The sequence below is a fragment of the Pavona decussata genome, unplaced genomic scaffold (assembly GCF_977016875.1).
Source record: "Pavona decussata unplaced genomic scaffold, jaPavDecu1.1 SCAFFOLD_140, whole genome shotgun sequence".
In the NCBI taxonomy this organism is placed as follows: domain Eukaryota; kingdom Metazoa; phylum Cnidaria; class Anthozoa; order Scleractinia; family Agariciidae; genus Pavona; species Pavona decussata.
Window position 1 is genome coordinate 1,472,865 of NW_028145553.1, and position 119,588 is coordinate 1,592,452.

Sequence of the window (119,588 nt, forward strand, 5' to 3'; positions counted from 1 at the left end):
GGAAAAATAAAAGAAGTTACTGTTTTACTTGTTCCATGTTTCCGCGTTGTGTGGAAACTTAAGAGAAATTTGTGTTTTCTCTGCTCCACATTTGTCCGCTGCGAGAAAATCAGTGGCGAATCTTCAAATCCCTTGCTCTAAATTTGCGCGTTGTGCGAAAATCAAAACGAAGTCTGCGTGTTCTTTGTTCTATAATCTCGCCTAGGGTGAAAACTGAAAAAATCTATATATTCCTTGTTCTATATGTATGCGTTGTGCGGAAATCAAAGAAAAATCATTGTATTTTTTATATATATTTGTGTGTAATAATGCGCGCAAAGCAAAGAGAAATCTGTGTTTCGTTGTTTTACAAAACTGGTCTTGTGAGAAAAGAAACAAGAAACTTGCTGCATTCACTGTGCGTCGCTCAAAAATTAAACAGAAATTTGTGTATTCGTTGTTTTGTAAACCTTGTAAAGCGTGTTAGGCGAAACGCAAAGGAAATCTGTTTATCCCTAATTCTACAAGACACGTTTGTTGACTGAAAGCAAACGAAATCTGATCGATGTAATTCTTGTTTACAGAGCGCGTTTCGAGTTAATACTGAATCGAGTTCGCTGTGTAGAGAGATTATGATATTTTGAAGGAAAATGATCAGACAACTGGAGCCACTGTCATTGTTTATTTCTATTTTTCCGGTCCAGTTGTTCTATGAGCGAATAACTTTATTATCTAGTGGATCAATGATTATTCGGCCGAGATCAAATTTGTTTAGTAAGGGTACATCTTTATCAATTAGATAGCGACTGGATGTCCAATAATAAAGTCATCTACTCTTTGAACAACCGCCGCCGATAGCCTTTAATTGAAGTTGTATTAAACTGTTAGCTAACCCAACTTCTTTGTGAATACTTTATTGGATATTAGAATATTTGACTACAAAGTTTTAGGCGGTGGAATTTTTGTTTTTGGATTCCAGTTTACGATGAAAGGAGTCTCTCTTTTCTTTCGAAAAAAATACAGTGGGGCGCGAAGCACCCATGTTTGATAATTTAATTAACTCGCGCCCTCGTGAGTCAAGGAGTTAGTTATTAAGTCTAACTTAATGGACCATGGTTTAAGGCGATCATTTTAGAAACTTGTAAGTGGTCCATTTTAAATAGATGATTGTGCGTTAAATCACGGCTGAATGCTGTTTTGACACTGTATACAGTAAAAACGCTCAATTACTCCGGCCAGCCAAGTTGGCATCCCTTCCGGTGCTTCATCGAGCCGCGTGTTTTTACAACCAAGCAAGCGATGCGGTTGTGTAAGTTAAGTTTCGTGGTATCGACTTGGCAGGCACCTTTTTTCAGCGAGTAAAACTTTCATAAAGAAAGGGGATTTTGCTTTTCATAAACGTGGATGAATTATTCGCTGCTGGATTGAGTGAAGTTTTCTGAGTTCGAAGTTCAAGGCGAAATAGTCAAAACATAGAAACGAAGTCCTCCGCGGAAAAGTGCCACGTTGTATATTTGAATATTGGGGTAAAGCGCTTAATGGATTTTGTTTGATTTGAAGAAAATTTCCAATGTTTGAGTATCAGCAGCGTTGCTGCAGTTTTACGAGTATCATCTAGAGCAAAAAGGCTCGCAAAGGTTCTTAAATTAAACGGTTCAGAACACACCTAAAAACCCCAGCCTCGACAAACTGTCTCGAAAATTTGGCAACAAGAACTGGCCTTGTATAAACCTTCAATGAACTTTACTGTAAATGAGTTGACTCTTGCATGTGCGATGAACAACAGGGCACACTATTTTGACCGGTTCCGTTCTGTATAAAACAGGAACGCGAAGATGGCAACATTTCGGTGGGTATTTTATCATGAATCCTGATGTTTCTATTTTGAACTGCAGGAAGACTAACTTTACATATTCAGAATTAATATACGTTCTGATACAACGCAAACAATTGAAGCAATGCGTACGAAAAACTCGGAGCAAGACCGTCCTAATTTATAAATTCTTGTTTTAAAAGATCTTTTCCTTCGTGAATCCGTGCTGGCTGATTTAGAACGGGAAAAAGGAATAACTGTTTACGGTTGACTAGAAACTCACGCATTAATTTTATTAATGAGGAAAAACGTGATGAACATTCGTGCTAATGATGACTCACAAATTTCGTCGGAGTTTGCATGAAGAAATTGAGCTACGTGGCTGAGAATTTGAAAAGAAAAATGAGGCAAAGTTTGAAGAAAACCAAAAATATGGGTCTCTGCAAGACGGCTGAGAGTAACTGGTGAATCGTTAAAAACGAGGGAAACGGCCTCCGAAACAATACAAAGGACGGGAATAATTGTTATAGAATTAACTATGATGGCCGCGGTTTAATTTTGATTCGCGATCATCAGAAATGAGGTAAACGGAATCTGAAACGGGAATCAAATTGTTAATCTTCGGAAGTATGTGACCTTTGGAAAAAACAGGAAATAATTGACCAGGTTACACTTTGGAAGGAGAAATTAAAGTGGAGCTATCAGGCAGAACTTATGTCTTTAATTGACTAGACACGGAATAACAAATGAAATTGAACAAAAAGGCGGGGGCAAGACGAAGAAAAAGAAGGGATTATCAACTGAAGGAGACAGAAAACGAAGACGAGACCGCTCACAAGAAACCACGAAACACCGAGAAGCGACCAAATAAGGAATGATTAAGGTAAGATATTATATATAATACAGCTATTTCACCTTAAACCTGAAAGTTAAAACACGCTTATAAATTTGCCACACTGTTGCATACAAACTGATACTGATTGAAATCACTAAATTTGTGAATTTTCTAGATCATGTTGAAATATTATTCCATCATGTTTTTAGCAAATCTTCGCTAAATTTCAAACAATTTGAAGGTGTCAAAAATCTGGCGCTTTAATGATAATTTCGAAGTTATCTGAGAAAAAAAATGGTACTAAGAAATAAACTGCTCAAATACCAAATCAGAAAAAATAAAATTAATGGTCACTCGCTTGGAATTATTCAGTAATCGATTGTCAATATATCCTGTTCTCTTGGATAAACGTTTCTCTTGAAATTAACTAAATTTCTTCAAAGAATATTAATTTCATCATCAAATCGTTTTGGAAACCACTCGATTTTTATCTTATTTTAAACACTATTGTAGATTCTAAGACTTTTGGCGTATTATAACGGTTAAAACGTTTAAGATTTGGTGTTTTGAGTAATCAGCGCATGAAACCATTTTCTCCGAGAAAAAGGTTTAGTCTAACAATGATTTCAAGTCTCAAAATTTTGGCGTTTTAAAACTGATATAGCCTCGAAAATTTGATGGTTTGGACTGAATAAAAGGTGTCCAAATTTCCGCGGTTTTAAATATATATTTGGAAATTTCAGCGTGTCCTCTTAGTTATTAGTTGGCTTGACTTCTATTGTAGCGCTTCTTCGATAAACAGCTAGACTTGCAGGTTTCCCTCCGAGATATTGAATGAAATCGGTCATGGTGAAAAATACGTCATGCATTGTCACAAACTTGCCCAATGGAAGTATCAGACCGAGCACTGTCGCTTTGAGAGCTTTGTTAAGTTATACTTTTTACAATTTATGATTTTGTGAACGTATTATCAAATTAATGAATCCTTCTAATTAAATCACTTCAATCAATCAATCAATCAATCAATCAAACAATCAATCAATAAATCCCTTTATTTAAACCGATATGCTCGTGATATTCAAGTTTGAGTCTCCCATCGAGTCAAGCCTTGGCGATAAAACAAAACAAAGCCTTCGTCGAGAGTGGTTGAAATAGGCTGATTGCCCGACGTATGCTTCCAGAGACAAGCTGATAATACAATCTCTAAACCCAGCACTGACGTCGAGAAATTCTATGTTGAGTGTTTTTTACATGGTAAAAACAGTTCATCACAATTTCTGTGATTTTTTGAATACACTGAAAAATTTTTGAAAGCTCAGTTTTTAGTTGACATACGTCTGTCAGGCAGGCCTATCACAGGCCTGTACATTTCTAATTCAGTGTTCCCACGGTGTTGATCAAGTAACCAAGTTTGTTTCAATAAATTCTTAAACAAAAGAGGGCAAAATAATATTTGTATGAAGTATCGACTCGGCTGATTTCTGGCGTGCTGCTTTCAACTGTCAAAATTCAATTTTAAAATGGCACAATTAGTTCTGTTCTAAATAAATATTTTCTAAAACACGAGACAAAAATCACATAATTAGTCAAATTTGAAAGTTCTTTTATAACGCTTTGTCAGGAATGAATAGCTATACACATATTGAATAGTTAACCAGTTTTTTCCTTCCCATGCAGAAAAAGTAACGTTGATTTTCTCTCGAGTTGAATCTGACGGAGTCAGATATAATGATGTCAGATCGGATGTAGGGAATTCTCCCTTTTTATCTCCAGATTACTGCCACCCATTAAATTTGACAAGCTGAGTTTGCTATCTTTTATGCTTCACGCTCCAGAGTTAATCTAAGTATTTCAGTGTTGCAGAAGTTATTTTGAAGTCGTCCAATTATCATCGGAAGTCCCCCAAACTTCGCGGGTAGGCGGAAAATAGGCCTCGATCCAGGCTCCGACGATATGACATTCCAATATCGAGACTTCGACATGCGAAAGATAGAGAGAAAATAATTTCGCACAAGAAACAATGGGCATATTTTCACGCATTGTACCAGTGTGTTTGTTGGTTTCTTTTCCTTCTCTTACTGCCTCGGTAAAAATTCTGGTCTCGTAACGGGCCTGGCTGTTCAAGAGAAAAAAATCTGCGCATTCCCTGTCTTACATTAGTTTGTTGTGCGAAAATCAAAAATAAATCCGCGTATTCTTCGTCCCACATTAGCGCGTTGAATGAAAATCAAAACTATCTGCGCATTCCCTGTCCTACATTAGAGCCCTGCGCAAAAAACAAAATTAAATCGGCGTATTCCATGTTCTATATTAGCGCGTTGTGCGAAAATCAAAATTATGTCTGCGTATTCCCTGTCCTACGTTAGCGCGTTGAATGAAAATCAAAAATAAATCTGCCTATTTCCTGTTCCACATTAGCGCGTTGTATGAAAATCAAAGATAAATCTGCGTATTCCCTGTCCTACATTAGCGCGTTGTTTGAAAATCAAAGATAAATCTGCGTATTCCCTGTTCTACATTAGCGCGTTGTGTGAAAATCAAAGATAAATCTGCGTATTCCCTGTCCTACATTAGCGCGTTGTGTGAAAATCAAAGATAAATCTGCGTATTCCCTGTTCTACATTAGCGCGTTGTGTGAATATCAAAAATAAATCTGCGTATTCCCTGTTCTACATCAGCCGTTGTGCGAGAATCTTGGAAAGAAATCTTGGTATTCCCTGTTTTACGGAATTGTTTAATCGTTTCATTCCTTGTTCTATAGCTGCGTATTATGTGACAACCTAGAGAAATGTGTATTTTTCTTGCTGTTGTGGTACCTTGCGCGTTGTGGTGAAAATCAAAGAGAAATCAATCTTTGCCTTGATTTTGAAACGGTGAAGCAGTCAGGCTCCTCTTTACCCTTTTCAGTTTCTATATGAGTACTGATTAAGTTACCATAATCGTCTCATCGAACATCTTTAGCCTTAATGTTCGCATTTTTCAGGAGAATCTTGCGACGTATTAAATCTACATTCCTACAGTCGTTAGCTTATCAGCACTGAATTATGTAAAATCAAATGTTCAAACATTGAAGTTTCACTATTGTGATTCACAATTCGCGTTCAGGGTAGATCAAAATTATTTTTCGCGCAGCTGTTTTGCAACTCGGACTGCTCGGAAGAAGTGTTCCATGGTCAAGACTGATGACTAACGCTCGTATAAAACCATTTTACTACATATACTCATTAAACTATCGCAAGGTCAGTTTTCGCTATATATACATCTGTCTTGATTTATTGATCTGTACCTAATGTTTTTTTTCTCGAAATTTCGATGCGCCTTTTAGATACACGAATCTTTGTGCGGTGTTACATTAGGCGGTGCTTAAAAAGCCGTTGCACTGAGTCCGATTTTGTTGCTTCGTTGTTGCGAAACGGACAAAATTAAACGTCCTGCTTTCCGTTTAGACTTTGTATTAAAGAAAAGAAAACTGCTTCTAGAATGACCAGACCCGGCGCTACCGATACTTGCGTGTAAAAACACGGCAAGGTAAACAGTTTGCCTCAGAAACACCAGAGTTAAAATCCCAAAGTGGCTAACACAGCAATTTTAAAGGATCATTTTGAGACCTTTCCGCCAACAAAGCGAGTCCAAGAGGGAAAATTCTACTGTTTAAAACTTTCAAGTTAAACAATTGAATAGTTAGCCAGTTCATGTATTCGCAAAGATCAAATTTAATAGTATTTAGGTACAGACATAGGTTGAAACGGCTTATATTGTCTATGGAAATAATGAAACAAGCGCGACTGTAGCTCCAATGCTTTTATTAATTTTCTGGTAAAAAGTTTTCTTACATTTACTGAGACAGCTAAGTCAGTTGCTATTCCTAACTGTTCTTAACTACCTTGCTCTTCAATAATAAAACTTGTCAACAGCATTCAACTGTTGTACATGATGACGATCTGTTACCAGTGTGTCTCTTGGCATAGAAACCTCACAGATTTCTGAAAATAAATCTCTTGGCTTTTCAAATCTGCACGCTTTGTAGAAGGCCAAATAAGGAACGCAACGTTTTCATTTGCTTTTTTTTTTTTTTTTTTTTTTTACTTTTCTGTGCATTGCGAAAATGTACAGCGAGATGTAGATTCATCTTAATTTATACACAGTTTATTTAGTTTTTCTGCCTTTAGAACAACACACTGACATACAGAAAAAGGAATATTTAACTTCTGCTTTGATTTACACACAGCGCGTAAACATATAACAAGGAATGCACTATTTCTCTTTACTTTTGTCCAACGCGCAAACATAAAACAAGACAGACAGTACACCGACAGATTTTCCTTTGCTTTTCACGCAATGCAGAAACGTCGAACAGATTAAAATAAAGAATACACAAATAAATCAACTTTGTTTAACGAGGGCGACACTTAACAGTCTGACGACTGACAAACCTGTGGCCCTCGAATTCCAGATCGAATTGGTTTTTGTGGAGGGAGGAAAACTGGAGAACCCGGAAAAAAACCTCTCGGAGCAAGGACGGAACCAACAACAAACTCAACCCACATATGACGCCGAGTCCGGAAATCGAACCCGGGCCACATTGGTGGGAGGCAAGTGCTCTCACCACTGTGCCATCCCTACTCCCAGAGATTTTCACCCAGCGCGTAAATATAGAGAACAAGGAATACATACTCGTTTAATCAGTACTCGTATAGAAATTGAAAAGGGTAAAGGGGAAAACATGCTCCAGCGTTGACTAGGAAACAGAAGTACTTATTAATGAGGAGAAACGTGATAAACATTCACAATATGATGAATCAGAAATGTTAACAGCTAAATTTGAAGAAATGTAAGAGCGAGGAGAACTGAATTTTCAAAAGAAAAGCGAGGGAAATTTGGCAACGAAGTTGAAAGTAACACAAAAAAATGAGCCTCTCGTCATGTTTTCATGGTTGCGAGAAATCAATACGAATAGGTGAATATCATCGAAATACCAACGCTTGACCGGCTTTGGAGTATAAAAAATATTTTTGATTTCTCAGTCTGTTTTTGACTGAAGTCAGGACGTTTTAAAATCTTAAATATTTATATTCCCCAACAGTTTCTGGAGTTCAACACAATATTCGAACCTCAAGTCTCTTGAATCTCGTGTAAGCTTACAATGTCTAGAACTGACTTAATGCGGAAGTTTAAGTAGCAACATCGTTAAAAGCTTGATGTCACAACGAGCCATGACGATAAACACGCTCTCCTTCGAACGGTTGAAATCGGCTGATTGCATACTCGGGGGCAAGTCGACAATCTCAGTACAAGACGCGCACTTTCGCTTTTAATCTCTATATTTTGCTTCCCTCTTTAAAAGCTGCGTCTCAGAATTTCTGTGGGCTTTTCAATTTATTATATAGTTTATGCCGCTAAGCTTTTAGTTGACACACATTAGTCAAGCAGGCCCGTTACGGAAGTACATTTGGCTTCTAGTTAGTTTAAGTGATCAGTTTTTTTTGGCACTGAATCAGCTGACTGAATTGTAATCTTAAACAACAGAGAATAAAGGAGTACATTCTTTTCCAAGTATTGACTCAAGTGATTTCTAGTGTGGTGCAAGCTAGCTACTGTCCGAAATCAGTTACAAAAGTGACATAGTTTTTTCACTCATTTCTGGTTATAAACATTCAAACATTTTCTCAGACACGAAACTACAATCACAGAAATATTCAAATAGGATGTTCTCTTTTATAATCTTTTGACAGGCATGCACTGGCCCACTTCATTTTTATAGGTTTTTTTACGCCCTAGAGAGAGTATCTTTCAATTTTTTTTCGTCACGAGTTGGTTCTCATGGAACTGGATATGGTAGGCCAAGTTTTCTAAGCGATTAAACTTGCACAACAAAGGAATTAACCTGGTTTTATCAGTTGTAACAAAATATTTGCTGTGATGATGCAAGCCGATTTGCGTTAGAATGTTTGGTTTGATAACACACATGTCGTTGTTGAGGTCTTTCACGGTAACTGTTTATTCAAGAAGTAGAAACATGTCACTGATTACAAGCCTAATTTTTTGGCCGCAAATGTTATAATGATTTGCGTTTTAATTACCGCCAGAAATTCCTCACCATGCAGTTTCACTTAAATTTTAACTGTTGCCCTTTCACTTCACAGTATATTTTTGCCCTTAAAAACTAAAATGTTCAATGTCGCTATGCCTTTTCGCAAACTACAAGGCTGAAAAGGCGCTTCTTTCGGGAATGTCCTCTCCGTCTAACATACTATGTGGAGTACCCCCTCCTCCCTGCTGCTTCATATTTTATTCGTGTGAAGTCCCTATGCGCCACCTTGGCACCAGGGGACAAGTAAAGTAAAGTAAAGAAGTCCACTAATAGTCATGAACTGTAAATTGCTTAGTACGATGGGTCGTCTTGAATCACACCGAAAGAAAGTTTGACCCTTGGAGTTTGACGAGCGGGCTACAGAGGTCCATGCTTTTCTCTGTGAGTTTTCAAAATTCTTATTTTACGTAATAGGGATTGAGTTTTTCAAAAATGTGAAATACGCGTTTACATATATAGACATTGCCTCACTAGAAGGTGAGGATTTGATGAAGCAAATAAACGTAAGCCGCTTTGAAAGAACACAATGAATAACTAAATGATTTTGCCATTGTAAAACTGGTACACAGTCTTAGACTTTAAGGAAGCAGGAAAACTCTTAAAGGGAAGAACTCGTTGACTCCTCAAGTTTCTTTTAAATGCGAATGAATCTTTTGGGCGATTATTTTTGCTAAATCGTGTGACCATGACAAATATATTTCGTTTTTATTTTTTGATGACGTTTCAGTGGTTTGCTTGAGGATAAAGTTTACAAGTCACGAAACATGTTCATGTGTTTTTTTTTTTTCAGTAAACGTCATTCAACCTGTTTTCAACAAGAAAGATAATAAATTTAAAAAAATCGCTTTGTGCTTCAACTGGTACCAATTTTTATTGGGTTATTTTCTTGACAGAATTAACGTCATTAACGGGGACAGACATTTTAGACAGCTCTTTTCTTGGCCCAATTTACATTATTGACAATCCACCAAACATGTTCACTGACGAAAAACAAGTTTTAATTCAATTGTGTCCACGGCAAACAATCAACATGAAGACATTTTACTTTTCTCCTAGCGATCAGTTGGCATTTAGCCTTCATAGAGTGCAGATCAACAGTGAGAGGAATACAACGTTTGCTTTCCAGTTTTTCGAAGATGAAGTTTGATGCCGCAGTGGCCATTTTCCTGGCTTTCGCATTGCTGGTTGGTGTGGATACAGCGTCCGTCAGCCTCTCCAGCAATCAACTGGAGCTTAATGGTAACGCTCACATTCGGTTTTACGGGCCTAGAGAAGAAATTTGGAACGGTTTATCGCACGGTAAAAGATTGATGATTCACTTGTTTTCTCCCAATCTTTTGTAGCCATACAAAAACTCATTTTTATATATACAGGTTAGCTCACTAGCCAAGTCTGATCACGGGTCGCAAACTGGAGCACATTTGAGTATAGATTCATTGAGACCACTGAAAAAATAAAATTTTATTCTGAATTAACTTCTAAGAGTAATCAGGAGAGATTTTCCGATAGTTACCTAAAGGAGCATGCTTGCATCAACCAGGAGGGGATAAATTGAAATCTTGCTGACTTAAAATTTTTTGCAAGTTATAACGTAACTTGAACACTTTGGAGTGACCCTTTGGAGCGGGGGTGAGAATACTTTTTTTCAAGTTTGATACCTGGCTGTTTACACACTTTGTGCTTTTTTATATTTTTATTATCCTCAAGGGCACCGATTTCCCATCATCAACAGTGGCGATATGATCGCTTTGCGGTCGGCCTACCCTTCAGGGTCCTACTCGACGTACTGGCTGTACTGTCACACATCTTACTGTTACTTCACTACCTGCCCTAAGCCTGGCACTGTGATGACATCATCATATTGGTCCTCGTGCACTAACCACATTAAGTTTTATATCTATGCCATGGGGAAGATGAACGGACAACCAATCAACAGTGGTGATACAGTATCTATTGTCTCCAGAGGTTATGGTTCTGGTCAGTACCGGCTCAGATGCGACACCTCTACCAGCTGGAAATGTCGCTTTGTATCGTAAGTATTGGTTCAGTTCTCCCTTTTAAAACTCATAGGTCGCTTACTCTAGGGTGGCGTTTTTCCTCAGGAGAGGTCCCTTTATTGATAAACTCACTAAAAGATAACATTTTGAATACATTACATCATCACTTTTTTGCCAAAAAAGATAACTAAAAAGAAAAAAGAAAAGGAAAAACCCCTCAGTTTAATAAATTTCACCACTGTCTGCTTCGTAGTGGGTTTCAATAATTATTATACCTGTTTTTATTCTGACGCTGTTCAAGTGAGCATACTCCAAAGCTCACTCAACCGCTTCGAGTGAAAGAATAAATTTTCTTTATCGGCGGAATATGGGAGGCGCTCTTTCAGGTTAATATCTCTAGTAAGAGTAATTTTCAAATCGAAACAAACAAAATAATGGTGTTACAATAATTTCCTGTTACAGCATAAATTTCTTTACTATCTGGTTATGGTGAATACTAGCCAGTTTTAGATTGCAAAATTTCAGGTCTGTTTTGAGCTAGTCACATGTTTTTTTTTTTTTAGGACAACTTCCTCCTTGACAGGGAACAACTGGTTAAACTACTACTACGCTACCTTCCAGATCTTCTCCAGGAATGCTGTTGATGGTACAGCTGTGCAATATGGTGACATCGTGGCCTTCAAGTACCCGTACGGTGGTTACAATCGCTGGCTTTACCGCTACAGTAGCCACTTTTACTCCCGCGGTTGCAGCGCCACCAGCAAATACTCATGCGCTACAGCAAATACCGTCACTGGCTTCAAGATCTTCAAGAAGCTGTGAAACGTCTGAAAAACTGACACCGTATCTTACAGCTTAGTCAAAACGTTTTAAACTTTGCGACTTGGCTGTAAAATACGGTTTAACTTTTTCACAACAAACAGCCATACCATTTTTGCATGTTAAAAGGCACTTTACGCTTTGTCAGCAATATTGTTGATGAAGTATAGGGTACAGTTTAATATGCAAAAATGATAAGGTTGAAAGGATTTCAGCCATAACGTTTTATACGCTTGTCACATGTAGCTTTAATTGCTCAATAAAAGCGTTTTAAACATAAACAAATGCCTGGACAACTTTAATCGTGTGCTGTCTTTTTGCTCTCGAAAGCTGACTTTGAAAAGGGAAGACTCATTTATTCCAATTATCATTCTTTCTAAAACTAAAGAGAACTGAATTAACGTTTTTATGTGGTGTCAGTTTTTTTGAAGGCATGCAAGATTAAAGAGGGTGGGACGGGTTGGTTGGGTCAAACTATGCACAGCAAAAAGAGGGGGTGGGGTGAGTGGGGATCTTTCTCAATTCCCATACTTTTTGTAACTTTTCAGTTAGTGGTTTTTCTGGTTTCTTTGAGAGGGGGTTGGCCTACTTCAAATTCATGCCAACTTCTAGACTAAAGTGTTTAAAAGTCCCGCTAAAATAGGAAATGGGGAAAATGGAACTAGAAAAGAAATCCCATATCAGTAGGGGTGGGAGAACTCGGATTTCTTTTTCCCAAGCAACCATTGGGACATAAAAGCATAGAAAATGCAGCATTGCTCCTCACCAAACCCCTAAGCCAGGCACACATGATTCATAAAACTAGACTAAGAACGTCTGTTACCTCCTCCCCCCTTTTCCCCAGAGAACTTGAGATCAATCGTTGGCCCTTCTTCTCATGCTCCTCTGTTGGTTGCCATGCGAACGTTCTCTGAAAGGTCAAAACCAAAGTATACAGAATAAACTAACAAATAAACATGACTCCGTGGCAATCATTCATTCCAATTATAAGGATCTCATTTCTCCTTACATTAAATGTCAATTTATTTTAAGGGAGACTGGCGATAGCAGTTTTGGTTGTTTTCCTAAGAGAAAATCATCGTAAAGTGGAAACTACATATCATATCTCATTACAGCGTAAATGTATCCTGAAAAGGAAAATAACCAACTAGGTGATAGATGCTTGATGTAAAAGAAAGCTCAAGTGCTCAATGTCTCCCTACAGCAAGAATGTAGGCAAGTATTCCTACTGAAGACAGAGTAGATAGCAGCTCCTACTTTAAACAGTGTAGACAGCTGTTTCAACTGTAGACAGTGTAGATAGCTGTTCCCACTGTAGACATTGTAGATGGCTGTTCCTACTGCATGTAAACAGTGAAGATAGCTGTTCCCACTGTAGACAGTGTAAATGGCTGTTACCACTGTAGACAGTGTAGATAGCTGTTCATACTGTAGACAGTGTAGATAGCTGTTCATACTGTAGACAGTGTAGATAGCTGTTCCTACTGTAAACAGTGTAGATAGCTGTTCCTACTGTAGACAGTGTAGATAGCTGTTCTTATCGTAGACAGTGTAGATAGCTGTTCCTACTGTAAACAGTGTAGATAGCTGTTCCTACTGTAAACAGTGTAGATAGCTGTTCCTACTGTAGACAGTGTAGATAACTGTTCCTACTGTAGAGAGTGTAGATAGCTGTTCCTACTGTAAACAGTGTAGATAGCTGTTCCTACTGTAGACAGTGTAGATAGCTGTTCCTACTGTAGACAGTGTAGATAGCTGTTCCTACTGTAAACAGTGTAGATAGCTGTTCCTACTGTAGACAGTGTAGATAGCTGTTCCTACTGTAGACAGTGTAGATAACTGTTCCTACTGTAGAGAGTGTAGATAGCTGTTCCTACTGTAAACAGTGTAGATAGCTGTTCCTACTGTAAACAGTGTAGATAGCTGTTCCTACTGTAAACAGTGTAGATAGCTGTTCCTACTGTAGACAGTGTAGATAACTGTTCCTACTGTAGACAGTGTAGATAGCTGTTCCTACTGTAGACAGTGTAGATAGCTGTTCCTACTGTAGACAGTGTAGATAACTGTTCCTACTGTAGAGAGTGTAGATAGCTGTTCCTACTGTAAACAGTGTAGATAACTGTTCCTACTGTAAACAGTGTAGATAGCTGTTCCTACTGTAGACAGTGTAGATAGCTGTTCCTACTGTAGACAGTGTAGATAGCTGTTCCTACTGTAGACAGTGTAGATAACTGTTCCTACTGTAAACAGTGTAGATAGCTGTTCCTACTGTAAACAGTGTAGATAGCTGTTCCTACTGTAAACAGTGTAGATAACTGTTCCTACTGTAAACAGTGTAGATAGCTGTTCCTACTGTAGACAGTGTAGATAGCTGTTCCTACTGTAGACAGTGTAGATAACTGTTCCTACTGTAGAGAGTGTAGATAGCTGTTCCTACTGTAAACAGTGTAGATAGCTGTTCCTACTGTAAACAGTGTAGATAGCTGTTCCTACTGTAAACAGTGTAGATAGCTGTTCCTACTGTAAACAGTGTAGATAGCTGTTCCTACTGTAAACAGTGTAGATAGCTGTTCCTACTGTAGACAGTGTAGATAGCTGTTCCTACTGTAGACAGTGTAGATAGCTGTTCCTACTGTAGACAGTGTAGATAGCTGTTCCTACTGTAGACAGTGTAGATAGCTGTTCCTACTGTAGACAGTGTAGATAGCTGTTCCTACTGTAAACAGTGTAGATAGCTGTTCCTACTGTAAACAGTGTAGATAGCTGTTCCTACTGTAGACAGTGTAGATAGCTGTTCCTACTGTAGACAGTGTAGATAGCTGTTCCTACTGTAGACAGTGTAGATAGCTGTTCCTACTGTAGACAGTGTAGATAGCTGTTCCTACTGTAGACAGTGTAGATAGCTGTTCCTACTGTAAACAGTGTAGATAGCTGTTCCTACTGTAAACAGTGTAGATAGCTGTTCCTACTGTAGACAGTGTAGATAGCTGTTCCTACTGTAGACAGTGTAGATAGCTGTTCCTACTGTAGACAGTGTAGATAGCTGTTCCTACTGTAAACAGTGTAGATAGCTGTTCCTACTGTAGACAGTGTAGATAGCTGTTCCTACTGTAGACAGTGTAGATAGCTGTTCCTACTGTAGACAGTGTAGATAGCTGTTCCTACTGTAGACAGTGTAGATAGCTGTTCATGCTGTAAACAGTGTAGATGGCTGTTCCTACTGTAGACAGTGTAGACAGCTGTTCCTACTGTAGACAGTGTAAATAGCTGTTCCTACTGTAGACAGTGTAGATAGCTGTTCCTACTGTAAACAGTGTAGATAGCTGTTTCTAATGAAGACAGTGTAGATAACTGTTCATGCTGTAGACAGTGTAGATAGCGGTTCCTACTGTAGACAGTGTAGATGGGTGTTTCTACCGTAGACAGTGTAGACAGCTGTTCCTACTGTAGACAGTGTAGACAGCTGTTCCCAGTGTAGACAGTGTAGATGGCTGTTCCTTCTGGAGACTGTTTAGATGGCAGAGTGTTCCCACTGTGGACAGTGTAGATGGCTGTTCCTACTGTAGACAGTGTGGATAGCTGTTCCTACTGTAGACAGTGTAGATAGCTGTTCTTACTGTAGACAGTGTAGATAGCTGTTTTTACTGTAGACAGTGTAGATAGCTGTTCTTACTGTAGACAGTGTAGATAGCTGTTTTTACTGTAGACAGTGTAGATAGCTGTTCTTACTGTAGACAGTGTAGATAGCTGTTCTTACTGTAGACAGTGTGGATAGCTGTTCCTACTGTAGACAGTGTAGATAGCTGTTTTTACTGTAGACAGTGTAGATAGCTGTTCCTACCGTAGAGATTGTAGATAGCTGTTCCTACTGTAGACAGTGTAGATAGCTGTTCCTACTGTAGACAGTGTGGATAGCTGTTCCTACTGTAGACAGTGTAGATAGCTGTTCTTACTGTAGACAGTGTAGATAGCTGTTCTTACTGTAGACAGTGTAGATAGCTGTTTTTACTGTAGACAGTGTAGATAGCTGTTCCTACTGTAGACAGTGTAGATAGCTGTTTTTACTGTAGACAGTGTAGATAGCTGTTCCTACCGTAGAGATTGTAGATAGCTGTTCTTACTGTAGACAGTGTAGATAGCTGTTCCTACCGTAGAGATTGTAGATAGCTGTTCTTACTGTAGACAGTGTAGATAGCTGTTCCTACCGTAGAGATTGTAGATAGCTGTTTTTACTGTAGACAGTGTAGATAGCTGTTCCTACCGTAGAGATTGTAGATAGCTGTTCTTACTGTAGACAGTGTAGATAGCTGTTCCTACCGTAGAGATTGTAGATAGCTGTTCTTACTGTAGACAGTGTAGATAGCTGTTCCTACCGTAGAGATTGTAGATAGCTGTTTTTACTGTAGACAGTGTAGATAGCTGTTCCTACCGTAGAGATTGTAGATAGCTGTTTTTACTGTAGACAGTGTAGATAGCTGTTCCTACCGTAGAGATTGTAGATAGCTGTTCTTACTGTAGACAGTGTAGATAGCTGTTCCTACCGTAGAGATTGTAGATAGCTGTTCTTACTGTAGACAGTGTAGATAGCTGTTCCTACCGTAGAGATTGTAGATAGCTGTTCTTACTGTAGACAGTGTAGATAGCTGTTCCTACCGTAGAGATTGTAGATAGCTGTTTTTACTGTAGACAGTGTAGATAGCTGTTCCTACCGTAGAGATTGTAGATAGCTGTTCTTACTGTAGACAGTGTAGATAGCTTTTCCTACTGTAGACAGCGTAGATAGCTGTTCCTACTGTAGACAGTGTAGACAGCCGTTCCCATTATAGACAGTGTAGATAGCTGTTCCTACCGTAGAGATTGTAGATAGCTGTTCTTACTGTAGACAGTGTAGATGGCTGTTTCTACTGTAGACAGTGTAGATAGCTGTTCTTACTGTAGACAGTGTAGATGGCTGTTCCTACTGTAGACAGTGTAGATAGCTGTTCCCACTGTGGACAGTGTAGATGGCTGTTCCTACTGTAGACCGTGTAGATAGCTGTTGCCAGTGTAGACAGTGTAGTTGGCTGTTCCTACTGTAGACAGTGTAGACAGCTGTTCCCAGTTTAGACAGTGTAGATAGTTGTTTCTACTGTAGACAGTGTAGATGGCTGTTCCTAGTGGAGGCTGTTTAGATGGCTTTTTCCACTATGGACAGTGTAGATAGCTGTTTGTATCGAGACAACGCAGATAGTTGTTCCTACTGTAGACAGTGAAGAAAGCTGTTCCCAGTGTAGACAGTGTAGATGGCTATTCCTACTGGAGACTGTTTAGATAGCTGTTCCCACTGTGGACAGTGTAGACTGCCGTTCCCATTATAGACAGTGTAGATAGCTTTTCCTACTGTAGACAGCGTAGATAGCTGTTCCTACTGTAGACAGTGTAGACAGCCGTTCCCATTATAGACAGTGTAGATAGCTGTTCCTACCGTAGACAGTGTAGACAGCCGTTCCCATTATAGACAGTGTAGATAGCTGTTCCTACTGTAGACAATGTAGATAGCTGTTCCTTCTGTAGACAGTGTAGATAGCTGTTCCTCAACCGAAGACAGTGAACATAGCTATTTCTGCTGTATACGGTGTAGACAGTTGCTCAGTTCTACGGTAAGTAATGTAAAAAGTTTTCCTATTGTAGGTAGGTTTTTTTCCTACTGTAGATAGTGCCACATCGTATGTATCTGTTTGAATTTGTGTTACATAACGTAAAATATATTATGAGACACCTTAATAACCCTTAGCTTCACGTATGTACCTGTCACTTGGTAATTAACACTGACCAATAGGATAAAGGGATCTTTTCAAGATCAGACATGATATCCCTTGCCCTCTGGGGAAAGTATCCCTTCCCCTCCCTTCTTGTCTGCTTTTGGTTTTCAAACCCCCCTTCTTCCCCCCCCTATCCCCGGCCTTCCCTGAACCTTCTTATCATCCAACCCATTTTCATCCTCCAACTTTTCGCATTTACATTCAGAGTCAAATCTTGAATTGCTAACTTTTGAGTTGACCATTTAGTATGACATCTCAAATGAAAGCTCATGAACAGAAACTTGGCACACCTTCCTGCCCGACAGCATCATTCGTATCGAGGTACTGCGCTGTTTGAAAATTTACAGGAAATCGATCCGTATATTCTTTGTTTGGGCGAAAATTAAAGACGAATTAATGTTTAGTGCCTTATGCGTATTTGCTCGTTCTACAGGTACCCTTTGGGCGAAAATAAAAGAGAAATGAAATTTTTTATACTCTTTGTTCTATGCTTGCGCGTTGTGTACATACATACATACATACATACATACATACATACATACATACATACATACATACATACATACATACATACATACATACATACATACATACATACATACATACATATATTGTATTCCATTATTTTACATTTGCACTTTGGAATTAAATCGAAAGAGAACTGATCAATATATTTCTTGTTCCTTGCGGTGTGGTGTGCGAAAATCAAAGAAACTGTGTTTCAATTTTTTCCTCTACCCTTGCGCTTGGGCGAAAATCAAACAGAAATATCATATACGTAGTTGAACCTTAACACTTTGGGCGAATTCATATTCCGTAGTCTACCTTTCTGCGTTGTTCAAGTATTAAGCACAAATTTAAATCTGTGTATCCGTCGTTTAAGAATAGCATATTGCACGAAAACCAAAAGAGTAATCTGTATATTCCTTGTTCCCCATTTGTACGTTGAGCAAAAATGAATTAGAAATCTGTGTAATTCTATACAGCGCTTTCACGCTGTGCAATAATCCAAAAGTAACGTTACTTGTTCCTCATTTACCGAGTTCGCGGTTGTGCGTAAATCAAAGAGAAATGCTTCTTCCGGCCCCTTGTTCGTTATTTGTGCGTAATGTACTCCAACCTAACTCCAACCAATACATTTTATCCGTTAGATTGCGTCTTATCCGCTGGATAAAGTTTAGTATCCGCTCTTTGAACAACTGGGGCTAGTTTCGACCGCAAAACAGTCGTTTTCGGAAGGCGCGAAGCGCCGTAAGCGTGATCCTCGCGTGTGAAGCGCGCGAGCCTCACACGCCCGTAGCGTCTCTCCCCATTCTCCCTCGCCATTTTTAGACTCGCTCCAGAACTTTCGTTCGAATATTGACCGTCGCTCGCGTTCGCAAAAAATACGACTGTTTTGCAGTCTAGGGCCAGTTTTACAATTAGCTATAGAGGAACGGTTGTTTCAGGCAAAAAGCTTGCCTGCTGCAAATAAATTAATAAACATTAAACAAAACCTAATCGCGAATTTTGATTTTAACATGTTTTGGACAGCAAACATTATCGCGTCTTTGGAAAACTGCACTTTTTATTTGGGAGCCTGGTCATTAAATATAACTACAGAAACGTTGTTGGGAAGCTCAGAGCGCTCTGTTTTGTTCGAACTCTGGACGGAACCATTCTTTGGCATAACAAATATGGCCGCTTAAGATGCATCCTGCTGTTCGAGGCTTTCGATTCGGGGAAATCATGAGAGGAGATATAGTGACCTTTGCGCGAAAGAAGTTGAGCCATTCAATTTTTTGTCAAAAGAAACGTTTCGTCATATGCTTTTCGCCGAGAATTCTGAAACTGTTATCTTAAATTTTGGAGTAAAAACTGTAGAGATGTTTTTGATTTCTGGAGACGTAGTCTCAGTAAAATCATCAAAGTACAGCTTGAGAACCAGGATCATGCGCACTTTCACTGACACCAATGTAGAGGCCGTCTTACTGTTTGGGGCAGAGATGTGGAGAGCCACAGTCGCAGACAGGAACATACTGAATGCTTTCTATGGAACGTGCATGAGAAAGATACCCAGAGCTTTCTGGCAAAACCAAATCTCAAACGAGGAACGATGCGAAGATGCATGGGATGAATAGGACACGTACTGCGAAGAGATGACAATACGTAGTATCGCCAGGACTAAACTGACTTGGGCACCAGAAGGGAAAAGAAGATGGGGCAGACCACGAATGACCTGGAGGAGGTGCGCGGAGAGAGAGCGGCCTTCGCTAAAAGAGGCAAGAGACATGGCTTTATGCAAACACATCGGAGAATCCGAAACTTCCCTACGACTGTTTACGACCGCTTTGGGCTGGCTTTGACTTGGCCAGAAATCGATGAAAACACAGATTAAAGGTCACATAAATTGGCAATGATACACCATTTTTCGCTAAAATGTTATGTACAGACCAGAAAACAAGCAGTTTTTTCCTTTAATTATGCTGTAAACTGGTTTAATTGGAACACGCAAACTCCCTCACTTAAAGAAATTGTACTGTTACTGAAGATCACTCAGTGTTCGCTTTCCGATTTAGTCTCGATCGATTTCTCTCGTGTAATAAAGCTATTGTTGAGCACTCGCCTGGGAGTTGAACGGGAGGAACCAAGACTCTAAGAAGACTTTGATCACATTTTCAGGTTTCTCTTTGCTTAACAACAAACAAATCACAATCTTCAACTAACTCTGACAACTGAAAACTGACACTCTAACACACAAGCACAAGCTCGAATGTTCGCGATTTAATACTCTAATTTGCATGTAGACATGTTTGGGTCAACTGACCGTGGGAAGTTACAGAATCCTGCTTACCACTCTCCCTGCACGACCACACATTAAAGAATCCAATGAAAATCTTGGAAAGAACGACAGTTCAAAGACAACACACTAAAAGGACAAGAATCTACACGATTGTCCAGGCCAAGGTCAGCAAGAATTACCAAGCATGTCTACTCGAGAGCTATAATTGTTAACATACCAAAGTTCAGGGGCGTAGCGATCATACACGCACGTACGTACGCACGTGCCGCTTCGACTTCCTCATAACCCAACTATCTGCCCCTGCTTCTCCGAGGATGATGCGTAAGTCGAAAATCTAAAAAAGAAAATTTTATTTATTTATTTACTTATAGATTTTTGGCAAAAAGCGACTTATACACATGTAAGAGTTTTCTTTTATTATTGCTGCTATTTTACGAAAAGAAAACTGTGAATATTGCTCTATTTATTTTAATATGAGAGTTCAAAACCCAGTCATCACAACGGTGATGGTCGAGACACTTGGGTCAACCTGCGCTGCCGAACGCAGTTTTCGCGGAATGAAGAGACTGAAAAGAGAGGCTGTCCTCTTAGGCAATACTCCACATACACAATCACAAGAATGTGGATGTTGACAATCTAGTTCCCGAATTTTGCCGTGGTAAAGCCACACTTACAGTTTATTATACACAAGTCCAATATACACTTATATTAGCAGTGCCAAAGGCTGAGAAATAAACAATAAAGTTACTAAATGGTTAGCTTTTTTTCATGCTTTGATAAATGAAACTTCTCCCTAGAAAAAAAAAATGGGAAATGGCATTTCCGAGGCCCTAAAAATAAAAATTTTCTGGGGGAGCATGCCCCCACACACCCCAAGAGTCTAGCGCCTTCGGCGCTCGTTTCACTACGCCCTCCTGCGGTACCTAAACGGATTAACCACGCTACGCTCCTGCAAAGTAATCAATAAGCTAGACGAAAACACTTATAAACTACTAAACATTCGCGAAGGATAACCTAGACCTTGAATCATAAGATGAACATGACGGTCACAAGTTCTTAAGTCGTGCAACTAAAATAACTCAACTCTCTAAATTACTTAATTATGAAATTCTACTCCATAACACTATCGTCTGTAGTGTCAGCCGTCTCCTCCCCCTAACCCCCTGGGCCCAGTTGCTCGAAGCATGGTTAGCGCTGACCCGGGTTAAATACCATGACAACCTATAGGTTTTAATACCTCTTAACCAATGGTTAGCGCTAACCATGCTTCGAGCAACTCAGCCCAGTCTGCTAGTGGGAGGAGACAGCTGACATTTCAGACTACGTTGGATTCAAAAACTAATCGCGCGGCGACACGCCTTGAAAAATGTCAACCTTAAAAACACGTTCTCTTATTTGGTAAAGACATTGTACTGTCTCGACAGAGTGCAGAGGTCTAACTTCAGACACAGGCTCTTTTATCTCCCGAGTTCCCGAACATGGCGTTCATCACAGTCCCCGTTTTCCTGACGTTCTGTTTGTTGGTTGGCGTAGAATCCGCGCCCGTCAGCCTCTCGAGTAATCAACTGACGCTTAATGGCAACGCGTACATTCAGTTTTACGGGCCTAGAGAAGCAATTTGGAACGGTTTATCTGACGGTATAAAAGACTTAATATGGATTAATTTCCTTGATAAATCGAATCATTTTGTAGCCGATAGCAGTTAGAAAGTTTCAATTGCGTGTTGGTATCAAAATTTATCTTGCGGTCTTTGGCCACTTTCATAATTTGGCGAGTTTTACTGAACTAGAAAAAGAACAGTTGAAGACGATTTTTTTTTTCAGTGACTGAGTAAACAATTTTAATTTACCCACGATCACGAAAAGTAGCCGTTGAAGGAAAATTTGCCAATGCGTAGAGTTTTCAGTTTTCCCTTTTATTTATTGGTCCTCATTAGTTGTTAAAGGTTGTGTCTTAATATACAAATAACTTTTCAGAAAACCTTTAATCATATGAATGTTCTTTTGTTTTTCACTTTTCAAGGACACCGATATCCCCTTATCCTCAGTGGTGATCGTATTGCTTTACGACTGGCCTACACCTCTGGCACTCTTGGTGTGTCCTGGATAAGGTGTAATACTGATGAATGCAGCAGTTACACCTGCCCCGGCAAATTGATGACGTCATCAGGTTGGAGCTCTTGCACAACCAAAATGCAGTTCAAGATCACTGCTAGGGGTAAGATGGATGGACAACCAATCAACAGTGGGGATACAGTGTCGCTTAGCTCCATTAGTTACGGTACCACTTACCGGTTGTATTGTCGCGAATCTTCCAGCGACAAATGTAACCTGTACTCGTAAGTGCTGGATTCCTTATTTTAAGGGCGGGTAATCTTAATAAAGACAAGAAAACTAATAATAATATTTAACAATTATTCCACTCGCGCTTGTTGGGTACGAGATGATTATAGCCAACTCGGCGATACAACAAGCGTGAGTGGAAAAATTGTTTTTATTAAAAACAATCAAGTAATATTGGTAGGCCTTGCTGATTTCCTTTTCAAGTGCAACCAGAAAACAATTTATGGTCGCTACTTCTCGGACATGGTATAATGGCTCAGAATTGCATTATACAACGATCCAGTTTTTAATAAATGGCATTATCTGGGGGTCGCGCGAAACGAAATGAATTCATCTTACGGTTCCTGGGTCCATTTTCCTGTATATTTCAAGGAATACGTTACAGAAGTTTGTTAGAACTAAAGGAAAACGGGTTAATTTTGAGGGAAAGTTAGGGGTAATATTTTTGGGTGAGGGAGATCACAAAAGTTTCGTTTAATTACTTTTTTTTAAATTTATACTTCAATCCATTCTGAAATCATTCAGCTTGTCCTGATTATGGCGGAAAGTTAAACAAAACAAGTTCAAATTACGATGAGGTCCACGATTTCCGTCTCTTAGCATCCCAAACTGCTGGTTTTGATTCGGTACTCCTATCGTTGCTTTCACAGAGCAACCAGCTCGATGGTGGGAAACACCTGGTTGGTTTACAACTGGGTAAGTTTCCTGATCTACTCCAGGAATGCAGTTGATGGCACCCCAGTGCAATACGGGGATATTGTGGGCTTCAAATACCCCTACGGTAGCCGCAGTGCATGGCTGTACTACAGCAGCGGCTACTTTTACGCCAAAAGCTGCAGCAACAACGGCAAAACATCCTGTGCAAAGGCAAACCATCCCGCTGGCTTCAGGATCTTCAAGAAACTGTGAAACTTTTAAAGTTTTAAATACGTTAAGCTGTATTTTACAGTTTAGTCACTACGTTTTAACAAGTAACTATGGTTTTAACCGTTGCAACTTGGCTATAAAATGCGGTTTAATTATAACTTCATGGGAAGCTTATAATAACGTAATGGCTGATGCATACAAAATTGTAACTTACACTTTATCAACAATAGCTGTTGATAAAATGTATGGTACAGTTTCACGTTTCAGTCGTAACGTTTTTATAAGCTTGTAATGATATGCTTTATCCGCAACAGAAACCCAGATTGTTAAGCTTGAAGATTCAACAATAAAAACGTTTTCAACTTGAAAGAAATCTCTGTACTACATTAATCGTGTGCTTTCCATTAATTTTCGATAGCTGACATAGGAAATAATAACAATAAAAAAAAAGTTTAGTGGGTCAGAATTATATTCAACAAATACTACTTCTAACAGCTCCCACCCAATAAATATCGCGCATTTGCATTTTTTGTCAGGAAATCACCGTGGTAATTAATCGAAAGCAGAGAAATCTGTGAGAGAAGAAATCTCTTTACCACCTATCAAGTTTTCTGTTGCTTTTTACAATTACTGGCTCTTTTCTCTTTTTGGGGGGGAGGGTGAATGGGCCCCCTAGTCGTGGTTTTGAATGCCCCTTTCCAGAGTAAAGAATTTTAAAACCTACTTGAATAGGTATTGGAAAACTAAGTTTTTCTGAAGTCAATGAGAGATACCGCCCATCTCAGACTAAGGGGATGAAAAACACCCCCCCACCCCCCCCCCCCCCCCCACATACACAGACCCTATATCAAGCATATATAAATCATAAAGTTCAAATAACGTTTCCCACCCCTAGCCCCTGGTACTTGAAGTCTCTACTTAACATGTCTAAAGAACGACTATTGGTTGCTGTGGAAAAAGTTTACCAAAGAGTGAAATCAATCTAAATATGATTTATTGGTTAAAAGAAAAGACATAATTTTTTTTCAAAGCGATTTACACTTTATTACTTCTTATACCACGATTTCAATTGAGTAGTTAAAGACAAGACAATTTTTATCTGTATTCAACCATTTTTACCAAACTAACATCATGGTCGTAACCAACAAGAACAAAACTTATTAAACTACTAGATAGAATCATACCTTTATGTAACTTTGATACGTTCAATCATGTATCACATCTCACTTTCTTTGGAACTTTAAATCCTTGTTTCATTTCTCTTATTTCTTCAAGACAACTGTTGCCTAATGATAAGACTGAACCACGAGAAGACCATGAATACTATTTCAGGGTTCGTACTCTTTTGAGAGCTCTTTTTAAATTCCATGAATTTCCATGACCTTTTCCATGACTTCTCCAAGTTTTCCATGACCTAAGTAAGACCATTTTCTTGGAAATCATCTCTCATTTCGGTATGTTTTTTCTTCGCAAACAAACCCAATTTATTTTGCACTTTTTAATAAACATCATTTTCCATGACTTTCCATGACCCACACCTAAATTTCATGACTTTCCAGGCCTGGAAAATGAAATTCTAAAATTCCATGACTTTTCAGGTTTTTTATGACCCATACAAACCCTGTATTTAAATTTGTATGTTTTCTTCTCTCTTTACATTCACAAATTATGAAGTCAAGTGCATAATGAAAATTTCTCATGACAGCGAAACATATTTACTATCTGATGTCATTACATGTAAGTCCTACTGAGGCTATGTGGAATGACATGTTTACAATTCATCATGTACAAGGGATGTAGTCATCAAAGAACAAATATTTGATTTGCATAAGAAAAGCTCAACAATTGAAGTAAAATAAGCATGTTATTGACCTATCCCTTTATTTAATATTTTTGTTTCTATTTAATTTTGTTGTTTAGACAGTACCTACATTGACAACAGTTATCTTTAACTAAAGTAGCATCCTGTATAAAGTTGTTTTACATTATTAGTATTTATTATTATTTATATTATTATTATTATTATTATTATTATTATTATTATTATTATTATTATTATTATTATTATTGTTATTATCATTGTTCCCCTTGTGCTGAGCCCTCGGACACACAGTACTTGGGGAAATATGTCTGATATTCCCTTGGTCCCGGTCAAGGACAATTACATAATAAAAAAATAATATTGACAACTCCTTCATATCAGAAGTAGAAAATCCATAAGTCCCACATTTCTATTACGTACGTGACTACTACATTTTTATTTTTTTTTATTTTTTTTTTAATTTTTTTATTTATTTTTTTTTTTAACAGCTTTATTGATCATCACACATGTTAAATACAATAAATTAAACAACCAGAAAGAAATGAAAAATACGTGAAAAGTGATAAGGTCAAAAGGGCAGGTGCGAACGGGACGCGAGGACCCATGCGAGGCACCTCCCATAATATGTAATTGAAAAGATCTTAATTTTATTTTGTAATAAAGATAGTGAATTCCGTTGAATATTTCTTGATTCTATTACATTCATTTATTTGACTTTGCACCTGAACTTGAAGAATTGTACTGAAGCCTAGCCAGGCAAACACATTATGTTAGGTCAGGTTTATTGCAAACTATAGTGACATTTATTATTTATATAAATTTAGGTAATATGCAAAATTAGCTTCTAAAATATTAATATATTATTTTTTTATTAGTTACGTTCTACAAAATAAATAGATCATAATTTAGATCTTGAAGATCCCTTCTCTAATAAGCCTTTGCCATTCTGATCCATTAGGAAATTCATATGCATCTAAAGATTCTTTCTTCATTTCTGCACTGTATCCTGGGCACTGAGAAGTAACAACATTAACACTGAACATTAACTATTTCTACTAACAACAACAACAACAATAATGATAATAATAATAATAATAATAAATAATAATAATCCCTGTAGTTGTTGGTGCACTTGGTAAAGTAAAGAAGGGGATGGTGGAAAACATCAAGAAAGTATCAGAGAGAGCTACTGTGACAGAGATTCAAAAGATCTGCATGAATCAGGACTCAGAGAGGTGCTTAGCATTTGAATAGAATGATTGACTTGAGTGACTGATGCCCCAGGTGCATGGTTTGCGCCCGGCTGATGCACAAAATGAACTCCAGCAAAGACTGTGATAGTAGAGACAATAATAATAATAATAATAATAATAATAATAATAATAATAATAATAATAATAATAATAATAATAATAATGATGATAACAACAACAATAATCTGAAGTTGAAATGGATTTACACAAAATAAATTATATACAGAATAAAAACTGTAAAAAGATTATGACAATCACAAATGACATATGGAGACTGCTCTAACTATGAAGGATTGTTTGTGTCTGCTGGTGCCAGAGACCAATAACACTTCTTTAACACTCTGTTTAGATCCCACACGAGCACCAGAATAAAGACTAACTCATGGTGTTTTTGACCTAAGAAGGCCACCACCAACAAATATAACAAAAATGTTAAGGCCTTAAAAACTCTTTTGTCCGTGGAAATTGGGCAAGGAATGTACTGTACTAGCAAGGCTCTTGTAGAACCAACCTTGCAGCAAATGGCACCATACTGAGGATGACAATGTTTTGAGTGGAACAGTAGACCTAACATGAGCATTTAATTGTCATTCACAAATATAGGACATTATTTTTAATACATGTATGATGTCACTTTACTACAGCTACCAGAACACTCTATTGTTTTTTTTTTTCGTGCTTATTAGAGCTACTACTGGTTACTCCCCACTGGGGTTAAAAAAGTTTGAATTTGAAAAGGAAAAAAAATCAAATTCTGGTTGTTGTAGTTACAGGTAACTGATTACATGATGAAAATGACCTATTGAATTCAGGATTTTACTTTCGTTTGATATAAACAGGGTTCAGAGAAAAAAGAAAATGTGAAAAAAGGCTGTACCTTACTGACTCTTATCTTTTTCTTGGTATGATTTTAGTCCAGTTGTCGCAGACAAAGACCAATTAAGCTAATCCTGTGGTTAAAGGGACAGTATCACGCTATTTTTAGTAACACATTGAAAATCGGAAAGACGCTATTCGGTTGTTAGCAGCCAAGATATAATGACAAAATTCCATTAAAAGACTATCAGAATGCAAAGAACCTATCCACGGATATTTTCGCCGGCAGATGACCAAGATAGAGAGGGGTTCAAATTTAAAAACGTCTGGCGGACGTTTTCAAATTTCGCTGTTGTAATGCACTAAAAATCGCCAGTTGTACTATATTTTGGTTCAACCTTTCGTCTTAGAATCACCATTAATATTTCTTTAAATTAGTGGTTGAGAAATTAATTAACACAGTGTTCAAAATTTAAATTTAGTGAATTTTGGCCAAAAATCATGATATCTCCCATGATACCGCCCCTTTAACGTGAACTTTGATTTAAGTCTAATTGCCAACCAATGAAAATTTTGACAAAAGATTTTTTTGTCCCTCAGTTTTTACAAGGACTTTTCTTTACCATTAGCTTAAAAGAGGCCCTGAGCTGCAAACATAAATAATATTTTTGTCGAAGGGGAAATGGGGAAGTTCACAAGTAAATGAAGAAAGAAACTTACCATTGGCACTTTGTATGCTCCATTCTCTACTACAGAAGGATGAATAAAATGCTCATGAAGGTGATCAGAAAATTCTGTTACTCTGTGGAAAGAAAATTTTCAAAACTTTTAATCTTTTAAACTTGCTCCATGCAACACTTGTCTAGCTATTGTCAGTGACCACATGTATCTTGCCTTGAGAACAAAATTGCCCCAGATAAGGCCCGGTTCAGATGCTGGAATTCACATTCATGAGCCAAATCAAATAATTTTCAAATTTAGACCAATTCAGACGCCGAACTTAATTCCGCCAAAATTAATACACTGAACATATTATGACTGAGGAAAATTGCAGATTTGTAATAATTTATGCATTTGATTCGGCTCATGTGAAGTACAGCATCTGAATCAAAGCCGGTCCGCAGCCATTATTCCTGGCTGAGCCAGACGTTAAAAACGGCTGAGCCGATCCAAATTAGATCGGCCATTCTGTATTGATTCAGACCCCATACTTCACATGAACTTACTGGTAATTCATTGAATTCGATTCGGCTCATGTGAAGTACAGCGTCTGAACCGGGCCTAACTCTATTTTAGTGAAGACACTGGTTATTTATATAATCACTGGCTGAAAAAAAAGTCAGACACAAGCTTAGCATTGCATAAAACCCTTCATTCATTTATTCTGTCAGGTCTCAAGGACTTTCTTTTTACCTCGCTCAGTAAAACCCTCTTTAACTTTACATGTACCTTGAACATCCAATTTATTATTAGCAGAAACATGTCACTAGAGATCTTGCTTTATTTACATTAGTGTCTCAAGTGCACCTGTCAACAGTTAACAATTATTAAAAACTTAATTTGTTATTATTTCTGACCTGTTTTCTAATGATGCTGAGACACAAATGAAGTCAAAGATTGAAATATGTTGAATATATTCACACAGACCAACACCACCACCATGAGGACAAACAGGAACTGAAAAAAGAAAAAAAAAAGCACATCAGGTTCAGTAAAAAATAGAGACATAACATTAATTAAAGAGCCTGGCTAAGTTTTCTAAGATATGAGATTAACCCTGCATTCTAATTAATACTTTAAACTTAGTACACTTCTTTTTATTAGGGTGTAGAACTGCTATCACAGTACAGTGAGCTTAACCAAACTTACTATGCCTGGTAAAGGCTATAAAACACACAAGAATGATTGAATAATCACCTGAAACTTGTAAAAGTGCAGACTGAAATATTTTGACCAGTTGAAAAATCTTGACCTATATACTTAACAACACTGTATATGAAGACATTGCTCTGTACTGATGTGTACACCATAACATACAGTTATACCTCCAAACTTGGCAGCCATCAACAGAACAGCCAGGACTTCATTTAGTCCACCCATACGACAGCTGTCAATCTGACAAAACTGCAATCCTTTGGCCTGTAAAAACTGTTTGAACATAACTCGGTTCTGGCAATGTTCCCCCGTAGCAACACCAATACCATAAGGTTCCAGTGCTTTGGAAATAGCAGCATGTCCTGTTGAAAAGAGTGGTACATTTTAAACTTCGAATTGAATGAAAAAGATGTAGCTTTTCATTAGGTCACAAAGCATGGGACAAAGAAAAAATAAGTCCCAATGGGAAAAGAACCATTGACCTTCAACAATCATTATCATCGAACAAGGAGATGTTTCTTGATCTAAAGGTTGGTTTTCATATAAATGTTATGATTGAAATAGATACTGATCATTGTAAGTTTGTAGACCAGGCCAAAATTGAGGACATGCATTAATGACATCATGATCACCAAGTTCCTCCCAACTCATGAGAGAATCAAATCAACGAGTGCTGATGCTATGCCATAACTATCAAACGCCATTTTCCTGTGAGACCTTCTCATGGTCTGAACTTGAATTGGATGTTTCAAAATTAAGGAAACACAACACTGGGGAACATCGTCCTATAAGGCTGTCATTGGGTTCTGTCTTATTGATCCCTATCAACTGACACAAGGTTGTTAACAACTGTCACCCATCTCCAGTATTGTTATATTTCTTATCCTTTAATCTTATACAAATTCAATACCTAAAACATCATCAGGTGAGGTTGGTTCCTCAATCCAGATTGGTTTAAACTTAGCCAACTCCTTCATATAATTTATTGCCTCGTCAACATCCCAACGTTGGTTTGCATCCATTGCCTATAATTATTTGGGGATCACAGAGAGAATATAAGGATATATTTTTAAGAGGATATAAATGTTACGTAAAGTTAGTGTAACAAGAGTTCAGCTTCCTGTCTAAGAAATCAACACCATGTTGATGCAAAGAGGCTATCCAGACATTAAATAGCATCCCATCCAGTTGGGGAAGGGGGGAGGAGGTTCTATGTGAGAGTAGTTACTAATGCTTCTGGTCACTTCATGTTTGGTATCCAGTGATGGACTAGCATCCCATCAAAGTTGGGGGAGGGGAGGACAGGGTAGTAATGCAACCAGAAACCAAAGCTGATAAGGGACCTGGCTCAATTCAATGTTAATCATTGCACAATACCTGCTGAGCATTAATTAATATTATTTTTTTCTACCTAGACCTCTACAGGTCAATTATTCACTCACCAGAAATTTATCCCATCCAATTTCTTCCCTGAATATCGCTGCTCTCCTGATGTCATCAGCTAGATCAGAACCGACTTTCATCTTAAATCTGTAAACATCAGAGAGGCAACACAATAAATGACATACCACATGGTATACTTGAAGGCAATTTTAAAAGTACTGCATTCCCATGATTAGCTAGCTTGTAAAGTTGTAGTTGAATTTGGTACCCCTTAATGGATCTTGAATGAATCAATCTAGTTCACATCTATAGAAATGGCAAAATTAAAGAATAAAAATACCAATTAATTTTTAATAAATTAGTTGGGCATACAGCTATACGTACCTAGACTGCAAGCAGTCCCTTTCTGGATAGTTGAGAGGGTGCGCAAGACTGGAGCGAGGAGAAATAAACTAGAAGAGACTTTGCGCTCAGCTTTGTTCGCGCGACCTCGACTATCCAGAAAGGGACTGCTTGCAGTCTAGTACCAGACTATTGTTTACCTTTATTCCACACAACCCAGACTGTTAACCCTTTAACCCCTAATATTAAAGAACAAAATCTCCTATCTTGTACCCATACCTTCCTTACAACAGCACAGGGGAGAAGTTATTAAGATACTATAAAATTCACCTTGGGTGATCATATCATTAATTCTCATGACCTTGGGTTGAATAAGCATTGATATTATAAGACGAAATTTGATGTTGATCACTGTTAGGGCTTAACAGTCTATTAATAAATAGAAAGATTCTACAGAGCCTGAAGCACCTCTGGCATTAGACACTCACAATGTGGAATGTTTGGTCACTGTTCGGTAACAATTTTTCTGCTGAGTTTGCTTCGCACCCACATGGCTAATGCAAGACTCATTTCTTGACTGAAACAATGATATGAGAGGTGATCATAGCACTAACCGTGTCCATCCAGCCTTAAGATATTTCTGGCACAGTTCACGCAGTTGTGAGTCAGTGTAACCAATCCACCCAGCAGATGTCATGTATGAAGGATATCCCTTGGCTATGATCTCTTGTTCTGGAATAAATTCAAGACAGGAAAGAAAGCCTTAATAAACCTGAACCTTGGATCTGACCACTGAGGTGAAAGCTATCATTGACAAGCAGTACAGTGTATGCATCAGTGGTGCCGTGTTAGCAACATGCAGATAGAAGAGAATGGTTCCATCTTGTGACTCTGTGGATGAAATTCTCAAGTGTGACAATCTCATGAGACTGTTACTAAGCTAAGCAGTACCTTGAAATTGTAATTTGTCAGTACTTTCCTGTGGTGTTCATTGTTATTATGTTTTCAACCCTGTTTATGAAATACCAAATACTGTGGCATCTATATATGACCAGTAATACACCTTATTCCAAAATGGCTACCATTTTAACATTCTTTTGTTGGTATTCAAATTAGCCCTTCTTGCCTCGTTTTTAAGATCAAAAATCAAAAGAATATTTTATCTTGAACGAGGCAAGAAGGGCTAATTTAAATGCAAACAAAAGAATATTAAAATGGTAGCCATTTTGGAATAAGGTTTATTAAAACAATGCAAATGAAAGGTACTGAGCAGCATCTACCAGAAAATATTTATGCTGCTTGTTCAAACTTGAAAGTCTAAAATGATAAATAATAATAAATATATTATTATGATTGTAGAATTTAAAATTATGTAAGTTTATTATTAGGTACATACTTAATGAATAATTATTTTAAACAAAACTTGGGAAAGCTTAGGATGAAAACTTTGTAACGGGTGCTTCACCAATTTCAAATAACATAAATTAATTTAAAAAAAGAACAAATCGGTCAAACAAGTGAAAACAAATTAGCCAGAAAAAAATAACAAAGCTTCAAGCTAATTAAACTTTCAATAAAATACCTCTTTCTTTCTTGCCACCTGCATTCCTCTGAAGAATATCTGAAGAAATACAATCATGTAGCATAATTATCACAGCAATGTGATGATTAATTTATTTAACAAAAAATAACTGAATATTTGACCCATGATCAAAGTGGAACAATTTGTAAATGAGTGCATTTGAATTTGAATTTGAACGTGAATTTGTTTGGTAGGTAATAAGATATAGTTTGCTAACATTGGTCAACACTGACAGATTTATTCAAATAATAAAATGATAACCAACAATGCTCACAACAACATTATTTAAAACAACAAACCTATAGCTTCTTCTTTAGTGAGTGCATCAGACCTGAAGAGGAAAAGCAGTGGGGGCAAATTGAGGTTACTTTATCTTGAAGGCTTTTCTACAGAGTGGACCACAACATCCAATGCAAAGGAGCTTTGTAAAACAATCAGTAGTACTTTATTTGAATGCCAACCAGCCAGTCAGTCAGTCAGTCAGTCCTGGAGCAAGACCGTCAATCAGAAAAACAGTAAATCATTCAATAAGTCAGGCAGACAGTCAGTCAGCTGCAAGTTAATTAGTCAGTCAGTCAGTTATTCACTTGGTGGTCAGACCGTCAGTCAAATTGATAAGAGGGTAAGTTTCTAAACTGTGGTTAGTCAGTCGGTTGATGACAGTCAATCGGTCAGCCACCCAGTCAGTCAGCCAGTCAGTCACGTATCCACATAATTGTATAATTATGAATGTATCTAATGAAGGAATATTTCCATACATAATAACCATTAATAGTTAGTTAGTTTGTTATTACTTTTACACAATAATATTTTAGTTTGATACTTACAGATAGGTGAAGTCTATTGTTGAAACCAGCTGTTCTGGAGACTAAAGGGAATACGACTTTATGTCAGAGAAAATAGCGACCACAGTCTGAAAGCAGGTGTTATCCATTTCTAGGGCCTATACTCTGAAGAAATTATGTGCCAGGGTCAATGCTAATTAACTCAATAATGTCATGTTAACAGGCAGGTAAAAAATTGAATTGTAAGCCATATAACAGACTAGTACATGTAAAAAGTATAAAATAAATTAAACTACAGTCATTTCATAAATTATAATGAAAGAAGCCAATCACTTACCATGTCTGCAAGAAGTTTCCAAAGGGGCTATGAAAAAAGAGCAACAATGAGAAACATTTAATTATTGTTCCTGTTATTAGCCCCAGTGGGAGGTTCAATAAGTACGTACTGTATGTGTGTACTTACAAGTATACATGTAAGTATACATGTAACATTTAATTTCCTGGAATCATTGACCAGAAAATGTGCAGTTTCAGAAAATATCCATACTCCGCCCACAGAAGGTTTTTGTTTTGCACCCCCCTCCCCCCAGGAAATCCAGTTTAGCTTCATACTTTGAAGACCCCCCCCCCCCTAGGAATTTCCAATGACCTTCTGAGGGGTGGTATGGGTATGGATATTTCTAGAACTGCACATTAATACAATCACATGAGTGTACGAAGGCAAGTCCAGAAATGCTATTTGAAGATGCCAAAAATTATTTTTAAAAGATCTAAATCCTACAAATAAAAATAAAAAGCATAAGAAAAGGTGAACTAGGCAAAGTGGATACACAGATACTGTACCTTGCCTTCCATCTTTGCCCAAAGATCCCACAAAGCATTGATCACAGCTGCTAACGCTAGATGAATGACACCTTTCTCTGGACCAAGCTAAAAGGTCAAACAGGGAAGAAATAGCTTCAGACTAGGTGTATGCACACCGAGAGATGGAAAACTCAGACTTAAACAATAATATTTATCTTTTGTGGTAATTAATTAATTAGCAGTTGGATTCAAAATGGAATTTTATTATTACCACCAAAAGGAATTGAAGAAAGTTTTCACATTTACTCCGTTTTCAGTTTGACATTATAATAATTACGCTGACCTAGTAAAGAAATACTCTTGACTAAATAATACAATGACATTTACACACCTACAGTACAGTCATTCGAGGGTATTAGTTTATCCCTATAAAATAATATAGTTACTTTTTCATCCATGGTTTACCTGTTTGGAACAATCTCCAGTCAGAGGCTGGTTAATCTGAAATCATTCTCTCACTTTTACACTGTCATGCTGTTACCAAATGCATGAATTTGGTACATAACTGCAACATTAACTACCGATTTCCTGAATTTAGCTAGCTAGTTGGCAATTATCAATTATCTTGATTAATTATCAATAAATATTATCTTGATTAAAAAGATTTTTAAAAGTTACATACCCATCGAAACTGGCTTTCATGAGCTAATTCCCACCAAACTGCAGCAAAGTTATTGAAAATCTCCTCAGTTGTTCTACCGATCAGCCTTCGGCCATATGTTTTCACAGCTTCCATTACTAGACAAGAAACATGCAAGTAATGTGTATTAATAATGTACAGTAAAAACTGTTCCAGAAAAAAACCCATACCCACCCCATAGAAGGTCATAGCAAATTGCTAGGGGGAGGGGGGTCTTAAGAGCCAAAATTTTTGAAGCAAAGTATGATTGAAGGTAAACTGGAATTTCCTGCCAGGGGGATGGGGGTGCAAAACAAAACACCATCCATGGGGGGAGTATGGATATTTTCTGGAACTGCACAATACAAAGAAGTATGATAATAATTAAAATACTATGATAATTTCAAGAAGGAGAATTAGATGCATATCAGGGCTGTCATTAAGTTTTCAGCCACTTGTTGCATTAAGCTTCTCACCCGTAACAGTTGTTAATTTCTGAGTAAAATAACCCTTCAACCATCAAGATCAGCCGTAACATCAAGGTTCTTTCAAGGGTATTCAGCCGAAACAGGTGTTACGGGTTACGGCCCTTAATGACAGCTCTGCATATATCACAGGGTTAATTGCATTCGTCATAGAACGAATGCACTCCTAATACAGATTGGAGTAGGTCGAGATTTGTATGGAACAATCAGTCAATGAATGAATGGATCTTGGGATGCCTATCTGGCATCCCTCACAGATTTTGCAGGGGCGGATGATATCATCACCAACTTGGCAAAAGAGAGAGCCTGGGATCAAAATCATTATACGCACTCCCTAATCTTTGATTATTACTAGTTTTTAATTAATTAGGTGGTGAAAACAACAAACATAGCTGGAGATTTTTTCCTCTAATGTTGTTGACTGAATGCTTTGTTTTTCAATGAAGGTAGCCAAAGTTCATGGGTGCACTTGTAAATTATATATCCTGGGGAAATCCCCAGTCCCTGGTCCTACATGTAATTGTCAGCCCTGATGTCAAGTTGTTATTAAAACTAACTGTAACATTCAAGACATCAAAATCTTCTACCTGACCTCACACTTACAGTAAGTATGTGTTCATAATTTTCCCAGATTTTAAAACAGGTAAAAGGGAAGTAATGGAGTTAGATTTTGTATTTTGTCCCATACACTGTTATTTTGTGCCATGCCTTGCCACATTTCCAAAATGGCAGATTTTACAAAACAGTCTTTCTGGCTTGTTTCAACCACAGGCTGACAAACATGTTTACTTACTAACACAAGATGTACGTACCTAATTCATTTCCTCGTCCAAGGGTAAATGTAAGACCATGACCTTCCACACTGGCTTCTCCATCTGTTTTGAAGATGATATACACTGCAGAGTAATCAGGTGACTTATGCTGTAGAAAGGCAAACCAGCATCTAAAATTAATACCCAATCACCTACAACATGAAGTATTAAAATGAAATAATGCTTAAACACAGCAGTTGTAGGGTTCCGTGCGTAACCAACCAAAAGTTCATTTCAGATTGCTTTTTGCTGTTTCAGCTCAGATTCACCAGTAAGTTTTTGCATGTGGCCTTGAATTCTTTCAAGAAACGTTGCTCCAACATTTAATCTGCTCCTTTGTGCTTCGTTTGCAGTAAAAATCTTTCAATTGATTATAAAAACAATAATTATAAATAAATAAATGAATAGCCTTTATTTAGCCTCTGCATTGTTTATAGCACATGTGCTAGTGGGGCCCAGCATTAAACTTCACAAAGAAATAATTTAAAATAATTTATGGAAGATAACATGGTTAAAAATCCCAACTGCGTGCAATAAGCCATCCAAGGAATTGAACTCGGGGCTACCGAGAAACAACTCCAGCTCGCAGTCAGGGTAGGACTTGAACCCGGGACTTCCGGATTTCAAGTTCAGCGCCCGGTGATTATAGGTAAGATTCCTTTTTATCACAAAACAAAGCGAAAGCAGTGGATAAACATTAGAGCAATGTTTCCTGAAGGAATTCAAGGCCATATGGAAAAACTCTGGTGAATTTGATCTAATACAGCATGCAAAACTACCATACTGTAGGTCGGTTATGTACCAAGCTCTTGAATTAGATAAACCCATTTCATTAGCATTCAAACTAAAAATGTCACTGTTTACCAGCTGACAGATATGGCATCCACATGGTTAGCTTACATTTGATACCTAGGGTGCCTGGCCATAGAGTGGAAGTTGTGAGTTAGAATAGATCCTGGGCAGTCAATAGCGAGTACCATTAATATTGTTAGCCATCACTCTGTTTGTCTCACTCAGGTCACGCTTAATTACTATTTGATGTTACACAAAAAGTAATTAAAAGTGTGAAGTTTCCAGTTTAATGGTACCGATAAGCCTCGACCAGGGCACAAGATTAATTTTTAAGCTTACCAGCCCATTGGCTACAAACATGTCTGATTTCACTAGCCAAAACAAAATGCTGAATGTTGTTAACGTTGTCAGTCTCCTGTGGTAAAATCAAATGAACTGACCCTGGTTCTGACCAACAGACATCCCCTCATAGGGCCCGTGGTTCTTACTGGAAAATTCTCACCTCTTCTCCGCTTTCCCTCACCCCATTCCCCCAATGCCCGGCAGGATTTTCCATTATCTTGCCACGCTTTTATAGCTTTTGGGAATATATATACTACTAAGCACTACAAGAAGGGACCATGTTTTTGTCTTGGTCACAGAAGAATCTGTATTAATTTAAGATACGGAAAATATTAACTCACTAGAATCAGATCTTCAAGAACCATTTCAAGTTTGCGGATAGCTTATCTACATCTACAACAGTTAAATTTTTCATTTACACGTTTCTTACCATAGCGTCTGATCCATGCAGTTCCAGAGAAGTTGGAAATCGTATATCCCGAACCGACAGTTCAGTAAGCTTCACCATTTTTTGCAAAATTGGCGTAAACTTGGCTTTTCTGAAAATCTCACGAAAGGATTTTCTAACTTTATGTTAGTGACCGAGGAGGACTAAAACGAGTGACGAAAAAGACACCGCTGGCTTTTCGCGGGAAATTTCCAACATGGCGGACATGTCATCGCAGGGAAAGAAACCTCAAATTCTTTGAAACAAGGTAAAATCTTGAAATACAATACTATGCTTCTCTTTTGTTAGTTACTCGTGATTTCGTATTTTCATTTGTCGGGATTCTCGTTGCTTGTGAGTCGTAGATTTGTGCCCTTTTTTGTGTAAAGCGAGGTCAAGCTCTTCGTTTTGCTTGCGTGTTTTGAACTAAACCATTGTTTGTGAATACTTGTAGTTGCGATGGACCTCGACCAAACACAAGCGATATACGATTACGAGGAAGAGGAGGAAGAAAAGGTTGAGCAGAATAAAATTCATCCAGAGAAAAAGGAGGTAATTTGGCAGAAAGACAAATAATCAACAGCGGAACATGTGGTGATTTTTAATAAGATTCATGTTGAAATCAGTGTGAAATGTGATCTGTACACGATTCAACAGATCTTCGTTGTTTTCGATACTGGAACATTTTACAGCAGTTTATTCTGTTTATGCGAAGATCAATTCGAAATTTCATCCCCCAAACCTGAAACGGGCATTTGAACTTTTGAAAATTAGAGCGTTCAAATTCCTGCACTGATCCCAAGGCCACAAACATCACAAACCCATGCAACTGTTCAACCCTTTAAGTACTCCAAGGCTTCTCCTCGGTGACCAATCTTCAGCGTCAATCAATCCCTTTTCATACTTTGCAAACAGTAATTTATTAAGGACATTTTCAAAAATTATTTTGAAGCTGTTTTGAGGGAGCCGTTTGCTCACAAAGGCAAAATCCTGTCCTTGAAAAACTTCTCAACTCCCAAAAACCAGGGAAAAACCCTGCACGAATTCTGTTAGACAAAAAAGAAAAATCTGGTTCAAATTTCCCCACCCCCATCAAATTCCCTACTCTGGATCGCTGGACATGGTCAAATCCAAACCCACCCCTGCCCCCTGGGGGTACTCAAGAAAGTCTTATAGGGGAACCCCTTGCCCTGAAGTGAACTGAACTGAGCACTTTATTTAAACACGGAGTATTCAGCAGAGCTGGTGGGGTTGTGTATTTACAGATAAAATAAAAGTAAATAGAAATCAAATTTTTGAAACCATTGACAGAAAAAAATTTTTGAAAAATTTTTGAAACCATTGACAGAAAAAGTTACCCTTCCAGAGAAAATGGCACCCCTTTCACATACCTACAGTAGAAACACTGCGTCTTTTTTTGAGTTGAACAAACAATCTAAAAAAGAGCAAGGCTGATTTCACCGTCAGGGAAGTATAATTTTCCAATATTTTGAAAGGCACGACCTTTCTTCTTCAGGGTATTTTTGTCAAATGCCCCATATCTGGAGCTCTTTCCACTCTGACAATAAACAGTGAACTTTTGGTGAAGCTACTGTTGCATAAATTTACAATAAGTATAAATGAATAACATTGTTCAACTCATTTAAATGAGGCTGGACCAGGGTGAACGCATGAGACTGTTCTGAATATTGAAGTCATTTGCAGTCATAATCATCATCAAGCTTTTTGTCGTTTTTCTTTCAGGCTGCTCATTTGAAGGTATTTTCTCAACAAGGATTCAAAGAAGCAGTCTTTCCCGTATTCCAAGGTCTGTGTTTTTTGTATGTTTTTTGGGTTCTTCTGTTCTTTATTGTTGCCAGGCTTTGCTGTTTAGTCTTCCAATAATTATTGTACTACCAACCTGCTCAGCATTACTTTTTTGTCTTTGTTTGCTCTTTCATATATTGTTATTGTTGGGATGTTAAACTTCATACCTTTTGAGTTATTTGAAACTAGCATTCCTGAGGGGGTGTTTACATGTGAAAACCCGCACTGCGAGTTTGATACCAGTATGACATTGTGATTTCATACCATGTTTACATGAAAACACCCCCTTAGGATGAACCATGTATAAGGTCCAGAGCATGTCACAGTTCCTATGGTACATGTATATCAACTTAAAATGGTTCAATAGAAGGAAGAAATCAGTTGATTTAATCTGTTTACTTGATCTTTACTTCCAAGGTGATAATTTCATTGGAAGGGACGGGAAATGTAACATCACAATCCCTATCAAGGTAGGATACTTGGATATTTTTGGGGTTAAAAGGGTTTATTATTGGAAAATGGGCAGAATGAAATAAATGTTTGTCTTAAAAACTGTCTTTAAGTTAAATGTACACAATAATGCTGATAAGGCTCACTTTTATTTTCCTTCATTTCCAAGGCATTATCAAAGAAGCATGCTTGCATTGAAGTCCAAAGAGAACTTCATCTCATTTATGATTGTGAAAGCAAGAATAAAACCAAGAAAGGAAAGGTACCGGTATCTCTTTAATATACATGAAGTATAAAATGGTTATCCACAGTGACATTCATGATTGTCTTGGAACACTGTATTTTGGTATCTTGGTTTATGGCTTTAATAATATTATTTCTTTGGTTTGTGACTGCATGGTAGGAAAAGGCTTTAAGCAACTTTTTAAAATTTTGGAGAAATTAACTTATTTTTCTGAGTATCATTATTTTTTTGCAGCTGTTATTATTGTTGAGGAAACTTTGACATCTACTAAACTATGCTCTGTTGCAATCTCAGACCCAAATCACAATATTTTACAAAATTGCACCAGTAGAGAGAAACTTAGATTCTTGTAAATACTGGCTGGAATGTCCACAATGTCAGGGTTTTCTTTGTTTAATGTCTCCAGTGACTTCTGGCTAACAGCATTGAATTACCTAAATTATTCAGCCTCTAACTGGGTTAGTTTATTTAATTACCTTGAGTAAGTATTGGAAATAGTGTGTTTAGATCATTACTTAATAGGTGAAATAATTATATTTTATAGTCTTTCTTGAAGCCCACTATACGATATGAGCTTAAGCATGGTGATATGTTGACGCTGGGCGATGTGAAATGTCAGTACCTGGTGGAGCTTGACGCAGAAGAGGTGGGTGGGCTGTAGTTGCCTGTAATAGTAGTTTAAGGATCTTCAATTAATGCATAATTATAATTATAACTCTTTCACATAGTATCAGCCTTGCAGTTTGTGTTACAGTTTATTTTTGGCTGATTAGGTCTCTTGTAGATCCTACGTCAACTGACAGCATTATCGTTCGCGGTCCTTTGCAGTTTTCACGTCTACTTTATTTTTTGGGGCCGTAGGTCTTTACAGATCCGATATGCTGTGCCTTTTAAAGATGGTTTTGGCCATCTACATTCAGTTGACTTTGCGAGACAGGAATTCGATGCTTTGTCTGCTTTCTCCCTGAGGCACGTGGTGTGGCAACGCGTGATTCGGGGAGCGGGCAGGTTCAAAGTACGAGGCTTGATAGGACATGGGTTTTGTTGCATTTTATTTGAGCTGGCTCTGTCGCTGTCCAATAAGAACGAAACAGCTGTCCGCGGTTGCAGCCCTGTTTTGTCGGTTTCTGTCGGGTTGTTGTCTCGCAAAGTCAACTCTTTCACGTAGTATCAGCCTTGCAGTTTGTGTTATAATTATAATGACTACAGCTGTAAGAAACCAGTGATATGGAAAAAAAAGGAGGGAAAATGAAAAGGCAGGGATGGGAATTGGGAGAGAAGGGATGGGAACTGAGAGAGAAGGAGGTGGGAACTGGAAGAGAAGGCGGTGGGAACTGGGATAGAAAGGGATGGGAACTGGGAGAGAAGGGATGGGAACTGGGAGAGAAGGGGATGGGAATTGGGAGAGAAGGGTTGGGAACTGGAAGAGAAGGGATGGGAACTGGGAGAGAAGGGGGTGGGAACTGGGAGAGAAGGGGGTTGGAACTGGGAGGGAAGGGATAGGAACTGGAAGAGAAGGGGTGGGAACTAGGATAGAAGGGATGGGAACTGGGAGAGAAGGGGGTGGGAACTGGGAGAGAAGGGATGGGAACTGGAAGAGAAGGGGATGAGAACTGGGAGAGAAGGGGATGGGAACTGGGAGAGAAAGGGATGGGAACTGGGAGAGAAGAGGGTGGGAACTGGAAGAGAAGGGATGGGAACTGGGAGAGAAGGGGATGGGAATTGGGAGAGAAGGGTTGGGAACTGGAAGAGAAGGGATGGGAACTGGGAGAGAAGGGGGTGGGAACTGGGAGAGAAGGGGGTTGGAACTGGGAGGGAAGGGATAGGAACTGGAAGAGAAGGGATGGGAACTGGGAGAGAAGGGTTGGGAACTAGGAGAGAAGGGGGTGGGAACTGGAAGAGAAGGGATGGGAATTGGGAGAGAAGGGGATGGGAATTGGGAGAGAAGGGTTGGGAACTGGAAGAGAAGGGATGGGAACTGGGAGAGAAGGGATGGGAACTGGGAGAGAAGGGGTGGGAACTGGGAGAGAAGGATTGGGAACTGGGAGAGAAGGGATGAGAACTGTCCAGAGAAGGGGATGGGAACTAGGAGAGAAGGGTTGGGCACTGGAAAGAAGGGGGTGGGAACTGGGAGAGAAGGGGGTGGGAACTGGGAGAGTAGGCGGTGGGAACTGGGAAGGAAGGGTGTTGGTACAGGGAGAGATGGACATCAAAACAGTGATAGAAGGGGGCAGAAACTGTCAAGTCTAAGTTTAAGTTTGACTAGTGGATGGATAACTTGGAGGAAACTAAATAGTTGTTTCTTGGTTTAAATAATAAGGATGAAGAAGATGAAACTGGATCAGAGACAGGATCAGAATCCATGCTCCCAGAAGTTACCACTGAAGAAGAACAAGACACTGACAAGGTATTGATAAGAAATTTTATTATTCAACACATTGTAACACTACGCAAATACAGTCAACTCTTGCCTTGCGGACACCTCACTATAACAGACATCCGGATAACATGGACAGCAGCTAAATTCAGGTGCCAAAAATAAATAACAGATGTTTTACTGAAATAAATTCCTGCTATTACGGACTCTCTCGCTATTAAGGACACTAACTCGTGCTCCCACGCCCCAAGGGTGTCCGCAATAAAGGGAGTTGACTGTATGGTCATGTTGCACTCAATATTCGTTGTCCGTACATGTATATAGTAGATATCCTGTGAAATCTGTTATTTCGTGTGTGACTGTCGGAGAGAAAAATGACAAAATAAAGATCATCTCTAGGTTTTCTGCAATGAAATTTGTTCTTTGTTATCAATGAGTTGAATAATAAAACAATTATCCTGCTTAATCTTGAGGAATATCCCCTGAATTTAGCCAACTAATGGCCTACGGCCTTGTGGGCTAAGTATCAGGCAATATTCCACGCAATTCCATAAGTTAATTGTTCAATAACAATTATACGAAAAAAGACTATGTAGCTTGTTGTGGATTGGAAAAGTTTTCAATCATCGAAACCAAAGCTATTTAATCAGCATGGGGACTTGCCAGTTGTAACAGATGCAATTATTGACCTATACACCAATCAGAACTTGAACTAAATACAAATGAATGAGCATCAAGACAAGGGAACTCACTGCAAGCAAGTCACTTGATCAATAATTATTGGAAGAAAACTGAAGTTTACCAAATGAATGTGTTTTTTGGTTTAACTTCTAATTGGTTGAGAAAGTGCTGCAAGTTTTTTTCTGAAATGACACTGAAATGTTGGTTTTAGATTTAGCCTCGTAAGCCGAGGGAAACAAAGATGACAGGTGTGGTCTGGATGATTCATCAGCAAGTTTCAAATTTGAGACTGTCAATGTACACTGCAAAACAACTAATCAGGGTTATGTACCAAACTAGTCTGATTATAGATAGTTCTTGATTTCTTGTAACAGCCAGGCATACGTGAGAAGGTCACAGACATGTCAGATGTGGAAAGTGGTATTCCAAAAGACCAAGTACTGGAGTCAGGGGAAGACTACCAACTAACAAAACCATCCAAGGTTGGACAATGGGATAAAGATTACAGTCATTTTATTCATACAGAACATAACTCAGATTTGTTACCAATCCCAGAGAACATTGGGAATAACCTTGAGTAAAGTACAAAATTGTGGCTTATTTGATACCCTGTAACAGTTTGTTGGTTCTTCCTAAAAAATTCTGTGAGTTCTGTGAGAGCATTTTGTACCTCTTTTCTGTTTTGAGAAAACCCTGTCCACAATGACTTCCATCATTTGTCCTTGGAAAACACAGTTTGTAAAAAGTTCAACATAAATTTAAATTCATTAGGATGAAGAAGAAGCCTATGCTGCAGACACAGATTCTGATACTGATGAGGAAAGACCTCTTGCTGTAGTGGCAATGGCAACAGTCCTGTACAGCTCTGAGGATGAACAAGAGACACCTGCCAGACAAAAGGCTACAAGTAAGTTTTTCTAGATCATAATTTATTGTAAGTTGTGAATCATGGAATATACAATCTTCCTGTTAGTAATGCAGTAGAGGCGAAGTGGTGTTAGTTTTTAGCATTTCAGACTTTCAAAGGTTCTTGGTGGAAAGATTGGAGATCAGTTGTTTGAGGCTAGGTTGGTTTCAGCATCTTTACATTGTTTCCCAAGACAAGATACGTAAGTCCACATAACTAGAGAGCTTTATATTCTAGTACAAGTATGACAACGAATACAAGATTTGACTTCAAGTGTTAAGCAAAGTACTACAGCTGTAAGAAGGGATACTTCGGGGAAGCTTCATTTTACTTTTAAAGTTTGTGAGCGATGAACTTGAAGTCTGTATGTGTTTCAAATGATGATATGCTCTATAGTTAAGCCCTTTTGTGATCATCTATGATGTTATTCTAGGACTTGTTTTTGCCACAAGATGGTAATAAGCGTCCACAGTGATTTTAAAGTTTACATAGTAGAAACAGTGTCAACATGAAAATTTGTTGCATGCGTAGGTGGTAATACGGGCAGCAAACAATCACAACTTGCAACGCAACGTTTGTTGTGCGACAGGTTGTATGAAAATGCTGGTAGTATTACATTTTGTACGTGGACCTTAGTACATAAGGGCAATATTTACAACTGTATAATAAGCGACCTTTGGCTTATGGTTTAATTGTTAGGTGTTCAAAGTATAAAGCAAAATTCAAGCATGGAGGGGCAGACTCTAGCATTTGGACTTGGAAGCCCAGACAATGTGTTTCGAAACAGGTAAAAGTGTATTATAGGGACCCTTGCCTTCTTGTCTGACTGCTGTCTTCTCTGTGTCTTGTTTTCAAATCTGCCTGGTTGTTGAATGAATGGCAAATTGATCAATCAGTCGGCCATTAGTCAGTCAGTCCGTCAGCCAGCAAGCCAGTCAGTCAGTCAATCAGTCAGTTGTTCTTTTGTTTTTTTGCACAATCAATTCTTTGTTCAGTCAGTTTGTCAGTTAGCCACCCAGAGATACATCCAGAAATGTATTCTAATAAGGTGACACATGCATGTTCCTTACAATAGCTCTAATCCTAATCTGAACTGAGTCTCAAAAAATTCTGTCAAACATGAAGTCATAAGACAAGAGTTACATGCATTTCTGGATATAAGTGGCAACTCAGTAAATCCGTTTGAGAGTCAGTCAGTTAGTAAGTCAGTTGTTCATACTGTCAGTCCATCAGACTGTCAATGAGTGAGCGAGGGAGCCAGCCAGCCAGCCAGTCAGTCAGTCAGTCAGTCAGCCAGTCAGCCAGTCAGCCAGTCAGCAAGTCAGCAAGTCAGTCAGTCAGCCAGTCGGTTGGTCGGTTGGTCGGTCAGTGGGTCGGCCGGCCGGCTGGCCGCCCAGCCAGCCAGTCAGTCAGTCAGTCTCATTGATCACTTACTCAAAGCTTTTCATATATTGCTGCTGTATGGAAGGTTTTTAATTTGCTATCAAATTTAGACTGTGCTTTATAAATACTGGTATTTGAAAATAAAATAATTATTATAATAATTTACTGTATCTTTATCCAGGGAATCATCCGGATCTGCAGGGTCTCACCCAGGACAAACAGGGAGTCTTCCGCCAACACTGGTGCTTAGCTCCGAGTCCGACATGCAGTCAGATGGGAAAGCAGATCTGTCCTCCGATAATAAACAAACCTCACCTAAGCACCCTGGAGCCAGAGGCTCTGGAACCCAACCAGCATGTGATCCTACACTTTTGTATGGCTCTGAATCTGATGATGGAAGCCCCATAAAAAGACCCAGGCACCCAGAAGCAAGGGTCTCAGATAAGCAGGGGCCCTCTTGTGAACCAACACTATTGTACCCTTCTGAGTCTGAGGATGGATCGCCTATAAAGAAACCAAGGCATCCCAGGGCCCCTAATGAGCCAATGGTTTTGGATGAATCCAATTCTGGAAAAGACTCTGACAAAGCTTGTGAAATGCCTGATGAAAAGACAGAAAGTGATCAACATCCCATCAGTGAGGAAACTGCCGGCAAGGAGACTGATGCTACACTCCTGTATGCTGCAGCTGAGTTGAGTTCCACTGATGATGAAGAGGAATCAGGTGAATGGGTTTTGAGTTCTGGTAGCCTTTTCTCAAACTCCTAAAAAGGGTCTGAAAAACTATTTTACATACACAAAATTCATTACCAAACATTCAGGTTTGGATAATTTTGGAAGCAAAAACATTTTAAGTTTTCCAAGATTGAGAAACACATTATATTAGTTTGTACAACAAACTACCATCGATCTATAGAAAAGGAGTAACAAGAATACCGTTTGGGCCCAAAAGCTCTTCGGAAGGTTTGAGAAACACATGCCTAGCTACATGTACTTACTAAATCGTCAAAAAATGTAAGGGCTTAAAAGTTGCTGTAATTGATTAATGTAGAGGTTTCACACATCACTGGGAGCCTTGTCATGCTAACCTCTATACAACTCTTGTGATCTTTATTCTCAACAACCAAGTCCTCATGCCACGTGCCATACCATGCCACATGTTTTCAATGAATTGTAGACAACAACAACTGGGGAACTTTATAGCAAACAACAACTTACTACAGCAACAATGACAACAAAACCCTAACATTTGTTGTACATGTACCTCGTTTATATGTATGAATGGCTGATTCCTCGTGTGCGAGGATTAAGGGAAGGAAAGGAACAATGATACAAATCAGAACAAGGTGGCTGGTATGTATACATGCAGGTTATTATATCAAGTGACATGTTGTGTCTGAATTGTTTGCAGGGAGAAACACAGATGATGGAGAGATAAGCATCACAAAGCCTGGTGCTTTTGACGAACCTACACTGATGTACAATGTTGAAGAACCAGGAAAAGAAGAAGCAAATGAGGATGAAGACAACATGGCCACTGACGAATATGGAGAGGACAGTGCTACACAACCCTACGCTGCTGACAGCAACTTTGAAAGTGAAACTGAACCTATTCCATTCATGGGTGGAAATGCAGTAGACAAGAGTGATGCAGACAAAATGCCTAAGCCGTCTGAGCTGGAGGCAACGCAGGCATATTGTGTAGAGAAGGAGGAGGAAGAGGAGGAGAGAGGGGAGAAGGAGGACAAGGAGGGAGATTCTGACAGTTCAGATTCTCAACCATTGCCGATTGGTCCTACAGCAGTGGCAGGTCAAGATGATGTGACAGCAACCCTTGCTTATGGTTTAGAGGCCACTCAAGCTTACAATGTTACCGAGAAAGAAGATGCTGATACTGACAGTGAAGATGACGAAGGTCGCAATGTTGACAATGCTAAGACTCTTGCTTATGACTTGCAAGCTACTCAGGCTTATGGTGTTGGTGCTAGTGATGATGATAATGATGATGAAGAGGAAGATGATAAACGAGAAAGTCGCAAAGAGACAGTTGAAGAACAGGCAACTGAGGCAGCTGCGAGTATGGCAAACAGAGGTGGTGCTAAGCAACCTAATATCGCATTCGGTTTAGAGTCAACCCAAGCATATGGAGCAGATGAAACAGATGACGAGGAGTCTGATGATCAGGACAAAGGTACTGGAGGCAGGGATCAGGGCAGAGGTGATGAAGCAACAATGGCGTATGGTTTAGCTGAAACTCTGCCTTATGGAGGGGGTGATTATGATGATGACAACGATGACAAAGAGGATGAGGTTGGCAGAATGGATAAAGCTGAAGAACCCTTGGGAAGACAGGAGAATCAGGCCACACTGGCTTATGGACTGGAAGAAACCCAAGCTTATAATGTTGATAACAATGATACAGGTATAACATTACTGTATGACTTTTTGCATGACTTAGAAATGAAAGTGGCTGACAGTCAATGAAAACCCACTGTTAGGAGGTAAAATGTACCTTTGAACCTTTACCTTTGTCATTGCACAGATTCGGCTCCTTATCATGCAATTGAATCCACCCAAGCCTATGGTATTGAAGAGCCCTCAGAAGAAGAATTACAAGCACAGGCGGTGGTATGAGTGACAAATTTACTTAAATACATGTATGTGTTCAAGACTTGTTTATAAATTAGCAGGATAAGTAAAGCAGTGAGGGGAAGTTCAGATCCATTCTTACATGTATAATTATCATGGAGCCTTCTGTGAAAGTATTAGGTATATATTTATAAAAACATGGTTAACTTTTGAACAATTGTGCTAAATCATCATTATCATTAAATTAATGTAATTGAGGTGTGTTCTTAAAAATGAATGTCTCACAAGAGTCATTAACTTTTGTCTGTGTGAGAACACTGAACTCAACATTTTATTACAGTAACTGACAGTAAGTTGCTAACTAAAGGCATGAGTTAGAGTCTCTGTGGTGATAAAAGTTAACTGTTTAATTTTTCTGTAGCAAAGGAAACAAAGGGGAAAAGCAACCAAGAAGAGAGTAGCTTTTGTTAGCTCATTTCAAGAGTCTACTGAGGTAATTACATTATTCCATTCATTATCTGAAGTGTAGGTACGTGTACTATTTGCGGTGACGAAGGAGACGCTTCCTAATCGAGTCGTCCCAATACTGTCCATCATGCCCAGCGCGCGTGTTCCTTAGCACAAAAAATTGACAAATATATGTCGGTGCAAAATCGCACTGTCACAATAGCATAATGAATATGACAGTCCATCATACCCAGCGCGTTTCGTACCCAGTGCCTACCGCTGTAAATGTTCAGCGGCAGCAGCCTACCGCTGTAAATGTTCCTAAGCGCGAGTAATCGAGAAAAGAGGTTGTATATCGGATGGGGTTGATATTAATGTTTTGAAAAAACACACATATACACACACATGCGCGCCCGTGCACCGTTTCGGGTATATAACCCTTGCTCAGTGTGGAGAAAACCGCTTTTTGTACTAAGAATCTACCTCTGTGCACATGCATGTTACTAAGTGCGAGAAATCGAGAAAAGGTTGTATATCGGATATGATTGATATAAAAATAAATATCAAAAAGTTCAAAAATGGTTTCAAAAAACACAGACGTTTTTTCAGTGTGGTCATGTCGTGCATCTCCGAGGAACTTTTCTTTCACCGTTCATTATAAAAACGTCACAAACGTCCCGCGTGCATTTCATCCCGTTCCTCGTGGTCGCTACGAAAAGTACAAAACAAAAAGTACAAGACAAGGTAAGATCCTTTTCTTTCTGAAATATTCGCTGCATCCTTGGTAGGATGCCTTATAAACACCTGGGACTGGTAGCATAAAACGTTTCTAACGGCTGTTGACAATTGTTCCGAGACAATAAGCTAATGTTTTGCAACTATACTTACAAGTTCCTGTAATCTTAACATGGTTAATGCAACCCAGTAGGGTGCCTAAGTGCCTAAGTCGAGGCACTATAATCTTCGATTACTACTAGTAATATTACTATGTATGTACCATAACTTGGGTTGTCAGTGGACGGGTCTTGACAATCTGCGAGCCAGCAAGCCATGTGAGGCAGACGTGTGAGGCACTCAGGTTAGCCTAAAAAACACCCCGGTTAGCCTAAAAAGCACTCCGGTTAGCCTAAATAGCACTCAGGTTAGCTTAAATAGCTCCCCGGTTGGCTTAACGGTTAGCATTTATGTTGGGGGTTTTTCATGCCTCGCAAGCCTTGCATGTTTTGTTTATGCCTTGCACGTTGGGCTCGCTGGCTCGCGCATTGGCCACACTCTCAGTGGACATGCATTTGCAGCATTTTGCTAAGGTTGCATTCAATTGACCTTATTCCAGAGTAAATGAAGCAGCCTCAGTCAATATTAAGTTTCTTCTTTCAGGCAAAATTTGGAAGAAGTACAGTGTATCTGTGAATGTGTCATATAACATCCAGTAATTCCAAAAACCTCGTGTTAGAGATTTTTGGAAATCATTTTGTGTCTTCTTATTCCAGAATATGGCCAAAGAAACTCACCCTAAAAGAGAATTTATGAACAACTAAGGAATTCAAAGTTACAATAACACTGACAATAAACAATACCACAGGAAAGTAATGCTCTGCCGCTTTCATTTGAGTTGTCACTTAAGTTTCACCCACAGACTGAAAGAGCTGCAACCACAATTCTACCAACAGAAAGGTTTGTTTTATTTTGTGCCATCTATTTGTTGACAGGTGACAGAGGTAGAGGAAACTGAACTTGATGAATCGTCTAGTGGGAAAGGTCTGTTCCAATTTTGTGCATCATTATAACTTGCTTTACTCTGGTATAGAGTGGTTTCCATTAGAGCGTTGTAAAGCCAAAAGCAAATTACTATTAGTAAGAATAACTCCCAACTGGCTAATCACAACAGACTCAAACTAGACAATGAGCCGACACCAAGCACAGGGATGGAAATGCATGCAAGCAAGACTTAGTCATGATTAGTTTCAGTTTTCCTTCTCACTGGTTAAAAAGGTGGTGCAATTTTGCTAACCAGTCACACATTGTAGTAAAGCAATGCAACTGTAATGAAAACAAAAAGGAAATTACTTTCCACACTCTATCAGTAGAAGCAGTTAATAGGCATTTACTATATTTGATCTGCAAACTTGTACAAATTACCAACCTTCAGTGTGTAGTCTAATATTATTTAGTGATATTGAATTTGGGTTTTGGTCATTTCAAACTTCACCATCCAGAATTTGTTATCATTCAATTGAAAGCTGAAAATTTCAGATAATAATGTTGCTGGAGAGAAACTAAATAAATTTTTTTATAATGAACTAAATTATAATGCTTGTGGTTTGAAAATAATGTCTTTGGGAGTTTTTTTTTTTTTTTTTTTTTTTTCAAAACTCTAAATTTGGCAAGACCACAGTGACAAGGTGTCGAGGGATGCCGTATCTTTCACAGACCTGAATCCAGTAAAATACTTGTGGGGAGCAGGGATTGCGCAGTGGTGAGAGCACTTGCCTCCCATCAATGTGGCCCTGGTTCAGTTCCTGGACTTGGCATCATAATGGGTTAAGTTTGTTTTTGGTTCTTGTCCTTGCTCCGAGAAGGTTTTCTCTGGGTTCTCCGGTTTTCCCCTCTCCTCGAAAACCAACATTTCTAAATTCCAATTTGATCTGGATAGTGTCCCCAATTAGTGCTCTGCGCTAATATAAAATAATACAATTGACACTTATTATAAAATAAATAAAGTGATTAATTATTTTATTGATTATTTTAATTTTGAGTCATGTAAATGGGAAGACTGAGCCAAGGTCACAACATTAAAACAAGATGAAAACAGTTCTAAATGTTGGATAATTAATTTGTAAACTGGAAACGATATGTATAAAAACTGCTCTAAGAAGTCACCATATAGTTTCCCATAGGCTCAATTTCCACTGCTGTCTAGTGTCCAGTATTTACTGGCTTGTCTCTCCAAACAGTGACAGCTATTTATTGAGCCCTACGTTTTCATATGGATACAGTCTGTAAACTTCTGTGAGAGCGGAAAACCTGACTGATGCAATTCATAAGTTATATTCTAAATGTTTAGCTCTCAGGGCCCAGTTGTTCGAAAGGCGTTTAAGCTAATCCTGGATTAATGTGAACTTTGATTCAAGTCTGATTACTAATCGGTAAAGATGCTTCCAAAAGACTTTTGCCCCCCAGTTTTGACTTAGACTTTTCTTTACCTTTAGCTTGAAATAAGGTTTTAAAACCACTTTTAAAGAGCGAGATGAAAACCTTGATTAACTTTTAATCTTAGATTAGCGTTAATCGGCTTTCGAACAACCCGGCCCAGAATACTGCAGTCTGTCAATAGCTGCTTTAATTCCTGAGCATATTTACGGTGGTTTAATTAGGATTTCCAGTTAAATTGAAACTAGTCTTATATGCTCTTCTGTAAATGGTTTGAATCCAGGAGTCATGCCATATGTAAGTAAATTTAATGATCATCCTCGGCTGGTAAGTGTAGTCCTGAGAAGGACTGTTTATGGTGACATTGACTTACATTTCAACAACCCGAGCAGAAGTTATCTTCTAACTTCTGCTCTTTGCAACATCTGTCAATATAACCTCAAACAGTCCTTCTCAGGGCTACACTTACCCGAATGAATACATATTAGTACTTATGGATCCCCTTCATTTCAAGCCATGCATTCACCTGTTTTAAAACCGAATGACTGTTTTTTGGAATGATTTATTCCTCTCCAGAAGACAAAGACAAGCTTTCCACCAGTGCAACTGCAAATGAAGAAGAAGACTTTCAGGACCGTGATTTGATTCAACCAAGGTCACGATCTAAGAGAGGAAGAAAACAGCCAGTTGTGGAAGAGTCGCAGGAAGAGAGGAGTCAAGAGGTATCAAGCTGAGCAAAACCACATCCAAGTGATGTGATTGTTTATTAGCTATAAAGCACAACCTTAATAAGACAAATCATTATGTTACCTTCTGTTGAACCCCTCCCACCCCTTCGGTGTCTGCAATCTACAAAATTAATGTTTTAAATTTCCTATGCCAAACTGTTATTTGGTCATAGATTTAACACCTGGCATCCCTCAGAAGTGGAAATTGGATTAACGCAAATAGGTTATACCCTTTACCCCATCCCCCCAAAAGGGCCATGCAGGGAAAATTTTTGGTTGGAAATTTTGGAAACTTTCCATGTCAAGTGGAGAGATGTTTGTTCAGTTGTTGCAAACTTGCAATCTCATTGGTAGATCAAAAATTTTATGCGATGGCATTCAATCACGGCACAAGAAGGCGAAAAATGGAAAATAATGTAATTTTTTTGCACTTGAGTGGAACAGAGAAAGTGGAGTTACCTCAGAAACATCGTCCATTTGTTCTGGAAAATTTTTGTTTGATACATGCGTACCATTTGCATTTCAATTACCGGTTACAGTGGAACCTCGATTTAACAAACCTCTATTTAAAGAAGTCCTCGATATAACGAACGATATTCTATGTCCCAGCCAAAGTTACAGTAAAATGTATGGAATAGAACCTCGATATAACGAATTCTTTGATATACCGAACATAATCTGGAAGCCCAAACGTAAAATCTACCTCGATATAACGAATTACATTGTCAACACGCGACAGAAGATTAACGCTGAACAGATCAACAGTCAACAAATCCTTTTTATTCTTATGGTAAAGAGACAGCAACCTTTCAGTCGACGGCTTATTATATCTCATAGACATTGGCACTATAGTATTTCGACATCAGCATTGAATTCGGTGACAGACGTCACCTGTGTTACAAATCAATCATTAACTATGACCTCGATATAACGAACATTTTGGTCGTTTACCCTCAAGTTTGTTATATTGAGGTTTTTGATATAACGAACCCTCGATTTAACGAACAAATTTGGCCGGTCCCCATGCCAGCGACTTCGTTAAATCAAGGTTCCACTGTAAACCAAAATTTTTGGCTAAATGGAAAGTACTCCAGGTGTTGCAAGGATGCAACCATTTCTGTAAGCTTGACATGGCAGCACTGAGATGATTACACTTGTGTATTTCTTTTTCAATGACCAGGCATCAGGAAGAACAAGTCCCACTAAGGGAATGACCAAAGTGACAGAAAAAGGTGGGATTCAAACAGAAGCTGCGTCGACAAGTTCCAGTACTGGTACAACAGAGCAGATAGAGGGAGTGGATGGGACTCCAGAGGATGAAATACCTGTAACTACACCTGCTTCAAGAAAAGGAAGGCGAGGAGCCATGAGGGTGACGATTGAACCCAGCGAAGCCAAAGAGGAGGAGAAAGCACAGGAGACTTCAACAAGAAGAAGAGGGCGCAAAGGAGCAAAGATGGCTGATGATCAAGAGGCAGAGAATAAGCAAGCAGCTTCCACACCTGGTAAGTGGAGGCATAGCTATTTGGCTGAGCACTGGTCACTATGGAAGTGGGATTCTGGAAAGCTGATGGTTTACGTTTGTATTGTGGAGGATGTGAGAAAAACTTCAGTTCACTCCAGTTCTTGCTCCATTAACCTTGTCCATTGCACTATCTTTACAGTAATTACTGTATTTTCTCTGTTGTCCCTAGGCTAGTTATTACGGTAACCGTTACTTATTACTAGACAGCTTCCTTGTAGGTAACGTTTGTGCCATAAGGCATCTTTTGGGCGCTCACTCTTTGTAAAAAACAAAAATGCAAATCACTGATCATGAAAATGCAATGTTTTTTTTTTTTTCAATATAAATTTTTGTGGGAGATACATATCTTAGATACCCAATTTTGCATTTTATGGCTAAAATCCTGCCTGTACAGCTGCGCACAACAAGAACCTTCCTGGGCACAGCTATTTACTTGTTCCAATTTAGCATAAAATTGTGGGTTTTCAATCATAGATGTTTCCCCGAGCGAGACACTTATGACCGAGTTTGTGACTTTTTCCAAGTTATAAATTATGTAAGACAATATCAACATTGTCGGGGAGATGTTGTAAACTGCTTTAGAGCAGGCTGGATAGACCAAGGAGGCCATCTAAAGGGGTGTCAATACAGGGCAGTTGTTTCATGACCTTAAAAGTGCAACTATATGTATGTCTGCATGGTGGAGCCACTTTCCCTTGCTGTCCTTACTGATTGCACTAAGTTTAACGTTCATCAGCAGGACGAAAGAGGGGGAGACAAGCAGCGAAAGCAACAGCCGTTACAGAGCCAAGTGAAGATGTAAGCGTGGAAGTGGAGGAGACACCTGCTCCGAAATCAAGAAGGGGAAGAAGAGGCAAGACAGCACAGACTGAAGCTGTATCAGTGTTGGAAACACCCCTCAACATAGTAAGCTTCGTTGATATACATGTAATGACTATTGGAATGAACAAATATTAAGTTGGGAGAGGTTGCTGGACCTACAGTGCATATACAGCTTGCTTGAATATTCACACGGTCAAAGATTGATCACACAACTGATAGAGAGCTTGACATTGTTGGAGTTGTGATAATGTTAAAAAATCAGTATTTTGTTGTCAAGAAATTTTGCTCTTAGTTTTTAAAATTTGTTAGTTTCTTATAACTAGCTTGACCTTGTTGCAAATGTTATATTCCTCTAGAAAAGGATTAATTTGTAATATAATATTAATTTTGTTTTTAAAGGCAACTGTATCAGAAGCTACTGATTCTCAAAGTGCGACAGCAAGGGTTGTTGAGACCCCAATTGTCCGCAGAGGAGGTAGAGGAAAGGGAAGGAAGGAAGCATCAGCAAAGGAAATACCTCAGGTAATGGTGGCAGATAATAAATTCCAGGGTAGATAGAAACCGTAAGGATTTAAAATATAGTGAAATGTGAACTAAATGTCAAGTTTAATAATGCAGTAAGTTAACAGTAGGACACAGTTTTTCACAAGTATGAGATCTCAAGTTTAAAAATTTTGTCTTCAGTCGGGACTTAAGTTCATGCCCCCTACATGTTGGTCTGATAACATGTACACTGTGGGTATAGGCAAATACCAGTCTTAAAGTAGTCTCAATGTGGTCCAATAAAGTTTGATATTTGAATCCAATAGTAGGTTTTTTGTATGTCATTATGAAAGAAAACTCAATTTTGATGCCATTATAACCAAATTTTCCCATTTTGTAGTTCCAAGTTTGGACGTGTGCAAATTGTGAACTTTAATTAGAATGTTTAGTTTCAAATTCAGGGAAGTCTGTTGATATAGATAAAACTTCCATTTTTGGAACTTTTACTACATTACCGTCAAATTTGGAATGTCAAGAACTGCATCAAATTTGGAAATGCATGTGGAAAATGAATATAAAGTTTCTGAGTTATTTTGAAAATAATTGATGGCAAATTCTGAAGTTTCCAGGTCTACTAGGAACATCCAAATTGAAAATAAATTTTGAGTTTCAGTCAGTACCGGGGGTGGGGGGGGGGGGGGTTGGGGGTACTCAAGAAAGTTTTATACGAGGGGGGGGGGGGGGGCTCTGCTCTGAAGTTGGAACCCGTACCCTTTTATATACCAGTTTTGACAGGAAAGGTAACACTTTCACATTACCTTCCATAGGAAATGGTACCCCTTTCACATACCTACAGTAGAAACACTCTTAGACAATCTTTTTTCATTGGGTCTGTTTGAGATATAATTTTGAACTTTAGGCCCGTTTTACATGTATACCTATTGTAAATGACAGGTTTCCCCACCCTCTTCTATACTTCAGCTCGTGAAATCCCTACCCTTTTATTTACCCCCATCCTGAAAAAGGTACCCCTTTTAGTCAGTACTGATTTTTGGTCAAGATTTTAAGGGCAGTGATTTGTTTACTATTCCATAAGGCATGTACAGTGTAATTCTTCAATTTCCTCTTTGCAGTTACTGTACTAGTACTAACAATATATTAGATTCATGCTACAGTGTACAAGCACATGTTTTGTTTTAGAAGAATCACATTTTGCATTTTCTTTCCACTAACTTCAAATTTTATAGAATGAAATCTTAAAGGTCTCTATTTCAGGGTACAGCCTCTTTACTCCACAATTAATCCTTACCAGTTCAAATGTAAATGTGGTTCACATCTGCATCTTCATTAATTTTAATTAATTAAAGTCGGCAAAGTTGTGAGACATCACACCGACTTTCTTAAAAATAGATTATACATAATAAGTAATTTGGTTATACAAATAATATTATTATTGTATTGTGCTGCACTTTGTCTTAGGTAGTGGAATCTCATGGTCAAGAAGAACCTGCTGAAACTGAGCCAGAAATGCTTAAAGAAGCCACACCTTCCAAAGGGAAACAGAAAAGAAGAGGAAAGAGAAACCAGTCTTCAGCGACAAATGAAGAAGTGGTATGAATAATTTAATAATTAAACACCAAGGCCTGAAACAACAGGTGAAAGCAGTTGTCTTATTGCTGTCAAAAGCATGCCTGACCAAGAACAGGGAAATCATCATTAGAGATGTTTAATTAAGAGTTTTAGCAGCTCCATTGTTCCCACCTGGGAAGTTCTTGGTCATATTATTCTTGGTAATGGTTAGACCTTATTGCTAGAATTTGAGGATGTGGAGAGAAACTGTTTGACATTTTGAAATATGGATAGAATATATTGATTGAAGCTATTGGTAGAATTTTTAAATATGGATTGTAACTGTTGAACCTATTGTGAGAATTTGGAAATTAGGATAGAAACTGTTGATCAGGGCCGGGTTGTTCGAAAGCCGACTAACGCTAATCCATGATTAGAAGTTGAACATGGTTTTAAGGGTTGATTTCGAGCTAAAGGTAAAGAAAAGTCTAAGTAAAAACTGAGGGCCAAAAATCTTTTGGAAGAATCTTTATTGATCAGCAATTAACCTCGAGTCAAAGTTTGCGTTAATCCAGGATTACTTTGAACAACTGGGCCCAGAAGGTATTGCTATTGCAAAGTACCTGACAAGAGTAATGCTTTAATGTAGGTGTTCCTATTTAAGTGGATGATAAAATACTAATGTTGTAAATTCTAGGCTCCAGAGAGAACTTCTCTTAATGAAGAGGAATTGCAGCCACCAGAATCTCCTGCTGTTTCTACAGCCCCCAGAGGGAAGGGTAGAGGAAGACAGAGTCAAGGAAAGAGGGCGAAACCTTCAGTTATGGAATTAGAGGCATGTAACACAAAACTAGAAACCCACAATGAGAAATTTGCTGCAATAATTTGTTGTTTTTTAGTTTTTATGAGTTATTATTTTTCGCATTGTTTCTTTGGGGCCAGTATTTAATATTACAGTGTACTGGGGCCAGACCAGAAGTATTTTTGCAGAATTAACCATTTTTATCAATAATTATTGGTGCCAATTTTCAGGACAAACTTGCCAGTAACTCTATAACAAGATGCCTGCTATACTGGCATTACACGTGATGCTGGGGCTGATTCATTTATTCCAACTGTATGCTTCGCTGATTGATAAAACTATCCTTGCTAATGGAATAGTTTGAGTCACGACGATCGCGTTACGTTGTTTGCCTTGTGTTACGCTACTCAGGGTTTCAAGGGAAATTGCGGGAATTCCATTACGGTAACGTAAGCTTCTCAATGACCTCTTTTCAGTCTCGCGTCGTGGTCTAAGACTGTCAAACAAAGCACGATTCCTTTGCCAGGAACTCACCAATTTCCACCGTTTTAAATGTCGGGTGCTTCTTAGAAGTTATTCTTTCGATTCACCGCTTCAAAATGGTGAAATTTCCGTTTGAAAACGGCACACTTGAGTCCAGAACATGTTAACAATATGGCGCTACAATTTAATCGGTTTTTAATAAATATATCAAATGATGCGTTGACGTCACACAGGTAGCGCTGAGTGGGTCCCCTCCCTAGCGATATAAGCCACAAGAATGGATTTTGATTGGCTTCCTTCTGTTGAAGACAATCAGAACAATACATCCCGAGTACGAGAGGGGAGGGTTTAATGAATAAATTAATGTACCGATTTGTAGCGACGAGGAAGGAAAAAAAAAAAAGAAATCGACCCATTTTTAGACACGGTATGCCCCCTCAGGGCATCCCGTGTAATAATTATTATTAAAGAGCATCTCCAAATGGTTTCTTGTTGCAAGAGTGGGAACTTTGTCATTCTTTTTTAGTTATCAGAAGACCCCTCTCAAACACTGTCTAGTGAAGCTTCTGGTGAAGGTTCCCAGACCAGAAAGGGGCGTGGCAGAGGAAAGAATTCAAGAGAAAGTAGTGAACAAGGACCCAGTTCAGACTTGGTATGAAATTCTCTGTATCTCATAATTCCCAGTACATTTCTCATTTCAAATTTCAATTTATGCATTTCACTTTTATTTTTTTACATTTCCTATTTACCTATTACTTTTCATATTATTTTTAAACTGGACTTTTCACAATTCACTTTCTGTGTTTTGTACAGTTTCCAAAAATTTCTTATTCAACTTTTCACCTTAGTTCACTTGTCATATTTCCCTTTGGACAATAAGCTTTCCACTTTTCATCTTTAACTTACATTCTCTTTCCATAAGTATTTGCCCTTTTACAGATTTTGTATCATTAATTACATGTATTCCCACTGTACTTCATGCATCATTTCACATTAATTTTCAAGTTTGGCCGTCACTCTTCATTGTCACAGTTTAGTGTCCACATTGATGAAATGCACTCGTAATTACCTTTTACATTATCCACAAAGTGTTAAAATTGTCACCGTTGTCCAAATCTTGTCAATGTTTTTAGGAGGTTCAGGAAACCCCAGCAAAGAAGAGCAGACGAGGAAAGGAGACTTCTGTAATTCAAAGTCCATCCTTGCGGCAGGGTAAACATGCTGATGGAAGCAACCCTAAGGTCATATTCACTGGGCTAGTGGACAAACAGGGTGAAAAGGTATGTAAATATTAATATGTAAGATTTAATTAGTCCTTATGGGGGAAGTATCATGGGATTTTTGATATCTTTTGTTAAAAATGATGAAATAAGACCTTCAATCAGCTGCCAAATAAAATGACAAGAGGAAAGAAATTAACTCAATTCTTGAAAGGAACAACTCGTGACCTGTTCTGGCACATTTTGGAAACAAAAATGCGAGGACTTGAAAAACATTAGCCTAATATTTTTCAAGTTTCCATCCATACCGGCTTACTCCGTGTCTGGCCAGAGGCACTAATCGACAGTTTTGTTTTTATAACAAACTTGACAATTATTTCATTGTTTCTGCTGACGAACAAACATTTTTGGGTTTTGAAATGACAGCAAATTTGCATGATACTTCCCCTTTGAAAACATAGGAAGGATATAAGTGCCTAAGGATTATTTCTGAAACACTGCCTTGGTTAAAACTAAAATTAACACCTATGTCGCAAATGGAGGTTGGGTGCCCAGGAGCCAGGGGCTGGTACCGCCAACCCAAACCCAGGTAGGTAGAACACCCCATAAGCCTGCCCTACCCACAACCCAGCCACGAGCCCCGCCCGCAACCCAGCCCCAACCCTAGCACCCGTCACACTGAGACTAGAAGCTCAGTGGAAAAATAATAACTACATAAGACAACAAACTAACCCTAACCCTAACCAACCCCCAACACCAATCCCCAACAATAACAAGGTAACACTACTGGGAGGGAAGGGAGGGAAAGAAAAGCCCAACAAAACGCGATAAACTAGCCACGCCACGAAATACGCTGAGTAGAGCAAATTTCCGAGCGCGTGCAAAGGAGCACGCCTAAACTGCAAGAGAATACCGCTGGCCACGCAACTGCCTGCAGACCTGACCAGGACCCAAACAGTAATGTAGCAGCAAATGCCCAAACGCCAATGTGCTACCCGTGCTCAAACTATGCGCCAATAAACGCTAACGCCTCGCTACGCCACCCCACCAAGGAGCAAACTTGCTCCAAGTCGTTAACTAAGTTAAATTACATTTAACCTATTTAACGCCTATGTCGCAAATGGAGGTTGGGTGCCCAGGAGCCAGGGGCTGGTACCGCCAACCCAAACCCAGGTAGGTAGAACACCCCATAAGCCTGCCCTACCCACAACCCAGCCACGAGCCCCGCCCGCCATGCCGAAGGACCTCCGGGTTGGGACAGCCCGGAGCAATTGGGGGCTCGTGGCCAAGTAGACACAGCCCCCCAAGGGACCAGACCTGAGGCACCCAACCCCAAGTGAAGAGACGCAAAAGCCCCACCTGCTATGCCAACTGACTGGAGACCTGGGTAAGAGAGCCAACTGGTGTGCGGATATAGAGTTGATAGGCATCACTAGATCATCGGCCTAAAGTCTTAATAAGGTGATCAGGGATTCCCCGTGCAGCAGCTGTGGTAGCTGCACCAATCCGGAAGCTGTGGCCTGAGTAAGAGCCTGAATAACCAGCAGAGTGTAAAATAGCCTGCACCGTGGATGATAGCTGCTGCCGAGTTAACGGATGGCCATCTGCATGGCAGAACAGGGGTCCTGGGGACGGGCCACGCAGAGCCAAAAAATTACCAAGGGCCACCACTGGGCAGACGAGGCTGTTGCCCCGACCCACATAAATGTCACAGCCTACGCGAAAGGGGTCTGTCTTCGAGCACTTGATATGAACTCTAAAACATGTAGGGTCCACCAAAGAATCCGCTTGCACATCGCCAAAAGTCAAATGGATACTAGGGTCAAATGAAGAATTTGTGGTGAACTCACCAGCTCGTAGGAAACCGAATAAACCGAGGCAACACACCGCCCAGAGCATGACATGGTCCCAGGAATTCAGGTCCAAGGATCGCTGGATGACCTTTAAGAGGTCAATAGTGATGGGAAGGCGCTTAGTGGTAGATGAACCTTGCACACGCTTAATGCCCCTTAACAGCCGCTGTAGCTGCAGACAGTTAATCAGGGGATCAGGTAAGCCATTGTCAATGTGAAGGGACCGCACTGCACTGAGGTACACTTTAATGGACGAGTGGTGTAGGCTGTCAGCCAAAAAGGAAGCAAAACGCACGAGTGATTGTTCATCAGCTGGCAAAAGAGCACCATCTGGACTCAGCTGGCCATCCTGACGGCAGAAATCGAAGTAGCGACGCTGGGCAGACAAGTATACCCGACGTGTAGACGGGGCCAAACCCTGGTAAAGGAAAAATTGGAATCTCTCCGTCACATGACGTGTAACGTCTCCAGTAGAGCAGGGGGGACTGTCATCGGAGACTGCTCGGCTTGCGGGGCCAGGTGCCTGAATCGCTGAAACTGGAAACGGGAAAGAGCATCCGCAACTGGGTTAGATTTACCACAAATTGAAGATGCAGTAAAGGAAAATGAATGGCGAACTGCCAACAATGCTAAGCAACGCAACAAAACCATTAAGTCAGGGTCTCTGGAGGTACCAGAAGACAGAACAGCCACCACAGACTCGTTGTCGCATAAAAACCCGACCCGCCGTGACGCCCACCCAGGTCCCCACAAATACGCCGCCACAACAATGGGGAACAGTTCCTTGTATGCAATTGAGAGGGGCTGCTGTGAAGCTGACCACGCGCCAAAGAACCACTGGTTGTTAAAGATAGCTCCATAGCCCAGAGAGCCTGCTGCATCTGATGACACTTGGAAATCTGGAAGGGGGGGCCCATGAAGGCATAAGGAAGAAACTGAGACCCTCCCAGCTTTGGAATAGTTCCTGCCACCATGTCAAGTCCCGATGAAACTCCTGGTTCAGTCTAATGGGATGGTCATCGCGCCTGAAAGTACACAGTAAATTAATCATGCGTCGGAGAAATGTCCTTCCCTGAGGAGCTATCTTACATGCATGGTGGAGGTGGCCAATAAGGGACTCCAGCTCCCGCCGCTTACAGAACCGCTTACCCGACCAAGTACCCAGCAGGACAATGATCCTCTCTCTTTTCTCTGCTGGGAGACGGGCCTGCATTGTGGTGGAGTCGAGCTCAATACCAAGGATGGACAGGCAAGTAGAGGGACCCTCCAGCTTCTCAGGGTGAAGGGGGAGGCCTATCTTAGAGCACAACTGGATACACGCCTGTAAGTTGTTGGAACAGACTGGGGAAGCCGGAGGACCTAAGGTCAAAAAATCATCCAAGTAATGGCGGAGGAAGTCAACTCCATAGTTTTGAGTCATCATCCACTGAACCAGGTCTGCAATAGCGGTGAAGATGTAGGGTGCTGAACGCAGGCCAAATGGGAGAGCCATGTCAACGTAGTATTTGCCACGCCAAACCATTCCTAAGAGCGGACGATCCTGGGGATGAATAGCCACATTGCGATAGGCACTCGCCACATCGAACTTGGCCATAAGAGTTCCTCGGCCCCTAGCCATAATGCCTTCTATAAAGGAGTCAACCGTGACATACTGAACTGAAAAGGGGGGTTTTGGAATGCCGTCATTAACACTGTGGCCTACTGGTGAAGAGAGATCCAAGATGAGACGCCATTTACCCGGCTGGTTGCTTTTCGGGATGACTCCAAAACGACTGATGTGCAAGTCAGGAAATGGAGGCGAGGTAAATGGGCCTGCAACTCTTCCGTGTGAAACCTCTGTCTCAAGGTAAGCATCTATGACGGACGGGTGGACAAGGGCAGATCGCATGTTAGAAGAGGCTGACCGGAGGGTGACTGATGAGGTCTCAAAGCCAATGTGGAAGCCCTCACGGAGACCGGTAAGAACATAGGCTGCTGCCGTCCGATCTGGATAGTCACACAACTCTGCCTGAAACTGGGATAACTGCAACGGGGAGACCAAATGTACTGGAACTAATGGAGAAAACGAATGAACGGGAACCAAACTTCTGGATAAACCAGTTGAATCCAAAGAAGACCCGGCCACTGAGCCACAAAAGCCACGGTGCTGGTCTGGAGCAACAGGAACAAGATTATTTACACTATGTACACCAGAAGCAGGAGGACTTGTAATCCTCTCAGTACCGCCCCCCCTTGGCGGGGGAAGGGGAATGTGAGCGACCGACCCCTGGGGGGTGAAAGGGGCAGCTAACCCTGGGGTGGTCACTGTTACATGAACTGCAAATGTGGCGATAGCGGCATTCCCCGAAAGGCCAGCGGCATTGCCCGTTGTTCCACGAGATGCAGTAAGGGGGTTGGGAGTTGTAGCCCCGGCTTGCTGACACGGTAACGGGTGGGGAAGTAGAAGACTGGAGGTTGGCGATGGGTGCTGGCGACCGCAAGTGAAAATTATACAAATCCAAATTCATCTTCGACCAGTCAGATGCCCCAGTTGCCGCAGCATCCTTGCGAAAAGCAAGATCATACTCCATCCAAGCTCTACTCATTGATTGCCTAGCCGTTTGTATGATGAGCAATTTATATTTAGTGAGGTCTGGCCAACGATGGGGATGGGTCGCACACATCACCATCTGAAAAAATAGTAAAGGCCTCGGTCCAGGTCAATATGTCCTGTATTTCCACTGCCCTGCGCTTTTTAGAGACCACCAACTTGCCGTCCAAAAAGGTTTGCGGCTCGTGCTCTGCCGTCCGCAGATTTGCTGAGAACAAGTCCGCTAAATCTACGAACTGACCGCTCGTAATCTTCGCCACAAGTTTGGCGGGAATTGGGGCGTGTCCTGGTCCAACCACAAATGCTTTGTCCACAGACAGTGGGAAAAGCGAACTGCCGAGACTGGAAGACGAGCTGGCAACATGAGTGGCCGACAACGGTGAAGCAAAAGACAGCACAGGCCGAGCCGAGTTAGAGCCGGTGGTGGCTGACACGAACAGGAAGGTAGATACAAATGCCGGCAACGTCCACGTACCTGGACCAGCAGCCATCGAGCCTGCAACGACCGTAGCAGGAGTCGAACAAACGTTGGACGTGACAACTGAAGGAACGCTCGATACAGGAGCTGCGTTATCGCGGATCGCCGCCATGATAGTCGGAAGGGAGTTACTGAACGCTTGGGCGATAGCGGACGCGATGTCATTGGAGAACGACGAGGACGTTTCTGCCGAAACCGCCGAAACTACCACGCTAGCAGCAGAAGAAGAAGGTGAAGAAGTGCATGTAGACGGGATTACACCCGCCGACAAACTGTTATAAGTTGAGCGCGGATGAGCCATGCGAGCCGAGCAATGAATGAACAACAACACACGCCAACACGATGCGAGCGACAAAACGCGTCCGAACACTCACCAGAAAACGAGTACTGACAGTCAAACCGCCCTTGTAGAGAATAAATCGAAGGCTGACCGCTAAGGCAACGCTTTTAGAGAAAAATCCTCGAAGAAAAACGAAAGAAAAGCCCAACAAAACGCGATAAACTAGCCACGCCACGAAATACGCTGAGTAGAGCAAATTTCCGAGCACGTGCAAAGGAGCACGCCTAAACTGCAAGAGAATACCGCTGGCCACGCAACTGCCTGCAGACCTGACCAGGACCCAAACAGTAATGTAACAACAAATGCCCAAACGCCAATGTGCTACCCGTGCTCAAACTATGCGCCAATAAACGCTAACGCCTCGCTACGCCACGCCACCAAGGAGCAAACTTGCTCCAAGTCGTTAACTATGTTAAATTACATTTAACCCTATTAAAATTTGTTGCAGGTGGTCACAAGTCTTGGAGGTGAACTTGTGGATGATGTTCACAGCTGTACACATTTGGTTACTGACAAGGTGAGACAAAACATCTCTTTATGGTTCAGTTGATTCACCAAGGGTTGGCCGGCCATGGGGAAATTCCCTGTAAACTGATGGGCAGGGCTGATGGGGTATTCTGAAATTTTCAAAGGAAATCAAAGGAATTCTTTAAAGGTGTCAGAATCCTGTGTTTGTATATGGCTTAAAGAAGTAACAATCATTATTTATTCTTTCTGTAAAGTAGTTTTTTGCATGTATTCTTCACATTCCCTGTCATTTCTGCTCAGTTAGATTATTGCTAACATTAATGGTAGGTTGGTTAGATAATTCTTGGCAAATTTGAAAGCACTCTTCTGTTTATATTGAAGTGAACTTGGCAAAGTAATATTTTCTATCTGCATGTCTACAGCTGTGTTTTGTTAACAGATATTTTAGTGAAGAAGTGCAATCCCATTGCTTGTGGCCTTAGATCTCTGAGTCCTGTGATCCCTGGTTATAGGTCATTGATTTTGAATCCCATATACTGTCAGTGCTATGGCTGATTATTTAAAAAAACTCACTTATTTTCTGTTGCGTTTGACAACCTGGAGCAAAGAATGCAATCATAGCCACCTTGTATCTCTTCAACCGGGTGTGTAAATGGGTACCAGCGGCATACTGCTGGGGAGGGGGGGGGGGGGGAAGGTACCTGTAACTCTGCAATAGACTCCCATCCAGGGGGGAGTAGCATCACTCATAGAGAAACCAGGTTAAGCTCTGACCGTGTGGGCCTCTTTTAGGTTTGTAGTGCGACCTGACTTTTTTTTTACAACCTGGAATAAATTCAACCGTCTCAGTACTATCTCGTGCACCATTTCCATTGGTGAGGGGTTAGGGATCATTCAGTGTACGTTGTTATAAGCTGATTGACATCTGTCCTCTAGGTGCGACGCACTGTCAAGTTCTTATGTGGCCTTGCCGGGGGACAAATCATTGTCCAGCCATCATGGTTGGATGCCTGTAAAAGAGCCAAGAGTTTTGTTGGTAAGAATAACATCACCAAGTGGCTGACTGTTTTTAACCCTTAAACCCCTAAAGCAAGATGACATTTTCTCCAGATCCAAGACTACAAACTCAATGGCCATACATGTATGATATACCATTTCAAAGCTACTCATGAGTGTGTTTCATAACTGATATAATTATGAATAAGAAAAGTTATGGCTTGAGATAAATGGCCTTAAAACGCAAAAATTTAAAACTTCAAAAACGCCCCAATCCTTGTGTATATTAGGTATACCCCTAACCTATAGCTTATTTTGCAGGTCTCAACATCTTCATTTATGTGAGAGATGTCTTAAGACCCACAACTTCTAGGGGGGAAAAGTTGAAAAGTTATAGGGGTGGTCAACCATATCACATATGCAAGGGGGTTACGTTTTTATCCTTTTAATGAGTAGATCTTCACAAGACCATCTTGGTGTCAAAATTTCTTAGAAATCTGTCAAATACTGACAGAGTTATGGCATTAAGTGCCAAATGGCACTCGTAGGGATTAAAGGAATATGCTTGGAAAATATGGTCAAACAATTCTCCTTCAAGCCATGCTAGCTTGTTCTTCATTCTGTATGGTTTTCTTTGTAATAGATACATCACCATTCTTAGTTAAGGATAAGGATGCAGAAAAACAATACAAATTTGACCTTCAAAGGTGAGTGCACTCAATCCTCAAAATTAACTTATTATACCTGACTTTGATAAAACAGAGCCTGGACACCATTTCATGTTCCCTGTTTCACCATCATAAATCAGCTTGAAATTTTGACTAAAATGAACCTAGAGGTCGGGGGTGATATTGTAAAATCATGAAAATAAGGTAGTGTGGGTGGAGGTTACAGTTAATAAGTTCTTCCTTCCTTTTGCGTTTTCATTTTTTTCTTTCTTTTTTACCTTTTTAGCCTGCTATCTAGAACCTAAATTAGCCAGGGAGCTAACAAGATAACCAAATGGGTACCTTGCTTGCACATTATTTTAACTAGTAATTAATTTAATTCTATGTTTTACCACTACAAGATTGTAAGAATCAACTATGTACATTGAAAAAAGCACAAATAAAGATTATTATAATTAAGGGGAGGGGGTGGAATTCGAGGAAGGGCATCTGATAAAGGAAATACAGCTCTCATTTCTTTTGGACAACACTGTAGGTTTTCATGAAGGAAACTTTTTTTAGAGATGAACAAACTCAATTATATGCAAACATCATTTTCTGTATGAATCAAATGTGTTGAGTTGACACAAAAATTTATTATTGCGACTGTTATATGTGAACTTAATTTCCTTTCAGATCTCATGAAGTCGCTCTTAGACAAGGGCTTCTGGAAGGATACAAAGTCCATGTCACCAAGAAGGTCAAACCAGAACCTTCACAAATGAAAGGTACGGGTGCACTCAAAAAAACTGACCTCCTGGTAGAACTCATGTAATGCCGACCCTTCACACACATCTGCTGAAGAATGCAAACTTCTGCAGAACGGTGGTTTTTTGAGATTTTAAAAGTAGTTTTTTCGTACTTACAGATCACAAAGAGAGATTTTTGGTTTAGAGCACTCCTTGTGCATTATTGCCGGTCAATCAACTTGTGAAGGCACATTTAAGTGATCCTATTTAATTCTATTTATAGTAGTTTCTTAACATTCATTATGAATTTTTTAAAACAAGCATCTTCTTTCCTCAGATATAATTCAAAGTGCTAAAGGAGAGGTATGTACTGAAACATGCCAGCACGCATGTATATAGTGCTTATTTTAATAACCTTTATATTCTTGTGTTCATTTATGTCACTCGGTGTTTATCTTGTGTTTTACTTACACACTGTATCTGTAAAGCACTAAGAATTATTAAGTGGATTTAGGGTTAGTGAAAAGTGGGCCGGGAACATCCATGCATACATGCAGACAAACAAATGCAAGAGAAAAGAGTTTCTAATCAAGAAACCAAATCTATGCGCATGGTGTTTGGGATAACAAGAGTGTACTATCACCCCTCTCAAAATTAATGTACTGGCAGCCAGCAATTCTGTTGCCTACAGATGATGATTAACCACTTAGTTCACATTAACTCCCCTCAAAACCCATTTGGGACTTCTTTGGTAGCCCTTGTTTAAGGGTTATAATAGTAATAATGATCGTTTATTCAACCTTTTTGCAGTATAAACTGAATAACAAGGCCGCCATTAATTACGTACAAATATATCAGACACATAAATATAACTGTTAATGTTAATACATATCACATTTCGCTATTTCAAACAAGATTCTGGTATTTTATGGTGCAAAAATTTCCAAATCTGTTAGTTCTTGCGGAGGCAGCCACAAAAACAGATTCTCCTGTTCTAAGGGCATACGGTCTTGTGTTCGCAACTCTCGGCACTAAACTTCGTAGCAGGTTGGAAGAGGAGTAACTTCGCTTGAGAAATGTTATACACGCATCCTCCCTCCTCTGGAGAAGAAGGAAGATTATTTTTATTGCCCTCTTTTGTATTGACTCAATTTGGCTTTAGGGCATGGCAACAACTAATGCTAATCACCATGTCAATTTGTTTGTGTGTTTCAGTTCTTGTCTAGCATGCCAAGAGGGAGAGAAGACAGAGTGCTTGTAATCTCCTGCGAAGAGGACAGAAGTGTCTGTAAGAAGCCCCTTGAAGCTGGTATTCCTGTGGTGAGTGCTGAAGTGCTTCTCACAGGTGTCCTGAGGCAACAGCTTGACCTGGAGGAGTATCCTTTTTGTTTGAGCATTTCTCAGCTGGCACATTTTGATAGTGCCATCAAGCTGAACAGTAGATGAGTGTCCAACTTACATTAATTTTATTACACAAATTTTAATTACAAATTAGAGAAAAAATAGAAAAATAGAAAGTGGCTAGGAAGCCTACAGAGTACCCTGTTAGTGGAGGTCTCTTCCTATCACCTCTTCCTGCCACACCCCTGCTGCCCCCAACTTCGTTTTGGATTTCAGTAGCCCTTGCTAAGGTATCCTTTTCCTGCATAGTCATAAACCATGCAAACATACCTTTGAATAAGTACACCCCTGTACTAGGCACCATCCTTACGAAATCAGTGTCAGACCATTGTGTAATGTGCATAACATATGTGCTGGAACAAAAGGAGGTACCGTCCTTAAGACATAAGTCTGGTTACATGACATGTTCAAAGATAGTCCACATGTGACATTGAAAATGGCTGTAATGCCGTGTTCCTCTGAATTCTCAGAATTCACTGAAACTCAACTGATTTTACTGATTTCTGCCTTATGTTCATCTCTTCCTGGTAATCCTTGTCTTGTTGTGGGAAAGTACTGTGTAGCAGACTGCTGCTTTCTCAAAATTAAAGTATATTGTACTTAACTGGCAATCTCAAACTCCTGCTTTCTTGAAAAACGTTTTGTTTTCCCCCTAACCCTGGAGATACTTTCCCCAGAAAGGGCACCAGTTTGTAAAAATCGATTTTTTGGCAATAATTTTACAGTTGAGCTAGAGGTTATCTTTGTATACCAAATGAGTAAATTAGTGTGTTGCGAAAATTTCCGGTTTCTTCCAACTTCCTTGGACTCTTGGTACATGTACATCCTTTACTCCACCTTAGACATAAATTGTTTGCTGAAGAAATGGCTGATACATCACAAGATACAACCAGCTCAAGTGGACAGAACAAGAGAAGACAACAACAGTCGGAGGCTGGCTCGTCATCATCATCCACAGCAGAAACAAAGAGATCAGGTTCCAAACGAAGAAAGAGATGAAAAGTTGGTGCTGTACATAGTGGTTATAGAACTAAATGAACACAAAGGTCAAACAAAAACCAGCTATAATACTTTTTTTATAGAACAGTTCTTACAGGTGACAAGAACTCATCCGACAGTATAACCATCACAAATGAGGTTGAGATTGGATATGGATTACTGACATTATGTGGAGGTTTTTATATTAGTGTGTGAATGCCAACAATGGTTGTTTCATTTACACTTTTATGGACCACTTCATACATAACAACTTGCCCATATTTATTGTCAAGTTCAGATTTGTATTTCTTGAAAACAGTGTTCCACAAAACTTTTTGCATGGCTTTCAAGGGTCATCGAACCACTATTTTGAGGACATTCAGTTCACTGAGTTCAATGTTTAAGATGCAGCTGAAAGAGTTATAGGAAAAACAATGATATCGATTGAAAGTAGTTCAGATTGACTTGAAAAAATTTATACCTTGTTGTTTTTAGATATTTTTACATTTCTGCTGCCTGTTCACTGTTAGGTTAAAAATAATACATGTGACAACCTTGAAAAAAAAGTACTTTTGACGGGAGTAAAGATATCTTGGATTGATCTCCTTTGCATTCGTCAAATGGTTCAAAATGTCAATAATTATAACTTTTAAAAAAAGTAAATATTAACAATAAAAATAACAGATACAGTCATAGACTAGAGTGTTTAATGTTTTGGGCTTAGCCCTTGAACATCATTGTGCACTGTCTTCATCAGCGTGTGCACTCAGGCACATGCTGTTGTCATTGCCATGGTTACAGTAGCTTGACAGATCCTTGACAGAGTGTTTCCTAGTAACAACCAAGGATATCTAATCAAATATTTCGTTTGAAAACTTCGAACTCTTTACATTTACATGTATGTCTGAACCTGCCAATTTCTATACTGTTGGTCATTGTAAGTTGGTGCAGCAAGGTTTTTCTGATTTTTGTTATGCAACAAGTGTCCAGCAACTACTTACAGTTTTGTAGGCATTAACATCCACCAAAATGTACCATATAAGGCTAGGACCAGATTTCTGTGACATTGGACCTTGCGCTTTTTTAAAGCCATGTCTGGTACCCTCTAGTATCTGTCTGGTTTTGTGTAGGTTGCTTGCGTTTTCAAGAAAAATAAGTTATTATTATTATTATTCAAATTCATTGCCAAGTTCCGACATTGAATCGCGATGTTGGATATGACCTCCAGGCGATCAACCAGGATGTTTTGTCATGTGCTATTTTATCAACTTAATCGTTTGACAAAAATGTCCTACACTACTTGACAAAGATTCCATGAGGGAATCAAAAGTGATCCTGAAACAAAACCTTTTTGTTTGATATTGTTATAAGATGATTTCTTGTTTATTTAGCATTTTATTCAAAAACTAATTAATTTAAAAAATTTGTTTCTTACATATGATAACAGGTCACTGTGCCAAAATTAAGCTTCTGATATATCAGGAGCAATTTTGACTACAAGGCAAAAAAAGGCACTTACACTAACCTTACCAAATAATCCCCTTCAATTGTTGAACTCTGATTGATTTACATGTTGTTTATATGTAATAAGATAGCATGGGGGGAAAAGGATGTAAATGATGGGCCTGGATTTGTCTGAATAGTTACATATAGAGTTTTAGGTAGTTTTTTTCCAGTAGATCTTTAATATCTGGCTAAGGATGTTGCGTATTGGCCAGTAGGGGTTACCCCTCCTCACAAAATTTGGAGGAACTGGAATCTCTAGAAGCAGAATATGAGAACTTGTAGGACTTTATTACACAGGGAGCTATCATACGCTCTCGTGCGACTTGGTACGTAATGGGTGAGAGGAACAATAAATACTTTCTCAATCTTGAAAATTCTAATAAAAAGAAAACCAGCGTAAGAAATGTTTTTACAAGTGAGGGATCATTGACACACGACCCCAAAAAAATTATGAATGAATTAGAGTCTTATTACTCGAGTCTTTATGATGGAAATAGTTGTGCAAACTCAGATACCATATCTACATTTATTAGCAAATCAAATCAAATTCCAAAATTACCTGAAAATCTGAGAAATATTTGCGAAGGTAAACTAGGATATGGAGAGTGCTATAATGTGTTAAAGTCTTTCCAAAAGAATAAATCTCCAGGAAATGACGGTTTAACTGTAGAGTTCTATATTGCCTTTTGGCCTCTTATTGGAGCATTGCTAGTCGATAGTTTAAATTATGCATTTGAGTATGGAGAACTTTCTAATTCACAGAAACAGGCTATTATAACCTTAATTGAAAAGAAAGGGAAGGATAAAAGATTGATAAAAAACTGATTCCATTCAAGGCTTTAAAATTGGTGAGGTTAATGTAAAGCTCAACTTATTCACTGACAATATGACATGTTTTCTGAAAGACAAAGGGTCTTATACCAGCCTATTTCGCCTCCTCGACGACTTTGGAGAGTGCTCGGGGTTAAAAGTCAATCATGAGAAGACAGAAGCCTTAGCCTTTGGTGACAGTTCTATATGGGAAGATTTATCTAACATGCACAACCTTTGCAATGTTATAAAAATTCTAGGAATGTATTTCGGTGGTAACGATAAAGAAAGGGAAGACTTAAATTTTAGGGAAACTTTTAAGTCGATAAAGAAATCTTTAAATCTATGGAAATGGAGAGGTTTGTCACTTTTAGGGAGGATACAGATAGTTAAAACCTTTGCTATTCCCAAATTTATGTTCATGGCATCAGCCATACCTATTTCTAAAGAACTTATAAAGAATGCGGATTCCATTTTCTTCAATTTTATCTGGAATGGCAAAGATAAAGTTAAAAGAAATGTTCTCACCTCCACCATTGAGAGTGGTGGCTTAAACATGCTCGATATTGACTCAATGATTCGTACAAAACGTGTTTCTTGTTTAAAGAAATATTTGGAAGAATATCCTAGTCCTTGGAAGTTCTTCCTCGATGAACGTCTGTTATCTGTGGGTGGTAAATTTGTACTTCATTGCAATTTCAATACTACCAAGTTAAGAGTAACATTGCCGCCCTTCTATGAAGAGTGCTTTGATTCCTGGTCTGATATGAACAATACACCACTTTTGTTTCAAGAGGTTGCGAATCAAATTGTATGGAACAATAAGTTTCTTTGTGTTGACAAAAAATCGTTTTTTAGAAGGGATCTTTTTACCATTGGCCTCTTAAAATTAGGGGATTTAATCTCGGGTAACGGTACAGCATTTAGCTTTACGAATCCACTGCTCAATCCTGAGCAACGTTTTTTTGTGATGAGTATCATTGACTCCATCCCAGCTCATTGGCGCACGATAATAAAAGAAGCTTCATTTCTACCAATAACTTTTTCAGTTCCAGATGTTCCCACCATCACTGTTGATGGAAGTTCTTTAAACATTTTTGATGTCTCTTCTAAACAAATTTACCGCCAGTTCCAGGCGAAGAAGCAGGAAGTGCCTACTGCTCAAAAGAAATTGTCTGATAAATACCCACACTCTGCTGTCGATTGGGAGGTCTATTCTTTATCCTTCTGCTCGTCCATGGAATCTAAATTAAGAGAATTTCAGTACAAAGGACTGAAATTCAGTACGAATTGTTTTTACAAATGAAAAGCTCTTTCGGTTTGGCATTAGGCAATCGCCGCTATGTACTTTCTGCCAAAAAGAGGACGAATCCATCGAGCACCTACTCTTTTCCTGTAAGGAGTCCTGTGAATTTTGGAAACATGTCTTGTCCTGGTTCCGGAATAAGGATATCTACGTTAGCGAATTAAAGGAAGTTGATCTAATTTTTGGGAAATTCGACATTCAGGACGATTTTACTTTAATCAATCATATTATCTTGTTGGGTAAATACTATATTTATTCTCGGAAATGCCAAAACCCCAAGCCTTCCTTAAAAGGGTTCATTGCCAAAACGAAGAGAGTTTATTCTATTGAGCTCCATATTGCCAGGAAAAGAGATAAATCAACTTATCATTTAAAAAAAATGGAAAAAGTTAATCAGTGTTATAGGTAGTTTATTAATGCTCTAATTGAAGTACAAGTAATCGTAATTGTGTCTATTAGGTTTTTGCCTCTAAGTAGCCTTCCGTAAATGTGTGTGAGAGAGAGAGAGGAAGAGAGAGAGAGTGTGTTTTGACAGTGCATGTAAATTGTAATCTTTTATTTTTGGTTGTACATATAAAACTGTTTGTATGTTTGTTTACTTTGCATATATACATATGTGTTATCACTCATCAAATATAAATGTAAAAAAGTGTTAAAGGAAGTTAAGATAGATATACTAAATGAAAGAAATGTTAATATGACTAAGAATTGCAATAAAGTTGAGTGTTAAATGCCAAAAAAAAAAAAAAAAGTAGGGGTTACAAAATAATGAGAAGATAAGGAGCAGAACAGGTAGGGAAACAATATTGTTTCCGTACCTGTTCTGCTCCTTATAATAAGGGACCAACTGAAGATGGACATGTTTAGGCCATTCCTTAGAATGGACCACCAAGCTCAGACCCATGCATTGCCCTCCCCCGGGTACCAGAAGGAAAGAGGAAACGTGGTCACCTGCAGGAGACAGTAGAAAAAGAGCTTAAGAACAGAGGACTAAGAACGTGGGTGGAAGTAGCATCATCAGCAGACAATAGAATAGACTGGAAGGACGGAGCATGCAGCCCAACTCTCCACTAGGAGAATGTGGAAGATGGAGTTTTTTTTTTCCAGAAAAAGAGCTCAGCATTCAGACAACTCTCTTGTGGCTGGGACAAGGTGAGGATGACTGCCATTTTAGACATGCTCTTGGGTCATGAGGCCCTTTACTTAAGAAAACTCATAAAACAACTTCAAAGAAAACCTGTCAATAGCACGCCATTTTAATAAAAAAAATAAGCATGAACATTTCATAAATAAACTGAAGTAAAATAAGTTAGTAAACTAGTTGACTTCACATTGTTATTAAAAGTATAAACTAATGTATGTTAAAAGTAAATTAACATTTTTACAATCCTAAAAAAATGGTTTATATATTAATAAATTCCTGTCATTAGTAGGTGAAAAAAATTCCTCAAGACATTGACAAATGAGAAATAATTAATCATGCATTGTATGGTAAGCTGGTTTGTAACTCAATACATTTATTTATTAATTATAATTCTGGTGCAATTTTATGTTCAAATGTCTCAAATTATGCACAGTATGTGCCAAATTATTCACAATGTATCAGCCAAAAAATTGCCTCAGTTTGTTGAGCAGTCATAAAATAATCAGCACAACAATAATTGCTTTAATAACCACAATGTTTGAGATCCTTTGATAATTTTGAGATTTGTCATTCATCCTACATAATTATGAACTACAGTGTAGCTATGCAAAAGAAATTATCGTCAGGTCAACAATGTTATAAGTTATAATTATTAATATTGTAAAATTTTAAAATAAAAGTTCACTTGTTATGTTGTCAAGGGATGCATCACCTAAAAAAGCTAGTAAGCTGTCTTTGTCCTTGTAATAAAGCAATCTGTTTTCTGTTTGATCGTGCTTTCACTGTAGGTTTTGCTTTTGAGTTCTTTTTCACAGTTGTGTGCCTATCAAGCAACATTCGTTTGGCTGGTGGTTTTGACACTTCTTTCTGATCTGTACAAGACACAGTCCTGTCTCCGTCAGGTATGTTCTCCTTGTCATACATGGATTCTTGTAGCATCCTTTTCTTGCTGCGACACTTTGGTGTCCCTTCAACACATTGTTCATTAATGCTGCCTGCATAGGATGTGATGTCAACATCACCCACTGCTGTCATCATTTGGTTTCTCTTTGTGACTAAGCTTGGTCCTATCTTGATGCTGACAGCAGGTTTGGCCCAAGTCATGTCACCACACACTTTTCTGTGGCTGTCACTGGGTTTCTTTTGGAAAGATAAATAATGATATTAATGATCTCATCGCATAGAGTGGTTTTCAATAATATTGAGTGTTGAAAGTAATTTCGCATTTGCTTTCAATTGGTCTTTCTTTACTAGGCTCTATGATTGGTTGGCAAAGTTCACGCCATTTACTCCACCACTGGGAAGCCAAACCAAAACCAATTGTGCTTGGTTGCACGCATTTTCCCGCGCTTGACGTAGGTTACATGTATTTGCTTCGAGTTCTGATTGGCTGATTATGCTCTTTACATCTGTTGTGATTGGCCAGAGAAATTACTTTGGTTTTGGTTTTACAACACTCAGTTGAAAACCCGTCTAAACCAGGTTGCTCACTGGTGCTACATTTAGACTTAGTGTCCTGTACTTGGACAAAAGAAGTTCACAAGTGACTATTTCAAAACATACATGTAAGTGCCGTGTTATTATTATTCAACTTGATACATGGTGATTGAGATTTTAAGTAAAGCTCTTACTGACATATGGTAATTACAGTAAGTGTATTTCAGTACATGTTTACATACATACTTAGTATCATTAAGATAATATTTTGTCATTCATTCTTGATGATTTTAATGTTTGTTTGTTTGTTTAATTAGTAGTATAATTTATTTATTTATTTATTGTTCCTCAGTGGCTGTTTAGCCTCATTGGGGAGTTCACATTATGTGCGACGACGATGATAGTTGTGGTGACATGGTAGTCATGATGGTGGAGATGGTAATGATGATGATGAAGATGATGATGATAATGAAGATGACAAGGATGATATCAATGATGTCTGTATGATTGTCCAACTCACCTTTTCATCTTTAGATTTTAGTGGTAGTTCCTTAGCTGGTGTATCATCTTCCACCACAGATTCAGAATCAGGGGTTCTGTCAAAAACAAGCAAATAAAATATAAATAATAGTATTTTGAAACTTACCCTTGAATGAGAAGCAACTTTTTGAAAAAATTCAACTATAAAAATCTGCTATAAAAGACTGCTTTCAATTCATTTTTGATAAAAATTATAGAAACTGTAGTGCTGAAACTGTGAAAAACATTAGATACTTCTTTCAGCTTTAATTGAATTAAGAAAAGTGCGAAAGAGTTAGAAATGAAACAGTGAGTGTGATGCAGATCATGTGTGCTATATGAATAAACATCTAGCCCAACATCTTCACCAAGGTATTGTTGAACACAACACCTCAGCGATTGTAAAATAATGTACCAAGTGCTTTGTTTATAGTGGAGGTGCGCTTAGCTACAGTGTATACCAAGCTAGTTTTCAGGCACTCCACTCAAATGATGGGAAACAAATTATCCAAATTCAACTGAACAGGTTGAAACTCCTGACTGGCAGGAGACAGACCAGCTGGCTATTTACAATAATTATTTATTGCAGCCGAGGAGTTGAACTCGGGGCTACCGAGAAACAACTCCTGCAAGAGGCTAGAGTGGGAGTTGAACCTGCTGATTGGCAAGCATTTCATAAATGCCCATGAGGATGTACACAGTACAACTTTAATACTGTAAGTCTCCTCAAAGAAAGCCAGTTTCGTATGTCAAGAAAGTGCCAAGGGAAATGTGATTAGTTACAATATTAATTACATGTATCTTATTCACAAACTGCTAACCCCTGTATATTTTTTTAAACCTTTGATAAGCATGAAACATAAAACTTTACCTGAACTGACTCAACAGTGACCGCACTTTAGATTTCCCATGAGCTGTTTCAGGTGTCATCAGTGCATAACTTACAGCCCTTGTTTGATAATCTTGCATGCAATTTTGTTTCACGTGTTGGTCCAGTATGCTCTGAATCAAGGAGTACACTTTGATTCCTGCCATTTTGGATTGAGTGTTGTCACTATCGGAGGTTTCGTTGCTTAGTTGTTCCACCTTGTGCTGTAGTACTTGCACTACTTCTGCCAGGCTTTCAGCAGTGAAGATTCTTTCCTTGGATTTCGATATGCCTACTTTCAGTAAGTTTATAATCCTTAGCACAGCAGATCTAATTTGCAAAGTGAATCAGAAGAGACAAGCAAATTAAGAGCATGAAGAAAGGTGACTACCAGTTCAACAAGTCCTTTGGGCTACATGTAGAGCTCCTCTTTAACCCTTTAAGCCCTAAAAGTGATCAGCATCAAATTACTCCTTGTAATATCAATGCTTATTCAAACCCTGAGGTCAAGAGAATTAAGGAGATGATTACCAAGGTGAATTTTCTTGACATTTTAATAAGTTCTCTCCTTTACTTTTATAAGAAAAGTATGGCACCAAGATAACAGAATTTGTTCTTTGGTATTAGGAGTTAAAGGGTTAAAGTTGTACCTGCCTGGGGCTGGGGTAGTTTCTTCCTTGAAATGTATAATTAGATTAATTTAGTTTTTGTTGATGGTTATTTTGTTGCTGTATGGGTCACCATTCCGCCAAGGGTGCATGAAAAGTATGGTACTTCCTAACGAGGCAAACTACTAAACCTGGATAACTGGAAAATAGAAAAAAAAAAAACCAGTACACAAAAGTAGCTCTTTGACAACTTCTGGATGTCCAGGTTTTCTTGCTTTTTGTTTCATGCACTGAGACAGTGTGAATCAACAGATGGCGTGAATACCGGTATTTCATATTGTCAATTAAGTGCTGGATATGCTACATGTAAGTTCAAGAAAAGCAATCTTACTTTGCATCGACTGTCTCCTCGCTGATAGTTTGCAACTTCTGGAAAAATGTCACAAATTCTCCAAGACCCTGCAAAAAGGGTTAATTTTAAATAGTTAACTAAAATTATTTGGTCCAGGTTTTAAATACAGTTTAAAAATCACAAAATAATATTCCTGTCTGTCTAATAATAATTCAGTATGAACTTCTTGTTAATTAAAGTAAGATTATCACTTGCAAAATTAAAACTTTTAATGGGCTTTAAAACTTACTTTAGTTAAAGGAAGAAGAGGGTTGTCGTCACTTGGGGCATAAGTCTTTCCTCCAAGCCGTATCCTTAAAATAAAGGAGACAGCTGTCTGCAAGGGAGATAACAGTAACATGGTTGTAATGGAGTGATTTTTCAATTGAGTGTCGTAAAACCAATGTGAAATTAATTACTTTGAATTCATTGGCCAATCACAACAGATGCAAGCAGGGCAATGAACCAATCAGAATTCAATGCAAATACTGGTACATGGTAACTGACCAGTGTCAAGCATGGAAAAATGTGTGTAAGGCGGTCATGCATGATTGGTTTTGTTTTTGTTTCAAAGAGGTCGAGAAAGTGGCACAAGTTTTGCTAACCAATCGCAGAGTGTAGTTGAAGGGTTTTCATCTGCGTGTAGTAAAACTAAAACCAAAAGTAATTACCCTGGCCAATCATGAGAGATGTAAACAGCACAATGAACTTGAAGCAAATACAATGCATAACATGTAACCGGCACCAAGCGCAGGAAAATGTCATTAGTTGTATTAGGAAGCACCATCTTTAAACTGTCTCTTAAAAAAATTGTTTTAATACCTGAAACATAGGCATATTTTTCTCTCTGGCCACTTTCCTTAGTGCTGTGAACTGCTGATGAGCCAGGCCTCTGTAAGGGATGTTGATAGCCTGGGAGAGAGCCAGTTCATCTCTAGAATTGACCAGGAGCCTTAGGTAACTCAGAAAAACCTGAAGTAGCTGGTCCTGTACAAATGTATAACATCAAGGCAACATTTTGGCTGGAACGTCAACCTACACTAGGCTCATGGGGCTCAGTATTTAAGAAAGTTCAGATGGGATAAAACAAAACCACAGTCAAAAGCAATATCAATCTGGCCAACCAAAGAGTTTTGAAACAGTGTCTTCTTAAAGCAGTGTCAAAGAGGCATAATTTTTGGAGTGACCAGAAAAATTTTAATATGTACTTACAAGGACCCATTTATAAACAGATAGTTTACATGTTTCTGGTGTAATTAACCTTATTAAAAACTGCATCATTGTATAATGCAATTCGAGGGATTTGATTGGCTTAGCGGCCATGGTATATGAGCAATTATACCATGGCCGAGAAATGGCGACCATTAAATTGCCTTCTGGTCGTTCATGCACAGCGAAATCAGGAAGATCTAGCAATATTTCTCGGTTGTTTTTAATAAAACAATTATTCCACTTGCGCTTGTTGGATATGAGATGATTATAGCCAACTCGGCGCTACGCGCCTCGTTGGCTATCTATCATCTCATATCCAACGCGCGCTCGTGGAATAATTGTTAAATAGACCCTATGCAATAATGGCTGACATTTTAATAAATTATTCTTTTGTCTGCAGTCACTAGCTTTCTTCAAGGTAAAATATTCTTTTGATCTTTTAACTCAAGAAAGAGGCTAGTAAGGCTAATTTGAATGCAAACAAAAGGATATTAAAATGTTGGCCATTTTTGCATCAGGTCTATTCTATTACAGCAAATTGAAACATATCTGGAGAAATTTTGATGCTAAGGCCAAATCATTACTAACTGGCACCTATTTTTAGTGAGCCCCTCAATTAGTGGGGATAATAAAGTAGCAATTAAATTGTAGATTACTCCAGGTTTAAACTATTTAACAAATGGATGGCGGGCAGTTTTCCATGGTCTATACCCTCATAGACCATGTAATGACCTCATGAAATGTTCAAACCTTAAGTGGAACCACAAGCTGCAGGCAAGTAGTTTCACTGTGAAGTTTTGAACATTTTATAGTCTATTTGAGTATAGACCATAAAAAACTACCATCGATTTGTTTTTTACAATAACATGGAAAGAGTACGAGCGGATTTTTTGGCTTTCTTTTTCGTTGAGAAAGCACACTTATTACATCTGACATTATTTTTATTGTCTGTACTCTTAATATGACTTATATATAGACAATAGCTATGAGCCAATCAGCGTGCGGTAATTTTGACAGTTATTGCTGCGGCAGTAAAATTATTAATTTACCTTTGCTGATGTCTCATGAGGTCCTGACAAAGTGTGGTTGGGTGTCCTGTGCCTTGTAGGATCTGGTGACTGGTCTGCCTGCTGATCTTTTTTACTTCCACTCAAGAAAGAGTTGATTGTTTTCTCATTTAGGGAACACTGGCCAGCTGTAGAAAAAATGGATGGAGGAAACATGTCCAAATTCAATGCCATTACCCACAATGATAAACCAACTACATGAATTAAAGATTATTAAAGATTAAGATGAAGGATTAGAAAATACATCATTGATTGAAGCATTTTAGAGTGCAGTACACAGGAAAATGAGATTCACAGCTTTATTTACAACTTAAGTTTACATATAACTAACAGAGCAGCTGGGTACTTATTTTACTGTCTTGCCTTTGGTTGAAAAAAAAAAATAAGCTTGCAAAATTTCCACCATTCATTTACACCATTCAGCCTGAAATACATTCATTTTGCAGCTGCAGATGTGTTACCTAAATTGAACAAGCTATGTAACATTGATTAATTTACAGCTTACCTTTTGTTTCTGTAAAGGATACTATTGTTCTGTTTCCAGTAATCAGGATAAGGATTTGCTCCTAGGTATGTTACAGCGTACATGTATTAGTCATACAGGCGTGATTTAAAATGCTACACTGTGCTGTGTTAATGTACTTTGCTATAGAGAAAACTAATATGCATACAACACACCCACAGCGTATTTACATGTACCTTCAATTAGAGCCTCAATTGTTAATTTTGCCATTTTACAAATGAATCATATGATAAAGTTGTATTATAGTCTGCATTATAGGACGCTGGTGGCAAATGAGCAGAGGGGGATTCTCCTTGGAAGTCATGTGACAGCCATGGTCACATGATGTCCAATGTACATGTTTAATTTTGTGATTCACCAATAGAAAAAATATAAATTAAATATACACATAAGAAATAAGTTCATTCTTGTCTCCAGAATAATCATATTCATTAATATTTTGTGACAAGTTACTTCTACGGAGACTAGAAATTTAAATTAAGGATGGTACACATGTACCTCATGGTTTATAACGATGTGGGAAAAGAAGGTCTTAGCAAGGGCTATTGAAATCCACAAAGAAAATCGGGGGCAACCATGCATTTTTCAAAGATAATTAAGCTTCAATTTGGAACAAATTCCATAAAATTATATCTGAAAAATGTGTCATTACCCCCAATTTTCTTTTTGGATTCCAGTAGCCTTTGTTAAGATCTTCTTTTCTCACATAGTAATAAACTGCACAAAAATACCTGTCTGTATTAGAAGGTACTGTCCTTAAACATGCTCTGAAGCTTTTGCTCTTACCACAAAGGCTTAGTCAGCAGAAATGAGTAAATTTCTTTGTGGCTAATTTGCTATGTGACTCCTTGGATTAGGTGACAAAATATGATAATAATTATAAAGACTGCAGGGAGGTCAAACCGCCATCCCTGTTTAAATCAGATCTCCTCGATCTGTCTGACATGGACAGCTCCTTCACCTTTCGTCTGAAATCAACCAGCTCCTGGTCTAAAATACTTGAATGTTTAATTACCATGTTTATGCCTTGTCCTGTATTGTTTGAAAATGTGTGAAAGCTGTACCCACCTCAAGTTGTGTCTTGGGTTTACCAACAACAACAAACTGGTGTAAGATTTGAAACTTGTCTTTTGCATCACTATCCACAATGAAGCAAGTCTTCACCCTCTGAAGGACATCAACGAAGTCCACAGCATTGCAGTATGATAAAAACTTATTATAAGCAGCACACAGCTTGGAGATTGCTTCATTGTCATCTTCCAATGATAACTTGCATTTCATGATATTTTGGTGTGTTTCCAGAACATCCTGCATTTGCACTGTGAACTCCCCTGTTTCCTGTCAAAAACATTTGAATAAGCTCTTTAATGCAGTGCAGCTCACAACAAATCTCCCCATATGGTCTACAGGGGTTACAGCATCCGGCCAGTGTCTGTGTACAAAGTCATGGGTCAGACTGCTGTCAGAGACATACACTTGTCATGTAATAATAATTTTACATTGTACTGCTACATGCATTTTCTATGTAAAACTAACTCTATGGAGTATAACAAATATTAATTAGGTCCTCGGATCTGGTATGGGGAAATTATTCTTGATTTTTATTTTTACTCCACAGGTCTTCTTCATTCATTCATCCAGATAGCCACTGGTCTCTGAAAAGGGCTATTGTTAAGCTGCTGGAGGTTTTGACAGCAATTACAGTATCTGCTACCCTGCAAGCAGAGGCCCTTCGATCTTCTTCCCGACTTATCTAAGAAGATCGAAGGGCCTCTGCTCACAGGGTAAGTATCTGCCCATAATTGGGACTTTTGACCAATTAAGTGGACTTTCTAAAGATGATTATAGATTCTTTTAAACATCCACAAATGACAGGCCTATGGCAGTGGCAGCAGGGTGTGTATGTGTGTGTGCATGTGAAGGGGGGGGGGAGGGGTTGGCATTGCCTTACGTCGCCAGCACCAGTACTCCAGCTCCTTTCCTCCATAGCTTAACATAATGATATATGTGTAACCTTACATATGCACAGTGCAGAAAATATTACCTCCTTGTTCAGTTGAGCCATGACCAACTGAAGAGCCACCAATTGCTCTTTGAGATCAAAAATGGAATCACAGAACAGCCTCTTGTTACCATGTTCCCTGTACAGATTTACTAGAAATTCGACAGGGCTTTGCAATTTTGCATGTTGGAAGGCATCACAGGTACTTTGAAACTTGGAACTGTCGTATCCAAAAGCAATATAAGTTGTCTTGTTGCCATCTGAAGATGCTACAAAACACACATGTGAATGTTAAATTTTGTAATGTCGTACATGTTGGATCGAGTGTTAATAACTTGCTCCAGTTAGGTGTGGGACTTCATATATACAAAAATATATAAGACGAATTTACCCTTTCGTGGATGAAAATGTGATAATTATGGTATGTGAACCAGAAGAAAGAAAACAAGCTGTAAACTGAAACAAACCAAATCTTGGTTCTATTGTTTAAGTTAATATAAGCTTACTATAAGCCGACTCTTTTGTAGGCTATCCTTGTGGCTCTATTTAATTCACTGTATGAACTTCTTTTCTGCCATTAAATTGTAATAAAGATAAAGATATATGAAACGTTCGAATGCTTACTTGATTGCACTGTTGATTGTCGATTAAATATTGGACGCACACAAGCTGAAACACTTTAAAAAAAAACAGTGGCAATTCAACTGGCCTACCTTTCCAGCCATCGTGGTTTCTAAACAGCTCTAAGGCCTCGGATATTTTCAATAATTTCTCATCAGCGATCCAGTAAACACGGTCAGCCATGTTGATTTCCTCTTTGTGTGGTTCGAATTTCACGCGACTCGTGCAAAACACTCGAAAGAGCCAATCATATCGCTCGGCGAGAACGAGGGCAAGCGAGTTTAAAATATGGCGGCGAGCATATTTGCTGCGATTTTGCTGTCAGAGAAAAAAAAAAGGGATTTAGAGGTAAATTTCTCACGTTTTAAGCCTTTCCTTATGCGCGGATTCTTAATACTGATTACTAACTTTCCTTAGGATATTTTTAAAGCCTTGACACTGATTTTTGAGAGGAGAATTACGCCAAAAGTAAGTAAAGATTCTGTTTCAGCTGTTTAGACCTGTTTAGTTTTAACTCATAAAGTGCAGAACGTACTTAGTTTACATGCACCCCGCCCCATCAAGCTTTACCTCTTAAAAATGCGCATTCAACATGAATACACAGTCAATATTGTTCAAGGGCCGGTTTAGCTGAAGTGCCTAGTACGTACGCAGACCGGACATGTAGTGAACGGGAGCCCCTCCCCTATTTCCATGGTTTGGCTGCCGCGCTACGCTCCACAGTGAACACTATAGGGTATCCTCGCAGCCACTTGTTTGGTAGCGCTTTGGAGTGGCAGGATATTCTGCAGTCAAGCTTCAGCGCATGCAGTTTGATAACATTTTATTTCACGATTTCTGCGAACCAAATGGTTTGCGTAGCCGGAGTAGTTTCCCCTCTCCCCAGTCCCCCTTTCTTCTCTCACTTCCCCATTCCCCGATTACGCCCGCTACACAGACTACGAGCCAAGATGAGTCTACTTATCGACCTTATCTACTGACATACATACGTACATACGTAACTTTATTTTAGTTCGGATTTGATATAGCTCACAAGGCGCTAGTTTCTCTGAAATAATAAATAGATAATTAATACCGAGGAGTCTGGTTCATGTTCAATGTCATTGCAGTTCAATTTGTTGTAAATTGTATAAGTTTATATTAGCGAAATAGCAAAAGGACTAAGCTAATGAAACTTAACTTGAGCTCACTTGGGCAAACATGAACATATACAGGTCTGATAAAATCAACAAACAAATTCTCCTATCTTGTCCCCATACTTTTATTGTAAAAATACGGGGGAGAAGTTATTAAAATATCGAGAAAATTCACCTTGGGTGATCGTGTCCTTAATTCTCATAACCTCAACACAATGTGATACAAGACATGTAAGGCAAGAAATGAATAAAACAAGTTGAAACTCTAAAATTATGCATGATTTTAGTGATCATAGTCTGATCACTAAATATGTTGTCGAGAGCGTGAAGCTATAAGTTTTTTCTTTGTACTGCTCTTCGCTATCTGGATACCTGGAACAGGCTACCAAAGCCCATGCATCATCATCATCATCATCATCATCATCATGTTGTCTGTAACAGGAAGTTCACCACTCTCTAGTCTACATGCAGCTAGCGAGCTTGCTAGTCTCTTAAAGGATGACTGGCTGGCCCCCTTACAATCTGTACCCATGCTTTGGCTGACATAACACCATTCAGCAAGTTGGTAGTTCTGGACGGTGATGACAGAGACCAACCATACTCATTCTTCTGTATGCCATTTTCTCTTATTCTTATGTATTGTATCAGAAGTTTAAATATCTTAGCCCTCTGCATGAAAAAAGCCTTCTGAAATCTCCAAGGGAAGCTTAAAACGGACCCACAGAAGCTAATTTTTGGAGTGAGGACATTTTTCATCTTTCTAGGTTTTTGCTGTTGCACTCAGAAATGTTGCTTTTCTTCCAGTTTGGTCTTTGCCCATTTCAACCTCGTTCCCAGGGTCTCTCCTCTTTTTGTCCTGGAGCTCGTTGCCAAGCAGATCTGGTTGCCAAGTGACGGGAAGACGAGAGACCCTGGGAACGAGGTTGTGCCCAGTTCTTTCCTGCTACACCCGCCCTCTTGTCAAAAGAGCTGAGAGAGTTGAGCCAAATATACAATCTTGTCGTTTATGTTTTGTCTTGTTTTCAAATTCATCTCATTGTAGAGTGAGTCAGGATTTTAAGGTTTTGTTTTATCTGTGCACAGCTTTGCCTCTTCTGCATCAAGCAACTATTAATAGAACGTAGCGGCTGTGTCGCAAAATGTTTTCCCTTAAAATATCAATGTACTGGTAATGTCATTTGCCAAAACTACAAACCGTGAGTTTTCCTATTTATAGGATCGACTTCTTGCCTTTTACAACTTAAAAAGTATTCTTTGTTAAAATAGCAGTGAAAAAGAATAGTGCCCGCGATAGATAAGATTACAGGCTGTCTTAAAATTTTCTCGAAATTGTTCTTGGTGTATCTTCGTACCCATCACAATTTTTTTTTTCAGCTATTATATCAAATACAACAATAAAAAAACCTTGAAATACTGGTGAGGACAATAGTTGCGGGGATAATTTTCGATAAAATCTGGAGATCATTTACGTGTATATACGGAGTTTTCAAGAATAGGCGCTCAAGTAGTGGCTAAAAATAGTAAATCGTTCAAATTATTTTTGTCCGCTATCCTTTTCATAACGTTTTGTTCCTTCATACTATAAATACGTTTTTTTTTAAACGCGCACTTTGTTGTCGTTTCGCTTTCCTTCCTAGCTACTAGTCCCTGTTTATTTTTTAAAAGATACTTCTGTTTTGAAAACTGTAAGGTATTCTATCGTTTTTGGATTGATGTAAAGGAAAATGCATCAAAGTATGTACTTTCAGGAACCGAAATACGATGTGTTCTGCAAGCGAAAAGCTTGCATTTTGAAGCCTCTATATGTTGTTTACGAATAACGTTTAGCCAGGGTGACTTTTATTGTGGGAGGAAAACCAAACCACATTTATTTTGTTACAAAGACGAAAGCGTTTTTGTTTTCGACAAAGGTGGATTTTCAGGAAGTTCGTTTATTTAGAACCAAAGAGAGCTATTTTAAACAGTATCGGTTGTGAAAGGGCTTCAGTGAAGTGGAAATTTGATGCTTGTAACAGGTATTTACACGAAGCGCTCGATATGTTTTTCAATGAGCACTATGGTTGACTATTTTTAGGACTGTCGGGTTATTTTTAAAACTCTCACCACAGTGATAACCGCCCAGTTCTTCCAAGCATGAATATGAGAATTTATGTGCAATCCCAGTGTCGCAGAATGGCAAAGAATTAGCAAGCGTAAGCCATCTGGAGAAATACCGAAAGCTGATCATTAAGCCAAAATCAGCTGGGAGTTTAAACCGCGGACAATTTAGTGAATTTACACAGCCAGGTATTAGAAGAAAAAAAAAATCGGTCTCCCGTGTTACACTGAGTGCACTCATGCAGCTGCGACCATAGTGCAGCAATAATTTCGCAACTCGTAAAAAGGCGATATTTCGCAAATTTGAAGAAATTGTTGAAATTCTTGCGTAATAAATGTAATAGCGAATATTTTATCTTTGTACTTAAAAAAAAATTGCAGAAATTTTACGTGAAATGGCAGTAGCTCAAACGACTTTTTTTTTTTTTTCAGTTCGTGGCAAGATCAATTTTTTGCGATTTCACAAAGATCGCGAAAAACGCCTAACTGTGATTTGGCATAAATTTCATTTTATTGCCGTGGGCGGTTGTTTTAGGCCCTCTGAATCACAGATGATCGCTTCTCTTCAAGTTTGTCTTCCACTCTTGTTATTTTCGGAAACCACATTTTATGGCGGACTGAAAGGCTCGGTTCTTGGAAGGAAAGGTTACAAACAAACAAAGAACTCGTGTATTACTCTTTATTGCGTGCAGGTAACGTCCTCGCTTCCTTAGTGAACTATCGATCATTGATACAGAACCTTCTCGTTGTTCACATGCAATCAATATTTGCAATCTCAGGCATATTAAGGCATGGTTAAAAGCCTAATTTGCATAAAATCAGAAAACAGTCATAACATTTCGTACATTAAACAAAAAAATGTCAAACTTGGCAGTTATATAAAACTTGAAGACCTTAACTGATTTTTGCTTCAAAGTGACGAGCATTTTGGTCACGTGACCTGTAAATGAACATTGATTGTTGAAGATCTTCTAAACCAAATGGGGTACATAAAATGAAATAGATTTAAATCTCCTTTGGTATCACACCTTTACATGTCAAGGGTTTGAAATGAATTAGCCTTGTTTGCGTGTCCACATTTAATAACAGTCCTGCAATTAAGGAAAATAGGTCACGTGACATTAGAAATGACTTAATAATTTCTAATAGGAATGACAGGTACCACCATACAAGGCTAATTAATAATGGACTTTCATAGTGTAATAGTATGACACCCAAAAAGGTTTGATTATACTTTGTTTTATATACCCCGTTTTACTTTAAAGATTTAAGACGTTAATCATCATTTAATGGTCACGTGACCAAAATGTTCCACACTTTAAAGCAAGAATCAGTTCAGGTCATCAAGTGTTATCTTATTGCCAAGTTTGACATTTCTTTGTTCAATCTACAAAATGTTATGATTGTTTTCTGATTTTATGTAAATTAGGGTTTTGGCCATGCCTTAATATGCCTGAGATCCCTCTTGAGTAGTTCGTTTGTGTAGAAACCACTTAAGAGTGCGCTATTAAAAGCCTTCAGCTCTCTTGGAGTGTGTCGATGAGTTTCTAATTTGAGAATACAATAGATTTTATGAATTGTTAGAACGTTTTTGCTCTTTTTGTTGCGGTTATCAACCAATTACAAGTGCTATTCTTCGTGCCTTTTATTGATTTTGACACGCATTTTTCCCCCGCAAAGCCAATATATTTTCCCACGACAGTTTTTATCATATTCACTTTACCGAGAATACCTAAGCACTTGCCCCCCTCTCAGTTTGCTCGTGGCACGAACGCGAAGAATTGCTGAAGATTGCTAATTGTTAATTGAAAAAAAATATTGAAAATTGCTAATTTGCACACATTTTTGTCGGCAGTGTCATTTGGAAGACGAAAACCAACACGCAATTAGCATTTTTGGATTTCATCCGCTCACCGAAAAGTTAGAACCACCTCGTGCAACACAAAAACAGTACGACAGGAAAGTACAGCTCAGTCACTTTTAATTTAATGTATGTTTCGGGATTTCTTCCACAGATTTGAAAGTTGTAGCCACTTGGATTGCATAACTCACCTTTTGACTGTGGGAAGGTAAGGTCGAAGGAGGCAAAGACCATATTTTCCGTATGAACCTCACGGTCCTTGTAATAACCCGGACGGCTCATAGACAAAGGAACAGCTTTCACTTGCAAACGGAAGTGTTTTAAGACTGTTAGTAAAAAAAGAACAAGACTTGAAAACAGGCTTTTGTAGATAAGGATGTCTGTGCGACAGCTGGTCAGATTTTGAATAAGATTTTCGTCCAGGGAATCCGGCAAAGGTTAGAACCATCTTGAAGAGCAAAATAAACAACATGACTCAATCTTTGACTGTGGGAAGGATATGTGGAAAAAAGCAAAGGCCATGATATTTTCCGTATCAACTTCATCCTTCTAATTACACGGACGACTCAAAGACAAACGAACAGTTTTCACTGGCAAACGGAAGTGTTTTAAGACTGTTAGAAGGGTTACTAACCCTTCTAGGTTGTCCTAGCAGTCTTAAAACACTTCCGTTGAACCGCTGTTTCGAAAACAACAGTTAAAATAGGCTTTTGTAGATAAGGATGTCTGTGCAACAGCTGGTCAGATTTTGAATACGATTTTCGTCCAGTGAGTCAAAAGCTAGAGCCATCTTGAAGGGCATAATGAACAACAACACCGGAAAGTATTCTTCAAGAACTTACATTTGAATGGCCACACTTAAGGATTTTACGTAGACTCTTGACTAGAGTTGTCTTTTATTTTTTCCAGGCATAGTAAAACAAACGAAACACTCGAGTGCGAGCGGAAATCGCCAGTTGAAACGCAAGCCATTGAAGAGCACTTTCCTGTCACGTCCTGTGATAGTTTAGGGACTTTTTAAGCAAACACAACGGCAACTCCAAGGAAAGCGTCACTTGAAAATATAAGTTCGTGTTTCTTTCACTACTTTGCGATTATTCCGACTTGTTCAACTTGTACAATGTGGCCACTGAATCTATCGAGGAACAGAATTAGTGAGAACGGCGACAATGGCGACAGAGACTGGAAAATTCGGCACCGTCGTGCGTTCACTTCCTCCACAAAACCTTGAATTTGGTCATTTCATGTTGTTTTTAGGCCGAGGACGGCGAGGAAATGTGCAAAAATTCATAACGCAGGTGTAGACCCATTGCTTTTCTTGTTAAATCCTATTGTGTTGAACAAGTTGTTTCTAACTCAGTTTTAAGTCTGCACAGACTATGAAAAGTCACTTATGTTCTCCAGGAATAACAGAGCCTCCCGGGAAACACGCGACCGACGCGAGGAGTGTCCTACAGTGTAAAAGGTTTAAAGGGGAAGTATCACGCAAATTTGATGTCATTTCAAAACCCAAAAATGTTTGTCTGACAACAGAAACAAAAAACAATTGTCTGGTTTTGTTATAAATTATCACCCCAGTGCAATAAAACTGTCGAGTAGTGCCTCCGGCCAGAGACAGAGTAGGTCGGAATGGATTGAAACTTGAAAATGTTTAATAGGCTAATGTTTTTCAAGTTTTCGTATTTTTGTTTCCAAAATGCGCTAGAACAGAGTACGAGTTGTTCCTGTCAGGAATTGAGTTAATTTCTCTCCCCTCGTTGTTCTAGAATTATTTTGTAGCAAAGTGAAGGTCTTATTTCATCATTTTTAACAAAAGTTGTCAAAAACACCATGACAGTTCCCCTTTATTTACCGTGTACAACATAATGAACAACACCGCAGGAAAGAATTGCTCAGTAGCTCTAGTTTGAATGTAACACCGTAGGGTTTCATCCACAGATTAAAAACTAGAACATCATAGCACTGCTAGCTCAAGATTTTCTACTCGAGGAGGAAAACGTTTACATAGGTGAATGATTGAAATGTTTCTTTCCCAGCAAAGTGTACTTCACTGTATTTACATTCCACTTAAAACTATTGTAACTGTGCCAAAAACTGTCAATATTTTTCTCATTGCGTGGGACGAACATAAGTCAGTTGGTAGACTTGCCACCAAGTCGACCTTAGGATTTGTCTTTTCTCGAGGACCAAGGAAAAAATTTCGTGACGTGAGTTTGAGAAAGTCTAACCAGTATGGTGATAAATCTGGTTATATTCCGCGAGAACTAAATTGAACGTGACTAAAGGCACTGTTATTTTCCGAAAAGATTGTGGCACAGATGTGAGCCTTGGGCAAAGGTTGCACAAGAGATAAGCGAGAACTTTCAAAGCATTCATGTGCTTCATGCTACGTTACAAAACGCGCGAAAATTCTTGGAACAGCGGTAATTATTTGTTTGTACCGCAAAGGACAAAACAAAAAAACTAGTCCATGGTTAACTTGTAAAAAAGTGAACTCCCACCCCTCCCCTCCCCTCCCCTCTCCTCCATTTTTGTTGTTGCTCTTGTTGTTGTTGTTGTGTTGCTCTAGTCTGTATTTGGTTCAATCGCATTCTTCAGCTCTTGCTGCCAGTTGTATGTTTTTGCTTTTGCTTCTAATTGCTTCTTTGCTTGGTATATCTTTTTGTTTTACCCATTTTTTTGTTTCTTTTTTTCTTTTCAACAATGTGGCATTATGCTGGCAGAATGCTCGCAGCCACAAGCATCCGCAGTGATTTTCGTTCGAAATTCTGCTGGCATAATTTGTCGAAGAATATTTCCCGCGCTTGGGGCTGGTTGCATGTTTTCCCGCGTTTGGCACCGGTGACTTGTTTTCCCGCGATTGGCAAAGTTTACATGTTTTTGACCCGAGTCCCAACTGGTTCACTGCGTTGTTGGCGCAAGATACGAGGCCCGTTGGTGGACGTTTTTAAAATGACTGAGATTAGCACCGTCTGTCAGATTTTTTCTTCCGCTGCAGACTTAGTAAAATGTATGTTCTAGTAAGATTTCCCATGCCGTATCCCAGTCAAAGTTGCGGAATGCAGGGCTTGTGCTCCTTCGACAAATCTCTCATTGAATCAGATCCTTGCTGGTTTTCGTACGGAAAAGTCACGTGACCTGTTGCAACTGTAAACTCTCTGTTGCAGTACGAATGGGCGATGCCATGGTGCTAGGAAGAAGGGATCAAATATAAAACTAGCGAATTTGGGCCGTTTTCCTTGGGCGTTTTTTTCCTACACCGCCAAAAGATCTTTCACTTGTATCTTTCCTTTCAATTCTAGACGCCATTGTTTGAACATTGTCTCGTTATACTTAATGTCAAATACAGCCACAAAAATTGACAAGAAGAGACAGCTTTGCACTTAATATCTGTGTTGTAACCCAAAGCTTTTTCCAGGCTCTAAGACAGCGAGAATGTGGAAATCCTGGAAAATAACAGAAAGCAAAACGTGGAAATAAAACGCTTGAAGACCATGCAGGAGTGGACGGTCCGCATTTTGCTCTACTTCTGCTGACCTTGGACCACACTGCACAGAGTGCAAAAGACATGTACAGCTGTCAAAGCAATTTTTTCCGTTTTCAACGTCGCTAAGAAAGACGTGTGACAGCACATGCATGGGGGTGTTTATATACTTTAATAGCTTGGAGGGAGAACAAATATTCTACCATGAGAGCCAACTGTTTGAACGAATTGTGACCAACGTTAATGGTCGTGGAACAGAGAGTTGGAACTCATAGTTGTCGATTAAACTTTAGGCCATTTTGCAGCCGAGAGTTGAGTAAACCTAGGAAAGCTTTCACGATTTCAGCCTACAGTTTGAATTTTGGTTTTTAGAACGTAATGATAAGTAATAGACTTTCGTCTGACAGGCTGTCTTCAGACACGACAAATGTGAAAGCCCAGATCAGAGGATGTAACAATAGAGACAGACCACGGCCTGCACGCAATGGTTCGCTTTTTTATGCTTTTATTCCCCGTGAGAATTAAGCAGACTTCCTCTTAGTAGCAACGCCACAGAAGCATGTGGCAGTCTTATTATTAAACAACTAACAACCTTATTCTATTTAGCATCCAACACACAACGCTGACACGTTTCGCATAGCAACGGCTCTTTGTCACGTGAGAAGCAAATTTATGTGTGTGATGCTCACAAACGTTTTGCTTACTTTTTTGTTTCGCACACTTCTCCGCTGCCTGGGCGTTTTTTGTACAGTTTAATTTGGGATCAAATTCTTGTAGTTGTTCCGGAACAATGACCCGCGTGCTTTGAAAATACATGTCTTTTTGTTTAGCCCTCTCAACAGCTGTCTTCCAAGCGGTCGCCATTGTAGAAGTGCGAAATTTTACACATGCGTAAAATAAGCGCGCGCCTCATTTGCGGGCTTTGCGTGCTGAGCCAATAAAATCAATTTTAACTCATTGAACTTACGAACAATAGCAAAAGCTTTTTTCCGTGATCTTTTACTCCGCAAATGAAACGCAATTTAGCAAAATTATGCTCTGATCATAATTTTAAAAAGCGATTTGGCCCGGTAGTTTAATTGAAAGTTTGAACTGAAAGCGGAGCCGGTTTGCCTCGGTAAATTATACACCTAAAGGTTCAAATTTTCGTTGTAGTCATTAGCGCTAACGAGAACAAAATATACACTTCACTTTTTAAAGAAAACGCAAAAATGGTTTTTGATAATATCCGCTTTATTAGAGTAATGGAAGCGATTTTTGGCAAGATTGCGGTTCAGTCCTAAAGTTAAGATTTGCTGTTTGGTGCGGTTTCTTAGTAACCTAGGTAATGTTTTCTGAAATCCTTTTTCTCTTTTTGCCTTTTTCTTCTTTTCATATTCCTTTGTCTTGTTTAATGCCATCTGTTGCTCGTAGTACTGAGTTTAATCATATTCCGCGGTGCCCTATGACTTTATGTTTTATCTCCGTCGCTTTTCACAGCGTTACCTTCTATCAAACCACGAATTTCACCTGCCGCGAACAATGTAAATCAACTTAGTAAGCCCATTTTGTTTTCAATGACAAGAATTTTAGCCAAGAAAGGAATATTGTTTTATCTTAGGTAGGACTTTGTTTACAGAAGATATACGACTGCTCGGAAGTTCTAAACTCGGAGAAATCCCACAATAGGAAGCGATTTTCAAGGGATACCTTCCTTCTCTCAATATAGCTACTTGAACGGGTCAATCTTTTTGACAGCTTCGTTCCAAGATTGAACCAATTCCGTATCATGGATCTCTTTGTTAAAATGCTCACCTTTTATGCAATTCAGATCTTTTGAAAGCGTAAATTCGACAATTTAAACACGGGCTTGTCGCTATGTACTGTTTGTCTCCAATTGGCTATTGAAAAAAGCTTCTCATATTTATGTTATCTCGCCCCGGTGCATTTCAAAGATGGTCTATATACTGTATTTACAACCCGCAGACCGCTTGTCGCAAATATTGTGAAATTCTATCTTTTTTGTCCTGGTGGTAATTTATCTTTTTCAGAATCACTAGCCTTGAGGGTTTTTCTTCACCGGCGAAATAACCTGCTTGACAGAGAGCCTCGCTTTATCAACTTTCACACTTCCCCTAAGCAACGTCTCAGAATACCACCTTCAGCGGAGTCGCTTTGTTGCTTAGCGACCGCGTACTTTCGGCGCAGAAACAAAAGACATTTCGGAAGGACATTAATCAGTAAGCTGACATGCAATTATTTACTTTTCCCATTTTCAAAGGACCTTTTCCAAACACCGTCGAGGAAAATTGAGCTGAGTGTTTGCTTTGGCCTGACAACTTCGTATAGTGACTCTTCGTTGCGAAAAGAAAACATTTGAAAACTCCAAACGAAGCTTGCTTCAAGTTTTACAATTTTTGCATTTGGGACAAAGCATTGGAGAGATGAAAAATCATTTGGGGTTCCTTAAAAAAGTAGGGCGCCTGCCTGTTTGATTAGTCTCGCGTTTTTTCATTACAATGCCATTGATTTTTTAAGCTCAGCTGTTTGCACGTTTTTTGCATAAGTAATGACTCGAAGTTTGCGCCCAAAACCTGCAGAACGCAGCAAGACCTGAAGTTTTTTGAATAGCTTCCCGGGGATCCAGCTTGTTGGTTGACTGTTTGACGTAATAAAATTGATAGAGCTTGCTCGCACGGCCAAAGAGCAATTTATTCGCCATTCTTCAATCTAATTTCACTCGGCGACCATTCGTAGCCAGTATGTCTACCGACAAATGCACTCGGAAAGCTCCGGTTACATTTCTGCAGGATGGTTTTCCGAATTTTCTCTTCAAATCAATTGGTCGCTCGCGTGTGCTTTTAACGCATGCTGTGGCTTTGCTTCAAGCTTGTAAGCTATTTCACGAGCCAGGGCTTTTCATTTTTTGCGGCTTTGTGAATGATCAGCTCGCGCTATGGCACGCGTCGCCTATTAAGAAAATTGACTGCATTGTGTTCTCCACCAATCAGCGTTGGAACCCATTCGAAAGATCAATGCGTACCACGCCTCCAACAGGTGACAATACAATAAAATCGGCGCTCGACTATGCTGGGTTCTCTCTACGGCGCTTGCAAAAGGCATTATTGATTTTAATGGACAACTACAGCTGGACAACTACAAAGAGTTTTTTGTGCATGGAATGCAAATTCGTTTTCCTCTTTGTTGATTATTCGCATTTTTTTCTCCTCGCGCAGAATTTGGCGCAATGACGCGCGCTTTTTCCCCTTGTTACGCTTGTTTGCGAGCTTTGATTTTACAAGGGCTTATGTTGACTTCGAATGTCTTGACCCGTGCCAATATTTGACGTTCCTGAAAAGAGCTCAACTGGTCTCGATTCTTGTAGAACTGACACAAGAACGTGGACCAAACAAAACACGTCTCAGGGGGGATTATGAAGAATAGCTCACGAGCCCAAACCTGGCCCAGTTATTGCGAAAGGAGCGTTTCTAAACTCTCGCGAGATTTCATCCCCTTTGTCCATCGTCCAACTCCCTCGAACGGTTGCAGCACGTTTTGTTCGCATTTATCGGTCGATCTTTGTAAAACTCTGTTTGAAATATCTGCCCTATTATAAATGCTAAGTGCGGTAGAACTCGCCGACTGGAACAAAGGCTGGGCAGAATATTCCGTGAGCGACCTCATCGGCTCTCATGCAAGCAAAATATCGCGTTTTAAAGCCTAACCATGCATGGGGGCGGTAGAAAATCAAACACACGTAAAGTTAATTTGCAAAATGTTGCATTTTTTTATTGTAAATTCATAAATTATTTTCGTCGTCGCAGGAGCCTCTTTTTTCACAATAATAATAATAACATTATACAAGTGTTTACAATATAACTCCATTTATTTGATATAAAAAAGGGAAAAGGTACATCTTTCTTTTTTTCCTTTGAGTTTTCTTTATCAAAATGTTCTTCTCTCGAAGTAATACAGGATGTCTTTTGTGGGCAAGCGATGAATTCACATCCGTTCGTCACTTGAAAGGAAAAGCGAAAAAATTTGCATTGACATATGTCTAGGAAAAATGCTAGCAGTCCAACTGCACTGCTGTATAAATTGAACTCTCAGTTAGTTTAGTCTGGGGTTTTGAGCGCACACCTGCGAACTGCAAATTCTTGGTAGATTAGGATGGTCGACTTTGCTCTCGCTGTTATTTTCAGTTCTGATATCTTGCAGTCTGTTCACAATCTCTAATGCTGCTGGTCTAAATTTGGCCTCAGCCTGCCAACATTGCTTTATTAAATTTACATAATGTTCATCTCCAGCCAAGTCTTCTTTTAATTCAGGCCGCAGCTGATACGCAACAACACCGAAGATGACTACATGTTGATTCTCATTGCCGTACGGTCTTTCTCGAGTGAGCATTTGCCACAAGCAAATCCCATACGAATAAATGTCCGCTTTCGTGCTAGGGCTTTCTCCTTTTAAAAGTTCCGGTGCTCTGTACGCGTAAGTTCCAGTCAAATTCGACTTGGTTGGGCTCGCGGGTTTGTCGTTTTCCTCCACCGCGCGACAGCACCCAAAATCGGCCAATTTGCAGTGGTCTTCAGCCGTAACTAGAACATTTCCTGGTTTTAGATCGAGATGCGCTAACCCTTGCAGGTGGGCAAACTGCAAAGCTGTAGAAATGTCTAGAGCGAATTGAACGCGTCTATTTCTGCCCAGTTCCTCAAAGGGATCGTTGATGACGCTCTGTAGATTTCTCTCGCCAGCGAACTCCATGATAATACAACGAACGTTGCCCCACAAAGTCAGAACAGCGAGTGAGCGTACAATGTTCGGATGATTAAAGTGAAGAATCGAACCTTCAGCTTCGAAACTTTCTTGCGCGGCTCTCTCGTTCTTTGTTCCGCGGTGGAGTTTTTTAACTGCCAACCGCTCCCCTCGATATCTCGCCTCGTACACAGATCCAAACCCTCCGCTCCCAAGCAATCTCCCTAGCTGAAGGTCGTTTGCGTTGAACTTTCCGCCGTGTATCGAGCTGTATATCGTTTCTCTTCGACGCCTGTTGCAGGCCTCGCACAATGTTCTCTCAATGTCGTGCAGGACCATGATAAATTCTGGATCGAAAGCGAAATGAAAACCCAATTTCCTTCTGGCTCGGAGCTGAGATCTTTCTTGCTGGCTGAGATCAGCTTCTAGGACTGTTGGCAGTTTGCTTTTCCGGGCGATTTGAACTCCAGAAGAACACTGGAGGAAATTTCACGATTTTGTACTCTCTTTGTTGTAGCTTGCACGAGCCGGTTCACAAATGAAACAAATGCTTTTCTAAGAGACTACTAATAACCACACGCGCGAGCATGATATAAAACTTTAGTTGATGAACGTATCAACCAATCACGGCTCCGCAGCCAATCAAGCATAACCAATGAGCGGCCATCACGCTGATGTCCACGAGGTTGATTCATTCATTGAGTCTATTTTGTAAACATGAAATATGGAACAGCCGTGCAATGAATTCTAACGCCGAGAGCGTAGCCTGCGCACAGACATCTTCTGTTTCCTTTTGCCAGCTATTGCACCGAAGAATGTTTTTCTTTGCTGCTCAGCTGTACGCATTTATATCTCATCTGCTTCTTTGTCGGGATTTTTTCACACCGCAAGTAGGCAAGGACGTGGGTTGTTCACGCATGTGAAGTTAACCGGCTGCCGTAGGCAGGCTGGGTTTGCGTGGACACACGTAAAATTTGCATAGCAATAGAAGTGATCAAGCGTAAATGAATATAGCCACTAATCCAGGGGAACAAATTGCGCTATTGCCTCACGAAAATCAACGCAAGCTCAGTTCACCGCGTGGGCTCTGTTTATTTCACTTTTACAAACGATTTAAAATTTGAAGAATGCGCGGTTGTCGCCGAGATTGTGCAGCGAGTGTTACTTTCCTCCAGGTGAACTTTCACTTTCGTTGTGTCCTTCTTGCATGACAACCTGATTTACATTTTAACCGCAGATGGATGGTAATTGTTGAATGGACTTGGCTCGAGCCGTTGCTCGCGTGGCAACCATAACAGATCACAACGCGATTGGCTGAAAATGTTCTCTAATTATTGTTAAGGAGCTTGATTGACAGATCATTGCACCAAGCGACACTTGCCAGTTTCATTCACAGACTCAATCCTCGTTGACACTTAAGCAAGAAAAAATAACGCAGAGTAATCATTAATTGCAGAAAGGTTTTCCCTTGAAAAGTGTCTTTAATCTCGTCAACTATACACACATCAATTTCCTCACTTTTAATTTGCTACCTAAAAAAGAAAGCGGCCTAATTGTTTTTTAAAATTTCGAGATGCGTGTTCCTTCCAACCGTAAAAAATTAGCGTTTTAATTAAGCCTGCGTGAGAGTTGTCCTTTCGTGCAGAGTCCTTGTTCAGTCATCGTTTTTTATGTCACCTCACCAAATCCAACATTCTCACGACATTCTGTGACCCGAAACACGCAACTGGTGGCTTATATTTCATTCGCCTTTCGCGTGACATAGAATCCATTTATTTTTAGACCCCACTGAGATCACTTTTGCGTCTTTTTCAGTAGCGCGTCTGATATCGAAGTTAATTTTGTCCCACGGAGTCTTTATAATTCTCATTACGGATATTGAAAGTGCGAGGTGCGATATTCAATTTTTTTTTCGCTTTCATATTTTTTTTGAGGTCTGAAATTGAAAATTTTTAGAACCAGTCTTTATTTTGGCGTCAGTTCGCCCGTAAAGTCTGGATTTAGTTAAAGCCGAGGAGAAAGAGCGGTAAAAGACAGAATAACGCATTTATGAAGAGTAGGAAAAAATTAAGACGATTTGGGAGGATATTATTTTCTAAAAAAAGCTGCCGTTTTGAAAGTTTACAGTGTACGATGCTGTGAATCTATTAAACTTTTATGAGCGCTTTTAACTCCAAATTCAACCGATTAGCTTACAATGTTAAATCACTTTGTAGCCGTCTATAGTGTCAAAAGTTCCTATTAATCTCAGCTAAAAGAATATAAGTGTTTGGCATCGAAGCTCTCTCAGACCACAATGCTAATATTATTTACGCGAAATTCTCTGCAACAATGCCGGGCCGCAAAGAATATATAATTTTATCCAGGACTTAAATTCATGCTTGCATAAATTAAGGTGTCTTTCAGTTCCTGTGTAAGCTTGGTAAATTGAAAGAGAAATAATTTTAAGACTTCCGCAGTGTCTAAAGTTCTGCTCTGTGAATGCTTGTCCTTCTTTCTTATTCATCAATGAGTATTGTTTCATGTTTGGAATACATCATTGAGTATTGTGTAATGTTTGGACGTTAATTACGTTTGTTGTTCTATTTATAGCATTGAAAGCAATGCTTTAATTGATTTAATCTCCAAGACGACGCAACTAAAACATTTCCAAAACAAAGGAAAGGGTTACCAAAAATGCTTCAGATAGTTGGAAATTGGTTATTGACTTTTCTACTATTTTTCGCTGTCAAACTTTGACACTCTATTTCTTTCTTGCTTTCTTTCTTTCTTTATTGACAATTGTCTGTAATTAGTTACATGTTTGGTCTTGGGCTATACGGAGGGGCCTAATGCCAAGCTCCTATCACCTTTTATGGGGTACCGGTGGGTGTACAATAACAAATATACAAAAACAGCGCAACGTGACGTAATCTAGTGTGGAAGTGAAATCTTTCTTTCTTTCTTTCTTTCTTTCTTTCTTTCTTTCTTTCTTTCTTTCTTTCTTTCTTTCTTTCTTTCTTTCTTTCTTTCTTTCTTTCTTTCTTTCTTTCTTTCTTTCTTTCTTTCTTTCTTTCTTTCTTTCTTTCTTTCTTTCTTTCTTTCTTTCTTTCTTTCTTTCTTTCTTTCTTTCTTTCTTTCTTTCTTTCTTTCTTTCTTTCTTTCTTTCTTTCTTTCTTTCTTTCTTTCTTTCTTTCTTTCTTTCTTTCTTTCTTTCTTTCTTTCTTTTCTAAGTTCATCCGTCTGTTTGCTGGAAACACAGTCCATGACCATATATAGAAGACATGTGCCAAATTAGGTTTTCATAACCAGTCTCTCGCATTTCGGTCACTCACGTTTTCAAACTGGCGGAAATTGCTGATGAACCTGAGGAATACTGATTTATCAGACAAACAGTTTCTGTTAATTAGCACCTGTGTTTACTTGGTTTTGTCTGCCGGTCGATCAATCTCCAGTTTTTTACTGAAATCACCAGATTTTTTTTTACCTCAGCCTCCAGATTTTCGGTGTTTTGAGGTTGAGAGGTCTCCCTGGGCTATTCAGACAAAACTACCGAGCAATACATCCCTGTACTCCTGTTTATTATGTCTACGTTTGGATCTAATTTCGAGTCCAGATGATGCAACCTTAGAAACTGACCATTCAAATCAGTGAAGCTGGGCGAACAGAACGTTCTTGTCGAAATCTAGAAGTCTGGCCTTTGACGAGAGTCTCTTAACCTTGGCAGAACTTTCCAGTGGTATTGTTTATTATGCTGTCAAAGGTGGTTCTAAGTTGCGCTTTTGGGAGAAATCCAAAAGTGTGATCACAACTTTCTGGGGGTAATTTTGTAATAATTCGATTACGTCCCCTTCCTGCGAAAAAAAAGCGGCCTCCTTAAAGTAAATGAAAGTTTTTTAACTATGCACCCCCTTTGCAATAAGCGTCCCCAATGCGAAATAATCACCAAAGATGTAGTGTCTTGATGCGTAAACACATTCTCCCAACTAACACTATAAGAAATATATGAAAACAACGAGGGGAATATACATTTTAAAAGTGAGGCTTAAAAACAGTTCACAAGCACCCCGTCTTGTGCTTCCAAAATGAAATAAGCGTCCATTGTGGTACACCGAATCGTAGTGGCGGTTTCTAAGGTTGACCATTCAATTGAAATCAATTGAGGAGTATTTTCCTGCAGTGCTGTTTATCATCCTGAACCAGGTGGTTCTAATTTTCAAATCAATGGAGCTGTACTTTCTGGCGTTACTGAAGAGTGACGATTCAAGTGAAATTCTAGAAGCTACAAAGCACAACTTTCTTGTGCTACCGTTGGTTTTTTCTTTTTTTTTTTTTTAAGGTGAAATGAACATTGCACTTTATGTCCGTTTTGAAATTTAATTCATCTTGAGCGCGCTGGCTTGCCAGCTGGCACTCACCGGCATACACGTTGCGAAGCAAACTTAGTTACAGTTGAGTGATTTCGCAGCTGGCCTTTTTTTTTACAGCCTTTAGAATGTTTGAATCAGAAGTCTTATGCAATCTTCCAATATCTTCAGAAACGTTCACATAACCGTGTTGTTGGCGACTTCCTGTTTAAAATGAAGCTTCAACACGACGTCGGAAACTTTCAGCAGTCTTCGGGAAATATAGTCGGAAAACTTCGGTAATCTTCGGAAATGTTGAAAATCGACATTCGTTCAACCATTCCCTTATTTACGTTTGCTGCGTAAAAAAACAACCAAAGCGAAGAGATGGAAAATTTATGAAACTGGGCTTCATTTTGAGGAATTTTAATGTTGAACAGGACTGCTCTGAGGACATGCTATGTCACAGCAGTGAAATGAAATGCCACTTTCCGTTTCCAGTCTTCACGTGTGTTGTATAATTTTGAAAGAATTTATTCTCGGTTGACTTCAGCAAATATCTACTTGACTCTTAGCGTTTCGTGTAAGGATTTCACCGTAAGTTTCGACGATTCTACTCTTTCAGATATTTTCAATGTTAAATTCATAACGACTATGTTTCGACCTTGCCATAATACATATATATTTAGCAAAGCCTAGAAGGGGAGCTCCGCAATTCCTTTTTAATAGCATCAAAAGTCTCCTTATTGTATGAACGTAATATTAAACCTTACAAATTCCTCATCCTTTCTACAGTTATTTTAGTGCAAGTGAAGGAAACTGCTTACAAACTGTCTACACGTCAGCGGAAAATGTTTTGAACAAGCTGTTCTTAGCCTTAAATATACGCACGGGTGATGAAGATGGTTTAATTATAGTTAAACAGAGGTAAAGTATAAAACAAGCACAACGAAACACCTGGAGGTGTTCACGCGAGATTATTTGGTCGATGCAAGCAATGGCTACCCACAGTCACATTACGTTTGTACCACAGGCAGCCCAAGCTACGTCACTTGAGAGCGTGTAAATTACTGGTCGAACGATGACGTTTGAGTGCAAGTGGTAATGGGTTACAGGCGGCCGTTGAGAATTTAAGCGTCTTTTATATATGATTTTGTATCGGGAATAAAATATTGTCGATTTCGACCTTTGAATAATGCTAAATTTTAACTTTTAATTCATTCAATATAATGAATAACAGTGACTCACCTCTAGTGTATTATTATACGTTTGGAGTTTATCTCATTTTGTTTTGGGCATTCTTTGAAACCACTGTTATTTACTTCTTAAGTGGGGACTTGACCTAAATTTGAATGAAATTTGAAGTGGTTTTAAGAAGGGATAGAAGAAAGAAAATGATTTTTGGAACACTAACAGACAGTTGATACCCACGCAAGAGCACCCCAGGTTGCTAGTGGACTTACTTGGTATCCGTCTATTAATTATTAACTACAAATTCTTATTTTAAAACTTCACTAATTCTTCAATATTTCTTATTTCTCTTAATTTAACCAATCCTTCTAGAAAAACTATCTCCTCCCAAATATACCCAAAAATCACCCCAAAATTCACAAAACACCCCACAACATAGATTTACGGGATGAACATAGAGTTTTTGGATCGCTTGAAACGTGAACGAGATATTTCCATTAAAGCCATGTAAAGTGCGGTAAAATGGCGTTTACGTTAAGTCCCCCCTTAAGGCTTCAAGATTTTTAAATAACGATAATAAACCTACAAAAAGCCTTCGGGTGTTCGGAGAGTTGTCGACAGAGGTCGAGAAGCTTCGGTACTCTAGCTCTTGGGCTTATTTTGGGCCCATTCCTTCTCGGGCTATATGATATCGAGGCCGTCAAAACAGTGCTGAGCTTCGCGAAACATGGCGGCCTGGCAAAGAAGATTGCAAAAAGAGTTGATGGAAATTAAGAAAAAGCCACCGCCTGGAATGCATCTAGACAGCGATTCCGTGTCTTCGAACTTTGCCACGTAAGTGTTACCTTCTTTGCCCAGACTGTTTTATGAAAATAAGACCTCATTGTTTTGGTGTTAGAGCAAAACAGGAACTGCTTCCAGTAGTTGCACTTCCGTGAATAGGAATTTACCTTTTGCTTTCTGAAGCATTTCATTTTTGTCTTTTTTTTTCAGATGGATTATACATGTAGATGGCGCCCCAGGTAAATTCTTTTCTTCTTGACACAGGGGAGTTATGCTACTCAAATTAGTTCAAAACCTCTGAGCGTTGGCGCAAATATTAAGCTAGCCATGGCCCACAATGTCAGGCTGGTAAAACTTTTGATTTCGTTGATTATAGTGCATTTCTGCGATTTCACCGATTCGTAAATAGCACATGTTCTTGACAATTGCTAAATCGAGAAAATGGAAAGCGGGTAAGGGACAGACAATGTTACAAATAAAAATCTCAAAATCGATTTATTTATATACACTGTATAAATGTTATATAATTAATTTTGCATTATATGGAATGGTTAAATGCTTATTCATTAAAGGTGATTCCATTGAATTACAATGCGGATTCTTACTGTGCATAATTTCTCGTGCCATTAGTACACACAAGTTGAAAACATGATGTGCTTCCTTGATGCCAAGCCCAGTTTTTTAATTATTTGCTGCTTAACAAGCAGAATGACCTATGTTTTTTATCTCGTTGATTTAACATGGCTCTTATCCTCTTTATGTTCAAAGACTTTAAGGAAAAATTGACAGCTGAAAAACTAGTCATCGCCAGAAATAGAAGCTTGCCCACCAATTGCGGACATGAAATAGCGATACTGAAAACTAGCACATGAGAAACATTTTTGGTCAACACTACTTTTTGTTGTGCTTCACAGCCAAGAAACAGGCTCTCTTGCAAGAATGATGACCTACATTTTTTATGGCATTTTTTTAAATAATACATACAGTCGAACCTCCCCTTTGCGACCACCTCCCACAAGCAACCACCTCTCGTTTGCGACCACTTTTCCAAAATACCAAAAGTTTTCAAATCAAATCATTTTAGACAGAATCTCTCATAGGCGACCATCTCTCGTAAGTGACCACTTTTAGAGATGATGGTTTAAAATTTTCAATTGTTTTTAACCTCCTGTAGGCGACCAGTTGACACACAATTTGCTGTTTCTCTCAGGGCGGAAATTGCAAAATGTGTCGCTGTAACATATTGACCCACATCATTACAGCAGGCGTCGTATTAAAATCTCACAGCCGGAGCTACCGGAAGTGTCTCCCGAGATAGCTTAGCATTGAAACAATACCCTATAATGTACACTGAAATAAACTTTAATCAGGTTGAATCCCTTGTAGGAAAGAAACTCAAATAGCATGCATGTACATGCATGACCGGTGATGACTCTCCTAACCTTACATTACTCAACAGAAAAATTGTGGCGATAAAGAACGTCAACTGGATTATTTAACTAACAAACAAACAAACGTGAAAGTTGTAGATGTTTTACGCTTGAAATGCAACATCGTAAAATGCCGTTTACTCACTGTTTGCTCCTAAATCAGGCAGTCTAAAGAAAAGTTATTACTTTGGGTTTTGATAAGCACTGGCAAAAGGGTTAGGTCTCTGCAATTACCATAAATTGTGACCACCTGTGGTCTGACCATTGGTAAGCGACCACATATCCTGTAGTAGTAAACAATCACAGAAAGTGTCAAAAGAATTTAATGACAACTTTTTTTGTGAATCACCTTAAGCTTATCTTACAATGTATGCTGTGAAAATTCCTGAACAGTTTGATTTGACTTTGCCATGTTAATTTGTTAATTACATTATTACACTGACTAAATATCCAATCTGCAAAATATGACAAAACTCAACAAGATCTTGCACATACAAATGGATTTTACTGTCATGTATCACTTGCAGCTACCCTGCGAGCAGAGTCTCTTTGATCTTCCTAGACTGATCTAGGAGGATCAAAGAGACTCTGCTCGCAGGGTAACTTGCAGCATGATCTTCGAAGTTATCCACGTGAACTGACGTGTGTAGGATTTTGCACTTCAGTATAAGACCTCACCTGGGCCCAGTTGTTCAAAACCCGATTAAGCTAATTCTGGATTAATGTGAACTTGGATACAAGTTTAGTTGCTAATAATATTGGTAAAGACTCTTCCAAAAGATTTTGGGCCCTCAGTTTTGAATTAGACATTTCTTTACCGTTAGCTTGAAATTAGGCTTTAAAACCTCTTTCTGAAGAGCGAGATGAGAACCTTGATTAACTTTTAATCGTAGGTTAGCGTTAATCGGCTTTCGAACAACCCGGCCCTGGAGATTATTAGCCCCAGACATGGACGTTAGAGATCTCTATCTCCAATCTTCAAGTTAACAAATCCTAAAGAATTAGACATATATTAATGAAAAAGTCAGTTTGAATCATACTCCTTGTTCTGTATTGTCAGTTGCCGCCATGTTGAATTTCTATTCTTATAATATTAATTTTGTAAATTATGTAGGTCTGTGCTTTTTGAATTTTTTTGAAATGTACTTAATAAGATAGAGTGGAAACTTAACATTCTGAGAACGATATTAGCAAGGGCTGTTTGCAGCAGTTAATTTAGTAGCCTAAATTTGTCGTGCACACAAAACATGTATGAATGATACTCATGCTTGCACATGCTATTCTCTGTAGACTGGCTGAGTATCAATCAGTGCAGTAGCTCATGGCATAACCAATGCATATACAGTACATTTTAGGTCAGGTTACTTGATAAAATACATGTATATGTATTGTCTACTCCAGTTTGCCAAAATAATTTAATGTTTTGGATGTCAGAAAAGAATTACTGACAGTAGAACCCCGGTAACTCGAACTCGGATAACTCGAAAACCCCACTAAGTAGAACTAAATTTTGTTTCCCTTGATAAAAATTTTACCCCGATAACTCGAATTTTTGGTTCTTATAACTCACCACAGATGCCCATTCCGATATCCCATTAGTTTTTCTTATCGTGTGACGGAACAAAGACTGGACGACGCAAAAGGGAACATAAATTGAGTGTATTAAATAAACTAAGTTACATTCACAGTATTGCATTGTCGTAAAAGAATGCATAATCGTTACAGTGTTACAAAATGTATTAGTTTCTCATGAAATAAGTTTAATTTGCACTCTATTGTATACCAAAGTGCTGAAAATCAATAAACTATTAATTATTAACCTAGAAAATTGAATATGTTAATCGACCCTGATAACTTGAAACCCCGCTAACTCGAAACAGTTTTTCGTTTCCTTTCAGAGTTCGAGTTACCGGGGTTCTACTGTAGATACTTTTTAAGGATTTGGGGGACACCATCTCAGAATTAGAGACTTTAATTTTTTGTATGGAATTTGGAGGGCCTTTGACAGGTCGTAGCCTCGTTGCTACAAAAATAAATGAAGCGTAAACCAAACTTGGTAAACTTACTTATTTTTATGTGATCTTTCTGGCAATGGGGTTCATTGCTTCATATGACGGAATTTGAATGGTGTCAACTATCACCCAGTCCCTCTATAAACTTCAGAATGAGCAAAACAGAGATAAAAACTGCTGACATGAACAAAGATATGCCTACTCTCGGTCTGCCTGCAGCTGTAGCAATCATTACCTAACTTTACTGTTACAACTAGTAATAATCAAAGATTAGAGACCGGAATGCATTTGATAATCTCGATTCCAGGCTCTCTCTCTCCTTTGCCAAGTTGGTGACGATATCATCCGCCCCTGAAAAAGCTGCAGGGGATGCCAGATACACGTCATAAGATCCATTCATTTGTTGATGGATCGACTGTCCCATACAATCTCGACTCCAATCTATATTAGGAGTAGGTTCTTTCTACGTCAAACACAATCCTCTTTCAGATGTTTCAACATTTCAAATAAACATTTTGGCCTGAAGTTTGATCATATGAAAGATGGTTACACATTCAAATTCACATTGACTTAAATAACAATTTTCAAAGTTTTAATGTTCTTAATGACCTTTGACTTCACTGAGTTAATGCTTAATTCATTGGGTTATAATTTTCTTCCAGGTACTTTGTATGATGGAGAAAAATTTCAGCTTGAATTCAAATTTGGATCCAGATACCCCTTTGAATCACCAGAGGTAACAAATATGTTAAAGATAAAATGCAGTAATAATCTATTAGATACACCTTAAAGAGGGCCATTAAAGAATTAACCATAAAATTCAGGATTGCTTTTTATTGACTTGACATACGGACCATATTTACTCAAATAAGCGCCTCAAATGTGGCGCCTATTTGAGGGCAGCGCTTTTTTGAGGGCGGCTTGTATTTGGCAATTGGTTGGGACAAAGAAATGTTTTCTTGTAATTTGACAGTATATTTTCTATCTGTACAAAAATTTGACAGTAACTAACAGAAGCGTCTTTTCATTGTCACCATTCGTCTGTTTGGGCACTTTTCAATTGCCCAGTGGTGTCTTCACTCAACTTCAATCTTGGAGAGAGAACTGTATGGACGAGCTGTGACACAAGATCTGTTGAACCGAAGAACATCGTTTTTGATTGGAAAGAAATTTCCAATGCTGTGTTAGACTTGCTTTGTAGCGGTTTTTTAGTTATACTGAATTCCTCTAATAAGCACCACATCAGGGCCGCAGTGCTTATTAACTTTTTTGTTCCAAATGTGGCTCTTAATCAGGGGTGGTGCTTATCGAGTAAATACAGTATGTCAAACCTCTACTTATGCTGCCACCCCCAGGGAATGAGCAAGCAGGATTCTCATTTTAAGTATAACAGCCTGAATTTTGAGCCACCCGCCTTTCAGTGAAAAGGCCATTTACCGATGTAAATTCTCTTTTTATTTGCTAAGGTCTGGTTCAAACATCATGGCATGGTTGTGTCAAACTCATCTGAATTAAGCTTGACTTTAGCTGAGTCGACAGTTGATTCAAACATCAAATTGAATTCAGTCGTGCCAGACTAAAACGTAGTACATTATGATTAACAATTATTCCACGAGCGCGCATTGGATGTGAGATGATAGATAGCCAACGAGGCGCATAGCGCCGAGTTGGCTATAATCATCTCATATCCAACAAGCGCAAGTGGAATAATTGTTTTATTAAAAACAATGAAGAAATATTGCTAGATCTTACTGAATTTCGCTGTGCAAGAATAACTAGCAGACAATTTAACGATCGCCATTTCTTGGCCATGGTATAATGGGTCATATACCATGGCTGCTAAGCCAATCAAATCCCTCGAATTGCATTATACAATGATTCAGTTTTTAATAACAATGTATACATCGTGAATTAGTGAATATATTTTCACAATATATGCACTGAGTGCGGCACCCGTTAGACATGCAATTACAAAACGATTAATTTTACGATCGCTATTTTTCATGCATGGTATAATGGCTCGTAATATTATATCATGACCACTAAGCCAATGAAATCCCTGCAGTGGAATTGCATTTTACAATGATCCAGTTTTTAACAAATTAAATTTTTAAAAACTGGATCATTGTATAATGCAATTCTAGGGATATGATTGGCTTGGCGCTCAAGGTATATGAGCCATGCCTGAAAAATACCGATCATTAATTTGTCTTCTGGTTGTTCTTGCAAAGCCAATCAGCAAGATCTAGCAATATTTCTTGATTGTTTTTAAAAAACAATTATTCCACTCACACTTGTTGGATATGAGATGATTATTATCCAATGCACATTTGTGGAATAATATTGTTAAATATGTATTGTTGCAGGTTATATTTGGAGGGTCCAACATTCCAGTTCACCCTCACGTGTACAGTAATGGACATATCTGCTTGTCAATTCTGACAGATGATTGGTCCCCTGCTCTCTCTGTGGAGTCTGTTTGTCTTAGTATTGTCAGCATGCTAAGTAGCTGTCAAGAAAAGGTACAATGATCGTATGATAACCTGTGAGTACACTGCAAAACAGTCACGTTTGTGCTTTGGTCTGTCATATGAAAAGGGTTCATTAAGTGATGACGTCACAAAAACTAAAAGTATGAAATTACGGGATTTGTTGGTATATTTGGAAAGAGCATGACGCAAAATGCCTACTTGCCAAAAATCAGCATCTTATTGCAATTTTGGGGTGAGATATTAGCTCTGTTATGCCCTGATGACGCCATACAAATCCTTCTAATTTTGTCTCAGTTCCAAAGGTTAAGAACTGAGACAAAATTAGAAGGATTTGTATGGAGTCATTGGGCCATAACAGAGCTAATATCTCCCCCCAAAATTGCAATAAGATGCTGATTTTTGGCAAGTCGGCATTTTTTGTCATGCTCTTTCCAGATATACTGACAAATCCGATAATTTCAAAAATTCAAATATTTGTTACGTCACACTTTAGGACTCTATGCACGTGGTCTTCAAACAAAAGGTCTAGAGCAAGCGGATAAACAGAGAGTGGAACTTTTTCTCACCTCCCGCACAAATGTGAAGACCCACGCTTCCAATGCTTTGTGCCTTTCGATTGAACTTATAAGGACAGTGCCTACTTTTGCTACTGCACATCTTCAGATGATCTGAGAAAGTCGGGTTTCTTAACGGTGATGCATGCTAAAACAGAGATATTTTTGCACAGTTTATAAGTACGTGGGAAAGCAGATCTTGGCAAGGGTTATTGGGATACGAAAAGAAAATTAGGGGTAACCATGCATTTTTCAGAGATAATCAAGCTTCAATTTTGGAAAAAAATGCCACACATTGCTTTGTATTTTAGTGCTTTTTAGAACTCTTGTTGTTTAATTATCTCTTAAAAAAAAACATCCATTGGCTACCCCCAAGTTTCTTTTTGGATTCCAATAGCCCTTGCTAAGATCTGCTTATTCCACTTAGTCATAAGCTGCACAAGAATACCTCTGTATTAGTAGGCACCGTCCTTAAGAAAAAAATAAACCTGACTGTTTTGCTGTGTAACCTGTATTAAAGTGATATGGTCAGGCAAGAAACAACAAAGTTCAAGTGTGGGGTGGGTGGATGAATGAGATAAAGCATCAATCCCTCTTTGCAGAGTTTGATGCTATACAATAACATGGAAAATGTACAAGCAAAATTGGCTTAATTTTCCGTTGAGAAAGTGCGCATGTTGCATGTGACGCTGTACTCTTAAAGCTACAAGTTTATCCGCGTGCAGGAATTTAGACAGTTACTGTAGTATTCAATTTAAATCCAAAAATGTCAAAGACACTACAACCAGTAGCAATTTGTCTCCCTTGAAATCGATCTCCCCCCAGACAATGTCGTTGACAATATTTTTATCAAAATGTATGAAGACTTGCGCTCTCAGCACTCAAAATGTATGAACAAGCTAGTGCCAAGTCCCTTCACTGTCCAACATTATGCAGCCCTGGGTAAGAGGGGAAGATGTACCAGCAAATTTTGACACTGGTTGTAGCTTGGCATTCAATCTAACAGGCTGAAATGCAATTACCGTAACCCTCCATGGGAAAATCCTTATCCATTAAACAGTTTAAAGCATTTATTTAGCTATCCATTGGCCATCCATTAGAAAAGGTCACGAAAACTGTTACAGCGTTTGTCAATCCGTTAGAATCTGATCTTTACCTGTAAGCGGCATTAGTCAGTCCGTTAGCAAGCGGATGCTTGCCTGTTAGCCACTCTAGTCAATCCGTTAGCATCTGATCTTTATCCGTTAGATAGTTCTAAGTCATATCTGTTAGACCAGAAAACGAAAGCATTAACGAGTTTAATATCTATTGACAAACATAATCTGTTAGGAAAAGAAAAAAAAACTAACATGAAGCATCTTCTGTTAGTCTGGCAAGAATTAAGCCAGTATCGTAGTTCTCACTGGAGCTTACATCTGTTACTGAAGTTGATATTATTTAGTAATGATTATGAAATGATATCAATTTGGGCAGCATCATAGTAGACAGTGTACACTGTATGTAAGTCATTAACTGTCATTTTTCTTATGATTTTATTGTATTTCAGAAACTTCCCCCTGATAATAATTGGTATGTAAAAACTTGTAACAAAAACCCCAAGAAAACAAGATGGTGGTACCATGGTGAGGAACTAAAATAATTTATTTAGTTTAAAAAAGTAACATGTATTTTAATTGGTTTGGTAAACGTGGTTTCCTACATCACAGAATGCTTTATTTATTTCAAGAATGGTCCTACTCTAGGATTTCATCTGAACTCAAAAGTTACATGACTGTACAAGTCATGCAGAGCCGGGCACCCTCTATGGTATAATAAATTTATGGTAGGAATCAAAGTAGTTCTCATCTGAATGGTAACACTTTAATAATATTCTAAGAATCTTACTGGTCCAGAGACCCAAACAGGAAAGTACTACCTATCGGTAGCTTTCATTTGAATGGTAACACTTTAGGATTTCATCCACAGACTCAAAAAATAGAACCACCTTGTACAGCATAATAAACAGCACCACAGGAAAGTACTGCTCAGTAGCTTTCATTTGAATGGTAACACTTTAGGATTTCATCCACAGACTCAAAAAATAGAACCACCTTGTACATACGTCTTACTAACCGAATTTGAGGTCCATACTGTAAGTTATGGACCGAGTTTTCTCCCGTTGATTTATGACCCAACCGCGAAGTGTGCAGACCATAAATCAATGGGAAAAAACGAGGATCCATAACTTACAGTACGGACGGAGAAAACGAGGTTACTAAGATATTTATTAGTAATATCTCTGAGGTTAATCGGGCACGCGGGAAAGGAAATTTTCAAATTTAGCAGGCCGTACAGTAGCTTTCATTTGAATAGTCACACTGTAAGATTTCCTCCACACATTCAAAAGTTAGAGCCATCTTCCTGAGCATGATATTAACTTAAACAGCACCACAGGAAAGTAATGATCTATTAATTTTATCAAATAAGTAACAACTTTCATTTTGATGGTCACACGTTAGGATTTCATCATACACAGACTCATAAGTTTAATTGTTTAATATTCTGCCTTTTTTCTTTCAGATGATACTGTTTGATGCAATGTTCCATTACTTATTATGAAAATAGTAAAGTAGTATTAAATTAATGTACTTCAGTGGAGCAGGATTTGCAATAATTGATGCAGTACGGTTGTTTGTGACTTGCAGAACCTTCTGGCAGAGTTAGTTTAATGATATTCAAAATAATTAGACTCTGATTGTGATTTCAAGTGATAATAATATTATAATTATAGTGACAATAACATCCTTTGTGAGAATTGAAATGCTTCGGGATTGTATGACTAAACAAAAAAAAGTAACTTTTACAAAATTCAAATTTTTTACTAATCTTGAAACTGTGTACTAACCCTTGGATGTACCAGGAGAGGGGAACGTTTTTGTATTTACATTTTCAAAAGGATATTCTCTTGAGGCACCTGCCTTTTTAAAGTGTAGCTTTCTTTTATTTCTTGGATCCATTGCCAGACATACATTTCCCAAAATACCAAAATGTACAATTTGAAATTTCTGATTGGATCCTTTTTTTAGTAAATTCCAAATTAAGGCCAAATCAAAGATGGTAGCCATAAATGTCAATAATTTATTGCCATTTAAGATGAAGTCACAGGTGACCCCAACAGCCCTTCATTATAGCCTCATCTTACAGAGGACATCAAAGGCCATCTACTAATGGTCAAAGCGTTTTCTAAATAATGGAAGGGTATGGTGCATAGCTAACCCGTTAGTGGGTTTTAGATCGCTTTTTGTTGTTTTCAGCCCAGATTCGCTGGTGTTTTTGCATAATTATGCAGGCCCTCAATTCCTTCAGGAAACGTTGCCTTGATGTTTTTTCTGCTGCTTTGCTTTTCACTTTGTGTTAAATGAAAACGAAATGCAAGAAAGTGAAAAGATCTCAGAGCAATGTTTCCTAAAAATGACCACCCTGCATGCGCAAAAATCCAATAGATCTGAGCCAAAACACCAAAAAGTTATGCATCTTAAAAGCACTAGTGCATGCCAGTGCATGCCCCGAGGCCTTCAATAGACCCTTTGCAGCTTACGGTCACATGCTACAAAATCCACCATGCTGGTACGCAAGCTATGCACTGGGAGGTCCAAAACAAAGCGACTTCATCCAGTCAACTTTGAATTTTCTTTGTTTTGGATGTCCCAGTGTGAAGCTTGCATCCAAGCGTGGTGAAGTTTGTACCATGTGACCGTAGCCTGCAAGGGGCCCATTTTAGTTATTTTAAAAGAGCAAAAATTCAGGGCATGGGTTTCACCACTCCCCCCCCCCCCCCCCCTCCTTATCCACACTCATTCCCCAGAAGCAGTATGAATTGGCTTGTATGATATTATCTTTAAGGATTAGTTTAGAGTGTGTTGTTATAAAAAATAATGGCTGTTCTGTAGGTATAATTATTGTTGCTGCAGTGCACGATAAATTCTCTAATTTTTACAAGGGGCAGGAGAAGATTCATGACATTATCTGGTGCAATATGGCTTATAAGCCCTACTTAAGAATTTCCTTACTCATTTTATGTGCCCAAAGTTTTGCAATGAATGTTTGGCTCTGTAGGGACGTGTTAGAGACAGGGAAAGCATTTTGTATTTCTGCCTGAGATATTTTGTCATTACAAAAGATAATTGTTATATTTAACCAGTTACGCCATATAAAGGAGTGTGCAGCTGGCTACTTGTAAATACGTGTAGTTATACTGGTAATTAATAATTATCAGATAGGATGGAGTGGTGGTTGTTTTGTTTTGTAATGAGTCAGTGAGAGTTTTAACACTGCACATTAGTTTCTAGTAAGTCATTTAGTTTAACTGGTATGATGGCTTGTTAAATATTATTTTCAATAATGATAATGGTATAATTGTGACTTGCCAGGTGTCCGAAAGTAGAACGTCATTAAAGGTATGACCTGTAATCATGCTGACTTAATTTGTCATTGTTGAAACAACTTTCAAGTATGACTGAGTTCTCTGATTGAGTGTATTCCTGTATGCTGAAGGTCTGATTTAACCTCAAAGGGTGCTGATTTTTTTTTTTTTTTTTTGTTTTGTTTTTTGTACTTGTTTGTAGTTTGTATTGTTTGTTACAAGTTTTGCTTGTTTTTAACTCAATGGACAATGGTTATGAAAGACAGGGTTCTTATTTCTACAGCATCTGAACGTACTGTATAGAAAAATAATGCTAAAAGAGAATACATATGGTGTCTTTAAGCAAAACAATCACAGTTAAGATAGTTCAGATTCAGTTATTTATTTAAGCCCGTACATCATGAAGGTGATTTTTTTTATCCTAAGATTGTTTTTCTTCCTAGCTAAATGGGTCTCAGCATCTCAGGTCCTCTGATTTCCTTGTTGTTGGTTATGTAAGTCGTTTCCTTCTAGGATGATAATACTCCTGACTGGGATGAAATATGACAAAAAGTATTCCATGTCTCATGTAAGCAGTCATCCCAATATGAAAATTCCATAATGTACACATTTCCAGTTGAACGAATTATGTGCAGCAGTAAAAATTAGCAAAATCAATCCCAAGGAACTGAAAAACTACATTCAACATTCATTTATCAAACTTTAATTCAAAATTGTGTTATCCTCGTCTTTTTCCGACAGTGTTCAGCCAAATATCTGTCTGTTAAAACCACAAGTGTAAACGAAAAGCTATTGCAGCTGTAACTAAGGGTTTTCATTCCAGGACAAAAGGCACATCTCTGCTCACATGTAAACAGGCCCTAAAAAATACACGGTCATGATATATATAATGGGGGAACAGCAGGAACTAGCTACAGTCTACTATGTGCATTTAACAGTGGACAGGCCTTAAATTAGTTCCGGTGGGAAGAATGGCTGATTGATGATGGGATTAATAGGGGGCATGCTTGGGTCTGAAAAAGGACACCTTGTGCTATGGAGAGTTCATATTGTTGGGCCATCAAGCCGATCCTCATTGTATTACCAAAACTAGAGGTGATATAACTTTTGCTGATTTACATTGCATTAGAGGTGGTTGATTAAAAATTGTGGGTTACAACCTCGGTTTTAAAATCCAAGACCAAGACAAGTATAAGTTCATTATCAAAATCACTGCCGCCATAAAAAAAAGCGCAAATTGCGACTTTGTTACAACAAGTAAAATAAAAAATGGGAAGGGGCATATTTAATAATTAAGGTCACAAGAATACAAAGGTTTACAAAGGTCTAGGGATTGGGTCATACATTTTTAGGGAAAAAAATATAGCTACATCATTAAGAAATATCTTTCAAAAAATGAAAAATCTTAATAAACCCTTAAGCTAAGGTGGTCTAAAAAAGCTAGCATTACAAACCATGGGTATTAGACTGTACAGATAAGATATGTATATAATTATAAGACTGTATAGATTAAAGTCTGATACCTGCATTCACTGTAAATGTAGCTAAGCCATCTCAGAAAAACAAGATTTTCAAACCTGGCATACAAAATCTGAGATTCCAAGACTTTGCGTAAAACTTTTTGTGAGACCTGTATTTGTCAAGGTGGGGACATCTGGTGCAATGCTGGTTATAGAAAGACCCACTGCAGGGCTAATATATAACTTGATTTAGGGGTTTGCATTTGGAGTGGGCTTCCAGTGGTAATTAACCCAAAAAAACGCCAAAACTCACATTTAGCCCTTCAATGATAAACGTTGCATTAATGTTGAAGTCTGTTGAGGGGTTGCTCTAAAATCCTTCCTTCTTGCTTCTGATCACTGTAAGTTGTACACTATTTAATAATAATTATTATAAATATACAGAAAAAATCTTGAACAGTTACTTCAATGCTAATATATTTAATATATATAATTCTGGTAAGACACTTATTCACTGTTCTACACTCTGCTGGTGTTTTATGCTAAGTTCCTAATTTTCAGTTTCATATATTAATAAATTCGGGTAAATTGTACAACATTCTGTGAATTAAGGCGATATTTGATGTACATTATTAAGGAAAGGTGGAGGGGCGCAGCGCAAGCTTACATACATCATCATCATTATTTCAGTATTAGCATTTAGGGGTATAAAATGGTAAAATTTGAGACACCATGACCCTCATTTAAAATCCGAGACCGAAGGGCCGTTTACACGACCGAAAAAATTGGAACGGCTCGGATAAAAAGACGAACGGCTCCGACAAAATTTGACGTGTAAATTGTACTTGACCCGTTCCAGTGTTATCCGTTCCGTTCCTAAAAAGGTCCGTAGGCGGCTATGGACCCCTTTCGGAACGGAACCGATAAAAAACGGTTCCGTACCCACATTTTTGTTTTCTTTTCAACATGTAAACGCTCGCCCTTTTTTCGGTACCGTTCTGTTACGTTTTTTCTGAGGCTGTAGTACTCCACGTCGGTTGTTTAGCATACCATTGATCGCCAGAGTAAGTGCTGTGTGCAAGATCAAACCAAGCGCTCGTTTTTGGAATTTGCCACAAGCTCCGTTCGACTGTGAAGTGCGATAAAAGGGCTGTTAATAGGACAACCGTAAGCCTTGTTTTTCTCCTAATTCGGTACATTCTCTCAGAAGCATTTCTTTGAAGAATCACTCGCGCTGTCAAACGTGAATTTTGTGTTCTCGTCTTCAGAAGAAACCAGAAAACTGCTTGTAAATCTATGATAGTCGGAGATACGCACAGTGTACTGTATGTATAAGCGCATGTAAACAACTAATCAAAGCAGTTTTGTTTAATTATTGCGGGCTCTATCGTTACCGGTCTCGAAGAAAACAACGTGTAAACGGTCTAGTACCCGTTCCAAGGGGCTCCCAAGTACCGTGCCTTTTTCTGTTAGGTACATTACAGAATTTCTACGTGTAAACGGGGGATTTCGTCTGGAACCGGTACTTGTTTCTAACCGAGCCGTTCCTTCTCTTTTAACGTGTAAACGGGCCTCGAGACTTAACAATTTCTTTCAAATCCGAGCCCGAGACTTTGCGAATCAAAAATACGACTGTGAGACACCGTGAAATCAGCCTTGCCCTTTTTAACTCATGAATGCGCGCATGCGCAATGAACGAGTTATAGCGATGATGCAGTTTCACTTGGTTGGTCATTCTCGTCCCCAGAGCCCCAACGTTTTTTTTTTAATTGTTGAACGAGTGGCTCTGGGTCCTAACGGTCAAAGAGGATATATAAACTCAAAACAGCATAATTTGCTCCGACGCTGACAGAACTTTCAGTGGCAACTGATGAGATTCATAGAGAATCGAAACTGCAGTCTTGCCTGAGAAACAACACTAAACACTTGTCAGAAGAAATCGCTGAAGCATCCTAGAGACTCCCATGACAGTTACTGACTGTCTTAGCTTTGAATATCTGCCGGATGCGAGCTAACGCACAAAACAATGGAGATACATGTCAGCTCCAAGAACATAATACTCGTCTTTCAGTCACGAACTGAGCAACAGAGCTGAACACAACTGCAAGATGCCAAAGCTCTCGAAAGCGAGAGACAAAAGTAATCAACTTTGTAAAGACGTGGATCTGATAGAATATCATATACGTGATAAACGAACACCCTGCAATCTCACCGCAGGTTATAGCAACAACTTGAAATCACGAGTAACGAATTCCACGGATCCTATGTCTTCCTAGATGACATATATTTAGCGCTGTCTCCTAAAGACACGGATCTATTAGACTCTCATATACGTGATAAACGAACAGCCTGCAATCTCACTGCAGATAAGCATGAAATCACGAGTCAGTTAAGAAATCCCCGAATCCTATGTCTTCATAAATAGCATTTATTTAGCGCTGTCTGATATCTTGCAATTAATCCGAGCAGGTGAACCTAAACAAATGCCACAGAGCTAGCATATCCAATGGCATGTGAAGAACTTCTCCTAACGGCTCAGAATGATCATAAAGAAAATCTCCGTTCAGTATCTTTGAGTTTTCCCCTTCATGATCAAGATTAACATCTCATGAAGCAGAGATACGCTATAAAGGCTTTAAGACTAATCTTTTAGCGAACTGCAGGAGTCGTGCAGGCCCGTCAACACTTTTAAACTCTGAATGCGCGCATGCGCAATGAACGAGTTATAGCGATGATGCAGTTTCACTTGGTTGGTCATTCTCGTCCCCAGAGCCCCAACGTTTTTTTTTTTAATTGTTGAACGAGTGGCTCTGGGTCCATCCAAAAATATCTTTTTTTTTTATTGGCTGTCGAAAACCTGATGCGCTATAAGGTGAAAAATGCTACGCTTCTGCGCATTTGTCTTTACTTCCTAATACTGAGCAGTACTGAGCAATAATAATACTGAGCAAGCGCAATGGTAATTTATCACACTGAGCATGCACTACCGGATGTCGTGTAATTCACGACATCCGGTAACGGCTGTTACCAGGGCCTACGATCCAACCGCTGACCAGAAGATCGTAGGCTCTGGGAACGAGGATGTTGGTTGGTTGGTTGGTCGAGTTGTTAACTTTCGGGCATGCGCAGTGAATGAGTTCAATTAGTGGAAAAAACACCGAACTGAAAAGTTCACTGCTAATCATAACTTTTTGCATACATGAAAACTCGACACCTTTCATCATATTTTTGCTTCTCACACAAAAGTATTAGATCGAGTAGATTAGTTTGCTAAAAAAAAATTAGTTTGGCTGTCAGTTTTCACGCGAAAGCGGAAAGTGCCATGTCACGCATCGGTGACGTCGTAAACAAAATTATGCAAATTTCTGGTGAAATGAACATTTTTAGATCTTGTCAGCTTTCATAGAGGTTTCCATCTGGTTTTTTATGGGAAAGGAAAAGGACGCGGTCGATAAATTTTCATCAACTGTTTAATGCATACCGTGTAGAATTTATTGAAATGCATGTGAACCATGAATGCAACTGAATAAATTCTTACCGGAGTACAGGATCAAAACCTTTTTGGTACGTTCACTGAATAATGAAGCATAATATAGACAACAACTAGTTTTCATTGAAATAATTCTTATTTAGCAACAGTTAGTCATATTTCAAATTATTTTTACTTGAAAATTGCGTGGACTGAACTCCAAAGGAAAAATTTCTCCTATTTATGTCGGGCATGAAATGTAATGCGATACTTTGTTCAACAGACTTCCCTTTGTGAGATCAGCTTGAAAAACAGCTTTCGGTTGATACAATTGCAAATCTACCTGGAAGTTAAAAAAAAGTATGCCTTACAGTAATTTTGTAATTTTAATTCACCAAAAAAACTTCACTTGCCCATCGGGTTAGTCGCAAAATCCACTCATTTGCATGACGTA

At 38.9% G+C, this 119,588-nt stretch overlaps 6 protein-coding genes, 3 long non-coding RNA genes and 1 pseudogene across 14 annotated transcripts; 7 read left to right on the forward strand and 3 right to left on the reverse strand.

The window, feature by feature from the left end:
- Nucleotides 1–2,515: 2,515 nt before the first annotated feature.
- On the forward strand, nt 2,516–11,831 carry LOC146466899 (uncharacterized). 2 transcript variants are annotated; one of them, XM_085126635.1, is made up of 4 exons: nt 2,516–2,675; nt 9,775–9,957; nt 10,426–10,750; nt 11,279–11,831. In XM_085126635.1, the coding sequence occupies exons 2-4, from the start codon at nt 9,855–9,857 to the stop codon at nt 11,535–11,537; spliced, it is 687 nt and encodes a 228-aa protein (XP_084982761.1). In that variant the 5' UTR covers nt 2,516–2,675; nt 9,775–9,854; the 3' UTR covers nt 11,538–11,831. The 2 variants fall into 2 exon arrangements, with proteins under 2 accessions (XP_084982761.1, XP_084982760.1); XM_085126634.1 differs by having other exon boundaries at nt 2,657–2,675; nt 9,775–10,017.
- Nucleotides 11,832–21,451: 9,620 nt separating this feature from the next.
- Nucleotides 21,452–23,699, forward strand: LOC146466900 (uncharacterized). Its single transcript, XM_085126636.1, has 3 exons — nt 21,452–21,755; nt 22,140–22,455; nt 23,110–23,699. The coding sequence occupies exons 1-3, from the start codon at nt 21,596–21,598 to the stop codon at nt 23,366–23,368; spliced, it is 735 nt and encodes a 244-aa protein (XP_084982762.1). The 5' UTR covers nt 21,452–21,595; the 3' UTR covers nt 23,369–23,699.
- A 2,073-nt stretch (nt 23,700–25,772) lies between these two features.
- Nucleotides 25,773–37,690, reverse strand: LOC146466901 (mitochondrial enolase superfamily member 1-like). Of its 2 annotated transcripts, none has more exons than XM_085126629.1 (15): nt 37,529–37,690; nt 35,965–36,073; nt 34,671–34,786; nt 34,028–34,114; nt 33,522–33,548; nt 33,227–33,267; nt 32,699–32,730; nt 32,400–32,438; nt 31,432–31,549; nt 30,535–30,622; nt 30,003–30,117; nt 29,263–29,454; nt 28,795–28,894; nt 27,938–28,019; nt 25,773–26,161 (listed from the first exon to the last, which is right to left on the reverse strand). In XM_085126629.1, exons 1-15 carry the CDS (start codon nt 37,604–37,606, stop codon nt 26,054–26,056), a joined length of 1,332 nt encoding a protein of 443 aa, XP_084982755.1. In that variant the 5' UTR covers nt 37,607–37,690; the 3' UTR covers nt 25,773–26,053. The 2 variants fall into 2 exon arrangements, with proteins under 2 accessions (XP_084982755.1, XP_084982756.1); XM_085126630.1 differs by having other exon boundaries at nt 35,965–36,116; nt 37,529–37,645.
- A 17-nt stretch (nt 37,691–37,707) lies between these two features.
- Nucleotides 37,708–70,262, forward strand: LOC146466902 (uncharacterized). 3 transcript variants are annotated; one of them, XM_085126623.1, is made up of 30 exons: nt 37,708–37,793; nt 37,980–38,077; nt 39,269–39,332; nt 39,749–39,801; nt 39,951–40,043; nt 40,570–40,671; nt 42,346–42,432; nt 43,458–43,565; nt 43,855–43,990; nt 44,690–44,777; nt 45,555–46,096; nt 46,784–47,794; nt 47,915–48,000; nt 48,383–48,454; nt 50,118–50,166; nt 52,135–52,280; nt 53,467–53,791; nt 54,548–54,717; nt 55,033–55,155; nt 56,596–56,727; nt 57,383–57,520; nt 58,497–58,622; nt 59,104–59,250; nt 64,900–64,968; nt 65,856–65,955; nt 66,559–66,622; nt 67,259–67,350; nt 67,649–67,674; nt 68,527–68,687; nt 69,555–70,262. In XM_085126623.1, the coding sequence occupies exons 2-30, from the start codon at nt 37,985–37,987 to the stop codon at nt 69,709–69,711; spliced, it is 4,560 nt and encodes a 1,519-aa protein (XP_084982749.1). In that variant the 5' UTR covers nt 37,708–37,793; nt 37,980–37,984; the 3' UTR covers nt 69,712–70,262. The 3 variants fall into 3 exon arrangements, with proteins under 3 accessions (XP_084982749.1, XP_084982751.1, XP_084982750.1); XM_085126625.1 differs by having other exon boundaries at nt 54,551–54,717; XM_085126624.1 differs by having other exon boundaries at nt 52,138–52,280.
- A 3,800-nt stretch (nt 70,263–74,062) lies between these two features.
- On the forward strand, nt 74,063–74,710 carry LOC146466903 (uncharacterized). Its single transcript, XR_014867900.1, has 2 exons — nt 74,063–74,120; nt 74,153–74,710. It is a non-coding gene; the product is annotated as an uncharacterized LOC146466903 (long non-coding RNA).
- On the reverse strand, nt 74,553–84,005 carry LOC146466904 (uncharacterized). The gene is made up of 11 exons (XM_085126628.1): nt 83,797–84,005; nt 83,126–83,352; nt 82,150–82,419; nt 81,064–81,124; nt 80,541–80,686; nt 79,102–79,266; nt 78,530–78,616; nt 78,280–78,347; nt 77,284–77,610; nt 76,414–76,489; nt 74,553–75,596 (listed from the first exon to the last, which is right to left on the reverse strand). Exons 1-11 carry the CDS (start codon nt 83,885–83,887, stop codon nt 75,165–75,167), a joined length of 1,950 nt encoding a protein of 649 aa, XP_084982754.1. The 5' UTR covers nt 83,888–84,005; the 3' UTR covers nt 74,553–75,164.
- Nucleotides 75,260–77,265, forward strand: LOC146466905 (uncharacterized). The gene is made up of 3 exons (XR_014867901.1): nt 75,260–75,358; nt 75,939–76,021; nt 76,882–77,265. It is a non-coding gene; the product is annotated as an uncharacterized LOC146466905 (long non-coding RNA).
- Nucleotides 83,996–91,282, forward strand: LOC146466906 (uncharacterized). The gene is made up of 4 exons (XR_014867902.1): nt 83,996–84,052; nt 84,122–84,172; nt 88,953–89,006; nt 89,708–91,282. It is a non-coding gene; the product is annotated as an uncharacterized LOC146466906 (long non-coding RNA).
- Nucleotides 91,283–96,024: 4,742 nt separating this feature from the next.
- On the reverse strand, nt 96,025–97,836 carry LOC146466907 (serine/threonine-protein kinase mos pseudogene; annotated as a pseudogene). Its single transcript, XR_014867897.1, has one exon. The product of XR_014867897.1 is annotated as a serine/threonine-protein kinase mos pseudogene (transcript).
- Nucleotides 97,837–103,163: 5,327 nt separating this feature from the next.
- Nucleotides 103,164–114,261, forward strand: LOC146466908 (ubiquitin-conjugating enzyme E2 W-like). The gene is made up of 6 exons (XM_085126646.1): nt 103,164–103,366; nt 103,526–103,554; nt 107,420–107,493; nt 109,124–109,279; nt 111,350–111,425; nt 112,363–114,261. The coding sequence occupies exons 1-6, from the start codon at nt 103,260–103,262 to the stop codon at nt 112,374–112,376; spliced, it is 456 nt and encodes a 151-aa protein (XP_084982772.1). The 5' UTR covers nt 103,164–103,259; the 3' UTR covers nt 112,377–114,261.
- Nucleotides 114,262–119,588: the final 5,327 nt, after the last annotated feature.

Excerpts from the sequence above, each read along its gene's own strand:
- LOC146466901 (XM_085126629.1), bottom strand. The coding sequence starts at position 37,606 with ATGGTGAAGCTTACTGAACTGTCGGTTCGGGATATACGATTTCCAACT. Across the intron at positions 30,623-31,431 it reads CTTAAGGCTGGATGGACACG|ATTTAAGATGAAAGTCGGTT; the intron begins GTTAGTGCTATG and ends TGATGTTTACAG. Across the intron at positions 28,895-29,262 it reads GATGGCTGCCAAGTTTGGAG|TTCCTGTTTGTCCTCATGGT; the intron begins GTATAACTGTAT and ends TTCTTTTTTCAG.
- LOC146466902 (XM_085126623.1), top strand. The coding sequence starts at position 37,985 with ATGGACCTCGACCAAACACAAGCGATATACGATTACGAGGAAGAGGAG. Across the intron at positions 52,281-53,466 it reads AGGAAGAGAGGAGTCAAGAG|GCATCAGGAAGAACAAGTCC; the intron begins GTATCAAGCTGA and ends TTCAATGACCAG. Across the intron at positions 57,521-58,496 it reads CTTCAGTTATGGAATTAGAG|TTATCAGAAGACCCCTCTCA; the intron begins GCATGTAACACA and ends ATTCTTTTTTAG.
- LOC146466899 (XM_085126634.1), top strand. The coding sequence starts at position 9,855 with ATGAAGTTTGATGCCGCAGTGGCCATTTTCCTGGCTTTCGCATTGCTG. Across the intron at positions 10,018-10,425 it reads TTGGAACGGTTTATCGCACG|GGCACCGATTTCCCATCATC; the intron begins GTAAAAGATTGA and ends ATTATCCTCAAG. Across the intron at positions 10,751-11,278 it reads TGGAAATGTCGCTTTGTATC|GACAACTTCCTCCTTGACAG; the intron begins GTAAGTATTGGT and ends TTTTTTTTTTAG.
- LOC146466908 (XM_085126646.1), top strand. The coding sequence starts at position 103,260 with ATGGCGGCCTGGCAAAGAAGATTGCAAAAAGAGTTGATGGAAATTAAG. Across the intron at positions 103,367-103,525 it reads GTGTCTTCGAACTTTGCCAC|ATGGATTATACATGTAGATG; the intron begins GTAAGTGTTACC and ends TTTTTTTTTCAG. Across the intron at positions 109,280-111,349 it reads TAAGTAGCTGTCAAGAAAAG|AAACTTCCCCCTGATAATAA; the intron begins GTACAATGATCG and ends ATTGTATTTCAG.
- LOC146466904 (XM_085126628.1), bottom strand. The coding sequence starts at position 83,887 with ATGGCTGACCGTGTTTACTGGATCGCTGATGAGAAATTATTGAAAATA. Across the intron at positions 82,420-83,125 it reads TGGCTCAACTGAACAAGGAG|GAAACAGGGGAGTTCACAGT; the intron begins GTAATATTTTCT and ends TGTTTTTGACAG. Across the intron at positions 80,687-81,063 it reads ATCCTTTACAGAAACAAAAG|CTGGCCAGTGTTCCCTAAAT; the intron begins GTAAGCTGTAAA and ends TTTTTTCTACAG.
- LOC146466900 (XM_085126636.1), top strand. The coding sequence starts at position 21,596 with ATGGCGTTCATCACAGTCCCCGTTTTCCTGACGTTCTGTTTGTTGGTT. Across the intron at positions 21,756-22,139 it reads TTGGAACGGTTTATCTGACG|GACACCGATATCCCCTTATC; the intron begins GTATAAAAGACT and ends TCACTTTTCAAG. Across the intron at positions 22,456-23,109 it reads GACAAATGTAACCTGTACTC|AGCAACCAGCTCGATGGTGG; the intron begins GTAAGTGCTGGA and ends TTGCTTTCACAG.